Here is a 121,896-nt window from a genome sequence, read left to right as displayed (position 1 = left end):
ACCACAGCGCCCTCACTTATAAAAACATCTAGGAGATCGTTTTAAACTAACATAATGTTTCCATCTTTGCCATTTGGCAGGTTGTGTAGATAGGAAATGATTCAAGCTGGCATGATTCAAGTACATCCTGCTAACAGGTGGGGAAGTAGGAAAGGGAGGGGGTGGGTGGGCTGGCAGCCCGGTTCCTTTGGCCCAGGGATAGGTATGTGCCTGTCTGCAGCCTCTCTGCCCTCAGGTCCCTTCCTCCCACTTCCCCTGCTCTGCTCGGTGTCACAGGGGCTGAACTCCACGGGCTTCAGGCCCAGCTGGTTCCAGCAGGATTTGGCACAGGAGGCCCTGGCGGGAGACTAGAGGGAGGAAGGGAGAAGCTAGGATGTTCCTCCCCTGCCCGGTTGCTCTGCCACGGCTCCAGGTTCGCAGGAAGGCCCAGCTCCTGCAGGCTCACCCCGGTCCGCTCCCTCTGCCCCCGCAGCCTAGAGGTGGGGTGGCTTCCTGCTGGCACCAATTTCTCCCTAGCTTCACAGTCCCTACTGGCCTCTCACCGGCGAAACCAGTTTCCTATATTTATCTTCCTCCGTTTTCAATTTTGGGAGATGCTTCCATTTTCCTAGTTGGACCTTGACTGATAATACAAGTCTGACCGTCACCTTTAAGCCTAAGAGTGGACCTGTTCCAGCGGCTGGGGCGAGGGCTGCCTGGAGCTCCCACAGGTGGACCCAGACACATATCAGTAAGCAAACTATGACGGTGGCGGTACCATCCTGTGAAACCACAGCCCTCCCTCCTTCCCTGCCACCATGTCTCTCCCCCAACCTCAGACACTGATGCCTGGTGCTATTTCTCCAAGGCCTCACTCAGAGCTGGCTGTGCATTAATTCCTCTGAAAATGTTGCCTGATGATTACTTAAGAATTAACCAGTTTCAAGAGCACTTTTATAGAGGAGATAAAATGTTTATTTTTTGTGTGTGATTACAAAAGTAATATAGGCTCCTATAGACATTTTGAAAAAATGTAAAAAAGAAAATAAAAACCAATTAATTCTAATTACCCAGAGATAACCTCTTTTAATACGATGGTGTATCAGTGTGCAATCTTTTTCTTTTTTTAATTGCATGTGTGTCCAAGCTTGTGTGTGTGTGCATTCATAGCTGAGATTATATCTTATATACAGTTCTGTACCCTTGCTTTTATCATGTCAGAAACAAAGGCCCTTCAAAGCCAGGAAATCCCTACTTCCCACCAGAAAGCATGAAATTAATTCAGTTTTACAAACGTTGCCTGCGCGCACGCCCATGTCTCCCCACTAAGTGCTGTATTGGTACAAAGAAGGAGTGGATTTGGAGGCAGGCTGATAGGCACCACCTGTGAGTCAAGTGATAAACTGAGAATGTGGCATTTGGGGGAAGTGGGCCGCAGCAGAAAAGGGCTATGGGGGTGCTCGTCCCCTGTCCACCTCCAACCCACCTGGCAGAGAAATACAATGTGCTCTCCCAGAAGAGAAGTTGGGGGAAAGCGCGCCTCCAGCCCTCCCCCACACAGAACAAATCCTCCATCCGTACTGAGGAGAGGGGTCCTCAGGAATAAGTGCCTTTTGCAGTGAGCACATCCCCTGCATGATTTACTTTATGTTCTGCCTAGCATCTGGCCCTTCTCCTGGAGAAGCACGGCCCTGTGTAGAGTGTGCTACAGGTAGAATTCAGAACTCCCTCGAGATTCTGGGGCTTCTTAACCCAGGAGTAATCTCAGCTTCATTTTGTTCTTTATTGAAAAAATAAAGCTTCTTAGATGTGGATGTTGTGTACAACAACGTATAGCAGCCAGAGGCGATGGGAATAAAATCTCTGCCTTCTTCACAAAGATGCAGCCCTTTCTCCTCCCCCTGCCGAGCTTTTCTTGCCCGTGGCTGTCTCAGAGGAGAGAGGCTGGGGTTAGGGCCCAGGAGATGTTATGTTAATGAAAAACAGGATAAATGCTCAAAATGATTTGCATAGAAAGAACCTGACCCAGCTGATATTTGAAGAGGAAGTCCCGGTGGAGGTGTCCCACATAATGGGCCTTCCTTTGTCAGCCCTGAATCTGAAAGAAGTGTCTGAATCTAGAAATAAACAAGTTCACAGTTTCTCTCTCACCCAGCCAACGCTTGCAAAGCCCCATACCAGCGCTTCCGATTGGAACAGTTGTCCACAACTGTCTGTGTGTATGTACTGATGTCTGCTCATGCCAAGTAGAACCCCGGGGCAATGCTCCAGAGCCCGGGCCGGGCGTGCTGCCGATGCGCGCTGATGCGCTGGGCTCTCTGCTCAGCCTGCTGAGAACCGTGTGGGGAGAAGCGGAAAGGATGTCCCGAACCACTGGTAATTTTATGCAATCATGGTGAGCCTTCCTCTTGGCGGGAGTAGGTCAATGGCCAGTTACCGAATTCTAGGGAGGATTTCCAGCTGCGCCGCCAATCTCTATTTCGGCACCCCCATCCCCACTGATGTCAGTATCTACGGCTAAGAATAAGGTCAGGCAGTAGAATTGCTGATGGAGATGAGGTAGGGGGTTTGGGTCCTGTAAAGAGGGTCTCTGGACCTCATAAGGTGCTCAGAGCCTCAGAATCTTCCCACCAACATTCTCTCTGAGGGAAATGCCACCTCACATGTGAGCCAGTACAATTTGGGGCATTAATGGCAGCAAACACATTCTGATCCTTGGCCCCCTTCAGGCTGGTTTGTGGTGAGAGAGAGGAAGGGCAGCGACATTGCTGAGTACCCACTATGTCCTATGCACTGTGCTGGTGCTTGATTCCCTCAATTCTCCCAACGAACTTGAAAGATTGATGCAAGTCACCCTGATGCAGATGAGGAAGCTAGGAGCCTCGCTCAGGTCATCTGAGCTAAGGTTCAAATCCAAGTCAGCCTGCTTCCATCCGTGCACCCCTTCTAACATTCATTCTCTCATTACATTATATTTGTCTAGCACCTACTGTCTGCCAGGCATTCCATTAAGTACTGGAATACAGAGGTGAACAAAACTCTAGGCTTGGAGTCTAGCGGTGGAAACAGGTCTCACACACAGAGCAGAGGTATCATGACAATGTGAACCAGGAGGAAACACGAGGGTGCCCTGAGAGACGGTATCCTGGTCTCCTGATTTGGATGGGACCCCAGAGCAGCGACGTCAAAGCAGAAACCTGCAGGGTGAGTTACCCAGGTGATGAGAGTGGGAGCAGCATCCCAGGCTGAGACCCAGAGGCACTTGGTGGAAGGAGCGCAGGCTGGCCAGTGGGCCCCAGGGGTGATGCCTCGGGAAGGGAGGGCGGTGAGATAGTCCTGGAGAGGGGGCACAGCCTTGCCAGCTTGTTAAAGATTTTGGGGGCTTATCCCACCCCCTGCAGGGATATTAGATTAGCATTTTAAAAAAGAACATTTGAAAACAACCCAAATGTCCACTGACATGAATGAATAAACAGAATGTGGTACATCCATACAGTGGAATATTTTTCAGCATTAAAAAGGAAGGAAAATCTGCTACGTGTCTCACCATGGATGAACCTTGAGGACATTATGCTGAGTGAAATGACCAGTCACAGTGGACAAATACAGTATGATCCCACTGATATGAGGCAGGAAGAGCAGTCAGTTCATGGAGACAAAAAGTAGAATGGTGGGGGCTGGCCCTGTGGCCAAGTAGTTAAACTTCTGCGTGCTCCGCTTCTGTGGCCAGGGTTTGTGGGTTTGGATCCCGGGACGTGGGCCTGCTCCACTCATCAGCAGCCATGCTGTGGAGGTGACCCACATACAAAACAGAGGAAGAATGGCACAGATGTTAGCTCAGTGCTAATCTTCCGTAAGCAAAAAAAGAGGAAGATTGGCAAAGAATGTTAGCTCAAGGCGAATGTTCCTCATAAAAAAAAAGAAAGAAAGAAAAAGTAGAATGGTGGCTGCCAGGAGCTGGGGGAGGACAGAATGGGGAGTCACTGTTTAATGGGTACAGAGGTTCAGTTTGGGAAGCAGAGAAGAGTTCTGGAGATGGATGGTGCTGACAGTTGCACAACAATGTGAATGTGTCTAATGCCACTGGACAGTACAGTTAAAGTGGCTAAAACGGTAAATTTTGGGTTTTGTCTATCTTACCACACACAAAAAAGAACACGATGGCCGCCAGGTGGAGACAGGGTTAGAAGGAAGGCTAGATCGGGGTGGCAGAAGTAGACCTGGGGCTTTCAGCGGTCCCAGTGGGCAATGCTACTTCATGAGTGCCCTAGATGGAAGCATCTCCCTGAAAACTACCAGGGGAGGCTCTTCATTTTGCAGAGAGTCTGATTGCGTTTGTCCCCATGAAGGCGGTGATGAGGTCCCGCACAGATCAGGCAGAGGGCTGCCCACGGCAGCACAAAGGCCCGCACACAAGCGGAAGTGGAGGCCGCAGTGGCGTGGCCGTTAGCTGTCTTTGCAGCTCAGGCCGGCTAGATCTGGGCCTGCCTGTCTGTCGTCATAGACCCTTGAGGACGAAAACGAAAGACTGTGGCTACCATCCCAGCGAATCACCCGGGGCAAGTCCCTTCTACAGTTGTCAGGCTTTGGTTGTTCAGATATAAAAATGACTAAATGCTGCTAGCTGTGGGCCAGGTGCAGCACACAGTAGGCACGTGGGAGAGCTGGGTCCCCCATGCTTTACCGGGCCTGTGTGGGTCCAGTTCCAGGAGGAAGACGCCCTCCCGGGCAACATCTCTTTCCCTCCTCTGTGCTCCTTACCTTCCCAGCTCAGTCTGTGCTGCGTCGCGGAGGTCGCTGTCTCCTGGAGGTCGCTGTCTCCCTAGATGTTTCCACGGGGAGCAGCCAAGGCTGGCCTCTTGGCAGGGAGGCAGTTACGTAACTGGGAGTAAGTACATATATAAGGCTCGTTCTCATGAAAGCATAAGATTCCGACTCAAACATGCATGTCTCCAGGTCTTGGTAACTCTTTCTAGCCCCGCACCCTCCCCATTCAGACACCACAGGCTCTCCTCCCTTCAGGGATGGGTGAACCAGCAGAAAGTGCAGTCTGAGGAGTCTACGCCTGCCTCTCCATTTCAGAAGCCAAGCATTTTCATATCAAGTGCCAAGGTCATGAGGAACACAAGGCTTAATCTCCAGATTTGGAAGAAAAGGGAGCAATCAGAGCCGGGTTTCCACGCTCCGGAGGAGATAATGATTTATTTTGCTGAGGAGAGAGGAGAGCCTGAGTCCCTCCCAGCTGGTTCTGTGACCACGCCCAGGTCAAGTTGCCCTCTGGGCCTCAGTTTCTTCATCTGTATACTAATTCAGGAGGTCGCACAGTACCCCCAAATCTAGGGGGTCACACAGCATCCCAAATCCAGGGGTCCTGAACCACACCTCAGATACAGGGGATCATGCACAGCCCCAACGTCCAGGGGGTCATGCACCCCCAAGCCAGCTGATTATCCGTGGACCCTAACATTGGAAAACCCTCAGTGGAATCATTTCTTCCTGCTGTGTCATCCTGAGGCTCTCTAAACGACTTCATTTCCTACACGTGTCAGGCTGATTCGTGCCTCTACACTGATGTCGGCTTTGCCGGAAGAGCAGTGTCGGGTAGTGGGAAAGACCTGGCTTGGGAATCAGACAGAGGTGGGTTTAGAATTCTGAGCCAATCACTTGTTAGCTTTGTGACATCGGGCAACCTATCTAACCTCTTTGAGCCCCGATTCTTCATCTGGAAAATGGGGACAAAAGAATATTTCTCAGGGCCATCGTAAGTAGGAGAAACAATATGGCAAGCACGGAGCACAGTGCCAGACACACATACCTGGTAGCATTATAGCATAAAGGGTGAAATCGCCTCTTGGGTCAGACACGCTTGGATTTAAAACCACTTCCATCACGTCCAGCTGCAAGATCATTGATGCACACGAAATAAGAGCTGTTACTAGCGGTTATTGTATCAGCTGTGTGTCCAGGTGAAGAGGGGCTTCTTGTTTTCAGGTGGCTTTGAGGACAGTAGCCATAAATCACAGTGCACTTCAGAGCTCTGAGTTGCAAAAACAGGGCACGGGAGCTGAACCTAGAGGAGCCAGTATCACGAGAAGTGGCAATTTTACACAAACAAGCCTTCCTCAGGAAAGATCAGAAGTCGCTCCCACCCCATAATCTCAGCGTCTTTTTTCCTGATGAGATTGTTTCAGTGCTTGGGCTCTGTGCCCACAAGCCAGTCCCCCAGGGTAAGCCTCAGAGCGGCCACTTCAGGGGGAGTGTATCATTTCCAGGAAACAAGGCAGTGTCAAAGTCCAGGGCCTCCTGCCCATGGTGTGGCCGTCCTCAGGGGCTGGGGGTGCTCCAGAGACACCCAGTAGTTAATGGTATCTGGTCATTGGGCCCTACAGAGACGGGTGGTTTGAAGTCAGGTGACCGCCGCGGAGGCAGGCTGCTCTGGCCACACCCAAAGGGCTCTGCTTTGCTCCAGAGAAGAGCAGTGGTTGGGGCTGGCCCCAGCTCCCCGGCGAGTCCTCAGCAGAGCGCGTCACCCTGCATTGCAGATCGGATTCTGCAGGTCTGGGGTAGGGCCCGAGAGCCTGCTTTTCCAACAAGCTCCTGGGGGACTCCGATGCTGCTGGATCCAGGGCCTCATCGGGCACGACCAGCTCTTCCTGGAGAATCCCAGATGCGTCCCAGGCAAGCCAGGCAGTGTAGTTACCTCCCTCGTACTGCAGAGATGGGGACAAGACTCCTGGCCCCTGTCGCGTTCTCCCGTGGTGCTTCCACCACACTGGGCGTGATTAACTCTCTGCACCCAGACAGAAGCCGCTCTCGCCATCCCTTCGCTGGAGGCAGCTGATTTGGATCCACGTCACTCCACAGACCAGGGTTCAGTGCCTTCTAAACCCGACCGTCCCATCTTCGTTTCTGGAAGCTTTCCCTTTTTTGGATTAGTTATTTTGACTGAGAACCTCATATGTAATACATATATATGAACATAAACAGTAAACACAGAAGATTCTAACCGATCATTAAAATCGAAAAGAAAGTACAGCGCTCCCATATGGCCCATCTCCACACCCTCCCCCATTATCAACATCCCCCGCCTGAGTGGTGCACTTGTTACAATTGATGAACCTACATTGACATTTCATTGTCACGCAAAGTTCATAGTTTCGTTAGGGCTCATTCTTGGTGTTGTATGTTCTATGGGTTTTGACAGATGTATAATGACATGCATCCACCATTGTGGTATCACGCAAAACAGTTTAGCTGCCCTAAAAATCCTCTATGTCCCTCCCAACCCCTGGCAACCACTGATCCTTTTAGAATCTCCATGGCTTTGCCGTTTCCAGAATGTTACATAGTTGGAATCAACCCCACGCTGCTTTGCTAACTAACATGTCTTATTAACGTTAAGTCAGGAACTAAAATGAAATGACAGAGCCCAGCTGGCTCGACATTGTAAGACAGTTACTCATTCTCTTCATGCCTCAGTTTCCTCATCTGTGAAACAGGAGGCATGGGCTAGCTGAATTCTGTCATACCTTGGCATTCCAGGTTGGTACAGATTAGACTCAACAAACCCCTTGAAGGCAGGACCGGTGACATACCCAGCTTCTACACCAGCGTTTGGGACACAGTGGGTGCTCATGAATGGAGTGTTGAGTGAATTTTGTTTTCATTATTTAGTTTAATGGTAGTAATTTATCCAAACATTGAAGAAGTTGATTTTGAAACATAAAAATACCTTCCAAAGTCAAACTATAAATTTTATCATGACCATTCTTATTCTATTGCACAGATAATCCAGACTCTACTAATTTCTCTCTCTATCGAAACATACAAATAATATCAAAAAGATCCAATGCGCCACCCTAAGTAACCCTATGATCAATTAGATGTCAGAAAGACAGAGAAGTTTTGTTTAGAGCATACTGAAGCTTTACCACTTCACAAATGCAGAAAACTGGGAAGAAGTCACTTAGCTCAGCCCTTGGACTACAGATGTAGCTACACAAAGAGATCCTGCCACATTAATGCTCCACCAAATAGGATTCACTAAGGAAACAACTTCCACAACCTTCGCGACTTATTTTCCTCAGGTTCTAACAAGCTTGGTGAGCAAAGTTCTCGCTCAGCTTTGCCCTGAAGGCCTCCCATACTCCACCTTGAGATGAATTTAACCTGGTCAAGGGATCCACTCCAGGCCCAGCACGTGTTTATTTACACTGCCGTCAAGAACAGTTCCCACTCTGTCCGTTATCGGAACTGGGTTGTTGAGATATGCTGTCACAGTGTTCGTCCACATGATTGCGTTTTTTACTTCTTCTTGCCATCATATACATGCATTTTTTATTTCTCTGCTTAACATTAAAGCATAATGGTTCCGTATTTTATGTCACATTCACATTTAGAGCAGAAGGCCTCTTTTCTGCGCTCCACGTAACTGGTCATCATGGTCCCCACGACCCGTGCTGAGAGGCTCCCTGACGGCTACCTGGGGACAGTGGCCAGGCTCTTTGCCCCCTGCACACTCTGCCCTCACCTTGCATGATCCTCTGACCAAAAGGCAGTTGTGTTTGTCCCCAAATCTGTTCTTGCCAGTCATACCTGATGTTATAATTACTCAATTCAATTAAATATTACATAAACCATTGAAACATGAGTGCAGAAAGGACAATAAGAACCAAGTTGCAAATCTCATAAAAGAGAGTCACTAAAAACAAAGACTGTTGAAATAGATATAGTGAGATAACTGTAAAAACCAGGGTGGGGGAGGGAATCTAGATGATTCTGCATTCATATTGCTTCCTGAATGTCTTTAATTTCTCACAGCACACGTGGTATGGGTGGCATTATGCACAAGACAATTTGGAACTCAAGGCAGCGGACTCATACTCAAAAAAGGCCGACAAATCAATGTAACTATGTATTTGTTAAGTAAAAATAAATATTTTAAATGTGTATGTATTTTTTATCACTGTCTCCAGTTGAATTGCACAAGAAGGATTCTATTGTACCATTTTAAAAACCAGAGTAACATTCTCATGTACTGATGTGTTACAATTTATCAAACCTATCACTGTTTTGCTCCATTATATATTTTAAGTTTTAAAAATTTAATGCTACAATGAACACTTTTGATGCATACAGGTTTTTGCTTATTGAATAATTTTTGTACAATAATATTAGAGGAGTAAGATTTCTGCTGCAAAGGATATAAATACCTTCCTAGATTTTGATAAATATTACCTTTTTGCTTTCTAAAAGAGTAATATTTCCACTTCCTTAATATTTGTCTAATGGATTACGTTTTGGTTATCTACTACTACGTAACAACTACCACGTAACTCAGTGGTTTAAAATGACCAGCATCTCATTACTTCTCATGATTCTGAGGTTGATCAGGGCTCAGCTGAAAGGTGCTTATGCTGCTCTCTCTTGGGGTCTCTCGTTCAGAGAGCAACTGGGCATGTCCTGAGAATTTGGTATGAAATCTCCACGCTTCTGGCAAATACACTGCTGAGCTAGACGTGGAGAGGAAGGCAGAATTCAGGGCCGTGAAAGGCAAAGATTGCTTTAGGATCAGACGTTTCAGTCTCCATCTTCTCCCTACCCGCTCCCTCCATTATGTGTGAAGGATGAGGGATAAAAACATCACCGCGAAAAGTCAAAATATGGACCCAAAAACCCATGATATGGCTGGATTTCAAGGACAAGAAAATCCTTATTTAATTCATTCCAGGAAGCTTGCTTTGGCTAGACATGGAGAGGATTCCAGCTTCCCCCTGAAGCAGCAGGAGTACAGCGCTCCTGTGAAAGCCTGTGTTCTGGATTCGTTCAGACCCCCGCATCTGGGTGTGCAGTCCATAATTACTACTTTCTTTTTTAAACACAACTTCAGCAAAGCCGCAGTGTCGCCAACACAGGAGGCAACTCTGAAGCGGAGACTGGAATGTATAAATAGCCCCTCTGAAGGCACCACAAAGGCTGGGCGGCGTCTCCAGGAGGAGTCGACGCGTCAAACGGGCCTCCGTGTTTGTGAACCCAGTTCTGTCTTACGACCCGGCCCAGCCCCAGCCTCCAGCGCACTGCTTCCTCCGCTCCACACGTCCTCTTCACCAGCTTCCTGCCCCTTCCCACCTCCAAACAGAAGAGCAGTAGGAAAAGCTCAAGCATAATTTTGCATAAGGTCTCGGGCCCCAGAACGCCCTGTCACAGCTCTCCGGTCTGGGAACTGCTGGCAGGAACGTGGAATGAGCAGAGCGCTCTGCATCAGTCTTACATTTAGGAAGTCCCCAACGACTGAGGAATGTAGTTGGAAGGGTTCCAAGTGATCAACCAATCGAAGACCATCTCTCCTGAAATTCTGCCCCGTGTGGAGTGTAGAGAGAAGAGAAGGTGTAGACAACTACAGGCAGATGGGGAGAGGAGTGACAGCCCTTTCTGCTGAGGCTCAGACAGGGACCACTGGATGTGAAGGCACCTCCTCTCAGCCTCGGCCTCCCCCTCCTTGGCTGCGGCTTTTTTTTTCGGGCGGTCGATGAGGAAGACTGTCCTTGAGCTAACATCTGTGCCAATCTTCCTCTATTTTTTGCACGTGGGACATAGCCATAGCATGGCTTGATGAGCTACACGTGGGTCCCCAACCACAATCTGAACCGGCGAACCCCAGGCCACCCAAGCAGAGGGCACATACTCTTAGAGGTTACCTGCCCCAACGGGCTATCCCCTGAAGCCTTTCTGATTGGGCAGACCCAAGGTTAATGGTTCTTTAGGAGTGATTATGTCATTGCCAGTTTATGGAAACCTTGAACCTGCCCATCCCATAGCACTTCATCTAATATTTGATCATAAAACAATAATAGCAATAATATTGTTGTATCTAACATTTATGAGACACTCCAGCTACATATTAAAATTATCCTCATTCAACAGTAGAGTAAGCAAAGACAGAGAAGTTCAGCGATCTGCCCAAGGTCACAGCTGACCAATGGCAAGGTCAGGGCCTAGGCCCAGTTTCCCCCAATAGCAAAGCCCACACTCTGTTCCTCGCTGCCAGGCGGCCTCTGGTTGGGAAGCATGCCAATCCACAGGAGGCCAATCAAGGAGAACTGCTCGATGTGCCCCTTCTAAGACAGCCACAGTCATACCCTCTTGTTTGTCCATGTTCCCAGGGGACAGCACAGACACTGCAGCCACTTGGTAATGCAATAGGTGTCGCACTGAGCCCATGGTCAACACTGAGCTCTCCTGGAGCAATATGCTGAAAGGATTGCAGTTTACCTCGTTCTCCTGACTCTGCGCCCCAGATTCTGGACTGCAGCCACCAGAGTCGGGACATCAGTTCAGCTAATGCCCACTGCCACCGCTCAGCAGGGCCCTTAGCCCTGGGCCTCACTAGGACAACAGTGGAAGCGCTGGTTGGAGCACGCATGAATCTGCAGGAGACTCAGACGTTTACACCGTCCACTTCACAGTCTGCTCAGACGACTGCGGGCAGCAAACGACAGGGCTGGGAGCTTTGACATTCATTTTTATTTCTCTTCCCAGGAGGGCTGGGTAGAGACCCTCCACAGCCTGAACTTGGGGAGCGGCCCCTCTTTGGGGCTCTCCCTTTCCTTCACCACCCAAGTTCTGGGCCACTGCTCTCCCTGCCCCTGCCCGTCTGTTGCGCTGTGTCCTTTTGGAATCTTGCCACCTTGGTAAAGCAACAGTCACCATGGCGCAGTCAGAGTGGCTGGGAGCTCATCTCTCTGTAGATCAGGAGTTGCCCAAGGGCAGGACGGAGTCGCACTGGGTCCTCGAGGAGGCATTGGAACAGAATCTTGAAGACTGAAAAGGAGCTCATTAAGAAGGATACACTCTCCTTGAGGATGGCAGCTGTGTCTTATCCTCCCAGCACAGCGCCTGGCCCCTTCTAGAGACATTCCATAAATATTTATTGAATGAATGAATGAAGAAACCGTCCACATGAGTGCTTCTCAACCTTTAGCACGCATCAAAATCCCCTGGAGAGCTTGTTGGGCTCCATGCCCACAGTTTCCGAATCTACTGAGATCTGCGAATCGGCCCATGAAACTACATTTCTAAGAAGCTTCCAGATGCTGCTGATGCTGCTGGCCCACGGACCATACATAGAGTAGTACTGGTTTACATAGCATATCTCCTCTTTAGTTTATGCATAGAAGTCAGAAAATTATTCAGAGATAAGTATTTCAGGGGACCTGTGATTAGGAGATTAATAACATCTTACATTTGTTTTATAGTTTCCAAAATATTTTAATTTATCTTATTTGATCCATGCCATTCCGTGGCTCTCTCACCCTGTTTTACAGATAAAGAAGCAAGGGTCCAGAGAATCAAAATTCATTGCTCAAAGAACCATAGGAGGGAAACTACGGAGTTAGGAAATAAATCCAGGCCCTCCAACTCTCACTACGGAGCTCTGTCCTCCACACTGAACAGAAAGAATTTTGAGGATAAAGTATATTCTAATACAAATATTCCTTCATAGTAGGTGATTTTCAGTATCGCCTTCCTAGCAGTGTTTTTGAAAAGCGAAGGAATTTCTGGGGTTATAATTCACTTTAAGTAAGACCTAGGTATATGTTCAGTTTGATAATAACAATAAATCACTATTATTGTTATTATAGAAATAACAAACCACAATATTATTGTAACTCTCATTTATAGAACAGTAGCTAAAAGCATGAACTCTAAAGACGGACGTCCTAGGTTCTAATCCCAGCTCTGCCATCTAGTAGCTGTGTGACCTTGGACAACTCTCTTGCCTCAGTTTCCTTATCTATGCAAGGATATATAAGAAGAACAATTAACAGTACTTGATCATTGAGTTTTTACAAGAACTGAATGAGTCAATATATGTAAAGTACTTAGAAGAGTGCCTCACACACATAGTAAACGGTATATACGCATGTGTAGCATATCATTATTATTAATATGTACCCTGAAGCCATTTAGCCTTCATGCTGGGGCCACGTGGGATCTGTAGGAGCCTTAATTCAGACCAGGACTCGTGGGGGTTGAGGCTCAGTTTTCTGACCCAGAATTCTCTTTCTCAAAAACAAGATAGAACCCTTCATCAATAAGACCAGAGAGGAGGCATCCTCAGAAAGGAACATCAGGGAAGAATTCGCAAAGATCTCACACCCAGCCCTTATCTTGGAGGCAGGAAAAGCCCCAGGGAGCCTGGGGGAAGCAGATCTGGGACAGTCAGAAGGAACATGATGGGAAATGCCAGGCACTTCTTGCTGGCTGAGCACCACAATTTGCTGCCACTCACACCACTTCCCTATATGTACACGTGGCTGGGTCGTCCAGGTTCGTAGCTAAGCTACAGTATCAGTTCCAGGAAGGCACTGATGCTGAAAATTAGACTGCCGGCAACTACAGCACAGAGTCCAGCGCTGCCGCCCAGGGCATCCACTGTCTGAGCTGGACTGCAGCACTAATTCTAGGGTGCTGGGCGCTGGGCTCTGGGAAGTGACTTCCCGGGGTTATTTGACCCCCATGTACTCACTTTGTCCTGGAGCCTTTTCTAACTGTTGGTGCCTGGCTGACAAATCCTTTCTGTTGTCAATGCCCCTCCTACACAGACTTCTGTGTAGCTTTCCTAACGGTTGTGTGTGCTGCCCCCCTCAGGAAAGCCAAGGGTCACCAGCCGTGGAATCAGAGACAAAATTCACCAAACCATTGGGTTCCTTTCCTTGCAAGCCTGACTCCCGTGCAAAACAGTATCTTCAGGGCATGTAAGAATTATTCCACAGTCAGACTGCGACCGAAACCCTTAAACCAGCAGGACAAGGCTTTCACGGAAGGGTCTAAGGACAGGATAGAAATTCTTGTGGTATCCGTGGGACTAATTTCTAGATCCAGCTTCTGCAGCACACCGTGGACACTCCAACACTTTGAATAGGAAAGGTCAGCTCTCGTGCAGCCTCCTCTCATGAGAAAGTTTTAGACAATTGTGGGTAAAAACAAGATATCTGTATTCTTGTGGAATAATAAGCTTTACTGTTTATACAGGTTAATTTATAAAAGAAATTCCATTTATACAGCCTGAATTTATAAAATCTCTCTCCCTAAAACTGACTCATATATAACCTAATCAAATTTTACCTGCGTTTTAATTTTCATTTTACATAATATTCTATCGACAGTAACCAAAATGATATTTTAAAGTTATGACACTTTTTAAACAAACTTCATGAAAATACTGCTATATTTTTAAATTGCTAAGGCAAAAGTATAAAATCTGAGTGCCCTGAATTCCATGAAATACCAACTCACTGGGGAAAATAAATATATTCCTAACACCTCATAAATTGAAATAAATACAAACTACTTTTTTACATAATTTTAGGAAAATAAAAACGCTGTTCATATTTGACATCCCAATGAGCATTTTACAGGTTATTAAGATAAAACAGATGCAACACTAAGAACAGAAATTTGGTAAAATGACAATCTTGTTATATAATAGCATTTTCCTAGAAGTGTTTTAATTATGTTATTATTAAAATAATGTTTCCTTTGGTTTTTTATTTATTTTTTAAATAGCCATATTGATATATAACATCAATACACACCATAAAATTTACATACAATAAAATCAATCCATTTTAAGTGTACAATTCAATGAATTCAGTAAACTTATAAAGCTAAGCCACCATCACCACAATCTAATTTTAGAACACTTCCATCACTCTAAAAAAAGATTCTTTTCTATTCATAATCATTTTCCATTTCCACCCCCTGATCTAGGAAACCATTATTCTATTTTGTCTCTCTATATTTGCCATTTTGGGATATTTCATATAACTGGAAAAACAGTGTGTTCTTTTGTGACTGGCTTCTTTCACTGCCCACAATGTTTCTGAGGTTCATCCATGTTGTAGCACGTGTTAGTATTTTCATTCCTTCAAACGGCCAAAGAGTATTCCATTGTATGGACATGCCACATTTTGTTTATCCATTCATCAGTTGATGGACATCTGGGTTATTTCCACTTTTGGCTATTGTGAATAATGCTGCTATGAACATTCATGTACAAGTTTTTGTGTGGACATGTGTTTTCATTTCTCTTGGCTAGATACCTAGGAATACAATTTTGGGGTCATATCGTAAGTCTATGTTTAACTTTTTTAAGAAAGTTCCAGACTGTTTTCCAAAATAGTTGCACCATTTTACATTTCCACCAGCAATTTATGAGGGTACAATTTCTCCACATCCTTGCCAACACTTGGCATTGTTTTTCTTTTTGATTCTAGCCATTCCAGTAGATGTGAAGTGGTATCTCATTGTAGTTTTGATTTGAATTTCTCCTTCAATTTTTAAATCCTTAAATTCATTCACTGTCAAGATTTAAAACTTTTTTTTTAAATACATATGGTTTTTTTTTTTAAAGATTTTTGTCTTTTTCTCCCCAAAGTCCCCCGGTACGTAATTGTGTATTTTTAATTGTGGGTCCCTCTAGTTGTGGCATGTGGGACGCTGCCTCAGCGTGGCTTGTTGAGCGGTGCCATGTCTGCACCCAGGATCTGAACCGGTGAAGTCCTGGGCCGCCAAAGTGGAGCACACAAACTTCACCACTCGGCCATGGGGCCGGCCCCTTAAGACGTTATTTTAATGCTTTTTTTTGTCATCACCATTCCATTTTAAATTCAACTATTCAGTTTCCTTGAAAAGGCAGTAACTAAAAAATGTACACAAATTCATAGGCTCCTTGTAAACAAAAGATTCACTCAATCAAAGAAGCCTAGGAAAGTTAAGCCATGCTATAACATGCTTACCAGGTATTACAATAACAGGGCATTAAGAAAAATGAATAAAAACAAGAGAAAATGAGGAAGATTGCTTTTATAACCCAGCTTTAAACCAGATTACAAATAAGGAAATTAAAAGGTGATAGAAAAAGATTGGTTTGGGATCAGGGAAAATTCAGCCAATACAATTGAATCTGCTGTTGTTCCTAAAAGGCTTATCCAAGTCTTTTCTTTGAATGACACACTTTTACTTTTCATGAGCATGTTTTCTGTTGGTTACTTTAATAGCTAACATTTGTTGAACACCCGCATGCGCCAGGGACTGCATGTGTTTGTATGAGTGTCTGTGTGTGTTTTTTAAATGTTAAAAAACCTATGTGGAAGATACTTTTGTCATCCCCGTATAACAGACGATGACACAGAGGTTTACAGAGAGTAAGTAACTGGACCAGCCACCGAATCAGCTGACCTAAGGCCCCTGGCTCCAGGTCTGCACTCCCAGTTGCTCAGCCTTATTGGCAACCAGCAGTTGGCCACGTGACTCTCCAGACCTCTCTACACTGGGAGAATTCTTCCTTGTCCTGTGTTTTCTTCTCTGACTTTGTTACGTTGTTACATTAACATTAAGGTGTTTCTCAGCGTGGTTTTGACCTTTCATCCATGCTGTCCCCTCTGCCTGGGAAAGCAGTTATCTCCCTTTGGGGCAGCCCCACACGGGTGTGACGAAGCTCCTGCGCAAGCCTTCTGGCCACCCTCTGGGTGTCCAGGAAGCATGCGCCAGCCTGGTCTAACCAGGTTTGGGATAAGACGCAGCTCCTCCTGTAACTCAGAGGCTCTCTCTCCCCCATTCAAGGAGGCAAGTGAGCTAGAGGCCAAGTGTAGAAAGAATAACTTCAAATCCATTCTAATTTGTAAAAAATAAAACTAAATAACTAAAATCCGTGGCAACTTTTGTGACTTAAATGATTATTAATATTAAAAACTTAAGCACACCAGTGCGTCATGACACGATGGTTGAGTGTGAAGGGAGTGCTATAATTTGTCAAAGGCTGTCCATTACAGCCTATAAATGATGCATCGTAGATGTGAGCCACCCACACCTTTTCCTTCATTAGTCCCCATTATTGTCACATGCTCTTACAGTAATAAAGTTGCAATTATACTTACACATGGATCCATTTTAGGATGTCTGTTTTTTTACTGTGAACGTTAAAACCAAAACATTTGACCAAATCAGTCATAAAAATCCATCAATTATGTACAGAAAATTAATGAAGTAGTTAGACTGAATTTTCTACTGCTTTGTGAACTTCCTGTCTTAGAGGCAGCAAGGTCAGCCCAAGGTTACACATGCGATCATTTAATAATCTTGTTGACAATGATGATGATGATTACATGGAGTGTAGGTTGCAATTACAGAGTCTATAATGTAATAACTCATACAAGGAAATCCAAAGACCCAGCTACTCCTTTATGAGACACAGACTTTCTCTGGGATTTTTTTCATCAATTGTTTAGACTTTCTAATTCAATTAGTGTCAATTACTACAGTAGTAAGCATGCTTAGCCAAGGAGTTTGTTTCTATCAAAGATGCCTATCTCAGCAGAGCTTCCCACAGGGGCTTAGAAAGGTTCCTCCTAAAACTGTGATAAAATACCTCATGGTCTCTTGTTAAGTCCTCTCAACTCAAAGCCAGAAAGGAGAAGAAAGCCTCTAAAAGACACGAGACCTGCACGGAGCTCGCACACCTATTCACAGAGAGTCGCTTTCTCTCAAATGGTCAGAGACCATTTGAATAGGCTAGCTGTGTGTTTTACTGCCCACAACGTCAACAAATACTCAGCGTACATTAGAGATACGTGGGCCTCAGGCGACATAAAACTACAGATGACGTAAGAGCTAGCAAAGATGCAGTCCCTGCCTTTAAGCAGCTGACAATGTGGAGGGCAGGAGATGCCGAGTAACTCTATTAGGAGACAAAGAAAAATAAATGCCACAGAAGAAGCAAAAATAAAATGACAGTGGTCCAAGAAAGGGAGAAATTCATTCAGTCAGGCTAAGGGAGGGCTTCAGGGAAGAGGTGGTACCTGGGCTAGGGCTTGAAAGAGGGCTCCGTATTCCGGGCAGTAGGTAGAGCATGGACAGGCATATGGTTAGGGAACACAAGCTAGTCATTTGGCTGCTCGGCAGTGCGGGGTGAAGAGGGAGTCACAGCTGTGAAGATGCTGTCTGGCTGCAATGAACAAAAAGTTACCACGAGAAAATCCACCGAAGAGTTATCGAAAGACAGGAAATGAAGACCGGGGGACCCCACGGGGACTGGCATTAGAAAGGCAGAAATGAAGTCTCCTGCCCCCATTTCTCACAGGGCCCCCACAGGCCCTTGTCTTTCCATGTAGTTCTGTCTAGAGGTCTATTCCATTTTCCTACTTCTCTCTGCAAACCAACTCATCTGCTTGAAGAACTCCAGCCTGCACGTGGCATGGGCTTGTACTGTGAAATAAACAACTCTATAAGCCTTTTTAGCTCAGGCACTGTGTCGGTTAGGAGTAGGTTCAGCTGCAATATAAAAGCTTGTTTCTCACAGTCAAGAAATCCAGAGGCATGGTGTGCCATGGTGTCAGGACTCCGGCTCCTTCTATCTCATTGCTCTACCACGCATGGTTTCCATTTCATGAGCCCCTCATGCTCCAGGATGCTGACCAAGCTCCAGCTATCATGTCTACCTTTCAGCCAGCAGAAAAAAGGAAGGGGAGAAGAGCACACTCTCTTTCTGAGAGAACTTTCTGGAAGTTGCACATATCTGCTTATTTAGAGTGACCGTGTAATAAGCCATCTAAACTGGAACCATCATGAGAGAAGTCTTCACTATTAATAATTATACCAGGATAACAAGCATAAATGAGGACCTTCCCAGAACTTACTGTTATCCCACTTCATATACTCCACTGGCCAGAACTTGGTCATACGGCCAGCCCTATCTGTAAGGGAGTGCACATACTGTCTTTATTCTGGGCAGCTATGTCCCAGCTAAAACCTGGGAAAGAGGAGGATGGACATCCAGTTGGTATCCCTGCCACAAGTACTCTTTGACACCTAACAAATCTCCCAGTTTGAATCTGGAAGTTGTCACAGTCGGTGGACTGGTTTCCTGCAGGTCAGGCCTCTCCCCTGGTCCAGTCAGCTGTGAACAGAAAGAGGGCACGGGGGCAGGACTTCCGGACGGTAAGGCTCCCCTTCCGAGGGCCATGTGCAGGAGCGGAGACTGAGAAAGGGGCTGGGCAGAGCAGACAAACTGACTGACTTGTCAGCTACAATAGGCTATAGACATGCCGCAGAGGGCCATAAACGCCAGAGCGCCACAGCACAACCCAATCCAGCAGGCAGGCCGCAGGAAAAGCTCCAGAAGTGTTTTCAGCAAGAAAATGATGTGAATGGAGCTTTACTCAAACCAGGTTACCCTGGCTGTGGCATGTGGGCTGATCTAGGATAAGATGAGACAGAGAGCCGGAAGGGCCCTTAAGCAACACCTGCGTTTGGCCAGGTGAGATCAAATTTGACGCTGAGCAGAATTTTGGGGGAAGAACTATCAAACTTAGGTAAGCAATTACAGCAACAAGAAAGGGTAGCTAACAGTATAACGGCAAGAGAGGAGTAACACAACCTATGAAAAGTAGAATTGCCAATTCAAAAACTATGACAGTTTGGGCCACACAGTGCAGCGGCATTTAATACAGGTGTGACGGTATTATATACCACCATATAATATGGATAGTCATAATGATATCCCATTCTTCAAAAAAACATTCATTATACCACGTTTCAGAAAGCAATAAAGCTTGTGATACATCATATAAAATACTCTTATTCAAAATGGTAAGAAGTTTGGTGTTCATTTGAGAGGTAAGCTTAGGTATCCAGAAGATTCTCATATACAAATCATCTTATTTCCCAAATAACAACTGAGTCCTCACCCTACCTAAAACAAACACGCTGTCAAATGCAAATTACAGTACAGCACTCAGATGTGTACCTTCCGCTTACCCTGCTCGCCATCGGATAGAAAACAAGGCTTGGAAATCCAAGCCCAGCATTCTAAAACCTCAGCTAAATGAACGCATACAGTCCCTCCAAAAAAGTCAAGCCTCTTATTTATCGTAGAAATGAAGCTAAATAATACATGAGGCCTTCCTATGAGGCAAGACACTCAACATCGGTCAGTCCTGGGTAATCACACCTTTTGAAAGGTGTGAGTTTCCAATCGAAAGGCTCGAGTTTACACGACTCCCTTTTGAAAGACCAATTTCCATAACAATTCAGTCCTTGAACAGAAAATGTGGAGTAACAGAATGACAAGAGTATAAATGACATACACAGAAATCTGTGGCCATCTTTTTTGCTTACATAGAAATACAATAAGCAACTAGTTCTGTCCAATATTACGCTCTAAATTTAAAGAAATGCACATATGGAAACTTAAGAGGCCTCTTTGGTAATTGTGAATAACAACTGGGAAAACTATACTAGAATGGTTGAAAATAAGATACACACAAAGAAGCTTCTAGAAAACTGAGCCTCTGCATTTGACTGCTGAAACATTCCTCCATTTCTAATGGGGATTTTTTTCAACAACCCTCACAAATTATTTTTGACTTAGTCAAGCAGGGAGACTATTTTAAAGCTCCCAATTTGAAAATCATGGAAGCTTTATAATAAGGTTCTCCACCTGCATCTCTTTTTAGGAACACAGTCCTTTATTCCCTAAAGGACGAAAACCTCTAGCATATAAAAACTTTGTTAAGCCGTCACGATCAATAGGGTAAAAAAAAAGAAAAGTTGACAAAGAAGAACCAAATTGCATCTTCGAATAAGTTTTCTCGAAGTTCTTGTTAAAAGCTATAACCTCTGATGTTAACTAAATTTAACCCACTCTGACCCTCACAGTGGCCCTTACTCTTTTCTTTCTTCTGCTTCCTGTGGCTGCTGGAGAAAACCAGCCCAGTCCTTGCAAAAGCGTTCTCTGTGGCACACAAAAGCCCAGCCTTCCTGCTACCCCATCAGGAGGCCCTGCATCGACCGAGGGGTCAGCACCTGTGCGGAAGAGCAGGTGACAGTGGGCTGCCCGCATCCTTCCAGAGCAAGTTGGGAGCGAGTCTACCCTTCAGCGATCACACTGCAGTTCCAGGCATTCAAGCCCCTGAAGTTTGGGTTTTCTTTGTGAACGCAGACTTCACACAAATTAACCTATTGTTGTGCAACTGACTGTAAAATTAGTAGATTTACTGTTGCAAAAAAAAAAAGAAAGAAGGAAAACTGAGAGCTTTCACTTCCACTTTGGTGAGGGCACGGATGCATCCCAGGCTGCCAACAAAGCAGCCTTTACAATCTTTGCAGAGGACCCTAGCAACTTTCGGGGGAGAGCAGCCGAACAATGACGGAAACGTACAGTGGAGAGTCTCCCTGTACAGTCAACGTGCAAACTCCACATCGGAGGAACCCTCCAAAATGGGATAATTTGCCTTTAATTCCATTTCCCTCAAAGATATGAAACAGTAAGAATACGAACTTGTTTTATCACTAACATTACATTTGCTGTCAGTACTGCCTTCCTTATACAGCCTCGTAACTAGAAGATCTCATTTGGGTGTTTGAAAACATTACTGAGTTTTATTTAAAATGTAAAACACTAATAACTTGGTCCTGTTTTGCTCTGATTTACACAGTAGTAAACACTGTGTAATGTTTTGTAAGGTTTCTTGTATTAGCTCTTTATATTTCTGCATGATGTCCTATGAGGGTAATGGGAATTATTTTCATTAAGGGTTTCAAAATGACCAAAGTTAACTGAATCACCCCAAAACTCAATCCCTTTGAAATGGAAACACATGGCTCTGTTGTTTTTCCAAAGGAGACTTTTGAACCTGTTTTCTGCTTCATTCAGTTGCAAAAGAGACTTTTCACAGAAGATAAATGGACCTTCTATATATAAATACTCTTTTATTTTGCAGACATGAAAGCTTTTTAAAAAATTCATTACGTCATTCACTTCAGACAAATTTATTTTGCTCATTCACAACCACCATCATGTTTTAATAATTGGGGCCATCATTTTTTGACAAGAGAAATGATTAATCTGGAGTCTAATGTTATGGGAAATCTTACACATGATAAAGAAATTTATTCTGAATCAAATAATAGTTTGAGAGCACATAAAGGGTTTAACACAGATGTGGTCACCAGATGTTCTCCAGCTCCTCTGGGGAACTGGCAGAAGTAGCCACACGAGGGATTTTGGTTACTTAAAGGAAAAGACCCCTAAGTCCTTTAAAACATTGACAGGAGCTCCTGAGGGAGGGCTAAATCTCCTCGCCTGGAGTTTTCTTTCTTTGTTGTTGTTTCTGGATGTTTACGTGTTTGGAATGGATTAATCACAGTTCTGCCTGAGGATAAACGGCAGACACTCGGTGAGGCCACCAGCTTTCTGATGTGATGCTAGCAGACACAGGATTGGGCTGAGAGCATCTCCAGGAGGTTTGTCCTGAGCGACCTCACGCTCAGCCAGAGCTCCCTGCGCACCTTGCTTTCCGTGTCCTTTTTGACAAGTCTGTCAACATAAACTCAGGAGAGCATGGACCCTCTCAACTATTCAAACTGGCTCTGTGATGAGAGGTTGCTGCCATTCAAGACAACTGCTCTCAGCCAGATTTAGTTGGCACTGCATAGATCTGACACATAAGACTTCGGCTCCCCCATTTTAGCAAAACTGCCCTGATAAGAACTTACAACCTAATGGAGGAAGGTGTAGATTAACTACCTATGATCCATTCACAACTATTTGTTGGAGAATATGCTGAATATCTGAACCCACCCAGGCTTTGCCACATCTACGTAACTTCAAAATAAACCTAGGATTTTGATTAGTTTAACATTAGCTTCTTAAAGTAATTGTTGCTGTCATTGTGGCATCATGAAGTCACAGCCTAATGTTAGTAACTTCTTAACGGAATCACCCATAGGATAATTACTTTGTGGAACAGATATATTGAACCTCAACGACCTCGGGCTAAGTAACTGCCTCTTACGAGTCTCCTTGTTCACGTCTCCTTGTTCGGAAGGTTCCCTCCATGCCAGCGGAGAGAGAGGTGACTCTGAAAGATGACAGGCAAGGACAGGGACAAAATATCTCCTTTAATCCTTCATCAGAGCAAAACACCACAATAGGCGTTGTGTGAGAAAATGTGTCATTCAGGGACCAACCATGGAATCTCATCGTGGAAGAAAACGTAGACGTTTTAGAGCCCCCAGGATTTGAATCTTACTGAGTTACACTTTGGTATTTTTCGGTTCGTTTTTTTTGTAAATTATGGGTAGAAACAATAATAATTGGGAAAGCTCTATAGACCTCCGAGAGTCCTCCTCTATGCACATACTGAACCAGATAGTTTACGGCACAGTAACATGACCTCCCCAAACCAAGAAGGATGCCTCCACAAGTAGAGGCCATAAATATAGGGAAGGGTCCTAGGAGGGCCAGTTGCCTGCTTTACCGTCTTTATTCAAGAGTCTGCAAAGTCTGCCGGGACAGAGCTGAGCCCAAGGCAGGCTCTTTAAAAGCTGCCGTGTCCCACTGAGCTGGAGGGCAAAGCAGAGTTCAAGGGAGCAGATGAAAAAAACAGCTTCTGTCTGAGGGCAGGTCTCTAACGCCCACCCCTTTTCTGTTCCTCTCCTTCCAGGAATACTAAAGCATCTCCTTCTTGTTGAGACATCTGACAACGGCAGTCTAGAAAATCTCCCAAAGCATCTACTCTGGACACTTAGAGATGGGGCTTCAAAGAGGGGCTACAAACTGGATGCTGGCAGGAGCTGGGGCTATGCAAGATCACTGGGTGTGAATTTAATTCACATCCTCATCTTACCAAATTTCAAGTCTTTCCTTTAGCTATTCAAGTCTTCCATCAATTTTACACATTACGCTCAGTATCCTCCCGGACTTGGAACTTGGCTTCGCTCTTCTTTATTCAGCAGCAGAAGGAACATCCGGCATTCAGAGCACCAACTCTGGCACCAGGCTGCCTGGGTCTTTTTATTCTTGATTCTCTACTAGTTGTGTGTCCTTGGGCAAATTACTTAACTTCTTTATGCTTCAGTTCCGTCCTCCGTGAAATGGGGTAACAAGGCTGTCCTGAGGATTCAATGACTCCTATTAGTAAAGCCCTTACCACAGAGCCTGGCAGGCCCGTAGGTAAATGCTATAAACGGCGCACTTAGAAATGCTGCGCACCTACCATTTGCCAAGGTACCGTGCTGGTCACTCTGTCCCCACATCTACACTACACAAACTTGCATCGTGGTATCGAGGAAGAATAAAACGAATCTCTAGTTCTTGTTTAGCTTGGAAAGGATCAACATGCAAACGCTAACCTCGGACTTCGGGTCACACACACGAGCTGCGTCTGGGTTCACTTCACTATTTCAGCCAACATCAGCGCCTCCGTGCCAGACGCCGTGGACGTGATGAGGAAACGGAGCCTCGGTCCTTGCTCCCAAGCAGCTACTTCAGGCTGAACTAGTTTCCTCATCTGTAATAAGGAAGGTAACACCTGATTCGAGCAGTTATTTAATGAGAATAGACAAAGCAGTGTGTTCCGCTGGACTCCAGTGTATAAACGTATTTCCTCCCATGGGATAAACGCGAGTCTTCTCCACTCGGGCGGCTTCGCTGTCACGACTGCAGATCCCCACTCCGCCACCGAGGACCCTCCCACCGGAGAGGAGGCGAGCGCGGCAGGAGGCTGGCACCTGAGGGCCCCGGACCACGGACCACAACGGGGCGTCGGCCCTGCCCCAGCGGGTGTGCGCGACCCCCGCAACCCCACGGACAACGGATGAGCGGTTCCCAGCCCCCCAAGCACAACTCCGCTCGAATCTTACCCGCCGGCCCCCTCCGTCTGTCCCGGCGGCCCCGCGCGGTCACCGAGCGCAGTCACCGACGCCGCCGGGGCAACCTCTTAGCGCCCGGCTCCGTCTGCTCACCTGCAAACAGGGGGCAGGGCTCCCCGACGCACAATAATTATAAGACGCTTATGAAACAGTTTATTAAACATGAAATTAAAACAGCATTTTACTAAACAAAAGACGTTTACGAAACAAGCCTCTGTAAGCCCCAGTGGGCACGTAGAAGCACGGAGGCTGGCGTCAACGTAACGTAACGAGAAGAGCCGCTGACGGTCGCAAGCGCGGCAGAGAGTCCGAGACGCCCCTCTAAGCAGCAGGAACTTGCGCGCCCCCCGCACCTTCTGTCGGAGGTATTTATCCCGCCAGCTGGAAAGGCGCTCCTCCCACGTCACCTTTCCTTTAAAAGACGCCGGGCGAAGCCCCGCCCACTACGGAAAGCGAAGGGGTCTCACGGCGGAGCCCGTTTACCGGCTCCTTCTGCCAGACTTTGCTCATCGCCGGCCGGTACAGGTAAAGCTACGGGCGAGGGGCGCTGAGCACGCAGCGGGGGAACCTGCGGCGTGAGGACGTAGTCTTGGGGACGTGCCTGTGGAGGAAGCGACATTGCCCTCGGCCGTGTCCCTGGAAGGTCACGGCCACCCATCCCGTCGAGCGGGACGCAGAGAGGCCCCGCAGGCCCTGCCGCGGGTCGGGGACTCAGCCAGGCGCTAAAGCTGACTTCGGGCGCAAGCCGCTGTCCCGGTAGCCCGGAGCCGCTCCTTCAGTCCCCTGGCCCTTCCGCTTCGCCATCCCGGCGCACGTACGCACGCACGCCTTACGTCGCTGGGGCCCTTCTCCAGCCGAGGCGCGCCGCAGGTCCCCTTCCGGGGTGGGCGTGGCCGCCGCCGGTGCACGTGACCGGGTGTGCATTCTCGGAGCGCTCCTGGCCGCTTGGTCCTGGTTTCTGCCCCGGAGCGGGAAGGGCAGACGGGACTGTTGCCTTGCTCCTTGCAGCCCCCGGAGGAAGCTTTGTTGGGGAAGGTCGCTAAGGGATTGTGGGATTTTTCCTTTTCCCCCATTTGTCATTTAGTAGGCTTCATGTATGTATAAGACTCCTGAGAAGTTTTCTCCCTGAAAAGCCGCAGTTCCAAGTCCATGTCACGAGAGGCCTCAGTCTAAGAAAGTAGATAGAGTGGAGAGGGTTCTGGAAAATGAACTACTGTTTATTGTGCCAGGCACAATACAATAAAGGATAAATGAGATTCATTCCCTGCTTCATAGAAATTACCATCTAGTGAAGGAGAGAGACGGTCATAAGGTAATCACAAAATTGTAATTGTAGTAAGTGCCATAAAGGAAAGAAACCCTACTGTGGAAGCATTTAATGTTGAGCTCAACAATCAGATGGGGGCGGGAGACAGGGAGGAGGGAGGTGTGGCTTAGCTAGGGAGGTAATTAGAAGAATGATAGCAGCAGGCAAGCATCTGGTGTTTCCTAAACCAAGGGGAAGAGCATTTCCAGAATCTGAAAGGCCGTTGTGGCTTCGGCAGGGAAGGAAGTTTGGTATATAACGAGGGTGGAGAGGTGGGAACGGCCTTTTGGCCTCATAGAAGATGTTGGTCGTCGCAGGGCAATTTAAGGTGGAGAGAGCACTGGGGGTGGTGACCGCAGTGCAGAGGCGGGAATTGATTACAGGGTTCAAGTGCGGTGTAGGAGCCTAGGAAGGAGACTAATGGGAATGCAAACAAGAGATGAAAATGTCTTATCCTAGGGCGGTGGCAGTGGGTGTGGAGAGAGGTGGATGGAGTGGAGTGGTATTAGGAAGTAAAATTGATGAGACTTGGTGTTGGATTAGCTGTGAGAGTGAGGGAGGGCAGAAGCAGAAAAGACGACTTGTGGCTCGGAATGGACCATCATGCTGGCCGCTGAGATAGGGCGTTCTGGAAGAGCAGATGACCGTTTAGAAGATTAACGTACAAAAATAAGTCCAACTTTTAATATTGAGTCTAGCTCTGGATGTAAAAGCTTTTTAAAAAATGTTTTCTGGATAGTTATTTCAATAAATAACTGAAAAAGTAAAATAAATGAAAAATTTTATGGCTAAAGAAGTGTGGTTAAGAAATTGGCCAAAGATATATCTTGGCTTTTTCTAGTGTTACAAATCAGTGTTTTCTCAAAGAGCGGGCCTCGGTATAGAGAGTACTTTGTGCTGGTCCTGGAAGAGCAAAGCCAGAGCCAAGGGAGAGTGTCATGATGCAGTCCCCTGGGATCAAGGCTGCACAACTCCAGCTGCAATCGGGCAGGTGGGGCAGTTTGCAGGTCTGCAGGCAGAAGCAAGGACTTTGTGAAGCTCCTTTGGAAGGTGTCAGAGAGGATTCTTAAAGTCCTAGGCATTGGCAAAATTAATTTCACAAGTATTTATTTCACTAGGATCTATGTAACTTCGATCCAGCCTCCCTGGAAAGAATCGGTATCGATAAGAGCTTGTGAATATCAGATGTATAGGAAAGACAGGCAGTACGTGAACACTTTCACGTAAGAGAAGTTATTTTCATCTTTTCAGTCTATGTAATTTCAAAATGCATGCAAGCAGTTTACTTTCGTACAAGATAGGGCCCTCTCATAACCACACATTTAAATCATGTTCCAGGAAGTTGCCTTACAAATACCTTATCAGTACCTCCTAAAGAGGTAATGTGGAATAATGTATCATAAGGGCTACCTGTGAAGAGGTAATGCAGAATACTATATTAGAAAGGGAATGCAGCTGTCCTTTGGAGAATAATCGTTTGGTCTTTTTTGTACAGTAATGTTCACAGCAGCTTTATTTGTAATAGCCAAAAACTAGGAATAGCGTAAGTGTTCATCAACTGGACACTGGATATAAAAATTGCAGTATATGGGGCCACCCTAGTGGTGTAGTGGTCAAATCCGCGCACTCCGCTTCGGCGGCCCCGAGTTTGCAGGTTTGGCTCCCCAGCACGGACCTACACACCACTTATCAAGCCACGGTGTGGCAGGTGTCCCACATATAAAGTAGAGGAAGATGGGCACGGATGTTAGCTCATGGCCAGTCTTCCTCAGCAAAAAGAGGAGGATTGGCAGTGAATGTTAGCTCAGGACTAATCTTCCTCAAAAAATGAAATAAAAAATAAAAATAAAAATTATGGTATAGTCATATACTGGGACAATTCTCAGAAATAAAAAGGAGCAAACTAATGATACGTGCAACAACATGGATGAATCTCAAAAACATGCTGAGAGGCCTTACAACAGAGAGTACATACTGTTGGATTCCATTTGTATGAAATCATGGAATGGACCCAGATGGAGAAAAATCAGAACAGTCCCTGCTTCTGGATGGGCATGGGGATTGACTTGGAAGAGGCATGAGGGAACTTTCTGGGGTGACGGTAATATTCTGCAGGTTGATAGGAGTTTTATTTACAGAGATGTTTGTACTTGTCAAAACTAATGAATCAAATGATATGCTTAAGATTTGTACATTTCCTTGTATGTAAATTTTTCCTCAAAAGAAAACGACAAGAATTGTAAACAAATATTGAACTCTGGTTAATGATATTCATGCTGAAGTTTTTGAGGATGAAGTTTCCCAATATCTGCAGCTTACTTTGAAGTGTATCAAAACATAAATAAAATGGATGGAAAGAGGAGTAAATGGATGGATAGATAAAGCAGGGAGAGCAACATGTAGAATCTGGGTGAATGGGTATTGGGGTGTCCACTCTACAGTCTTTCATCTTTTCTGTATGTTTAAACATTCTCATAATAGTTGGGGAAAATTGTCCTCAAAGAATATTGTTCATTTTAGACAACCAAAGACTAATGTGAAAATGTAGAGAACACATCTCTAAGCTCACCTGAAATACACAACATGTGGAAGTAGCCACATATTTACTTCATGATTTCCCACTTTATGGCTTAAAATTTAAATCATTTCAATTCCTTATGGAATGCGTGGGTCAAACATTAAAATTCCTCTGTGTTGTGTGCATTGGAATAATGCGATTGATATTTTTTCGTACATTGTCCTAGGAAAGTAAGTGATGATACTGAAGAGGTCCAAGAAGAGAGATGAGACTGAAAGTAGCAGGAGTTGCTAAAAGAGAGAAAATAGAGCACAGAGTCGTCAAGGGGCTTTGGGACATTTGTCAGTTCAGCCTCCAGTCCTTGGAAGATAACGGGATTTTTCAGTGACCCAATCTCAAGGAAATAAGGAACAACAACACAGAAATTAGGTGTTTCTTTCCAGAATGTGGAGTCAGCTGCTGAGTTTGAAACTGCTAATAGATGCAGACTCATGCAGCACAGCATGATTTCAAAAAGGTCTGAGTAATCATGGAATCAGAAATGAATATCTCATACTATAAAATTATGCATTTTAAGTAACTGACTTAATTGGCTTTTAAAATATTTTTGGACGTCTCAGAAAGGATAGTCGTGGGAGTATGAGTGATTAAATGTGTGATAAGAACATGAGCATTTTTATTTTAATTTAGACTCCTGGTTCATCCAGCCTATTATTTATTTGACTGAAGTATCAAAGACATTTCATCAGAGAACATGGCTTCCTGTTCTGCATCAACCTCGAAAGGCTAAAGGTAATCCCAGATATCCTAGCTTAAACTGCTTGACCCCACTTATAGTATAATGTTTTCTTACTCACTTTCTTATGTCATCTTTTTCTGGGGGTCCTGATACAGTGGTTCTTAACAGGAGAGGGGCAAGGAAACACCTTATGTTTTGAAAAAGCATCCCCAGATGACGTTGCTAGGCCTCCGGTTTCTAAGAACCACTACTCTAAAAGAGACGTGTTAACTTCTAACTGTTAGCAAAAAATTGTACAAGTTCTGCTTCAAACCGAAACCACCACCATTTATGGTGGTGTGACACTTTTAGACTTTGGTGTGATGAAAACTAGATGGAGAAATAAAGGTGATTTACATTACAAAAAAATCAGAATTTTAAATTTGTAAAGTTCCTTAGACATAGGCTTCACTTAGACATAGGCTTGAAACTAATGAAGAGGATTTTTTTTTTTTTTTTAAGATTTTATTTTTTTCCTTTTTCTCCCCAAAGCTCCCCAGTACATAGTTGTATATTCTTCGTTGTGGGTCCCTCCAGCTGTGGGATGTGGGACGCTGCCTCAGCGTGGTCTGATGAGCAGTGCCATGTCCGCGCCCAGGATTCGAACCAACGAAACACTGGGCCGCCTGCAGCGGAGCGCGCGAACCCAACCACTCGGCCACGGGGCCAGCCCCCGAAGAGGATATTTTTAAAGATATATAAAGCCACAATGCCAATTTATTAAATTATGGCGAAGTATATAACTTATACAGACTGGAATAATACTGGCATGGCCAGTGAACTTTTTCCTTCCTGTAGGCTGTGGAGTCTTTTTTAAAAAAACTTTTTAATTATTAAAAAAATTTAAACATACAGAGAAGTTGAAAGACTAATAACTAACCACCCATATACCTGGATTCAGCAAATCTTGCCGTAACTGCATTTCTATTTTCTGCCAAACCATTTCAAAGTAAGTGGCAGATGTCATGACACTCTGCCCTAGATACTTCAGCATTCCTTTCCTAAGAATGCCATTTTCACACCTAAGAAAATTAACCACACTTCTCTGATAGTATCTAATCCACCAAGAATCTAATCCATATTTACATTTCCTCCTTTATCTCAACATGTCTTTTTAGTTGCTTTTTTCAAACATACTGCATTTTATAATTCTGTCTCGTTAGTCTTTTATTCAAGAATAGCCTCCCTCCCCTGTCTTTTTATTCCCAGTGGCACTGAGTTTTTTTAAGACGCCAAGCCGCTTGTCACGTCCCGCAGTCTGTATTTGTCAGATTGTTTCCTGTTGGTGTCATCTGATTTGTTCCTCTCTAAGTCTGGTGCTTGTGTTCCTTGACACCGGAAGCTAAGTCTGGAGGTGGAGCAGGTTCAGGTTAAACCTTTTAGGCAGGACTGCTTCACAGAAGGCACCGGACACCTGCCACAGCACAGGAGGCGGCGCGCTGCGGTGTCAGCTTGTCCTGCTGAGATGCTGGGTCTCACCTCTGCTTACGAGGATGATGCCCAGAGTGTGTTTTTCTTGTTTCAATTTGGAAGTGATCTTTGGGTCACCCTTTGGCACCACATGAGTATCTTGGTTCATCTTCAGCTTTTTACCTCATGATATTTGCATCCATCCTTGCCTGAATCCATGATTTGATTTGCGGTGGCAAAATGGTGATTTTTAAATTGCTTTTACTTTTCTTCTCCATTTATTAGCTGGCATTCTCCTCTAAAGAAGAGCTTTTCTTCATCAACTCGGGACGATTACATGTCTTCTTAAAAAGGTAGGGTAAATGCTTTATTCTTTTTCTTTAATTACTCATTTTCACAGTAAAGAGTCAGGGTAATAGTCACATCCAGTTGTAGCAAATGATATTTCCTTTTTATAGATTTTTGCATATTCAGAGTGTTGAAATGAATTTCAGTCATTATCCCTTACTGTTTAACTTATCACACGTTTGGCCAGTGGGAGTGTCTTCATGCTACCACACGATAAATGAAACATCAGCAAACAAAATTACACTACAGGAAAATCTTCCAACTGGATGTTTGATGCTAGAAAGGAGTGATTATTAGTTGGGATAATGTTACTGTGGTTATTAAAAAGATAAAAGAGATCTCCCCTCTTAGAGATGACATACAGAAGTCTTTACTGATAAGATCAGATTTATGTTGAAATAGTTCATGGATGGTTGGGAGGCGGGGGGCATCAACACGAAACAGGTTTGGCCATGTGATGTTAATGAGGAAGCTGAGTGATGGGCGCTTAGGGCTTTCTTACACTAGTCTTTCTGTACATATTTGAGAATTTTCCTAATAAAAAGTTTTTTAATTACTTGAATTTATGTTGATATTTGCAATTCAAATTTAATAGCCACAGGATTTTTCTTAACTTTGGGTTTATATTTTTATCTGTGGAATGCTTTATTTTAAAGAAACATATATATCTTCTACTTTGTTCATCTAAAGCCAAAATTTAGCTTCTGTTGAAGCTTAGTTTCTGTATAAGTCAAGAAAGTGTAAAGCTTTTAAAAATTTGCATAATGGTAAATAACTTTTTTAAAAAACATAGTATTTTTCTACCCTTTACCTTTTCTTCTTCTTGGAAAGTGTTTTTAAAGCTTTGAAAAAACTCCACATCATTTTTCTGAAATAGTCTTTATTTTGTAAATAAATACAGTTTTTTGTTATTTTAAAAAATACTTCCTCCTTATGAAAAACGTGAGAAATAATAAGTAGGAAGAATAGGAAAAGAAATCACTTGTCTTCAACCTCAAATAACCAGAGTTTTCATAAATTTCTTTTCATTTTTTTCTATGCCTACTTTGTTTGCTTACTTTTAAAAAAAAATCCTAGCTTTTGAATTATATTTTCCATGTTAATGTGTTGATAATTCGTTGCACGGAGCACATTAGCTGTCATCCGTAACTGTTCATTTCGCCCTAACTCAGAGGGAAATTTGAGACTTGGTGCTGCTATTTTCCAGTGATAAATGGGAAAAAGGCTTCTCTGGTCTCTTCAGACTTTACTGCTTTTTTTGGTTTGGGGACTTTCTCCACCAACACATATCTGACTGTTTTTTATTAAACAGTAAGTATCTCAGCTATTTAAAATCCAGTTCGCTCCAGGCTTAGAGCCTTTACAGCATCTGCAGCTGGAGTCCCCAGCCAGTGAATGACTAGAAAGTAACTCATCTCATTCACTCTGGATGAAACATCTGGCCGTAGATCTCACTGAGGTCGGTGGGCATTTGAAATATCAGCTAGAAATGTGAAGAAAGTGGCTTTTCGCATTTGTGTGTCTTGGTGGGGAATGCCGCATCTGAAGACCCAGAGGTTAAATGCCAGCGGACACCGACGTCCTTCCTAGCTCTTTCCTTTGGCTCGTGCATTCATTCACTGCGTACATACTGAGCCAGGCTCTCAGCCCAAGTGTTTGGAACCCAGCAGTGAACAAAACGGACAGTTGCATTTTCTCATGAAGCTTATGTTCTTGTGAGGAGAGATTGTGAAGATACGTGTAAACAAACATGTAATATGTCAGGCTGGGGTTTTCTTTAAAAGGCAGGTTAATGGGTTTGAAGGTGATGGGGTGTGCTGTTCGAGTGCACAAGGAAGGCCTCGCCCAGCGGTCCCATCTGAGCAGAGACCTGCAGTGAGTGAACCATGCAGCTGTGTGAGGGAAGGGAACTTGTGGGTGCAAGGACCCTGGGGAAGGGTGTTTTCTGTGTTTACAAGGAGCAGCAAGGAGCCCAGTGAGGTTGGAACAGAGTGAGCTGGAGAAAGCTGGGAAGATGCTGTGGGCAGAGGTGGGTGGGGCTGGGTCACAGAGGGCCCTGGAGGCCCTTGTCTGGGCTTGCCTTCTACCCTGAGTGAGATGGGAGCCAGTGGGGGTTGTCAGCAGTGGAGGGACGTGATCTCCCTTACACATTTAAAAAGGCTCACGGTGTGCCAGGTGGTAATAAATGACAGGGGGCACGGGCAGGAGCAGGGAGGGCAGTCCGGAGGCCAGTACCGTCATCCAGGAGGGAGGATGGTGTTTCTGGAGCAGGGCGACAGCAGGGGGGAAGGTGAGAAGTGGGTGGATCCGGGATGCTTTTAGAGGTTGAACAATAGGATCTGCTGAGGAATTGCTAAGAGAAGAAGAGTCAAGGATAACTTTGCTTATTTTTGGTCTGAGCAACTGGAAGGACGTGTTGTCATTATATGAGACAGGGAAGACTGAGGGAGGAGCAAGTGTAGGGTGGGAGGTCGAGAATTCAGTTTGGACGTGTTAACCTTAGGGGGACTGTCAGATATCTAAGAGGAGAGGCTGGGTAGGCGTTTAACTCTACAAGTTTGGGGTTCACAGGAGAGGTTGGAGCCAGAGCAATAAATGTGGGTATTAGCAAGCTGGGTCAGGGGGGATGTGAGAAGACACACATTCTATCACTTTCTATTCAATTTACTGTGCCTTTTTTCCCTTCACATCAATCATCAACAAGGGCATGAGGGGTGGTGACAGGGGCAGATCAGTGGGTTGTACAGCTGGATGGGATCAAAGCTAGGGACAGTAGGGAATTTCCAGTTTTAACAAACACCCCAGGTGATTCTCCTGCAGGTGGCCCCGGGACCGTTGTTTGGGGAGTGCTACTTAAGGCACCTCATCCTACCCTCTTTCATCTTTGACAAGGCACACCTCTGAGTTCTTCATTTGCTGGTATTTCTCAGCAAACCCTAGATGAGATGACTGCGTCCTCTTGTCCCCCCTTCAGCCTGCATTTCTAAGCTTTACCTAACGTGTGAACGGAAGGAGAGAGACACTCGTTATGGTAGAGAAGCGACTGAAACATCAAAATGCCGCTTACAGTGCAGCGTTCTAACCATGAAGTAAAACCAGCATTGTGGTGTGTGCCTAACGCTCAGTTAACATTTGGTGGTGACGCCTTCCTTACCTTGTGAGCGGTCTACACGGTCTGAGGTCAGCACTCTGAGTACTGTCAGCGCATCTCCTTCCTGAGTCTCAGCTGGTTCGTCCAGTGGGTCAGCCTCCTTCATGCAGAGTCCCCTTTCCCGTGATAGTGCTCCATCGATAGACTGATAAATTGTTAGCAGTTAATTATATTAAAAGTTTATGAATTGGTGTTTATAAATCACCAAGGATTTTATATACTGCATTGTCCTACATAAACCCTCAGGATGTTACTTACTTTTTTTTCCCCTGCTTTTTCTCCCCAAATCCCTCCAGTACACAGTTGTATATTTTAGTTGTGGGTCCTTCTAGTTGTTGCCTGTGGGATGCCACCTCAGCATGGCCTGATGAGCGGTGCTGTGTCCGCGCCCAGGATCCGAACCAGCAAAACCCCGTGCTGCCAAAGCGGAGTACGCAAACTTAACCACTTAGCCACAGGGCCAGCCCCTGATACTTACTTTTGAGGCTGGCACTACAAGATCCATGGGAAATAGAGTCAAATGAGATAATATTGGGGGAAGAAAAAATTGGAAAATGAAAGCACCATGCAAATATGGTTTATTCTAACAATAACTTGTACTGGGAACGGTGCTACCATGAGTTACTGTGACTATGGTCACTTGATAGTCTCTGTTATTGGTATGAATTTCCTATGCATGGATCCGTAACCTTCACAGATGACATAGTACCCACAGCCTCACACATACGCTCCGTGTACCACTATATCAAACCACAGGAATAAATGAGTTTAATCAACTTTTCTCCCTACTTTTTAGGATGGCTGCTGTTTTCCTAAAGAGGTTAACATTACAAATCATAAAGACTGAAAAGAATTACACTAGAAGATGTTTTGGTAAATACATCATGCAAAAGACAGTACCTGCACCATTGTCCCTTATTGCTTCTGCCCCAAGACTGTCCTACCTAATTCGTGCAAAAGCTTTTAGTACTGTTGAAGACACCCAGGATGAAAGAAAAAAGAAAAAAAAGAACGAAACAGCTTTTAGTAATATTGGGAGGAAAATTAATGAGCGAATTATTCATGTACTTGACGAGAAGGGCAATGATTTGGGGAACATGCACCGAGCAAACGTGATTCGACTCATGGACGAGCGAGACCTGAGGCTCGTCAGAAGGAACCCCGGCACCAATCCTCCGCAGTACCAGCTCATGACGGGAATCCAGATCCACGAAGAACGGCTGCGGCTGAGAGAGAGCGGAAAGGCTAGACCTACGCCTGGTGGGTATTTTGCTGTTTGTTCCCTTAGGACTGCACGTCCACAGCTAAATCCGGCATTTGCCAAGGTGCCTCGGGACAGTGGAGAAGTGAAAAACTGGAAAATTCATGGTTTCATTTCTGTTTCCAGTGTCTTTTTTTCATCTCTCCCTTATTTCCATTCCTTTTTTCTTTTTTCCTTGATGCCCTGTGTCCATCATCTCTTGCTTTAAACCTTTGTTAAATGAGGGAATAACAAGGTAAACACCACCAAAATGATGGGAACTCTTCTCCCCTTGTCCTTAGCTTTGTCTCCTCGGGCCAGGGCAGGCAGAGTAACTGACGGGTGTAATGAAGTGAGGCTCGGAAGAGAGGGATTCAAGTTCTTGTTCCTGTCCTGGGCCACTCATTTATCCTCCTCAATTTTTTTCATCTTTACAGTGGAGGTGTTTGGTTAATTACGTGGAAGCACTTTCTAAACTCTGAAGTGATTCATAGAGCATCTCCGTGCCCAAGTATTTGTTACAGTATTCGTAGTAACACTCATTTACATGTTTTGCCAGTCAGCTTACAAAGGACTTGTCATTTAAACTATAGCCATGAATTGGATATTAAGTGTAGATGTTTGTTTTTCATGATTCCTAATAAGGGCTGATCATTATGAAAATGTTTTAAGGAAAATGCAATGGGACAGGGGCCAGAAGACTGGTCCCAGAGCTGTCACAATGAGGTTGTGTGTCTTGAGAAAATCACACATTTTCTGTGTCTCAGTTTTGTAACACTGAATTTAACTACGAGGATGTTGACTGGAAAACAAAAAATATTCAGAAGAGGCCAACTAGGGTGATAAGGACATCAAACTACGTCACAGAAAAAAACGTTGAACAGCCTGGAGAAGCCACATTGCCGTGTTCAGAGAGTTGAAGGGCTCACGTGTTAAAGGTATTATTTTGTTCTGATACAGAACTAGGACCAACTAGTAGGAGCTGTAAGGAAGCAAGGAGTTGTTAATAAAAGAACTCTTTTTTTAGAAAAATTACATTTATTTTGGAAATTAAAAAGCCTCCAGAAAATATAATAGTAAACACCTGTTACCCACCATCCAAAATGAACAAGTGTTATTGTCATATTTCAGACTTTTTAAATAAAACAAAACATTACAGAAAAGTTGAAGTTCCCTGTGCCCCCTTCTCCTGCTCCATCCTCCCTGCCCTGCTCACTCTGATGCACGCAGGGTATCAATCCAGTCCATGTGTTAAACTCCAGTTACATAGAGAAATATTCATAAACAGTATTTAGGATGATTTTGTATGCATGAAAATCATAAATGGCACACTGTTGTTTTCAAGAACTGTGTTTATATAATAGCTATAGCTATTATAATTACTAAATGACATTTCATCATAGGAATATGCCATAGTTTTGTTAGTCCATTTCCATAGACATTGGGCTTGTTTCCAGTTTGTCATGATTATGAACAATGAGCATATCTGTCAGTGTCTCCTTGTGCGTTCTCCAGATTCTATCGGGCGAATGTCAGTAGCGTGTAAAATTTCTTTCCCTGTGTGCTCACCCACACTTGGTACTGTCAGACTGTGATCTTTGTCATGCCAATGGGTAAGAAACCATATCTTACTGTTCTAACTGGTATTTCCTGTCACCGTTTGAGTTTCCTTTCCCTTGAGTGGCCTATCCATATGCCCTTTTTCTCTACTTTCATGGCTTTTCTTCCTCATTTATAGAGTTCTCTGTTCTGTATGATGCAAAACCTTATCCCAGTTAGATTTCTCACTTTTTGGCCCCTTTTTTTTAATTACCCAGTAGTGTTTTTGATATAGGAAATTATCAACTTTTTCTTAAGAAAATCATTCCCCTAGCCTGAGGTCACAAACATATCCTTTTTCCTCTGTTGTAAAGTTGTATTTTTTCACGTTTAGTCAGTTGGTCTGTCTTGGGAGACTTTTCTATGGGTTTCCCACATATGAAAACTCTCATGTCCCAGTGCCTTTAATGAGTAGTCTGTCCCTTCCCTTTAAGATAACTGCCTGACAGTCAGGCTTTCCAGAGGCAGAGTGAGTAAATGCAGGACCTGGCGAGCTCCCCCTTGTCTGCCGCAGTCTGATGACCCCACTGTAGCTAGGAGGGCACCGCAAAAGGAGTCAGATGAAGAGCACTTCCCAGATGCTGATGCACATCCCAAAGAAAAATAGGGACAATTATCAGAAAGCTAAATCTGCTCCTTTTATAAAGGACTATTCTTTTGTTGTTCTTTCCTCAAATGACAGTAACATTAAGTGGAAGCATTTCATGTTTAAAGACTTGTCAGGTAAAAAATTGGTACCTTTATGTCTGTCTCTCCTGTTTAAAAAAGTGTTTACTCGTCTGTGAAACTAAAATCAGATGAAAAGACCATTAGGGCGTCGGTGGCAAGCTAAGATTTTATGAAGTGTGGGTGATCAAGTTCAGTGGATAGTAAATAGTCCTGGCACCAAGTCTAACTGTTTCAAACTAGGACCGACCCTGACAAAGGAACTAACGTTTTCTTCAAACATTGGACAACATGATTTGGACACAAAGAGTAAACAGATTCAGCAATGGATTGAGAAAAAATACAAAGTTCAAATTACTATAAAGAAAGGGAAGAATGCAGAAGAGCCAGAAAATAAAATAGTAAGTAAAAGCAGGTATGAGTAACTGCTTGTGTTTTTTGTTTTCTGACCTAAAAATATAATTGTAGAAAATCTGGAAAATGTAAAGGCAAAGAAAAGCATCTGGTAATTCCACCCAGTGGTGCTGGTAGCCTTCCAGTTTGTTTTCAAAAGGCAAGCTTACTGTATCTACATTGCTTTTTCCATTGTAGCATAAATATTTTGCCATGTGAAATATTCTACTTCATAATTTAAGGGCTATATACCATTCTATTTTACAAATTGTAGAATATCTAACATTTAAATAGGAAAACTATAAAGTGCATAGATTCATTTTTTAAAGTTTGTTTCGTTTTCTTAAATGCCTCTGAGGAGCACTGTGTGTGTGTGTTAGTCAAGTTGTCTTCTGGAAAGTGTGTATTAGTTTACAATCCCAGGATAAGTTTATGGAACATGTATTATGCATTTAGACTTCAATAACTTACCAGCAACTGGAAGGCAGCATTAGTCTAAGTGGCTTCAAGCCTGGTTCCACGTTCGAATCACGTAGGCCTAGGTCTCAGCGCAGCCGACCCAGCGTCTCTAGAACCAGGTGTCTGCAGTTTTCCGATCGCCCCAGGTGATTCTGTGTTAGTGAGTGGTGGGAACTGCACTGGGCTAACAAATTTTGGGGATGTGGGGAAGTACTCTGCCAGGGCCCAAACCCACTGCTTTGTAGTACTTTTTTGAGGGGGTAGTCTGGGGCCAAACATAGCCCCTCAGTGCCATGACAGAGTGGAGATTTAAAACTATCACGCCTTTACTGCGTTAGTTTAGTTACATGGAATTTGTGTAACTGCCTGATTATCGTATAGGTTTCAATCAGCTTAACCACATATGTATGATTTGATAAGCTAATCACTTAAGTAGCAGCAATTCAAGAATGATGGTTGTATGGATATTAGAGCATTAACACCAGAAAGAGTCAAAGACATTGGTTTTTTGTTTTTTTGGGTTTTTTTTTGGCTTGAGCAACAGAAATTTATTGTCTCACAGTCTGAAGGCTGGAAGTTGAAGATCTAAGTGTCCCAGGTTTGATTTCTCCGGTGGCAGATGGCCGCCTTCTCCCTGTTCCCTCCTGGGACCTTTTCTCTGTGGGTACACATCCCTGGTGTCTCTCCCTCTTTTTATAAGGACATTAGTCATATTAAATTAGGGCCCCAGCCTTTTGACTTCATTTAACCTTACTTGCCTCCTTAAAGGCCCTGTTCAAAGACATTGGTTTTAAATTAATCTTTGGCTCTTTTCTCTTTATTAGGAGGAGATATTTAATCACATACTCCAGACTATGCCTGGAATAGCTACCTTCTCATCCAGGCCACAGTCTGTTAAAGGAGGAAAAGCTGTAATGTGTGTGCTTCGTCATTTGAGCAAAAAGGAAGAGGATGCATATAGAGAAACTCAAGGGACCCAGAAAGGAGACACTCTGAACAGAGAAAATAGAATAGAGAATTAGATGTTCTGCATCAGTAATTTTAATAAAGAAAAATGTGCTGCCAAGAAAAAATAACTGAGCTGGCTGATGTGTAGTCCTTTTAAACAAAGCAAGCTGCTCTCTGGCTGAGGGCGAGCACTGCGGCAGTCAGGGGCACCTGGTCTGGAGGGCAGCGCAGTGACTCTCCGTTTGTCGGCAGAGAGACGCCTTGTTCTTGTTTCTTTTTAGGAGGGATATATCCACTGAGACGAGAGGCCAAACTCCGCTTTTCACGAGAAGGTTTTACCTTTGGAAACAAGGAAAACAAATGGTTAGAATTCAAAATCAAACCTATGTGAACTGACTTTCCAATAGGTGTACGCCCTGACAGGTACCCAGCATCCCTTTATGAGGAAGTGAAGTGCATACGGTCACTGTCAGTAGTAGCGCAGACGCACACAGTAATACGCAGTTGAAAATATACTAAGTAGATTGCATCTGGCTTAAGCAATCTATGTTTTTAAGTTAACAGAAAGCCTAAGTTGTCTCAACTTACTTTGAGCTTCATTTTCTTCTTGTCAGGGTCATGCACAACGGCATGCCTAGTGAGACTTTGCTACAATGAAGGAAAGACAAAAAGTTATAGAGACATTACCATTTGGTGTCTATTAAAATGAAACTCCGTGAGTTACTTAAACTGTCAGACTTCTGTTATGTTCTGTTGAGGGATCTGACCTCTACCTAAAAGGATTCCCCCACCAGAGTAGAATTCCTCAAATCGTGGACCTCGATCCCCACCTCTCCCAGGACCCAGCTTAGGAATTCATCCAGTCTCAATTACCCACGGCTTCTTAGTTCTGGCATAAGAAAGGGGGCGTGGGGAGCGAGTTCTGAATAACTATTCCAAGCTGAAGGAGGTTCTTTGAATGTATCAACAGCATTCCCCAAAACCAGTGGAAATTCTGACAAAGTCTTGCTGTGCTTGATGATAATGCTGAAGTTATTTTCCAACGGTTTGGACCTCTGCTGAGCCAGCATCTCCCTCCTCAGCCTTTATTATAATCCATGGTAAGCGCTTGTAGGAGCACCAACTCGAGTGAGAGTTTGCGAAACTGCATGGGTCCCTCCACTTAGCGTCATGTTTACCAATTCGAATCACACCAAGATCTAGACCAAATCCCCGGAGTTGTATGGTCCCTCGTGTCCTTGCTGCCCCCTTCCCTTCTCAGTCCTTAATGATGGCAGTCTAAAAGGACACCCAAAATATCAGCAGACTCCAATAAAAAGCATGTGGTACCACAGGCCACTGGTTCTCAAATTAGCCTATAGAAGAATCACCTGGAGGGTTTGTTAAAACAAATTACTGGGCCCCACCCCCACAGTGTCTGACTCAGCAGGTCTAGAGTGAGGCCTGCGGATATGCTCTCTAGCAAGTTCCTAGGTGATGCTGATGCTCCTGGTGCAGGGCCACGCTTTGAGAACCACTGGCATAGGTCAATCTGGTGGTTTTGCAGGCTTGAGCTAAGAACCACTCCTGCTAAAGCAGAGTGGACGACCGGTCTAGAGCCATGCTCCCCCAGCCTTCCCCATGTGCAGGCCCTGGGCCACCATCCTGGAATCCAGGGCTCCTAGACACCCAGCTGGAAAGCCACAGACCTAAAGGACGGCACCTGTGAGGGTGAGTGCTCACCTTCATTGCAAACGTCTTGCCACAGCCAGCATGTTCACATGTAAACGGGCGCCTTTCCTCATGAAAAGAGAGAATATGGCTCTGGAGATTAAACACAGTTGTGTAGGTTCTATCACAGCCTTCTCTTGGACATCGACACACATCCCTCTCTGGGGCATGAGTTTTCATATGTTGCTTCAGATAATCTTTGCGTTTAAATGTTTTCTGGCATACTTCACATCTTATCTCCTCTGGGGGAGTAGAAAAACAAATTTAGCCACTCTCTCCAGGTATTACCATATAGAAAAAATTAATATTGAGTGTATAAGTAATGTATTTGATGCCAAAAACCTTGTGATTATCATAAATCAGAAATTTCAGAGCAAACTAACTCCAGTTTTTATTGCTTGACAGTTGGTCTCAATTTTCACAAGTTCTTATATCACATAAAGTCACTGTTCCATTGCTAAGGAGCAGGTGGCTGTGGACAAGGAGAGAGAATTAAACAGACCCGCCTCGCTCCTTGTGGTCCAGTCCACAGGCACTTTTCCCAGACTGTCCCTCAGAACACCAGCACCGACTGAGACTCCTCACTTGCCAGAGCCTTTAAGAACGCCTGGTGTCCACAGCAGATGGGACCCGGCAGAGCTCTTCTGACCTTGGGACCACAGATCTCTGCTCACGTGTCAGACAGCTGAGGTACCCAGCATTTCACAAGACATACTATAGAAACGATTATTTTAGAGCACATTTTTAGTATTTCACTCTTTAAAAGCATGAGCTCAGTTCTCTAGGGACAAATAGTGACACCATCCCATTCACAACTGCCTTACCTTGATGGGCTTCTCTCACATGTTTCAGAAGGTCTGTCCATGTTTTTGCCACAAAGGAACATTCTTTTTGACATATATAACCTATTAAAAAAATTGTTGCATTGCCTTTTGTGAATATTCAGTGTAAACATCAATGGTTATTAGAAAGGAAACTTACATGCCTCTATAATTTTTCACCTACTTCCCAAGAGTATTCTGTTAGTCTCAAGAGGTGGGAACAAAATCTCAGAAAAGCTTACTTTACAGTAAAACCAAACACTTGCATGAAGGTACTTCCTACAGGCTTTTACTTTCACAGACTGCACAGGAAGGTGCCCTCCCCTTCCGGCTCTTCTGTCAGGGGGCATCCTGCACACGCACCCCCAGCTGCTCTGACGCCCCACTCCACGGCTCATGCTCACAGCCCCTCTCCCTGCTCTGCTTTCTGCTTGCTCTTTTTTTCCTCAGAAAAAGAGTTATGTGGTCCTTTGTCCCTGGCAAACCACCAACACTCTATCTCAGTAGTTATGTGCCCACCCCCTGGCTCCCTCGAGTCCTACCATCCAGTAAGAGTCCTGCTGCAAAAAAGCAGCAGGGTACAGCTTATGAAGAAAAAACCAGAAGAACCCAGGAAAAAACACTCCACACAAACAGGCACTGTGCAAAGCACCAGAGTTGGATTAATCAGTGTGACAGCCAACCTGAGTTTCACCTAACTAAATACCAGTTAGAAACTAAAAAGAGTGAGGCTGCTCCTCACTCTCAGCTACTAATCTCTTGTTAAATAATAATAATAAAAAAATCTCAGAAATCCTAGGGATTTGGAAATTGGAATTATCAAAAATCCCTCATGGAAACAGATAATAGATTCAAGTAGTTAGTTTAATGAAGTCTTTTTGAAAAAAGTTGCAATCTGATTACTGTGAAAACCTCAAACTCTTATCCAAGCCCTTCGAAGGCCAACAAGGAAAAGAACGGCCCAGGTGGTAAAGAGAAGAGGTTAGAAACAAGTGTGAAAAAGCAAAACCTTGGCTGGAGAACCAACACATTCCTAAGTATAAAGCACAGCCAGGCACTCACTGTAAACAACAGAACATTAACTCTGAACGACAACAACAGATAGGGGAAGAAGCGACAGCAAACAGTGCCTCTCTGCTCAAGAGTATAAACCCGGGGCCGGCCCCGTGGCCGAGTGGTTAAGTTCGCGCGCTCCACTGCAGGCGGCCCAGTGTTCCGTTGGTTCGGATCCTGGGTGCGGACATGGCACTGCTCATCGAACCACGCTGAGGCAGCGTCCCACGTGCCACAACTAGAAGGACACACAACGAAGAATATACAACTATGTACCAGGGGGGCTTTGGGGAGAAAAAGCGAAAAAATAAAATCTTTGAAAAAAAAAAAAAGAGTATAAACCCGAATAAGCAGAGCGGTGCCCCTGCCTGCAAAGTTCCGAGTTTCTCAGTATGACCACGGACTAGGGCAGAAGGCACCGAGCGGGTCGAAGAACCAAATACACCCCATGCTGGTGTCTCGCTGAGAGTGAGCGTCACAAAGCAGGTCCATACGTACCCTCATGGACCTTCCCGTGCCGTTTGAGCCCGCTGGGAGAAGCGAAGTGCTTTCCACATCCTTCATGGGTACACCTGGGTTAAGAACAGGTGGAGAATTAGCCCGTCCACTGTCACGGGGAACTCCACTCGCGGTAAACATTACTCTGTCCTTTTCTCCCACAAGCAAACCAGTCAAAAAAAGGAGATTTAAAATTTAGACCTGATCAGACGTGAAATTCAACTTACTTGACCAACCTTGGGGCAAAACAAACTGAGAGAAAAAGGTCATTACTTTCTTTTTGCTTATGTGATCAAATTAACATAAGCAATTTATGTTAATAAATGATAACTTATTAACATAAGTGATAACCATGTTTTCATCTTTATACTTCTAAAAATAGACTGTTTTCATGGCTAAAAATAGATGGCTTAGCTAAACCACTAAGCCACCCTGAATCGTCTGTGTCTAGTTTTTCTAATGCTGCTGCTCTGGGACAGCATGAAAAGCACAGCAGCAGGTGCAGCCGCCTCTGTGAGCAATAGAGAGCACACGCCACTGCTGTGTTAGGCGTCAGCAGACAAGCAGAAGTGGCAGACCTGCAAGCAAGGCCAGGCGCAGGCCCTGCAGCAACTCCCAGGGCGAGGCGTCCTGTGTAGCAGGAGGCGGCCCTGGCCAGCCACCCAGCACTCTTCAAGACCACCTTCGAGCAGGCAGTCAGGCTCCTCGATGCCCTTGGCAAGTCTGTTCCAGCATGTCCAGCTGCCCTTTCATGTTCCCCACGAAACCCTCTCTAATGCAGGCTAAGCTCACTCACTTTTGTTCTGTAGGAAAGGAATACTCAGTGTCTTCATAATGACATTTCCTATCATTGAACATGCTCTAAACAGTCAAGTCACTTCTTAGCCCTCCCTTCAAGCTTAACCACAATTATACTAATCTCACAAATTATTCTGAAACATTAAATATTTCTTTTAGAGAAACAACAGCAAAATTAAACTTTTAAAATGCCCCAATATGTAAATGGGTATATACTGTACATGTTAAAAGAAAAATGTTGATTAAGAAACTGCTTCAGAACATTTGTATCCAACCTTTGCTTTTCGATCTGATTCTCGCCTGAAATGTAAGCGATTTTCCCCCACGTAAAATACCTACTTAAACAGCGGTTCGTTGGTGTGCTGGCACTGATGGATTTTCAGCTGCTGATGCTTCCTAAAGGTCTTCTCACAACCTTCAAAACTGCACTGTTTGGTAGAGGTGTGTTAGTCTTGAGAAAAATCAAAGACAGTTCATAACAGAATCCTTTCAGGATAAAAATATTGTGGATGTTACATAGTTGCTACTTTCACCGTTTAGTTACTATAAAACTCTGTCAGGAAGCTTTAAAGAGAAACACATTTGAAAGAGCAAAAATGTTTCATTGGAGGTAGCCTGCCGATAACGTACCTGAGTTAGCAAAAAAAAATGCTTTCAAAATAAACCATTATTATGATAGCTAGCGTCACTGACAAAATTTGGATGATGAAAATCTTAGAAACATAGGCGATAGCATACAAATAGAATTTAAGCATATAAAATCATTCATACTTACTACATACTGCTTCTGCTGATTTTCATGTTTGCGCTCAAAATGTTTCCTCAAGTTTGACTTTGTGTTGAATTTTTGATCACAGCCACTAGCTGCACAACTGTAAGAAAGTATATAAAATCAAAGCAGTAAACCAAGGGAAGAAGCGTTTTAAGATGTGTATATCCTCCTACTTTATGAAAGCTAATTATTTCAAAGTACAGTATAAAATAGTCGTTAACACATTCCAAAGTGTGAAGCCATACCATGGAGGCCTCTTAACTCTGACGTGGTTTCATCACATAACGTGACGAGGTGCATTTTCACGTTAGGCTTCTGAAATCAAGCACACTGTGGCAGACCTCCCCTCCACACCGGGCAGGGGGAAGAGGAGAAACAGTAGGGCCCAAAAACCAAAGCTTGCTTAAGCTTCAGGCGTATTTAAGTAAGTTCTCAGTTTGGAATCTGATAACCTTAATTTTGCTTGAAATGTCACTATAACCTGCATTTCCAAAAGACCTCAAAAAAACTAGTTTCAGCTCATCATTAGAGGTAACAACAGATATTGAGAACAGAACCATAAACCACGATGCCTCTGGCACATCACCAAGCCATTCTAGTTCCCCTTAAGGAGCGTTTCTGTATCTTGGCCTCAAATTATCTAAATTCTTTGTGACGCTGTGTTTTTATTTTTTTAATTTTTATTTATTTATTTTTTTCTGCTTTATCTCCCCAAATCCCCTCGGCACATAGCTGTATATCTTAATTGCAGGTCCTTCTAGTTGTAGCATATGGGATGCCGCCTCAATGTGGCCTGACAAGTGGTGCCATGTCCATGCCCAGGATCCGAACTGGCGAAACCCTGGGCCGCCGCAGCGGAGCACACGAACTTAACCACTCGGCCACGGGGCCAGCCCTGTGTTTTTTTTTTTAAATATGTGCTCTTTTTGTGATGAGTTTTCATAAGCCTGATGGATGAAGCAGGACTTCCTTACAAGCCCTGATCTTAGCTGCCATTCACTGAATACTCCTATCAGGCACTGTGCTATCCTCAGGGACAGGCAGAAGGACAGAGGCGCACAGTGACAGTGGGAGATCTGCCAGAGGCCCCTGGAAGCCCACGAGAGGAGCACTGTGGCAGAGATTGCTACAAGTAGCAGCAGGTGTGGTTTTTGACCTCAGGAACAGAACTCGGAGTTTTAGCTGGATACACAGCCAACAGAAATAGAGCTTTTTCCAATTAGGGGTGGCCACAAGGCTAAGTTTCTGGTCCATCCTGATCACCTCCCCCCCCCGGCAGTGTCTAAAAAGGGGGCATACTTCTTTTGCCCCCTTCCTCCATTCTGGTGGCTAGAATGCTTATGCAACAACCAGAGCTCCACCAGGCATCCCGGACCACAATGCTAAAGCCCCAAGATGAGGATGGCAGAGACGGGTTAGAAGGAGCCCGGGGCCTGAGGACTGTGCAGCACCCCTTGACCATCTACCTCTCACTTCTGCATTTCACGTACGCAAGAGAAAGAGACTCTCCTGTTTAAGCCTCCATTGGGCTGGGTTTTCTGTCACTCTTGACTTCAATCCTGACACAGCCATCTAACCCAAGCGTGGGGCAGGAGGACAGGGCCAGGAAAAGTCCTGACAGGGACCAAACAGCAGGCACGGGACATGAAAGACCCTGGCAAAGTCGGGGGTGCGGGGGTCTGCTGCTCAGTTAAGCATGGCTGGACCACAATTCCATGTGTGAGAGTCAAGCAAATGGGGCAAGAGCACAGAAAGGTCAAATCACAAAGGTCATCTCTGTGACGTCCTAAGAACCCGGACTTTGTTGTGTAAGCGGTGCTTACAAGCACTGCGGGGTTTTAGGGACGGAAGCCCCCTGGAGGGTACTGAGGGAGAGCGCCAGTCGGGGGGCAGAGAAAACACTTCCATTCCTCACGGAGGAGGGCAGCGCCTGACTGAGACAGTGGCAGCTGGAGCAGGGGAGAGGGATCTGAGGGGTAAGTAGCAACACCTGGTGACCTGTTTGCTGTAGAGGGTGGGAAAGAATGAAGCATCCACGGGAGCTGCTCTTCTTCACTGTGGGTCACTGGATGACAGCGACGCCACCTGACAAGAACAAGGGACGAGAGGACCACAGGGAAAGCGGAGCCCAGGTTGGACGGTGAGGGGTTTCGGGCACGTGGAATTTAAGAAGCCAGAGAGGCAACCACGTGATACTGTCCAGCAAGCAGCTGGACAACGGAGATCCAGAGCTAAAGGGAGAGGTCTGGGCGAGCGAGCGAGCCGGAGGAGATTACCACACGCTTGTCCGGTTCCAGCGGGAATAACCATCGCCTTTCTAATCCATCCAGTGCATCTGCACCCAGACCCATGCTTTCTTTAAGATTCTGTTTTTTAAATAGGGTACAGTTACTCAGCTCAGAAACCAAAAAGCATAAAAAGGGACACAGCCACGACTCCTTCCACATCTGCCCCGTCCCACCCAGCCCTCCCCACCACTCCCAAGACAGGTGACAACATTTTCAGTTCTGTTATGTAACTTTTAGGGTTTCTTTACACAAATAGAAGAAAATATAAATACAGGTTCATCCTGTCTCCCCCTCCCCTCCTTTTCACACACAAAAAGGTAGCCCTCTTCTACTTCTACAGGTCGTGGTGCACAGAACCTGGTACAGACATTTAATTCAGGCACAAGTCTAGCTGTAGAATAAACTCCCCAAAGCGAAACCTCCAGCCCTATTTTCCAGACCACGCTTACTCCTTGCTAATCTAGTTGAACTGTACTTTGAAATAAATGAAGCTTCCCTCAGGGTCATTTATTTTGACAACACACTGGCTGCTTGAACTGGGACTGAAGTGAAGACACGGCCGTCCTCGGGACTCTGCCCCACTCCCGCGGGCCACACGTGCTCAGCCGGAGAGGAGATGGCTCTCCATGCGGCAAACCACAGTGAAGGCAATCCTGTGTCGAGAACCCACCTTCCTCACACTGCCTGGACCTTAGGGAGACAGGAGACACTTCACATCCATCATCCTCTTAAAACTAAAAGAAATCAACTCAGGCGGTTAGAAAAGCTTACTGCTCAAGGAATTGTCTCATGGAACAAAACTATGCTACCAAATTCCAGCATCTGCAAAACCTGCCACACAGCTGTTTTCTGACACAGTCTCCCGCATACAGCTCTGGACAGCTATTACATTTATTTTGTTTTTTTCAGTGAAAACTAACTGTTTTCATGGAACATTTTCACCAGCACCTGGGAATGTGCTAGAAATGCAAATTCTCAGGCCCCACCCCAGACCTCCTGAACCAGAAACTCTGTGGTGGGTCAGCACTGTTTTAAGAAGCTTTCCAGGTGATTCTGATGCCCCCTAAATTTGAAGCCACTGCTTTTTTTTTCTTTAAGAGTGGCACTTGTGCTAACATTTGTTGCCAACCTTTTTTCTTTCTTCTTTTCTTCTTCTCCCCAAAGCCCCCCAGTACATAGTTGTGCTCTATGTACTGTGTATTCGAGTTGTAGGTCCTTCTGGTTGTGCTATGTGGGACGCCGCCTCAGCATGGCTTGATGAGCGGTGCTAGGTCCGTGCCCAGGATCTGAACTGATGAAACCCTGGGCTGCTGAAGTGGAGCGCATGGACTTAACCACTCGGCCAGGGGGCTGGCCCCCTGAAATCCATAGCTTTAAAAGAAAAGCTATACCTCTATCCTCTCAGAAATAATCAGTAACTCCAAGAAGACTAAAATTAAAACTGGTATGACAGAGGTACAGAGGCCTAATTTGAAGAAATACAAGATAAACCATTAAAAGCTCTACTTCATGCTTCTCTCTTATCCCAGCAGCTTGTCAGTTTACGAAGACCCTGACAATGTGGAGCCAAGAGTACGTCAGGGAACCATTTTCCATCTAGTCTGAATTACGTGTTTTTCAGGGCTGCTTTCCCATCTAGTATACATTTTGCAGGGAGATGAGAGGGTGGGAACTCAAGAGAACTTCAGATTTACTCACTCCTGAAGTTATCACACACATGACCCACAAAACCCCTCTCTTCCACACATTCAAAACTTAGTCTCCTCTTACATCAGAAGATGCAAAGCAAAGAAGCTTAACGTTCTTGACCTCGTGGGTGAACAATCAACGTTCTCACCAGGTCTATTTGCCAAACAACCACTTCGAAGGCCTTAAACAGTTGACTACTTACACAAATGGCTTTTCTCCAGTGTGAATCAGGATGTGGCGGCTCAGATGGTAGTCCCTGACAAAGGCTTTGCCACACCCTTCATGGTCACAGACAAATGGTCTCTAGCAGGCAGGAAAGAAAGAAAAAAAGCACATCAATTCTGCCCTAGTTAGTAGCTCTGGTATTATTTTCAGGCCTAAAATGTCTAGTAGGCAAAGCCACGGACTCTGTCTCCAGAGATGGTTTCTACTCACAAAGCGTGCAGCACCTGCTACACCATGCCCAGGTAACGCTTTCCTGTGTGAAGTTACACAACACAAATGCCACAACTTCTCACAAAGCCACTGCAGCAGATTTTGTTCTATGAACAGCATATGAAATAAGCAGGCAGCCTTCAGAGTGACCGTACAGCACTGTTCACCTGCTCCTGACCTGAGACTGCAGCAGCAACTCCCTTAAAGATGGCTTGTCTGCCACTAGCATGACCTGTCTGCACAGATCTCCACCGCGGCCTGTTTTTATCCATTCAAAGGCTAGAGCAGAGGAACGTGCAGGTTCTGTCTCATCCTGGACAAGCCCAGCATCTGTGCTAAGAGAATGCCTGGCACAGCTACACGACAATGTTTCACACCTGAAAGAGCTCACAGGTGCCCGGGCAAACAGCTCACAGCCCTAATCACAACCACACCTGCGAGCCAGGAGTCGGCAGGAGGGGACTCCATTCTGAACCTATAGGAAAAGCCAAAACACGCCCCTCAAATAACCAGTTGTGTCTATTTAACTATGGAAAACATACCACCACGACAGTCCAGGAGGGAGGTACCAAGGCCTCAGATGCAAGTACTAGTAGCAAAGCAAGAGGACAGGAAGACAGACGAGGTACATGACCAGAGCAGATCCACAGAACTTTTCACAGCTCGCCATGGAGTAGGCTCAATAAATATTTGTCAAATTAACGTGTGAGATTTGGGACAACAAAGATGACTCCGAGTTTTCCAGCCTGTATGAAGGAAGCTGGTAATGCCAATATCCAAAATACAGCACACAAGTCTAAAAGGAAAGGTGAGCTCTAATTTGAACACTGGTTACAGAGCCCAAAGTGTGGAGGAGAGAATGGGCAAGAGGAAGGACACGGAGGCAGAGCATGATGGATGTCACAAGTGAAGCCAGGCCCCGGGGCAGACCACCAAGAGAGGACCGGGCGGGGTGGACAAAGCAGAGGGCAGAAGAGAAGCCAACGAAAAGGGTGGAAGAGAAAGAGGAAAAGGTCCCAAGGAGTAAATGGTCAGCCTTCAAATGCTGCAGAGGGCAAGGAGGATGGGAACCATGAAGACACAGGGAGGAGTGGCCTGTAAGTGAGGCAGGTGGGAGAAGCAAAGGCAGGGACTGCCGGGCCCTGGTTTAAGAACTAAGGCCTTCAGCCGAGGCAGCACAAAGCCAGGCTCTGCCAAATCTGGGAAACTGGGCAGATTCCTTAGCCTCCCTGAGCCTCCCTTTCCTCACCTGCCATCTTCCAAAGGCTTCCTATTGCCCTCAAAATAAAACCCAAACTCTTGCATACCCTGGCCTACAAATGACCCCTCTAGGCCTGCTTCTCAGGCCTCCTGCCCTGTGGTCCCCTAGCCCATGACACGGGCCTGCCCTCCACCCCAGGACCACAGGCTCCATCCGCAGCTCTCTCTGACCAGACTGTGTGTCCCTCAAATGTTGCATGGCTGGATCCTTCCCTTGTCATTCCAGTCAAAAAACGCTGTTCCTGACCAGTCGCCGCAGCCCTCGCCTCACTGCGACTCAGTCCTACTTATTCGTTCGTTTGTCCCCCTTAAAGCGAGAGGCTGGCGACAGCAGAAGCCTTCCCTGTTCACTGCTCGCTCTCTCCAGTGCTGGGATGGTACCGAATTAGGAAAGAATAAACGCACGCTGCCTGCAAAACCTCCAGTACTTAGGAGTTATCTCCCATTCCAGTTCCCGGAGGCCGGTGCTTAAGACAGGTGTCTGTTGTGGGGGCGGTTTTCAACCGTGCACGTATTTACAGATGATGGGGAGGTGGTGACTGGCCAAGACTCAAGATCAAAGTGGGGGGGGGGGGCGGTTCTTAATAAGCCCACAGCGCGGAGAGCTCGGTCCTAGAACTTCTGGTCTACCTGTTCATGTTCCTTCCCTAACCTAAGGCACAGCTGGTTCGCTTCCGCGGGCCAAGGTGCCAAAGCTGAACACATTCTGCACAGCCGGCCCTGCGCACCCACGCGCTGTCGCCAGGCCGCTTGGGCAGCGCCCACCGGGCCGGCCACCGCGTCCCTCGTCCCTGGGCCTGGCCGCCACGCCCCTCTGCGGCCTCGTTACCTCCCCCGTGTGTTTGCACAGGTGCGCGTCGAGCTTCCAGGCCTTGTTGTAACTGGCGCTGCAGTCGGGGAAGGAGCAGATGAACCTCCTGGGGAGCGCGGGGGCCGCCGCCGCGGGGCTCTCGCCGGCCGCGGTGAACGCGTCGACGATGGTCAGGGATGACACCGCCTCGGCAACCGAGGCCGGCGGCTCCAGGGCGCTGGGGGCCTGGTGCGCAGCCACGTGGACCAAGCGGCTGCGCGCGGCCGACGCCCGGCCCGGCGCCAACCCCCCGGGCTGACCGCGCGCGTGACTCCGCCGCACTTCCGGGGGCGCGGGCCTGCGGGCGGGAGTGGTGCGCCTGCGCGCGGACAGCAGGCCCCGCCCACGCCGGCGGCGCGTTCGCGCATGCTCCAGGAAGGCCTGCGCCGGCCCGCGCCCCGCCCGCTACCGGTGAGGAGCGGGTGCTGTGTACGAGAGGGAGCCGAGGGCTTCGTCTTCCCAGCAACAGGCGCTCGTGCCTCAGAGGCACGACAGATTCCTAGGCGCTGCTTGAGTGTGACGTGTTTCCCAACTGCCACTACCCTCTTCAAAGTACTGACCTTGCATAGTTTAAGCTATTGTATTCTTACCGCATTATCGGTTCGTCATCTTTATCGATTCATTTCCTTGCATGCTTTCTACAGGCTGCCTCTTCAAGCCTCAGGAGGACAGTGCTCCTAAACTGGCCTGCACTTTACATCACATGGGGATCTTCTAAAAATTCCAAGCCCAGAGCATACCCCAGGCCAATTAAATCACAATTCCCTAGCGGTGGGAAACAGGTATCAGTAGTTTTGGAAATTCTCCAGGTGATTCCAATGTGCAGAAAAGTTTGGGAACCACTGCCCTAAGGCCTTGCTGCTCAAAGTGTGGACTGTGGACCAGCAGCATCACTAGAAATCAGAACCTCTAACTACTTCAATCAGAGATCTCTGGGTGATTTGACACACATTAAGATTTGGGAAGCACTGTTTAGAGGCCTGAATGGATATGGGTATCTTGATTTATGAGGACCACGTGTTTAAAGGATGTCCTTGGATGAGGATAACAACGACAGGATGGATTGTGTGACCTTCCACCGGGTATGTAATTTTCATGTCTTGCGTTATTCCAAGTCATTAAGCAAGGCCTTGTTTGAAGGTGATGAACAGGTCCCTGCAGAAGAGTGCAGTTTTGAAAAGAAGCCTGGCCTTCATCGTCCTGAACTGGAATCCTCACGTGGTACTCACTCCTGAGCCTCACCTGTCAAGTGGAAATGATGATAATAGCGCCTGTCTCATAGGGTCTCATGAGGACTGTGAGAGGGTGTCTGGGACGCATGTCTAGGACACGCATCCACCTGTTGCTTTTCTCCTTCGCCACTCTAGGCCCTCTCCAGGGGACGAGTCCGCACACATCCCTCCTACACCTCCAAAAGTCTTAAATGGTTTCCCTTGTGTTGTCTCTGGCTTTCTCCTCCCCACGCCCACTGCACCGTGGACATGGCGAGGGTACATGGTGAATCTCTTCAAGATCCTCCCTTCTCTTGGCCTCCTGACCCCATGTGGTACACCCATGGCTTTCCTCCTGCCTTCCTGACTTTGCCCGTCTCCTTGGCCAATTGTTCCTCCCACCTCCTTAGCTTGGTGCCCAGGTTTCCGTGCTCAGCCCTCTGCTATGATTACTGTAGTGGGAGAGCTGGTCTTTGAGCCTCAGTCACCTGACTTTGGATCCTAACTCTAAATTTACTAACTGTAGGACTTTGGATAAGATTCTTTGAATCTCCTTTCTCACCTTTAAACTCGACTGTTAATCCCCACCTGTTAGAGTCATTTTTGGAGGGAATGAGATTATATTAACTCATAGTTCCATTTATTATGTGCCACCCCCTGTGTGAGGGACGTTTCCCACCAACTTTCGGTTCTCCCAACAATTCTGCATGGAAAGCAGCTAATAGGATCCAGGCTGTGCCTTTCTTCTTCTTTCTCTTTCTTTCCTTTGAACAGATCCATTGTTCCACCTCTTTCCTCTCTGCAGTTTACTCCCCAATTTGTTGTTCCAATGACCCACATTTCTAAATGACAAGTGGATTTTTTTTTTACATTAACATCAAGCAGTCACCTCAAACTCAACATCGTAAGTCAAATAATCTCACTATCTCTATCTGGCTATACCTACTTCCCACTTTCTTCTTGTCTACAGGGGTATAATTCTGTCTCCCACTCATGAAAACGCAGAACAATGGTTCCCAGCCCTGGCTGCACATTAGAGTCACCCAGAAGGTTTTGAAAATGATGACACCTAAGGCCCCCGCTCACACCAGTGAAATCGGAGTCCCTGATCCTCTTCCTTCCTCTGCTCATCATGGGCCTGGCTGACTTTTGCACCTGTGCTGTCCGTCTCTGTCTAGCTTTTCTTTGCTCTGGGCCCAGACTTCTGCAACAGCCTCTCAACGAGTTTTCCTACCTTTACGTTCGCCAGCCTCATCTCCCTAAACCTCTGAGACTTTCTAGGTTTGAGTTTGCAAGACTGGTAATTGCAGAGCATTATTATTCCTCTTGCTATTATTCCTGCAATTCAGGTAATAGCACTGAGGTAGGCAGTGGGGTCCCTGGGCTCAGGCCCCTCCATACCGCTTCCTCCCCTGGGCACAATTCTCAGCCCAGATCAAGTCTGACTGCCTCTAGATGATCCTTCCCTGACTGCTGCCACCCCCATGCGTCTCTCCTGCCTTTGAACTTTTGCAGCCCTTTCTCTCTGTAGCACTGAGTAGACAGTCCTTGACTGTGTTGGGTTACTTTTAACCATTCAGACATACAATTTCCTGTTTCCCTAATCTTGATTTAATCTTCATAAGGGCAGAGACTGGATCATAATCTTTGGACCCTCAGTAGTGAGGTGACTTGCATACACTGGGGGCCATCTTAGTATTAATATAGTCAGTTAAATGAACATACCCATGAAAGCACTGTGTGAAACCTTAAAAGTTTGACATGAATGTCTTCATCAAGGAATCTTTCGTGTGCAAGGACCATAATCCCACTCAGACTAATCCACGTGCGACGCGAGGGACTCTCACTGCACCGGCTGCGGACAGACCGCATAGGGTGGCAGTTGCCTGCACACGGTCTGTTTCTCAGTCTGCCACTCTTCGGCTCGGCTGTCTTCCTTAGCCTCACTCCTTTGCTCTCCAAGCATCTCTTAGACTACTCCATTCATTTCCTGTGTACGTGTGTCCCTGTCTGTGCTTGTGTCTTGCTAGCTCACTCACTTGCTCATGCATGTGTTCTCTCTCCCTCCCTCCCTCCCCTCCTCAGGCTTCCTCCCCTCACAGTCCTGGGTCTCGGATCATCCCTGCCTATCTCTGCTCTTTTCTCAGCTTCTTCTGTGACACTGAGTTTCTGCCCCTGTGACTGTGGTTTTCCAAGAGCTTTGGCTCAACTCAAACAGCCCTGCCCGACCTTACATAATCTGGCCTCAACTCCCCATGGCTAGTGACTCCTGAAGGAGAATCTTTGGCCCACCTGGGGTTCAGGCTCTTCCTCAGGCCCAAACAGCTTCAGCCGGAAAGAGCTAAGGCTGTGAGTCTTGTAGATCAAGCCAAAAGGTTAACACAAACAGAACTCTGGTATGCCTGTTCTAGCTACAAAATTGCATTTACTACCCTCAGCTTTTTACCCACCCTTTGTTCCTCCGATGTAGGAGACTGGAGATATTTTCTCTCTCTTTGACTCTGTATCAACTGTGTGACTTGCTTTGGCCCTATAAGTTAGAAGTGACAGTGTGTTGGTTCCAAGCCTAGGCCGCAAGAGAACTTGGGTGTTGCTAGAGTATTTTAAAGCAGTCTCATACATCATCTCATTTTGCTGTATTATCTCATTTTGTTAATTAGCTCTAAGAGGTTATAGATATTATACATAGTATTATCTTCAATTCTATTATCAGATCCAGCAAGATGAACAGTACTTCCTTAAAGTCATCTAATATCCACAGACCCTTAAATTCAGCATATTCAAAACTGCTTTCCTCTCTCCCTTTGCACCCTCCCGGGTCTTCTTGTCTCAGTGAGCGGGGCCATCATCCACCCAGCTCACTGAACCCATGGCTTCTTCCATCTCTCACCCCTGCATTTATTAAAAGGCCCATCATGGGTGGTTTTACCTCCCCATCTTCACTTGTACCCAAGGAAGGCCCTGGTCCTTCTAGTTCCCCTGAGTGTCTGTGATCTCATCAGCAAATGGGTGTCCAGGGATCAAATCGGTCCACTCCCCAACCATGTGGAGAGAATTCTGTTTAGAGGCTATCCTCCCCCAAACTGCTCCTGACCTCTCAAGATCGCTTCCTTCCCGGCAGGCCTTAGACCTTCTCACACTAACAAATATGGCACTAAAGAAAGAGGATATCTAGTAGGATTAAAAGGGCGAGTCCTGGAGTCGGGAAGGCACACTCAGAGGTCATTATTGTCAGCAGAGTGTGAGGTCTGGGCTCGCAGTGCTGGCCATGGCACCAGAAAGAAGGCGGCAGGTGCACAGGTGAAAAGGCAGACCAGTGATGGTGGTGGTTAGAAGCGGGCTTTGAAGTTTGGCAGACCTAACTTTGAATCCTAGCTCCACCGTTTACTATTTGACCTTGAGCTAGTTATTTAATCTCTCTGAACTCCGTGTTATCTGTACAATGGGGCTAATAATATCTATGCCACGGGATTGTTGTGAGAATTATATGAAACAATTAATTCATGTGAGGTGCTTAGCACAGGGCTCAGCACATAATAAGTGATCAAACAATAGTAGCCTTTCTTTTTTTCCCCCGACTTGCTGCTGACTTATGCCTTCCGTTCTTAAACCAGAGTAGAGTTTGGCAGACTTCTATGATAGCCCCCAATAATCACTGCTTCCTGGTATTCATGTCCCTCTGTGATTACCCTTCTCCTTGAGTGTGGACTGGACCTTATGAATTGCTTCTAACTAATAGAATAAGGCAAAGGTGATGGGATGTGATTAGGTTACAAAATATTGGGACTTGCATCTTCCTAGCACACTCTCCTCCATTACCTTCTTGGCTTGTTTGGTACATTGATGAAATAAGCTACCATGTTGGAGAAGCCCACAGGGCAAAGAATTGAGGGTGGCTTCTGGCCAACAGCCACCTAGGAACTGAGGCCCTCAGTCCTGTAGCCCTCAAGGAGCTGAATCCTGCCAACAGCCGTGTGGGATTAGAAGCAGGTACTTCCCCAGTCGAACCTTCAGATGAGACCCTAACCCTGGCTGACTCCTTCATTGCAGCCTGGAAGAGGCCCTGAAGCAGAGAACCCAGTTAAGCCGTGCCCAGATTCCTGATCCGTGGAAATTGTGGGATAATAAATGTGTGTTGGTTTAAGCCACTAAATTTGGGGGTAATTTGTTACGCAGCATAACTAATACATAAAGTCAGTCTTTCATGACACAAAATAACTCTAGACCTAGCAGACACCCTAAGGAGAGAGCATCTGCACAAGGAGTATTCTGACAGGAGAGGGCACTCTGACCCAGCATCCATCCATTACACAAATTTCTTCCTATCCAAAAATCAGTTACATAGTGTGACAAGAGTGAGTACAATTATGGTGATAACTGGACAAAATAGCTTGAATGTGGACTGTCCTAGAAGATCTTCAGTGTGTGGTCCCTTTTATCCCAATTTTATTCTTATCTTCCAATGTTTACTTCTCCCAGACTAGTCCCACGCAGCCAACGTGGTTAGCTAGGGCCACTGTCCTTGTGGATCAGGCAAGGCACCAGGACACCATCCCTGAAACACACCTTTAACTTGAAGAAGCAGAACAACAGCTCTGCTGCTGCTTTTGTAGGCACGTGGTAGAAAGACTTTTGGGTGGGGCACGAATGGCCACTGACTACCTGGGCCCGACTTTGGGCAACTCTTCCCAACCTGCTTTGATCATCCATAAAATAGAGGAGACCCTGCCCTACCTCCCTCACAGAGTCGTTGTGGGCGTCACGTAAGAACTTGGCAAGTTAATTCACCTCTCTGTACTTTGGTTTCTTCATCAGTCAATTGAGGACAATAGTGCCTACCTCACAGGTTGTGAGGATTAAACGAGAAAACACATTTAAAGCACGTAGCAAAAAGGCATGGCTCAGAGGAATTGCTCTGTGCTCAGAGGAATTAGCTCTCATCGCCATGATTACTGTGATCTGTGCGAACACCTTTGTCAGCCATGAAGTGCGATGCATCTGCAAACTGTTACCGACACTAGCTTCTCAAATTCTGGCTCAAACAAAAAGGGAATGAGTGGATGAGCACTATTGCATTGGCCAAGGTCAGCCCAAAGTGAGCTGGAAGACAGCAGTTAAGAAAAGTTCCCTCCACTTTGCCTGGAGATTGAGCAAGAGAGATTCCACCCCTGGGCCACATCCTCAATATAATTCCCCCCATCTCCCAGGAAGCCTGCAGGAGTCACTGATTGTCTAATGGCCCAGTTAGGAGAGGTCCCCCAGGCTGTCATCTGTATTTTTGTGCTCACTCCCAGCGGCACGCTGTCAGCAGGTTTCTCGCCCTCTCTCAGCGTCTGTTCTTTGGAACAGACTTCTCCTGGAATCATCGGCGGACAGTGCTCAGGCCTAGCACCATTTCTCTTCTTGATTATCTGCTCATCTTGCAGTTCCAGCCTGGCCTCTCTAATTAGCGCTCCTCTTGCTTCAGTCTGATCATTGCATTTTCCCGCAGCCGTAATTGTACCGCCACAGGCCTGTGCGTAATCACTCCCACCCACTTCAGATCCATTTTAGTCTGGAGGAGCCAGATTCCATCTAGTGAGTGAGGCCTAATTGCTCTCTGATTACCCACAGGGTCAGGCGCTTGCATGTACACAGTTTCTATCTGTGGCCATGCAAGATTTTTGTGTTCGATAATTTCCTCTGCCAGCTTTTTCACTGAGCCACCAGAGTCACCCCTGGCAGAGGGGGAGCTGGCATCTGGAGGGAGTCCTCGCCCCATTTACGGATGGCTTCTTGGTTTACTTTAGGGGTAGAATCCGTTCATCTCTCTTCACCTCCGGTGCCACCATCTCGGTCCAGTCTGCCATTGTCCCACCTGATCTCGAGATGCATCCTGCCACCAGGCTCAGTCTCTTCAATCTTCTCCACACGACTGCTGAGGGATCCTTCTCAGATGCCAGAGATTCAGTGATGTCCCGCAGCCTGTAGGATAAAGCTCCCCCTCCTTACTAGTGCCCTGGCAAGGCCTCAGAGAAGCCGCGTTATCTCCAGGCTTCCTTTCTCACCACTTGCATGCTGTCCAAGCACGGGGAGCTTCCTTCATCACTCATGCCTGCCCATCTCTCACTTCCCTCCGACCTCCCATACGCTCTTCTCTTGGTTTGCGTCACTCTCCCCTTCTTGCTCCTACTGTCCCTCAAAACTAGCAAATGTCAACTTATCTGTTAGGTGGCAGCTTAGGGGTCAGTTCCTCCAGAGAGCTTGCCAGACCGCTCCGGTTGGCCAAGTGGCCCTGCTCCATACTCTGCCATCCCCTGGGCTTCCCTCCTCACAGCGCTTACCACATGTTACTGCCGTTACCACAATTCTTTAATTAATCTTCCCCGGCAGCGTGCAAGCGCTGAGGGCATGCTCCATGGATCTCATCCACCACCGTATCCACAGCACCCAGCGCAGTGCCCAGCACAAGGCGGGTGCCAATAAATCTTTCTTGACTGAATCAGTAAATTTCCCACCACTGCTATGAAGCCGCAGAAATAGTAGTGGAAGTTGCTATGGCATTTCCCTGGGTCAGACGTTTATTGGTCCTGATAACATTTCACATATTAAACGTAAATTTTTGACTTGAACAAAAGACTTATTGCTTTCTAGCATGCCAATATGTTTTTATTTTTATTTCTCTCGCACCTTTCACAGCTTCCCTGTATCCTATGAATTGGCTTTGAAATACTGCCTCCCCCCTTTCTTCTCAATCATTCTAGGTCAGTTTTGGGCCAATTTCTGTACTATGTGCTTTAAATACATCATCTCATTTCATCCTCCCCCAAGTTTGTGAGGCAGACCTTCTGACTCCTTCTCACAGATGAGGAGGCCCCGTGCCCATGGGCAGGGAGGTCTGCGTCAGTGGACGGTCCAATAGCCACAGCCCTGTGTACGCAGGCCTAAGGCTCCCACCCTCCGTGACCTCTTCTTGTCCCCACAACTGTGGGCTCCATATGGTCCTGTTCAGTAGGCCCTTTGCTAATAAGTGGCACCATTTATTTATCACCTACATTTTAGAGTGAAACCTGCACCCTTCTTGGAACTTCCGAATCGTCTGTCCTGCTTACCTCGCAGCACAGAGCAGGGACATGGCAACTTTTTAAATATTCTTTGTGACATCCGTTCACTCAAAAAGTGTTTATTAATTCTCCTTAGAAAGCGAGGTCCCAGAGGCTAGAGTGCCCCGTTATGGAGATGGGGAACAGCCTAGACAGGGAAGCACACCTCGGGGCACCATGCTCCCTCCGGGGCCAGTGCTCCAGACTCCCTCTCTTGTTTCCGAACACAGGATTCTGTGCTTTTATTTCCTCCACTGTGTGGTCATGACTGTCACCTTCCTGGGACTCTCTGGGGTACACGAACAGTGACTCCCAGCCTATCCAACCTTTCACAAATGCCACCGCCTCTTCACCCTGGCCACATGATTCGCATGCGCCTCCAGTGGTCTCTCTTCTCTTGACATTACTAAGCCTTTCTTCTGAGTCAGAGACTGGAAGAGAGAAATTCCGTAATCCAGTTCCTGGAAATGCCAAGCAGGGCCTATTATATAACCCTCTCTAAGTAGCTGCTAAATTACTGGGTTAATTAATGAGGGGAGAGGTATGGAGGAGAGATGGACAAAGGAAGTCGGCTGATGGGATGCAGGTGCTGTACCTGGAAGTGCGCTAAGTTATAAAACCCCCAATTCTGCAGACACAAGGCACCTCCAAGGTTCCATTGGGAACAGAAAGGTGATATGCCAAGAGTCTCTTTTCAAGTCAGCCCTGCCAGAGAGAATGGGGAAGCCTAGGCTCCCAGCCCAGACCACCAGGAGGCTGGTAGCCTCCAGCCCCTGGGAGATAGGGTTTTAAACTTAAAGCAGGTTCTCTCCCTGTTGGAGCTCTCAAACTACTGAGTTTATCTTACTCCAAAGTCCAAAAGGGGATTCCCAGCCTCTCTGTTGACTGACCAGCAGTGCAAGACAAAAAGGAGATGATGAAAGCATGGAGTCAGCCTCATCCAATCCTTTCTTGCTGGTCTCTGGACTGAGCTTCAGAGACAGGAACCATCTCTCTTCAGGTGGAGGGTCGCATGGAGAGGCCGTGGGAAGGGGAGGGGTCTCCGTGGTCCTTTGGATGTCTGGGGCCTTGTTTGAGAACTTGCAGGATGTACCCTGGAAAACCACTGTTCTAATGTCTGTGATGCCACAAACTTTCCCCAGAATCTTAAAATGACCTCTAGTAATATTCACTCACCTAGGAGAAGAGAAAATAGCTGGTCTCAAATGTTAATCTTCTAAAAATTGGAATTGGAGCACCTGTGGGAACAGTTGCTCCCTCTCCTGTCTAGGTCCCCGCTCCTATATGAAAGAGAAAGTGCCTTCGTCTATCTGCAGCTGGATGGAATGAGACGGTTCTCTTTGCCTTTTCTCTTTTCCAGGCCTTTTCCCCAGTGGAAATAGGGTCAAAGAAATAATAGGTTTATATGGGTATTTCCTCTACCAAATGTAGAAAAAATACTCCATTGCACACCAAAAGCTCTCCCTTTGTCATCTCGCTGCCCATCACTACAACTGGGGGGTCATCCTCAAGGTCCTCTCCCCAGAAAATACCTATACACATCTAAGCAAAAAATAATTGCACATAATTTCGCATCATTTGAACCCCAAGCTAAGAATTCCTGCTCCAGAGGATGAGTAGAAAAAAAATTTTCAAAAGTAACACTCAGCAATTTGGTTTGGAATTAAATCTTTTGGTTGTTTTTTGTGGTCACAATTTTAAGTCCTGGAGTTAGCGACTGTTTCCAGTGGGGCTTGTTTCCAGCTGAGTGGTGTTCTCCAGCATTCCAAAGGGTGGGCTGCCCAGGAGAGCCAACACTGTCATCCAGAAGGGAGACTGTTCTCCTGTGGGATGGTCTGTGACAGTAATCTTGTCCATGAACAAGTGGCTGATTTATTCTTCTCCCACAGAGACTTACAATCTATGATACTCCCGTGACTGCCACAGAGCCACCTGTGTTTAAAGTACCAGTGATAATGGGAGTGAACCTGCATATAATGGCTTAAGGTTGGTTCCTGTAGATATTTACCGGGACCTCTGTGTGAGATGCGGTGCCAGCCCCATGTGATGCTCAGGGGGTGCACCCCGGAGCCTTCCAGCCGACAACTGGGGCACCTGGACCAGTGCCATTTTAGTGATAAAAAGTGTTAAAAACATTAGAGTGTGATCACCTCTTGTTTACAGGAGGGGTGATGATGAAGAAAGACTTTCTGTGAGTTCTAATCACGTCATCACAGACTTTTTATTAAATGTCTATTGAGCAATAAGTGAAAGTATGCAAATCTGGGAGAGAAGTAGGCCAATGTCCTCTGGAGGATATTGAAGCCCTGGTTTTTATCTTTCAAAGTTGTTTTGAGCAATAAAGAATCTTTAGTTGCTGGTTGTATTTGCAAAAAGTGCTGTTTGAATATTGTAATTGCACTAACATTTACTTAAGCACTATTGTTTTTACTTAAATTGCATGGAGGGGGGACAAAAAATAACTAGGATAAGTTTCTTGAGCAGCAGCCCCCTCAGCATTAAGACGATGCAGAAGGAGTGCCTCTCTCTGTTGAGTGATTTCAGGGGTTCAAGAAAGAACTCCACCCCACAGTGCTTCCTCTACTTTCTGCTTGAAAGTACACATGAGGTGTTTGGGTACCTGAAAAAAAAACTGGCGGATATTCCCAGGAAGGCCACATTAGCACCCTCCAGCCATAGGCCTCCAGAGCCCCCTTTGGTGGAACAAGCGTGGTTTATTGCCCATCCCATTTGACAAGCCTGGGAGAGTCTGGCTAGAGATGCAAATTGGAGAGTTTAAACTGTATTTTTAGGACCTTTAGCAATTTAAAGGCCGCCACACAGATCTTTTAGCATTTCTGAGATCTGTCACCAGCCTTCCAGGGCGCCAGCACCCAGGCCTTTCCCGAGGTGTGCCCTGGGGCTGCAGGGGCCTCCTTCTCTGTGGCTGGCCCTTAGTCAGAGGTGTGGGAGAGGCCGGCCCAGCAACCTCACCTGCAGCGGGGTCACCCTGAGTCTGGGCCTGGCCTCCTCCTCCCCTGTCCGGCTCCCCCTTGTCCTCTACTGTTTCCCCTGGGAGCACTCCGTGAGTCCTGCACCCGAGTTCTCCTCTCAGGGTCTGCTTCTGGGGAACTGAGAGTCGAGTCACTTTCTGAGGTTTGTTAAGGAAAACCACATGCTCCCACCCACCCCCACCCGGCCCAGACGCCCTCCACCTTCATGTTCTCCAGAAACAACCATTTCACATTCATCTTAGCTCTATTTCCTTTCTTCCTTCCTTTCTTTCTTCCTTTCTGGTATGCTCATTTACGTCTCTAAATAACATTCTGACAGTGCTGCTGCCTGATTTTTCAGTTTTAGGCATTTTCTATTGATTTTCCCCTATAGAATATGAAGATTAAGACACACACACACACACCCCTTCCCCCCTCTTCCATTCTCCTAAATGGTTATAAAATAACAATACTAGGTTCTTCTTACACAGAACTTATTACACACCAGGGGTTGTTCTAAGCATTTCACACGTATTAATTCAATACTCTCCCCAAACCCTGGGGTCTGTTATAATCCCCATATTACAGATCAGGAGACTGAGTCAGAGTAGTTAAGCAAGTGGCCCAACCACCGCCAGTAAACAGTGGATGCAGATTTGAACACAGGCAGCCTGGCCTGAGTCCATGCTCTTAAGCACCACGTTAGCTGCTGGGATCAGGCCATGATCTTAGTCAGATCAGTCTTCAGTGTTCTTCTGATACCATTCGATCAGTGCTGTGAACAGCTGATCCCTGTGGTAAACTGTGATTTCTCTCTCCTTCTTGCAAAACTTTTTATTTTATCCAGAGTCAAAAACTGTCTGGTTTTTTGTTTCCCTGGTCTTTTGTATCTTACATATTTATCTCTAATTCAACCTAAATTCGCCCCCAGTTATCTAAATCTCCTCTCATTATACTCAGACACATCTGGTATTCCATCAGTTTTACCCTCTTGGAGAAATTTTTCCCGGAGCACTTCTGACCTGTTCCAGTCTGGCCTGGCGGCTCCCAGGACCTGCTCAAAGCCACCGTCCTGGACGCCTTCTCTGTGTCATCCCTCGGTTCCCTTCACCCCTCCTGGTCCCAGACTCCAGTCTTCTTCCCTCTTGGTCCTCTTTTTATCATGGTGGAGCTCTCTGTAGTTTCCTCAGAAAGAATACGTAGGAAGTAAAATGTGGGGGACCTTGTACATCTAAAAATATCTTTTGTCTACCCTCATGATTGATTGTTTGGCTGAGTATAGAATTGTAGGTTTGAAATGTTTTTTCCCTCAGTGTTTTGAAGACATTGCTTCATGGCCTTCTAGCTTCCAGCATTGTGCTGAAAACTCTGACGACATTTTGATTCCTGATCTTTACATATGCCTCTATTGATTTTGTTTTTCCTCCAGGGTTCTGGAAATTCATAGAATCCTCCCCTTCTCCTTAGTGTTCTGAAATTTCACAGGGATATGCTGTGACATGTCTTGGTGCAGCCTATTTTTACCACTGGGCTGGCCACAAAGCGGGCTCTTGGGCCTAGAAACCCATCTGCTGCATCCCGGGAGATTTTCTTGCATCGCTTCTTAAATGATGCTCCCTAATTATCTAATATTCTCATCTTTTTATTCCTATTTTTCATTTCTTTTTCTCTTTTGCTCTATTTTCTGGAAGATTTCCCCAGCTTTATCTTCTAACCCTTCTATTGAATGTTAAAAATATTCTATACTATTTTTATGTTTTATATTTTCTCCTATCATGTTTTAAAATTTTTTTAATTTGCCCTCCTTTTTTTTTTTTTTAAATAGCATCCTATTCTTGTTTCATGCATGTGGTATCTTCTCTGATTGGTCTGAGGATATTAATGGTAGTAGATTTGGATTTTCGCCTCCCTGCGTGGTTTCTGTTTCCTCCACCATGCCTTCTTCCCTTCGTGTTGACCCATGTCTTATATTAGAGACTTTCCACAGCTATGTGGTGATCCTTAGCTGCTTTCTCATATTTAATTAAAAAACAATCAAATTCCTGTACACGTGGGTGATGACTGAAAGCTGGGCCAGTCCTCAGGGAACCCCAGTGTTTTTAGGGCTTTCCTCTCGGGCTGGTCATGTTCCCCAGGTTTCTGCAGACCATACGCTTCTGGCTGCTAGAATCTCAGAAGCTTTGTGGAGGAGGAGACTGGGAGTCTCCCTGCTCATTGGATAAACTTTCCCTCCATCTCTCCCGCCCTCCACTGTGCTAGATTCCCATCAATCCAGAGACCCTATGTTTTATCCTCTTCATTGGGTATAAGTCCAAGCTTCTGTTGGGAAGAAGGAAGGGAAAACTGGCCCTAGCAAGGAGTGTGCGTGTGCATGTTGTAAGACCTAAAGTTTCATGTGCTGCTCTGACATCTTAGAGCACAGGGCCCCAAAGGTCTAACTGTGATCTCCCCGACTCTGGCCAGGTATGTCCCCCACCAAGCAGGAAAAGCTCCCCTCTGGCTAGTTCCCTGTCAGCCGGACCTAATGCACTCCACTGAATCGGTTTCGCCTCCTTGCCTGCCTATGAAATTAAACAAACCAATCACATCCTCTTGTGGGAACCCAGGGGTACTCCACCCTGTTGTTACTACAAACCCTGCCTCCTCCAGCCCCTAGAGGTTCGCTCTGCTCCTGAGAACAACCACTATGTGCCCCTGCGTGGTTCAGTGTGTCCTCCTCCCCCAAGCTGTGAGTATATGGCTGATAAACTGCTGTCATCTCATCTTTCCAGTGTCAGGTGCCATGTGTTCAGCTACCTCGTACTGTTTGGGGTGGCGGATCCCTCCCTCACCAACGGCATGACTAGGAGGTGGTCACTACATTGTGTGTGTGTGTTTGTGCACATGCACAGTGTACCTAGGGCTTTAATTGCTTCTTAAGCAGACTTTCCATCATTTCTTCTATTGCCAGCACCTCCTCTCTTCTAGAGGAAAGGCATGATAAATGCTGGAGTCTGACCACGTGGAATTGGATTCTGGCTCCACCCCTACTCCAAGCTGTGTGGACTTGGGCAAGTTATTCAATTCTTTTGAACCTCAGTTTCCTCATCTGAACAATGAGGATAATAACAGTATAGGGTTATTGTGATGAGTAAATGAGGTACTAAATGCAGAGGGCTCACTTCTCATTAAAAATGGCAGAGTGAGGGGCTGGCCCCGTGGCCGAGTGGTTAAGTTCGCGCGCTCTGCTGCAGGCGGCCCAGTGTTTCGTCGGTTCGAATCCTGGGCGCGGACATGGCACTGCTCGTCAGACCACGCTGAGGCAGCGTCCCACATGCCACAACTAGAGGAACCCACAACGAAGAATACACAACTATGTACCGGGGGGCTTTGGGGAGAAAAAGGAAAAAATAAAATCTTTAAAAAAAAAAAAAAAAATGGCAGAGTGAACATGAGCATTTACTGCCTCCTCCTGAAGCCCTAATAAAATACAGGAAGGATTTTTTCAAGCAAGCGTATTATCCCAGGAGGGCAAAAGAACAAGAGATAAGATTGTGGCGACAAAATTTTGGATGCTGGAAAGCAGAAGTTTGAATGGCAACTGATTCGGCAGAGTCAAGAAGCCAAAGAAAGAATTAAATATGTTCATCCATGGTCAGCACTCAGAAGGGTCAAAGGCAGTGACACAGTTTTGGAGGCTTGGAGGCTGGTAGAAAAAGAAAACACTTTGGAGACCATGAGATCGCTCCACAGACTTCCAAAAAAGGCGGACTGGTAGCAGCTGGCGCGGCCTGGGAACGATCAGTGAGGGACTGTGAACGAGGCCAGCATTCCTACCTGAGAGGAAGTTTGGAATTACACAAGTTCAGGGAGTTGGAAAAGGGATTATCTTAATATCAGTAGCCAAAGGGGATGCGTCATACATTAAAAACGTCACACTCGCCCACCGTTCCATGTGGGGGAGAACTTCAGGCAGGGCACCCTCGTGTGGAGGCTGATCAACATGGACTCGACACTGACTCAGCACGTGGTTTTCGGTGACATCCCTGGCTGTGGTGGCCTCCCGCAGCACATGAGGAAGCAGGCGCAGAATTTCCAAGTACCACCTCAGGCCCTGCTGCGAGCACTGGGAAGACATCAATGAACACAGCAGGCCGAGGCCCCGCCAGGGTGCAGGCTCCAGGCGCTGCTTCCACCTGGCACAGAGGGAAGCCAAGGGCACGGGATGCTTGAGGGAGACGGGAGTAAGGAGAGGGTTCCACTCGCCAAGGAAGGGAGGCCGAAGACACAGCTTCAAGCTGACCATCCAGTTTTGACGATATCATTGCCCAGGGCTTGCGCTGCTTCACAAACACCAATTTGCCATGGAGGTCATGTTGCTTCTGAGAAGAAACCATACAGAGCCATCTTGTGGTGGGAAAAGGACGCACAGGTTTCAGCCTGAAAACTTTATGGGGTTTTACACAGGTGTAAATACATCTGCATACTCTTGCACCCTTGTTTCCTCCCGGTTGGCCGGGCAGCATTTTAAAGTGGTCAGCAAACGTTTACAGCAATCTATAGTTGTTCCGCTAACACATTTACCACAGGTAATTAACTTAACTACCTGATAAAAATGTAATTGGTGTGTTGTAATGCTAGCTATTGTCTGAAAAGGGTTTGACTGACAGTTGCGTTGGCTCCTTGGTTATCTTTATAGGTACATAATCAAATCCAAATTTGATCATTAGTTTGTAATTTGATTAAAGTAAACAATCAAATTGGGTAATCATGATCCTGAAAGATTTACTATTTGCCTCAATTAAATATTTGGATTTTTCTATTGTTAGAAAATAATAAGAAATTAGTCAGATTGCTCTCCGAGGCTGCCAAATGCTGTGCAGCTGCACTCTCTCTGTCGAGGATAAACCTAATTCATCAGAGATGATACGGGACTTAGAGGATCGATTTGTAGGTGTCAGGGATTCATATTGCCTCTCTGGAAGCATCCGTCATGTCGTGCGAGACTTTTCTCACGGTGCAGCCCCCAGCAATGCACGCTGCATTCTGAGACGGCAGAGTGCAGTCCCCAGGCGTGGGGGACAGACTTTCAGAGTGTGGCCTGCACAGCAGCTGGGCCTGCGCCTAGGCCGTCGGCTACTCCAAGCCCCAGTGTCACCTGCGTCTACGGGACTGTTCCAAACAGCTTGGACGGTGATGGAGAGCTTCGCCCAGCTGCATCAGCTGTGCCTAGTGAGGTGCGTGTGGTTTTCTGCACACAAACTTCCATCCTCAAATAAGCAAACAGCCTCCTCTCTAAGCTCAGGAGGCGCTCCCTTCTTGAACACTCATTACAAGAGACGTTTTTAAAATGGGATGACTGATAAGGGTTTTTCTCGCTCAGCTTATAGAGTGAGGATCCTTCAGATGCTTCCACTGATTGGGGCACCTTCTCAGCAGCCTCCCAGCGTGGGAAGAGGAGGCCTTCTGGGCTGGGTTTAGGAAAGCCACGTCTCATACCACAGACAACAGAACTGTAAGAGCCTCAGCATGGTGTGCACGTTGGCAGCCTCAAATCCAGATTGGGGATAATCTGCTACAAATGGCTTTGGCCTTGCTCTTGAAGTCAGCTAAGACAGAATTCAGTTAAATTTGGGGGATAAGTAGTTTTCCCTACGTCCTCAGTGAAACCTGGAATGTGCTTCCTTCTCCTCTGTGCTGGACCAGCCCCCACCCCGTGCCAACCTGATCTTTGCCCAGCAGACGCCGAGGCGCCTGCCCAGGCTCAGCCCTTGGCCCACTGGGCCCGCTGACTTCCTGCTGAGGTGTGCCGGCCTTGCCCACAGTTTAGCTCCTGCCTCTGCTGGTCTTACCCTGTCATCTCATTGTTTCACATGTGCCACGTAGCACCCACGTCTCCCCAGGGAGATGGTAAGTGCCACGAAGGCAATGGGCAACGTGTGTAGAACAGTCATAGGATTCGTTTGTTCGAGTAACAAATACTTCCTGAGTGCCCACTGTGTGCCAGGTACTGCTGTAAGCCCTAGGCAGATGGCGATGAACAGAACCGGGGCCAAGGCCCTGCTCTCATGTAGCTTCTATTCTAGTGGAAAGACAGACAAGAACAAAAAAATACATCACATTATAGATGGCGAATCGAAAGGATGGTCCAAGGGCACCCAGGAGTCTAGGGACCAGAAACAGGAATAAAATCAGAGACTGCAGTGAGGAAAGTCAATCAGACTCCCCAGCTGTCAATTTTACTGTGCATCACTGTGCACTGTGTACCTGCATTAGATAGCATGTCTGTGGATGAGGTACCGGCTCTGGGAAGTCCTGTGACTCCTAACATCTTGGGTCCTCCAGTCTCTAATTCAGTGGGTCTCTTAAGGTATGCAGCATTTGTCCCACTGGAGGGACTCGATTAAGTGTGGGTCTTCGGCATGACAAGGCTGTTTTCAGCTGCCTGAAAACGCCTTGCAACGCTCACCTCGACACAGCAGCCCAGCAGCAGGAGGAAATCAAGGAGGTCATCTGCGCTGCCAATTTCAAATTACCCTTAGCAAATACAGTTCACTTTATAGAGCAAACAGGATCACCCAGTTAACTCACGGGGCAGGAGAGAAAGAACTTTACCCATCATTAATGTTTTACTACCTTTCTCAAAAAGTGTAACCTTTAACCCCCAAATCAGCTCTAAACCAGAGCTGAGGAGGTCCAGCTGCTAGATCAGTTCCGGGTGCCGGTCTGTCACTGGGCCAACGCTGTTTCGATCAGGAGAAACAAATAAACAGGAAGATAAGCTCTTTCAAGCACACCCCAGAGCAGACCCAGAGTTTCCCCAGCGGAGATAACCAGTCACTTGGCTCTCATTGGATGATCGGGGGCTGTCTGCCCAAGTGCCCTCTCGGCCTGGAATGGAGCTGGGCCTCCCTGGTGACGAGCGGCCGGGGAAGCCCTTCCTTCCCCATGGAGAAGAGTGTGGCCTTTGGCTGCGACTAGGTTGGCCCCAGCACTGACTAATCAATGACTGAAGGATTTGATGCTCCTACAAAAATACCACACTTAATTGTCAGTGACTATCAGCAAGGACTTTATTTAGTACAAGGACTCCAAAGTCTGAGTCAAGTCTGGTGGAGAGAGCATTTACGTGCGAGACCACCGAATTCCCCAGAACCTGTGAGGCCCGGGCTCACGGTGACGCACAGCCCACTTGTGCTGAGCAGGGAACTGAGGCAAGGGTTCAGGTCCTTGCCTCCTTTCTCATGTGTAAATGACAGGTGGTTCCACACTCTCTCATTTTTATAGACGACTAATGCCTAATTATTTGTCACCTAAGAAGTGAATCATTAGGCGTTAGTAAAATTTATTATTCACAAACGAAAATTAGCACAGGGCTGGAACATCCCGACGGTCCCTTCCCAGAGGGCTGGCTGCGAGCAAGCTGGGCTCCGTGGCACCCGCGGCATAGCTGGGATTCCTCAAGTCTGGGGGCGGAACGCGCCTTAACAGCGCCGTCTTGAGCTGGTCGTGCTTTGCAATTGCTGCTTTTCTTGCTTTTAAATTATACCTTACTGTTGTTTTAGCTTCTTTCCTGTCCGTTTGGTTTGTCAGGCTTGTTTGATTAACCCTGAAGTGTGTGGTAGTGTATTTCAGCTTCTGCCTATACTTCCCCAGTCACTACACGTTAATACACAAATGCCCTGAGGTTGGAACGTGAGCCACCCAGGCCCCTATTGCTAAGTCAAAAGTATGCATAATTCTGCCGAATGTGTTTGAGGAGCTCTTTTTCTATGCTGTCTGGAAACTGACCGAGGTAGGTAGGCCCTAAGGTTTTTAGCTTGTCAAAGTGGGCTGCTGTCAAAAAAGTTTTGCAAGCTGCTGTCCTAGAAGTCTAGAACGCACCACACCCATGTAGGCAGTGAAATGCTAGCAGGTACTTAGCACCCAGCTCTCAGGGGTAAAAATGTGCATGTGTGGGTGCGTAATGTGTTTAATATATAGGTTTATTATAAATTTTACTGATATTAGAAGATGTGTGATACACAACTTACAAATAAAAAATATACAGTACTCTTGATTATAAATTCCATATAGCCGACTGATTCTCACAGAAGGCATTCGGTTGATTTTTGTTGAACTCTTGTATTCACGGCGAAACTATGGTTATGGCTGATGAACAAATGTAGTTTCAACATAATGTTAGTGGATATTTCAGTTCAAGAGTAAGATACAAGGAAAACAACAAAGACTATGTCAAACCTCAGTCATTCATCAATGATGTGTGTGACTTCTTTGCTAAATCAGATAATATTTTCACACACTGAAGGAATGTATTTTCAGTTTTCCAGCTATTCACAGTTTAACAGCTATACACATTTTTAAGTTTAATCTGTCTTATTAATATTTTCTCCATCACTTTTTTAAGTTTGCGCTAGCAACAAAACAATAAACCAAACTCTGATGTGTAGCATTTTGCCAATTTCTAGGCTGTGAACACTCCCACCGTGGCTGATTTCCATCTACTGACATGGAATTGGGAAGAGACGCCCGGTAACACACCCTGATAGGGTATTTCTATCACTCTGCTACAGTACCCCAAACAGCCTCAAGAACATGAATAATAGTAAAATGTAGTAAAAAGTGAATTAGGAAGTGACCATCCTTAAGTTTTCTTAGCTCCGTATTTTACATAATTATTAATAATGGCTGTGTTTAATAAGTGGCTTGGAAGACCCCTGCTTGCCTGTGCCGGCCAGTCCGCTCACGGTCAAGTGTGTGGCAGCGAGGGTAGCTGTGATTTAAGAAGGCTCCTTATTCTTTCAGACAGAGCAAGTGTGCTTCCCCTGCCGACTGCCCTCAGTTTGTAATTTGTCCAGCGTCTAAGTCCAGGCTCACTCCCTTTGTGTCAGCCCCGGCCCTGTGCCCCAGCCTCGGCCCTGGGCCAGTTCCAGGCCAAGCTGTGACCGCACAGCGTGTCCACAGCAAGAGGGCGGGCAGGTCTACACCCAGGCCCTGCCGGAAGCACAGTCGCCGTAAAGAGGAAGGGCTGGAAGCGCTTTGAGAATTAGGAAGAGAGTGCCAGCCACTGGGGACTGAAAGCCTAGTGCAGCCACAAAAATCCGCCCTGGCTCACGTCTTGAGAAACAAGCTGTTGGCTCTTAAAGTGTTTAATTTTCTCTTCCTTAAAAACTTAACCAAAAACTGTAATTACGGGCAGATCATAAAACTCAGATTCCAATATCAAAGGGCATGTCCAAGGATACGTAAGTTTGATTTACACATTTTGTAATGCTTTCTCAAATGACTAAAAATGTCCTTTTTAACCCTGTGTGAATTACTGCGTTAGTCCCTTTATTGGTCAAGTATGGAATTTTTTAAGTTTTATTTTTCCTACGATCTAATTCTTAATGATAACAGGGCTTATGTCTTTCAAAAAGGGTCCATCTGTTTAAAGATGCAACAAGATGAAAACATGTCCTCCATCTGCCACTCTCGCTTTTTTGTTGAACGAGCTGGGATCCTGCAGATGAGTGAGTGCTGTCTCCTGCCCGCTGGGACTGGTCTAGACCTGCTCCCAGCGCCAGTCCTACCACGTGCTATTCCAGCAGGCAAGAATCAGAGGCTTTGAAACTGTTCTTGCAGAAGAACCCTCACCTGTGATCTTGGAAGAAAAAGTTTTAAGAAACGAACAAATTATTAATTTGGAAGCCATCCTGGAGTTCTGAAAACTAAAATCTGCTCTTTGAAAGATACTACAGGGAAAATATGTTTAAATACTCAACTAATAAGTAATTCTATTCCATAAGTACCTTCTAGTCATGGTAGATATTTACGAATAGGTTGAACAAGAAAAAATTAAGGTCAATTCTTCTTGACCTGAGAAGCCTGAAAAAAAGTAGACAGTCTCAAACTTACTTCCTTTTACTCAGGGGAAAGGCAATCTCGAGATACAACAGTCTGGTTTCCAAGAGGGACCTGGAGAAGAGAGAATGCAGGCAGCAGTGGCTGAAACAGAGCTGTCACCTACAGTTTGAATAATTTTAACACTAATATCATTTACGTACATTCAAGTGAACTCTTTTCTTTGTGCCCAGATGGTGTATTGACATAACTGCTTTAATGAAAAGATCTTTTGACAACAAACGCGTTTTAGTTTTTGAAAGAGGAAGCATTCCTTGTTGGGCTTAATTGATGAGGTTTAAATATCCTCTTTTTTCTAGGAAATCTAGCTCTCTAACTCCTCTCGTGTTGTTAATGCCCAGGGTGTAGGGAGCAATGGACTGAGAGTGCCCACATCCCCCAGGGCCTCACAGAACCATCTCATCGGGGGTCTGCTCCCTCTGTACCTCCACCTCCGCATCTGTTTTGTGGGTATCTTCCCATAGCAGGCACTTTCCTCCTGTTCCTGAGGAGGTTGTAAGCCCGGAGAGACAAGGTGAGTGAGCATGCCTTACCTGGAACGTGCTACTGCTTCAGTCCTTCCTCTGATTTCCCCCAGCCCCAGCTCAGGTCGGGGCAGGGTCGACAGCTGGCCAAGAATATAAAACTGGCTGTTTGAACCAATGGCTCTTTCATGAGCTTAGCCAGGTGTCTGGTGTTGGGCCACAGTCAGTATATTCATCTTTAGAGGCCAGAAGTCCAAGTTGCCTTCTGAGGTTGGTGGAAAGGAGGAGGAGAGGTGAAGATGACCTCCTTCCCAGAAGGTGGAACCGAGGATGACCGTCTACTAGCAGCACCCGGGGGACTAGCTCTGCGTCCTGGAACTTCCTTCTCTCAACAGGAAGTGATGGACTGAATAACACTTAACGCAAAGTGGGAAGCGGTCCTCCGAGTACATGCCAGAATGGTTATAGACAGAGGGCTAAAGTAGTTGGAAGAAAATTCTTGTTGAAATATTCCCGTCTGTATTTTAGACAGATTTCACCTCTGAGGATAAAATGATGTATTATAGCAACAACAGCCTAAATTAATAAAAGCACAGGAAAAGACTTTAATAGAAACTGGAAACTTCTGTAACTTTTGCCCAACCCAGAACTTTGGGAGATGTTAGATGAGACATCAGCTACAGAACCTAGAACTGAGAGCATTTCCCAGGACGTTAGTAACAGGTTTAGCTAAATAGGACTACGATTCCTGCTCTCATAGCTCCTCACTGTTTGCAAAGACAAATAATCACCCAGACTACAGAGACCAACACACAACAAAAAGGGAAATTTAATCAATATTTAATAAACATTTTTGATGCTAATGATAACAATAAGTGTTTTACATATTTGAATCAGTATGGCAAAATACCTATAGGCCTGTATCAGCCGTGAGATTACTGGTTTAACGTCCAAAGAAAAATAATACTTCATACCAATGTGTATAAACACATAGGGCTGTCACGCTCTGCACATGTGGCCACATATCAGACTTTGTGCTTTTAAGCACAACCTGATATATTTGAGCTTTACAAAAAACTGTAAGGAAATGTGTTATTCCAAGTGTATGGATAAATAAATTAGAAAGTGGAGTTTTAAAAGAAAATGTTGATTGAATATAGGGAAATGATTTGCCTAAAGTAACACAATTCAGTGGTTGAGCTGAAATGAGGAGACCAGTCTCTAGGCTTCCAGTTCACTGTGCCACCTGCAGAGCAGTGGGGGTGCCTCAAAGCTCTCTTCTGAGAGCCTTCACAGGCAGGTGGGGCCTGAAGGAAATGTGGTCCTCCTGCCTCCCCGCTCTATCTCATCCTTCGTCTGCTGTCCTGAGATTCGAAGGCTGGGAGGGTTATGAGGTTTCATTTGAGACAGCTATTTGGCTTCCCCTAACTCCCTGATGAGGGAAACCACGGAAGATGTGTTTCTGCAGAGTGATGACACTGGTCATTGTGGGTGAGATGAAGAAGAATTTTATCACTCTAATGATTGAGAATTGTTTGCAAATGATGATGTATACGCATCCATAATCAGGAATGGACAAGAGAAATGGTGTGAGAAGAGAGAGGGAACAGGGAGGAAGAGATGCTCCACAGAGTGGAAAAGAGCAAGAGGAGGAATGATTGGGAAATAAATACATGTCGCTTAGTGGTTTCCAGACATTGAATGAGTATAATTCTGATAACTCTTTCAATAAATATATTTATTCTCTCTAATACATCCTTTTAAAAGTTTTAAAAATTGTGGTAAAATACAAATGACAAAAGTTTCCATCCTCATCATTTTAAGCCGTATAGTTCAGTGGCGATAAGTGTATTCAGATTGTTGTGCAACCATCACCACCATCCATCTCCAGAACTCTTTTCATCTTGCAAAACTGAAACTCCGTATCCGCTAAACGCTAACTCCCCATTGCCTCCTGCCCCAGCCCCTGGCAACCACCATCTACTTTCTGTCTCAAGGAATTTGACCACTCTATACCTCATATAGATGGAATCATACACTATTTGTTCTTTTGTGTCTGGCTTATTTCACTTAGCATAATGTCCTCAAGGTTCATCCATGTTGTAGCATTTGTCAGAATTCTCTTTTTAAGGCTGAATAATAAGAATTCCATTGTATATATACCACATTTTGTTTATGCATTCATCTGTCAATGAACATTTGGGTTGCTTCCACCTTTTGGCTTTGTCAATTATGCTGCTATGAACACGGGTGTACTCATATCTGTCAAGTCCCTGTTTTCCATTCTTTTGGGTATATACCCAGAAGTAGAATTGCTGGATCGTATGGTAATTCTATTTTTAAAAATTTTTAATGGTGGTTAAAAAAAAACCCACATAACACAAATTTATCATCTTACCAATTTCTAAGTGTACAGTTCAGTAGTAGTCATCTATTTTTAATTTTTTGAGGATCCACCATGCTGTTTCCGTAGTCTGTAATACGTTCTTGTGTTCCTCATCAGCAAACGAGATGATACAAGAGAAGCTCTTCTGAGTAAATTTGAATTCAATAATTATTAACTAACAAGAACAGCACCAGTGATAAAAGTAGTACTAATGATGCTGGTGACAATTTATGGGGAACTTTCTATGGAACCCTGTGCCGGGCACTATAGATGATGTAAAGACCTGTTGGACACTCTCTTTGCCTTCACTGAGCTTATAATCTCCCTGGAGGGACAAACATGGGGGCACCGAACTCGTAATTTAAGCAGAAGCAGAAGTGCACACAGAGGTGTGCCGGAGGTGTGCTGGTTTGGTGATGTCACAGTCAGCCAGGGTGGGAGTGTTCAGAAGAAAGGAATCACAAACAGTACAAGTCAGGGCTTGTTTTCCTCCCCAAAGAGCTGGTTTCTAAACATTTACCAGCATGCCACTGAGCACACCTAACTGAGGTGAGAACCCAGAAAAGAGCATTTTGGGGCTGGGAGTATCAAGGACTTGGGAAGCATGGACTCATGGACTCTGCTCTCTCTTGCCATTCTTCTATCAATCATGGATTCGTTTCTCAGCTCCAGGCTTTCAAGGAGAAATGACAGTGGGAGAAGGTCTGTGGAGCACCCATTACTCTTCTACACATCCTCTGAAATTCAGTCAGAAGTGCACATTGATGATCCCACGTGCTGGGATCAAATCAAGTGAGTTAGACAACGGGCGGACCATCTTTAAAGTGAGGGTAGCACAGCAAAACACTGATAAAAATGCTGCGCTGAGGACAGGAAAATCTCTCTATTCCAGACATTTTCTTGTTCAGCTCAACCTAAATTATCAAAATCACTAAAACCAAACTTGTCCTTCAGAGATTATTGCACTAATTGATAAAATAATGTTGTAAATGAGTTGATTATACATCAAAAAATTTTGTAAATTGTAGTGCTATACAAAATCAAAAATATAGTAATAAAATATTTGTAAAGAAAAAAGTGAGAGTCCACAATTTCCACTAATTTCATTTTCTTTTTGTTTTAATTACATGAATTGCCTTTAAAATAATTATTGAACCATTAAGTGTTTATAAAAGGCATTTGTTGTCTGAATAAGACACTCTAGGTTTTTGTAGGTTTTGCACAATCTTAAATATAAATACAAAGAAGTCAGACTTACATCTGTGAAATGGGAAAGGGATGTATGCTTACTATTTATCCTCTGATAGAGGATTTCTAGCCAGCTGGAGCTTCCGGTGATGTTGCTAAAACGTTCACAGTAACTACCTATATTTGACTTTGGCACCTTTTTAAAAGTCAAAAGAGGCATTTGCAAGGAGCCATAAAAAGTCGTTACATATGCAGAACAATTGAAGCTCCTCAGCATCTGGGGAAGGAAACACATCTGTCTTCTGTCTATTTCTTCCCTAAATGTCTCCCTGAATCAACTTTTATGGGGGTAGGGGAGGTAGCAGGGTGTCGTAAATGTCCCATTCTGTTGGAATCCGAGAGGTAACAATGCCCCTGTGACTATAAACACAAGAGGTTGCATTCAGGAAAGAGATGCACTCAGGGAAGCAGAGATCTTTGTGACAGTGGCCTCGGTGTGGGCCACAGGCCAGCTAATCACATTACCATGAGAGCCAAGAGGTGGCCCGCAGACAGTGAAATAAAGAGGAAGGGAAAAGCACGACTAATCTCGTTAAAAGGAAAGCTAAGATGGACGCTGCTTTTACATAGCTGCTTCAAACGCCCCGTTTTCCCAGGGCTGGGTCACCTGTGCGTCCTGGGCAGCACGGGCTGGTTTGGGAGCATTGTTCTGTCCTGCCAAATGCTGGGGCCTCACAGCTCACTCAGACCTTGTCTTCAGAGTATTCTTTTTAAGAACAAACGGATATTCCCCCAGCCGCCCCCGAAAAAATGCCTTTTGGAGACACTGTTTTCCTTCATTTTCCTATTTTCATTTACTATTTCCCAAATTATCTAAAAGAACTAAATCCTCCAATGACTTGAACAGAAAGTCAAGCGCTGCGTGTTTTCTGCAACTTTGAGGAAAGAAGAACTCAAAAGAAAGCTGAGGAAATCCACTAGATCATTGATTCTCCAAGTGCGGTCCACGGATCCCTGGGCACTTTCGGGGGGTCCTTCAGGTTTTCCCTTTCCAACTGCACTTCTGTGGGAGGCCCGGCTTTTGTAAATGTGTCAGCCCAACCAACAGACTACGACACATTGAAGCAGATGTGAGAACCCAGCTATTAAAGAGATTTGCCAACTAGAAAGCAAGACGTTAAAGAGATGGCAAAAATGGAAAAGCACTGCAACTCTTTTCACTAAGTGTTTGGCTGTTTCAGAAAATATAATTATTTTTGATAAAAATATTTATATTAACACGTAAAGGATTTATTACTGTTATTTCCAAGTGAATTAATATCTTTTAAGTTCCTTGGTTTTTGTTTCTAATCCAGTAAATATGGGTAAGTATAACCCACATAAACAAAAGCTCTTTGGGGTCCTCAATGACTTTTAGGAATGTAAAGAGGTCCTGAGATCAAAAAGTTTCAGAGCTGCTGCACTAGAAAGACGTGAAAACATTTCACTGTAAACATGGCTCATTGCTCTAACCTTCTTTTTGAAGACTGGAGGCTAACTTGAACCTTTGGATAACAATAGGGATTTTCCTCAAACTGCTTGTGAGGCCCTCCAAGGCCTAAACCTTAAATTAGCCTTTGATCAAAGACACGTGATGTACAAAGAATGAAGAATTGTAGAAATCCATCGAGCCCAGGAAAATGGCAAGGAGGCAAGATAAGTCATTTACCAAAGAGGATGAATCTCCAGAGATCCATCCAAATTGTGTGCATCAGTTGTTGGTTCTTTTTCGTTGCTGAATAGTATTCCAAGGTATAGATGTACCACAGTTTGTTTCACTATTCACTTATTGAAGGACAATCTAAGTTGGTTGCAATTTCGGGCAATTATGAATAAACATTTGTACACAGGTTTTTGTGTGAACATAAGTCTTTATTGCTCTGGGGTAAATGTCCAGTAGTACAATTGCTGGGTCAGATGGTAGTTACATGTTTAGTTTTTTAAGAAACTGCCAAACTTTTTCCAGAATGGTGATATCATTTTACATTCCCATCAGCAAAACTGAATAATCCAGTTTCTCTGCAACTTCATCAGCATTTGGTGTTCATGCTACTTTTCATTTTCACCACATTCTTGTAAGTGCATAGTGGGGTCTCGCTGTTTTAACTCGCATTTCCCTAATGGCTAATGATGTTGAACACCTTCTCAGGTGCTTATTTGCCATCTGTATATCTTCTTCAGTGAAATGTCTTTTGCCCATATTTTAATTAGATTGTTTGCTTTTTTTACTGTTGAGTCTTAGAGGTTCTTTGTATATTCTAGATGGTAGTCTTTTGTTGGATGTGTGGTTTATAACTATTGCCTCCCACTTTGTAGATTGTCTTTTCATCTTCTTAACAGAATCTTTCACCAAGCAAATGCTTTAAATTTTGGAGTCACATTTATCAGTTTTTCTTTTCATGGATCATGCTTTTGGTATCAAGTCTAATAACTCTTTGCCCAGCCCTAGATCCTGAAGATTTTCTCCCATGTTTCTTCTAAGTTTCATATTTTACATTTAAGTCCATTATCCATTTGAAGTTAATTTTTGTATAAGTTGGGAAAATCAGATCAAGGGTCTATTTTTTTTGCCTATGGATGTCCAATTGCTCTAACACCATTTTTCGAAAAGGCCTATCTTTCCTCCGTTGAATTGCTTTTGCCCTTTTATCAAAAGCATTTGACTGTATCTGTATGGGTCTATTCCTGGGTACTCTATTCTGTTCCATTGATCTCGGTATTTATCCCTCCAACAGCACTACACACTCTTGATTACTGTAGCTACACAATAAGTTCTTGAAATCTGGAAGACTGCAGTGGGCTACATTTTGAAGATTTATTTCTTTAAGCTAAGTGCTTAGTCTTCTTTTATAATAAATGTGTTAATTAAAGCATTTACGTTTTCTCAACATCTTGTCTATTATCACAATTGGTGTTTTTTATTTGAAATTTGCACCTCTCCCCGGGTCCTGACACTTCCCTCATGCAGGTTACGTTACCCCTCTGATCCCAGTTTCCTCGTCTCTGAAATGGGGCAGAACAAGCCATCCTTTGGAGGCTGTGCACACTTTGCAGGAGGTACTGCCAGTAAGATCGTATGAAAGGATGGGTCAAAGCGACTGGCACAGCGCCATGCATGCGATAAGGTTTAGGTACTCCCATCCTCGCTTCTCTTTGCTCAGACTGATTCTGTTACTCGCGCTGATAATATGTGGAAATGTTGTTGTATTTCTCCCACTTGCTTTTGTTTCTCAAATCCAGTGCCACGTGAAGTGACACACAACTCTTCTGTGATAATCCATCGTGCAGGGAATATGTACTATGTTAATCAATGTCAAAATCTAGAAGGGCATCTTAGACTGAGTTTTTGACAAGCTGACAGCAGTGGTCATTTGATTCTCGGAAGGGCTCTGCCGCTGCCCGCTGCGTGCACATCCACAAGGACCTCCAGAGGCTGCACTTGCAATAATAGTAAAGTCATTTCCTCTCGGCCTTGCCCTACATATGCACACCCAAGTGTATGACAGGAGTTTTATTCTAAGTACAAAAGAAAGCAGTATAGTTCAGGGTTTTTTTTTAAACATTTCAGTCTCCCCCTGTGAGCTACTATTTTCTCCATTTGTTTTCCCTTTACAAATCATTATTTAACCTGGACACACAGATGTGTGTTTCTAAACTGTTAATTCAGCAGAAAGCACTGTTGTTGACACATCTAAACGTATGTATCTCTAGTTTCTCCAATGTCCTTTACGTAAGTGTGAGTTATATGATTGAGCAGTTTACTGACATTACGGACAATTAGGTCCACAATGGCTGTTTTATAAGTGATATGTTTTTATTTATAGACAATACAAAGGACATTATGTTTCCCATACCTTTTTAAAATCCCTTTAATTAACTTTATTTTAACTTTAAGTGAGAAATATAAAACATATCCAGAAAGGTGCACATAAATAAATGTTCGGTTTAATAAATAATTTTACATTGTATACCTGTGCATTCGTCAAACCAGCCTGATAAACAGAGCATTTTGGGAATGCCCAACGTGTCCATGTGTCCCTTCTCGTCTATTTCCCCCTCCCCACCAAGATGACCATATCCTGTCTTCTATGATGAGCACATGCTTCATGGTTGATTGTAATGTTTAACATGTTTGTATTTTCACTCTTCCTGTTGTCGTTTTCCTTAACATCTGCGTGTACATCCTTTAGCAACACAGTTTATAAATAATACGTGTATTCTTGTTTCTCTTGCTTCCTTCACCAACTTTACTTTTGTAATATTCACCCACATTACTGAATGTAGCTATGGTTTATTCATCTTCATTGCTGTGTGACTGTCCAATAATCAATATTCAACTATGTATTTATTGTTTAGCTGCTGATGAACATTTGAATTGTTTCCAATATTTGGCTGTTGTGATCAATCTTGTTAGCACATTCTTTTGTAGTTGTGTGCAGGTGGACGTGCGCATGCGTTTCTATTAGGTATGTTTCAGGAGCTGGGTTTCTGGGTCGTAGCATCTATATCTTTACTATCAGTCAATGTGGAGCTGTTTTTCAAAGTAGTTACATCCATTAATATTTAACAGGTGATATATGTAGCCAGTATTAAATTTAAAAGGAATCAAAGGGAATGTATTTGTTTCCCTCCGCCCTAACCCCAACTACCCAGTTCCATCTGTATATTTTTTCTGTTACAATCTCTTAAGCTTTGAAAAGTACTAACTTCTGGTGAGCAAAGGACTCAGTCTCTCAGGCTTCATCCTACGCAATTGACAGAGGGTGTAGAGCTGCAGGATTGCCTGCCGGTTTTAAGCAGGGAAGGAAATTCACCTTACTGAGTGCTGAAGTGTGGAAAGAGCAAATTAGGGAGTCCATTGTCTGAAATCTATAATGTTTCTTTATTTCTAAAGAATACATTGCTTAAAAATAAAAGGAGCTCCAAAAACATGACATTTGTGACTGACTTATTTTGTTCTTTTGAAACGCTTAAGAATTTCAAGGACTATCCAAAACAAATTCTGAGCAATATGCTAGGCTAGCAGTTACAAAATATAAAATCTAAACCCAACTTCGCAGGAACTCATCTGGGGTGTAACTCTGGCACACCTATGTTGGAACTTTAAGTCCCAGCAAAGGCTGTAGTTTGGTTACAGGTAAATGTTTAATGGAGAAAATGATTAGCAAATGCACCTGGCCCCGAGCAAGTTGGTCCTCTGTAACCACTGCTGGTATTTTCTCTCTACTTCGGGCTTCTGCTGTAGCCACTTCTGACTGCAAATTTCCTATGTAAAGTACTCACTCTATGCTATATTTGATTTTTTAAAAGTCTTGAATTGCTCCATCTTTCAAAAACCTTTATAATTTGAAACGCCTCTCTCTTTTTCACTTTTTACTCTGGGAAATTTTAAACATACATAAAAGTAAATCGAACGGTAAAATGAGCCCCAAGTGCCCGTTACCCAGCTTCAATAATTATCAATTTATGGCCATCTTGTTTCCTCTCTATCTTCTCCCACCACCAGGATTACTCCAAAGCAAGTATAAACCATGATTCAATCTGTGGTCACAGGATAAGAGCTCAAAGAAAAAAAAACCCTCAATACCATTATCAAACACACACACACACACAAATTAACAATAATTCCTTAATTTCATCAAATACATAGTATGGGCATTTCCTTGGTTTTGATACAAACCTTTTTTAAAATAATTTTTTGTTTGAATGATGATATAAACAAGATCCATGTATTGCAATAGTGTAAATCCTTAAAACTTTTCAAATATGATTTGTACACAAGCAAAAACAACTCGGAAAACCCTGGAAAAGAGCAACAGTGGGGAGAAGAAAGGATGACCTTACCATATGTTATATTATAAAGCTTCTATAACAAAACAGTTTCATTTGGGCCCAAGAATCAGTAGGCAGACCAATGGACCAGAAAATAAAATCCAGAAATTGACCCAAGTGCATTTGAGAATTTAGTATGCTGTCATGGCGACATCTCAACTCCAGAAACCAAAAATGGGGGAAAGTTCCATAACTATCTTCAGAACCAGAAGTAACAGGGATTGATAAATTTGCTTATATAAAAAACAGCAGCAACAAAATATTTTTTACATGGCACAAAGCCCTATTATAAAGTAAAAAGACAAAAGGAAAAACATTTGCACTCATACGTCAGAGGGTTTTAAAGGCCAACAAGCCTACGGAAAAATGGATGAGAAATTAGAACACGGTTCACGAGAAAAGAATGGCGAGTGGCTCTCACTCGTGAAGAGGTCCTCAACCCCACTCGTATCGAGGGAAACCCAAAGGAAAATTACACGGAGTTACAGTTTCTCTGCTAGCAGGTTAGCAAGAATGCAGTAGTTTGACAATATGCAATGTTAGCAAGGCTGTGAGGAAACAGCCACTCATACGTTTATGGTGAGAGAGGAACTGGGTAATGTCTCGAAAAATTATGTATGCATTTACTTGTCCATGCAGAAATTTCCCTTCTACAAATCTATCCCACAAGTGCAGTGGACAAAATATGAAAATATATAAGCACTATTTGTAATAGCAAAAATCTGAAAATGACCCAAATGTCTACCAGCAGGGTTCTGGTTGCGTACATTATGGCATTTTAATGCAATGTGGCCGTGCACGCGAATGAGGAGGAGCTCCACACATGCCAGGAAGCACCTCTAGGGTACTCGTTAGCACAAAAAGTAAGGTAGAGGCAAGTGCTTATCATGTGTTTATCTAAGAAAAGAAGATAAACATACATTTTTAAAGGATGAATTTTATGGTATGCAAATTATACCTCAAAACATCCCTTATAAAAATATATATAAGCATTTAAAAATGGAAGAATAAGCCATAATTTTTAAAATACTTACTAATGGAGGGAGGAGAGGATAAGCTAAATGATGCGGGGATAAAGGCAGGCTTTTGTCATACACCAAGTTCTGTAGAGTTTATTTTGGAGCCAGTAAATATTTTGCTTAATTTTACAAAACAAAATTAAATTAAAAAAGCAATTCCTAAAAACTGAAAGTAAAAGGAGGCAAATGGACCAAAGTGTGTACCACACTTTGCACCCACAGGAACTACTCAGGTGGCTTTAAAGCCCTGTAATTTGACAGTGCATTCTCCACAGGACATGCCCGAAGGACAAAAAGGACTGGAAAGGAAACTTTCATTGGCTTTCCGTAACCTCGCAGCAGATGGTCATGTTAGCATTGTTTGTTCTGAGGCTGGTGTCTGGGTATTGTGGGACAAATCAAATGAGTAATGATGCCAGTGTCTTTGAGAACTTTTCACTGTGGTCGAAAGGAAATACAGTGTAAAATGGGTCAAGTTAAGTAAAAACCCCTGTAATCCTGGATTTGAACTGAAGTATCAGAGCATCGCCTTATGATTAATTTAATCTTTAATAAAGAATACATATTTTCTAGCTCCGTCTACAGAAAAGGTCTAGAAACAGTGACCTGCTAGTGGGAATTAGCACTCCCACACTCAGACTGTGATCTCTACATAGCATGTCCCTCTAAAGCCAATCACGCATCCTTGGAGAAATGGTCCATTGCAGAGTTGAGGTAGGAAATGCACCATTTTGCTCATATCAGAAGGTAAGGAAGCTATCAAAGGCTACTCAGATGGCATCAAAGGACTCGGAACCAAGCTTGAAGAGGCTCTCATTGGCCAAAGATAGGACAACGTAAACATTATAAATAAGGATGAAAAGTGCAGGGGATTAAAACAGGTCACATGTGAAGATCCTGAGTTCACAGTGATACAAAAGCTCGCCAAAACCATAACAACTCATTGAATGATGTTAAGGAACCAAATCTTCATTCACTTTTCAAGTGATAAATCAAAGGAAAGAACCAAGCATCTGTCCACCATTTTCTATAAGATCTGGACCTCAGGGTAACCAAAGAGTCGAGGAGAGGGATTTTACTTTATAGTATTCCAGCTAATATATGAAGAAGGAATGATAGAATTAGAATATCACCATTTTGCAACTCCAAATAAATTAATAAATCTAGACGGTGATCATCAATGGTTAGTAACATTACACAGAGAGAAACAGACATTATATACTTGCTAGTGGAAATATACACCGCCTATAAAGCAGTCTTGCATGTGCACACACATGCACACATGGACACATGTACCAAGCCTCTAGATCTGGAAATACAAGGGACAGAACAGCACGTTAAAGGTCACCAAAAGAATTCTATCAGCAAAATTCAGCCTGTAGGAAACTAAAGGAGAAACAACTCAGTCTCTGAGGGGGCGAGGGGGCCTATGGGGACCTATAGATTAAAAGATACTCAACAGACATATTCCAATGGACGGACCTTATGTGGATCCCAGATCAAACAAGCAAACTGTAAAAAAATTATTATGCAATCAGAGAAATGTGAACATTAACTGGATATTTGAATGATATTGAGGGATTATTTTTCATTTTTTAGGTGCAATATTATTGTGGCTGTTATTTCTTTTTAGAGTCTTTATCATTTAGAAATACCCATTAAGATATTTACAAGCTATCTGAGATTTGCCTCAAAATGATCTGGGTGGCGACTGGAAGAGGTTGTCAGAGAAGATGAAACAAGCTTGGCCATGTGGAAGCTGGGGGATGGATAGATGGGGGTCATTATACTGTTCCCTCTGTTTAAGAATATTCTAGTTTGTTCCATGAAGACCCAATCTGTCCTTCTACTCAAGACTCTCAGTAACTCATGCAAGTCAGACAGTAGTAACAGTCCCCTGGAAGGGGACTTTAGGAAGGGGAGTTTAGACAGAACAGCAGGATGATCCATGTACTTCCCTTTGGGATGGAAAAGGGAGCCTCCGCAGCTACCTGAGCCTAGCACAGTCCACCCACACACACTTGTGAAGGAAGGAATGGAGCACTATTGGGGGTGGGAGTGGGGGCAGGGGCGGGGGATGGGGGAAGAATGAGAAGGCCATTTAGCATCTTCCAATCCAGAGATAAGGGATTTTACATACCTGATAACAGTCTTAGCTCAGCTGAGATGCATTGCTTAGATACCAGAGCCCATTACAGATGAGGCAAAGTAGGTCAAAGTTGCCTTAAGAATAAAGAGATGCCAAAACCTGTTTTGTTTTTATCTGCTCGAAACAGCACTTTCTCCCTCTGTCCCAGCTGTGCCTCCCACCCCTCTCCCACCTCCAACTCTCCCTGCCCCCAACACTCCCCACACGCCCTCTCCCTTGCCCCTTCTCTCAGCCCAAGGTCAACGGCACCATTCCCCTCCTCCCTACCACACCCTAGACCTGTACAAAGAGGGTGCTGGGCAAAGTGTTCGGTGTCTTTTTTACAAACTCGAGGATCTGTGTAGTCTCTACTCTGCTCCTCTGTCTTTTTCTCTGTGTATCTGTTTCTTCTTGGAATGTTTCATTGAGAACCCGAAATGAAAAGAAATGACTTTCCTCCTGTTCCGGAATGATTTGATAAAGGCCACCCACATTGGCCACTCCAGCATCCATTTTTTACTTCATCATGGACTGTAATGGACTGAGCTGTATTTCCAAGGAACCCCAAGCATGCTTCTCCTTTTTCTTTCTCTCCTTTTTCTTTTTTCTTTTTAAAGCTGCTGATGTTACTGCAGCTAGGATGTGCGCATTACAAATGTACAGAAAAGCCGCTGTGAGGTGTTTCAAGATGAGCTGGACCTGAGCAGGCTCCAAGTGGCAGCAGGAGGCCCACGAGCACGGCCCCACAGTTTCCTGCAGCCGCACGCACCGGGCACTGACTGTCCAGGCAGACGGGACAGGACCTAGGAAATAACTCGAACTGCACTTCTCTCTCTTCCCTCTCCTCCCCTAACTTCAGAGCTTCACACCCTGGCACAGGCAACCAGCAGAGTTTACAGTTACTGTTATGGGCTGAATTGCGTCCCCCAAAATTCACAGATTGAAGTACTAACCCCCAGTATCTGAGAATGTGCCTGTGCTTGGAGATAAGATCTTTAAAGGGGTGATTAAATTAATGGGAGCTTATTAGGATGGGCCCTAATCCCATATGACTAGTGTCTTTATAAGAGGAGATTAGGGCACAGACATGAACAGAGAAAAGACCACGTGAGACCCAGCGAGAACACAGCCACCTACAAGCCAAAGAGCGCTTCAATGAATGGAACTGCTGGCACCTTGATCTCCGACTTCCGGCCTCCAGCACTGGAGAAAAGAAATGTCTGTTAAGCCCCGCAGGCTGTGGTATTGTGTTATGGCGACCGGAGCAGACTAATTCACTTACCAACCACACGTGACTTAGAAGTTGATATGGAACAAGCAAATGGCACATCGTGTAATTTAGACTAAATCTGAAAGGTCTGTAAACTCCCTGCGCAGTGTCCAGGCCACTTCCTACCTCTGACCTCTGCTTATTCCATCTGGCCCACCACCTGCTTCCGGAACTACTAACCCACAGAGTGCTGGCCTCACAACAAACCTGCCACTCAGGGACACTTTTATCAATAAGGAAACTAAGGCACAGCAAGGTCATGTACCATCCCAAGATCACACAGCCAGAAAGTGGCTGAACCAAGATTTGAACCTGGCTGTTTGTTCCAGAGTTCATGCTCCCAACCCTTCGCTACTCCTGTGGCCCGGCCAGGGCTCCCCACTGACTCCCCCATCAAACCCAAACGCCATGCCCAGCTTCCCAATCTTGCTATTAGCTGTTCATCTCCTCTCCTCCCCAGATAGGCCTTTCTCCAGCCCAGCCTGCCTTTTTACTGTCCCTTCCACACACTACGTGATGAGAATACCGCCTCTAGCCCAGAATGCCCACCCTCCTCCCAGGGCATCGACACCACCTCCTCCGTGAAGAGCTCTTGCGATTTCTGACCCACCAGATGCCCCGCTCTCTGAATTCCCTGGTATTATCTCTAAGGCTATTACATCATTCAGCCCTTTATCAAGGACTTCCCATGTTTGATCCCTGATGATGTACATGTCCTGTGATGCTTCAGGCACACTGAATGGCTGGGCTGATGGCTCTGCCTCAGAGGTCCCAGAGCTGAGGCCACAAAGGTGCTTTGGATACAGGGAAGGTGAGGCCTGAGCGGGCCCCGGGCACACGGAGAACATCTTTGCAGATCAGATTTTATTTTAACATCCGCCTGTATGTTGCACCCTAATCTGTAATATATTCATGTTTGATTTAGTATAAAATTTACGTTTACATCATGTGCTAGAATGAAAAGAGAATCAAAACTTGATTTTAAAAATCTTTCACTGAAATTTACCCCTCATTTGCCAGCTGCCTTCCAGGTCCCCAGCACAGCACCCCACCAAGCACCATCCTGAGCAGTGGGAATGCCCTGCTCGGGAAGCACAGGGCTGTGCCCTATGCAGAGTGCACAGGCGGATCCCGGCTCGATTCCTAGGCCGGCCCGCATTCACCAGGTTCCAGGGACAGCATTCTCCAAGCCCAGCTTCCCTGACTGTAAGAAGGGACCGCTCTCCAGGGTCCATTCTAGGGCTAAAGGGGATCACGCCTAGCTTGCAGTAGATGCTCGCTAAATGCCAAATCTCTTCATTCCCTCTTCCCTTCTGGAGCTCATCTCTCAGCTGGAGCACCATCTGGCCGGGACCCTCAGAGGAGGCTCAAGAAAAGAAATCACCATGCAAAATGCGGTAGAAAGTCGGCCAGACTGAGGAGACACCTCTGGATCTTGAGTCTCCTTAAGAACATCTAAAGTTCTCTCCCCACTGCTCATCCGGACCCACTCCCCCCGTCACTTTTCTAAGAAGGACGCTGCAGTTCTCTAGGCGCTAAAGCAAAATGCTTCACAAAGAGAAACGTTGTTACTGACTCACAACAAATTTTGTTGTCCCAATATTCTATGTGTAGCTTCAGGAAAGGAATACTGACCTGTAAAGAAGGGTGGCCCCTAAAATAATTTAGCGGCTCAAAAACTAGGGGCTTAGTAATTGAAAAGCCATCCATTCTCACTATACTTTTTATGTACTTTCACCGTAGTATCAGCTACTTTGATTGTAGTCGGTTTTTAACCGTCGGTTTTTGTTCTCGTTTATTAGAATTCAGGCTCCTTTGAGAGAGGGGTCATTTCTTATTCGTCTTTACGCATCATATCTCTGCATCTAAGCAGTTTCACAAATAGCCACCCAATAAATGTTTGTCAAGAGAACTTATAATTGAAATAATTCCTATTGAATCTACCACTAATTATTTCTAGATTACTTTTGTTGATATTTAGTTGACATATCTTGAGATTTTAGAGTTTTATTTTCTATAGAAGGTACTATTTTCTCCAGAAGATTTCCCTAACCAGGAAGACCATTCCCTCCAACCCCATCCCCAAGCGAGGCAAAATGATCCTCCACTGTATTCCCCTCAATCCTTTTGTGCCTTTGAAATTATGTGCTTCTGTGTTCATCGTCTTATGCTTAGGGGGCTGTCAGTCATCTTTATATCTCTCTTGTCTATTCCGGTGCCGAGCACGTGGCAGGAACTGTACGAAAGGCCTGAAAGCCTCAAACCAATTCCACCCTGGATCTATGGGCAGTGAAATTGCTTATCATCGAGGAAGGAATTCAAAATGGTTCCTAAACAAACAGGAAGAGCCCATCTACTGTGTTTGGTACTTCTGTTCTCACAATTTTTCATTTTTCAGAATTTGTGGGGAGTGATTGTAAACTTTGCTTCACTGGAAAGAAGGAAGGCAGGAAGCCACGATGCCAGGAGCTTCACCCACATCCTCTCATGTAATCCTGTACAAGACCCTGGGAAGGCGGGATATTATTATCCCTATTTTACAGATGAGACAACAAAGGCTTAGAGATGCTAACTTGTCCAGTGACTAAGCTGAGGAGATGGGCTCCAAAACCAAATGTCTGATTTCGAAGCCCACGCCCTCTTCCTGAACTGTATTTTCTCCTCTCACAAAGAGCTGGTTTTTGAGGACTGAGGGTGCATGAGCCCCATGGACTCGCTTTTCTTAGGATCTCCTGTGTGGGGTGAGCCGACCTCTGTCCGGTTCTCTTGATGGTGTCATCCTCCCTGGTCGCTCCCTACCTGAGAGCCTCTGTCTGGTGCTGGCTCCTGCGCACCTTTCACAGGAACGCCAGTGACTCAGCATCATGGAGGAAGGACAAGCGTTCTGCTTCACAGTAGCAACGGGGCCACCTGCAGCAAGATCAGCCAGATCACTGCCGTCAGGGAAGAAGCCTGCTTCCACCCTTTGGACCTCACGACTCAGGGAGGGGAGGTCCCCGGCCTCTCTCCCAGGTGACTGAGCTTTGCAGAGCAGAGCAGTTTGCATCAAGCACTGACAGAGACTTTGAGACGGGTGCCTCTTACACCAGACCCCATAGATGGTTGTATATTACCAAATGCTCGGAGGAGCTGAAATGCTTCCTCAAAGTGGATATAATATGATTCCTACAGGACAATTAATCAGGCCCCTTTGTTACTTACAGTCTTACCTGTTTTGTTTTGTTGTTGGCTAGAAGGGAACTCTGAGATCATAAACTAGCCAATCTTACGGATAGGAAACAGTCCTAAGGAGATCACAGATTATAGAAAATAAAGGCATTTGAAGGACTGTACAGGCTTCCTGGCTAATTTCCTTCCCTGTTCTCCCCATGAGGAGAGCATACTGGGTGTTACAGAACAAAGCTCGCCTCTTCCACAGGCAAGGCTGATCCAAGAGTCGAGGGAGAGTCCGTGACTGTCGGGAGAGGCGTTTTCAGCTGCATTTGCGAGGACCCAGCTCAGTTGCGCCACTTCGACAAATATTGCCCACTAAAGAGTCACAACAAATTTTTTAAAGGGAAAAAGGACCTGAAGCATCTTCCATGTCCTCTGATTACCATATGAATGTGACCCCTTTTTTCAAAAAAGTCTGGCAGTCTTTCCTCCTGAGCATAAACAACAGATTACACAGTGAGACGTCAGCACCATGTCCTTCTAAGAATCATGTTAGCCTTCCTTGGCACTGCCATTCTCCAGCAGTATCACATTCCAGCAGACATGGGTTTCTTGGGAAGAATTACTCTTCTAAAGAACAGGAGTACCTATGTGTTTACAGCTGCCTCCTCTAGGATGGGACCGTGTGCTATACCTGGGCAGCCTCTGACCTGGCTGGCTGGCCTAGAGTCAATGCTCATTATGTTTGTTGAGTGAATGAAGGACTGTGAAATGTTCATGTGTTCCACACTGGCAAACAGAGCAGAGGAGAGGCAGTGGTGAAAGGTCTGCTCAGGGACGAGGTCCTTGGGACATTTCAGGCCTCACCTTCACCAACAGCTGCCCATCTGCTCATGGCTCACAGACGGCACGAAGCTTCCCTGACGAAGGTGGATCCTGGGGTGAAACTTCCTCCTCACACATTTCCAGGCTGATAAGTTGGGCCTAAGAGGCATTACTTTAAGAAACAACTGCCCTCAAACCCTCTTAGGAGTGTGACTCCCTCGAGTCCATTATAAAGGACTTTGTAGAGGAGTGGAGAAGCCGGGCGAAGATCTCCAGGCCTCTGGCCATGAATCTCCAGCTGTCACACAGACCTGGCACCCTGCCCTCTCTCTCCCCCAGGCCGGAATGTGGGAGGGTCCCTGGGCGCCCCCATCCCGCGCCTCCCCCTTCCTCTGCGCTTGCGTCTGTGATGTTCTGTGATGTTCTGTGATGTTCTGTGATGTTCGGACGCGTCCCCCGAGCGCAGGCGGGGCCTTAGGGCCACCAGTGCCCCCCCATCGCGGCCAAACGAGGCCGCAGCCCGTCCGTCTCCCTTGCTGTAAACACCTTTATTTTGGCTTCGGTTTATGGCCCCCTTCCAGGGGATCACAACTTGTTTAGACCAGCTCTCAACAAAGGGCCCTCCTGATTACAGACATGCTGCTGGTTTATGGTGGTCTTCCTTTGTCTGATTCTCTCCGCTGTCTTCCTTCCTCCCCCGCAGGGACCGGCCTTCTGGCTGCTGCTGGGCAGGGCGGGCCGCGGCGGCGGGGCTGCCGTCTGGTTCCCCTCAGCGCAGGGCAGGCGGTGCTCTGACAGGGCCAGGGGGATAAAAGGAGCCGGATGTGACTCGCCCGAGGTCAGGCTTCCGTCTGCCCCCCCACCCCCGCCCCCGACACAGTGAGACATCACTGTGGATGTCCTCCTGGACATCCCCCCCACCCCCCCAGGAATGAGGGGGCCTCTGGCGATGTCCTCGGGGGGCTCACCTGGCCAGCATCCCTGCCACAGTCCCTGGAGGAGCAGCGCGGCGCTGGGACAAATACAACCCCGGGCCTGTACCGCCAGCCCTCCTGGCAAAGCCCACGCTCCTCGCAGCCGCTTGCCCCCAGGCCCGCCAGGACTGTGAAGGGGATGGGACGCCAAGCCAGCCGCCCGGGCCCTGCCCTGTGAGGACACGCAGACTCTGCTGCAGACAGCCAGGCGGGCCCGGCGGGAGATCGCAGGCTGCCTCCCCGCATCCTCGGGCTCCGGCTCGCGCTTCCTCCGCTCAGCGCTCACCCCGCTCCTGCGCTTCCTCTCGGTGCACGGGAAGGGCCGAGTGCTGAGCCACCGGGGCCACTGGGGCGCCCCGGCCCTCGGGAGACAGGCCTGTGGCACTTGGGACAATGTCAGGGGCTCTGCCAACATTGCCCCCTGTGCGCGGGGCTCTGTGGACAGCCCCTGAAGACGCAGAGAGAAGGGATGAGAATGCCCCACGAAAAGCAAGTGCTGTAGGGTCCCAGTGCTTCTCTGTTTCAGCCTGGGGCTTCCTCTTTGGCAAAAGGTATTTGTTCAAGGGGTCCACAGAAAGCCTCTGAAAGGAGAGTCAGGGCTGAGGGTCGCAGAGCGTGAAGTCTCAGACCCTCCTGTTTTCCAACGGGCTGCCTCTGGGGAAGGGAGACTGCCTCCAATCCATGCCCTAGTCACGCAAACACACATAAACGGCCTCAGCTTAACTCAGCACACGCTCCAGGGGACCGAGGAGGCATGGTCAATGGAAGAAGTCCTTTCCCCGTTGGTGGTGCATGGTCATCTCCTCTCCAGGTGTGACGTTCTATGCAGAACACGTGGAAAGGCAGATCCACGCGGACCTGGCCCTGACGCGCAGCAGGCGTACTTGAAAAATAAGTCATAATGGATTCTATGCTCAGTTTCCCGGCTACAGAGTGGAAGACGTGAGAAGGCAAACACTTAGACAATGTCATAAGGAGCTGTGATGGCCGCTGGGATGTGACGCCAGTGCTGACACGGGGAGTCCCTGCAAGGTGGCCTCTTCCCTCCCCTGAACCCCCGCCTGTGCCTTCCCAGCCGGCGTGAGGGGAGGAGCCAACAGCGACCACACTCCAGCTTTGCTGCAACCTTTTTAAATCTGCCGCAGGCGGATTTCTCCCCAGCCCTTGCACGTGTTGCTTCTCGTTTTGTAACAAATATCCAGCATTTCTATAGTGGGTTATTTTTTTCCAGTTTGCAAATACACTGTCTGATGTAACACTCATAATTGCTCAGTGAGTATTTTTGTCTTGTTTTTTCAGAAGACGGATCTAGGACATAGAAAAGATAAGTGACTTTCTCTACAAACTGATCTGTAGATCAATATAATCCAAATAAAACTATCATCAGTTTATTTTGTTTCAGAAATTGACAATCTGCTTCCAAAATTTATGAGGAAATATACAGGCCCAAGAATGAGATAATCATAAAAAAGAACAGAATTGGAGTTTCTGCACTACTAGATATCAAGACATTATAAATGTACAGTAAGTAAGACAATGTGGAATTGATGCTAGGATAGAAAAACGGCCAATCGAACAGAATAAAGAGTCCAGAAATAAATCCACACATCCACAGGGATTGGATTTATTGGAAAAGTTCAGGTGTGGAGGAGTGGAGAGGATGGCTGTCTCTATAACTGGAGTTAGGGCAATCGTATGTCTACATTTTTTTTAAAAAAAGAATAAATCTTGGCTCCCGTTTCACATTGTACACAAAAATCAGTTTCAGATGGATTGATGATCTAATTGTGAGAGATAAAATAAAGTTTCTAGAATAAAATAGGAAATTATTTTCCTGACCTCAAGCTAGGGAAAACGTTTCTTAAACAGGACACCAAAATCATTAACCACAAAGGAAAGAGGTAAGTTGAACTATATTAACATTAAGAACTTCTGTTCAGCAAAAATATGGTTAAGAGGGGCTGGCCCTGTGGCCTAGTGGTTAAGTTGGGCATGCTCTGCTTCGGTGGCCTGGGTTCAGATTCTGGGCACGGACTTACACCACTCGTTGTCGGTCATCTTGTAGTGAGGACCCACATACCAAATAGAGGAAGATTGGCACAGATGTTAGCTTAGGGCAAATCTTCCTCAGCAAAAAAAACCAACCATAATTAAGAGGGTGAAAAGGCAAGCCACAGAGTACAAGACAATGTTTGTAAGCATATAACAGATAAAGGATTTGTATCTGTGATATGTAAAGAACTGCCACGGATCAACAAGAAAAAGACAGACCACTCACATTGCCCCCAGGGTCAGTGGCTTTGGAATAGGCACGGGCATTTTGGGGACCCTGCTAAAGAAAAATTAAGTAGGGCTACATTTAATTTGGGTTGATGAGATGAATCTACGTGGTTCACAGTCACTTCTGTGTACAATTAAGTTCTCGCCAGCTGTCCTGGTGTAGGAATGGCTCCTAGGAATGTGTTCACTGCCCACTGCACAGGAATTGGAGGTGGAGCAGTCTTCTCATCACGAGACATGTAAGATTTTCCATGGAGAAATTGATTCTCAGTGATGCTGAGTCAAACAGAAATTCCCTCCTCTCAGGAATGTACTCAACAGTGGAGACTAGAAATTGGATTCATCCTATGTGGTTTTATTTTTTGATGAAAATCAAGTGTTTTTCAGGATTTCTGGCCTTGCAGGACAAAGTCTGTAGCAGTATCATGCACAGTGAATATGTCTGTGTGAAGTCACATATTTTATGACTCCCAACCACCATAGAAGAAGACAGACTGAAATGTCTTTCTGTAGAAAATGTTACTGCAAAATCATTGATATACGAAGAGATCAAAAAGTATGAAGTTAAAAAATGCAGGAACCACCTCGCATCCCTTAGGATGGCTGTTATCCAAATAACAAGTGTTGGTGAGGATATGGAAAAATAGGAAACCTTGTGCACTGTGAGTGATGAAAATATAAAATGGTGCAGCCACTGTGGAAAATGGTAGGTCGATTCTTCAAAAAAATTAACCATAGATGAGCCAGCCCTGATGGCCGAATGGACAAAGTTTGGTGCTGTCACCACTTCAGCGGCCCGGGTTCGTTTCCCAGTCACAAAACCACACCACCCGTCTGTCAGTTGCTGTGCTGTGGCAGCAGCTCACACAGAAGAACCAGAAGGACTTACGACCAGCACTGGGGCTTTAGAGGGAGGAGGGGAAGAGGAAGATTAGCAAGAAGTGTTAGCTCAGGGTGAATCTTTCCTTGCCAAAAAAAAAAAGAAAAATTGGCTATAGAATTACCATATGATCCAGCAATTACACTTTTGGGTATAAAGCTAAAAGTGAAAGCAAGGACCAGAACATAGAAATTTGTACACCCACCATCACAGCAACATTTTTCACAACAGCCAAAAGGTGGCAGCCACCCAAATGTCCATGGATGGGTGAATAGATAAACAATCATACAATGGAATATTATTCAGCCTTAAAAAGGAAGGAAATTCTGGCACATGCTACAACACAGGTGAAACTTGAAGACATTATGCTAAGTGAAATAAGACAGTCACAAAAGGACAAATATGGTATGATGCCACTTACATGAAGCACCTAGGGTGCTCCAATTCAAAGAGACAGAAAGTTGCCAGAAGGTGGGGGAGGGGACCTGGGGAGTCAGCATTTAAAAGTTGCACAACATTGTGAGTGTACTCAATGCCACAGAACTATACACTTAAAAATTGTTAAAATGGTAAATTCATCTTATACATATCTTACTACAATTTTTTTACTATAATTTTTTAAATGAAGGCAAAAGTCTTGTAGAAGTACATTAGGTAGTTGATTCAAATATTATCTTCCTGGACTTTGAAGTGTTTATGTTATTTATCAACTTTAATTTTGTGGTTTCTTTTCTTATTCTAAATAAATAGTCACTTCCATACTTCATGGTTTTCAATGTCATTTATTAGTTATGTGAAACTTGGTTTCCTTCTCTGAAAATGGGGCCAATAATATATGACTTATAAAGTTAGTAAGAACATTGAATGAGTTAATATATATATAAAATAAATATATATTATGTAAAACATAAAAATATATATAAAATAGATTTAAATATTTTTGAGAGGCATGACTGACTGTCAAGTACTCCTTTGTGTCATGATAAGGGGGAAGGATAGCTCTAAAATAGAAGCAAATGCAAAAAAAAAAAAGTGCCATCAAGTCTGATGGCTGAGCCTCCTCTTGTGGTTTTTTTTTTTTTTTTTTTTTGGTGAGGAAGATTGGCCCTGATCTAACATCTGTTGCCAATCTTCCTCTTTTTGGTGAGGAAGATTATCGATGAGCTAACATCTGTGCCAATCTTCCTCTATTTTGTATGTGGGTCCTCTCTACAAGATGGTCAATGATGAGTGGTGTAGGTCCACACCCTGGAACCAAACCCAGGCCACCAAAGTGGAGTGTGCCCAACTTAACCATTAGGCCACAGGCCAGCCCCTCTTAATTATGTTTTTGATGAACAGAAGCTCTTAATGTTACTATAGTTCAACTTATCTGTTTCCTTTATGGTTAATGATTGTGGTGCCCCGTTTAAGAAACGTTTCCCCAGCTTGAGATCAGGAAAATATTTTCTTATTTTCTTCTGGAAGCTTTATTTTATCTTTTACATTTAGATCATCAATCCATCTGAACTGATTTTTGTGTATGGTGTGAGATGGGAGCCAAGATTTGTTCTTCATTGCCCTAACACAGATTATTAAAAGGGCCATCCTCTCCACTCCTTCATACTGGAACTTTTGAAATAACCCCAATCCTTGTGTACGTGTGGATTTGCTTCTGCGAGCTGCCACAGCATGGGTTGATGAGCAGTGTGTGTGTCGGCGCCTGGGATCCGAACCCCCAATCTGAGCTGCGGAAGCAGAGTCCGAGAACTTCACCACTAGGCCGCTGGCTGGCCCCATGATTTTTAAACTATCCAAATCCATCAGCAGTGGATTCTCAGTGTGGTTCTTCAGGCAACCTTGATCACATCTCTTGGGAGGTCCCAGTTTAGTTGAGATCCCCAGTATTCGTTGAGCGCCTGCATTTACCACACCGTGCTAGGCACGGGGAATAGACAAATCCCACACCTTCCGCTTTAGGGGGCGACAGACAGAAACAGTTGCAATACGGTGGGGCTGGTGGGCTGTGCTTTATTTCATCTGTTGCTCCCAAAACGTGTAACGTCTAGATCACAGATTGAGTGGGGCACAAGGAAGGGAAACTCTTTTGCGGGAGGATAATTGGGGAGGGGGGGAGGGGGGAGCATCTACAGGTGAAAGGGAGGGCGGGGCAGCTAGGAAAGGGAGCGGAAGCAGAAAAGAGGGGTGGAGCCCCCTGGTGGGGAGAGGTGGGAGGGGCTGCCGGGGGCAGGCAAGGAGCATGGGCCGATTCCAACCTAAATACCTGGGAAATCAGCAGAGCGCTGGTTTTCAGGCCTATCCTTTGTCTTAGAAAGCGTTGTTTGAGCTCCCACTCACCTCTCCTGGTCCTACTATGGCACTTTATAGTTTGCAAAGCCCTCTGTCATCTATCTGATTTTATTTCATTTCTGCTAACGTATTTTTTTTGTATGTTCCTAGGAGCATCAGTTATCTGTTGACAGCATAGCTTTTTTGTTTTGTTGTTGGTACCAAAATTTTATTAACGATACCAAAATTTTTCCTATTCCATGTTAGACCGATGTAAAAACTAGACACAAAACTGGTAAATATTAAGATACTTTGTTTTTAACACAGTGCTTTCCTTTTTATTCTTAACAGTACCTACACACACACACATGCAATTAAAATTTTATGTTCTAAACTTGTTATTTGGGGAACACAGACCAGTTTTCAAACTAATTGAGGAAATGCAGGCGTATAAACAGTTGGCGGCATTCGACCCAAATCAGTAAATTCATTGTCATGTCAGCACTAGAGAAATAGCCATCGATCATTTCCATCAGAGAATATACTGCTAACTGTAATGCCCTGACCTTGCAAAGGCCTGATGTCACACAGCAGTTTCATCCAGGTGCTCTGGTCTAGGTAGGAGGTAGATGAGATTTCCGGAGTCCATACAGCCTGGCACCACCCTGCAGGTAGATGGATCCGCCTGGCCCCGAGAACCTGGGGAAACCAGCACCATGACGCCCTTGGGAAGATGCTTTGTGGCCACACAGTGCCCCCTCCTGGTCATTACAGGAATATGGAAAACCCAGAACAAAATCTGGACAGGTGCGTGCGGATCCCAAGCCGAGCGGAGATGGAGAAGTGGGTGGGGCTGTACTGTTTTTTTCTGCTTGCGAGCACAATAATACTTCAGGGATTGGCTGCATCTATAAATACCGACCAAGTGGAAGTCATCAATAAAATGGGAAGCTCGTGGCAGAGGCTGGCTCCACCATAGCGGGTCTGGGCTGGGGAGAGTCCAGGAGAGCACTCCAGTGTCGCCGGGGAGGTTGACACCTGTTTGCTCAGTGGGGAAGAGCTGATTGAATCAGGAAGGACAAGCAGAAACTAACCTTCTCTTAACCTCTGCCAGGAATGACACTTGTAGGCACCAGAATGTCTAGGGCTAGGCGTGGAACTGGGGTGTGACAGGACTATTGCTCACGGAGAGATTCCTTGGCTTCCACACCTTTCCCAAGAAGAGTCACTGGGGATTTTCCTGGTCCCCTCCCTTGCCTGGCCTCGCTGCCAAGTCAGGACTTTGCCGGGCGCTCCTCACAGTTGGTGGGCAGCTCAGAGAAGAGCTTCACGGCCGAGGGAAGGATGGTGGCTTGGTCTGACTAAGGAGGAGCGCAGGCCAGGCAAGCCCCAGAAGGAGCTCATCATCCTTTGGGCAGTATTCAATGGATTCCGTTTTATTTTGCTGCTGATTAGAGCTGTGTAACTGTAGAAGCCATTGCCTGCTGTTCAGATGGCCAGACCACTGGAGATCTACCACGCAGGGTCCAAGGAGACCCAGTGTAGCATTAAACATCTTTGTGGTACTTTCAAGAATGAACAAAATGATATATGAGGAAATTCTTTGTAAACCCCAAAGAGCTACACAAATGTGAGAATGGTGGGATATACAGGTGAACGTTATCATTACTGAGCCAGGAAGAATTAGGTTTCCGAAGTGAGTCTGTTCAGAAGAGAAACCAGAAGTCTCCCTGGGATGTGGTGGGGATGGAAGGGAGGTGTTGGATATTCAACAGGGACAAATGCGGCAGAAGCAAGACCAGAACCAGACTCCCGGGCATCCAGCTGCCATTGTTATTGAGCCCCTTGGGTCAAGACCTGTTCCAAGCAAACTCTCTGCTGTGTCTCTTAAGTAGGGGTACCGGTGAGCATTTCACATGGCCAATTTCCTGTCTGGAAGGATCCTGACTCTGGAAATAACACGCCAACACCAAAAACCTCATAACTCAGTGCTCTTTTAGCCAGCAGGAAGACAGCAAATAAATGCAAATATTCAGCGAGAATTTATTGCGTACTCGACTCTATTCTAAGCACCTTATTAACTTATTTAATCCTCCCAACAGGATTCTTAGTCCCCTTTTACAGATGAGGAAACAGCTACACAGAGGTTAAGTCACTTTCGAGGGGAACCAGGCTATAAATCCAGGCAGTCTTGCTGTGGAGACACCTTGATAACCACTGTGCTCACCTTCCCACCAGAAAAGAGAGAGAGGTCTGGCAGAGCGAGGGCCAAGCAGCTGCCACTTAGCGGGTCCATGCTTGTTCTTCACGCCGTACGTAGATGTTCTTGCACGCTTCTGTATGAATTCTTTATTTCTTGGTCTGTTTTTTTGAAATGGTGAAGCAAGGCGGCCGTCTGTTGAGGAAAAGCCAGGAGAGTCTTCCGCGTGCCTGCTGCTTGGTCCCGGGCAGGAGCTCTCCTCCGTGGCTTGTTCAAGGCGGTGTGTTTGCTGTCAACAGGCAATGCAAACAGGGCACTGGTGGGGACGTCAGGGGAGCAGCTGCTCAGTGTGTAGGAAAGCTGGAGTGTGGTTTGCAAAGTAAACGGACTCTAATTTGGACAAATATGGCTGTGGCCTGGGGCCTGTGAAAGATAAAGCAGCGAGGAAGTGTTGACATGGATGTTTCTGTGGGCCGAAGTAAGGAAATAGAGGAGCGGCCCAGGAATGCAAGGGTCTTCTCTCCCCAGCCCCGAGTTCACCGCTGTCAAGGACTCTTCTGCTAGGACTGAACAGGAAGCCAGCCTGAAGCCGCTTGACAGCCCGGGTGTTCATGGAGAGAGCGGTGCTCAAGGGAGGGTGAAGGCCACTCCGGAGGAGGCGGCGTTTGATCAAGGTGTTGTTGAAAGGTTTTTACCGGTTTAACAGCCTTGCAGGTTAGCACGGGCCAAGTCTCACAAAGGAAGCTGGTGAGAGGGAATACCACAAATAAAAATTGTTTAAAGAGAGTGAGGGAGAGAGAGGTCTCAATGCACATTGTCTAGTCCCCTGCCTCTCAAACTCTGCTGTGCGCGTGTATCACCGGGGATAAAGGCAAGTCGATCTGGGTTTGAGCCTCGACTTTGCCCCTCCTCGCTGTGCGTCTTGGGCAAGTTGCCCAGCTCTGCTGGACGCCGATCGCTTTCGTTAGTACGATGGGCACCTGCCTCACAGGGTTGCCATAGACACAGACTGAGATTGTGCAAGTAAAGGGCAGGGCCCAGCGCCCGGCACCTGGGGAATGTTCACTAGATGGAAGCTAGTTTTGTTTCTCTCATTATTATCAACAAATATTCATTTGACAAATGCTTAACACAGCACTGGGGTAGACTCTCAGTCCCCACTCGTGCCCCAGCTGTGGGAGTGTTGGCTGATGACACTGCTGCCCCTTTCTCCGGAGAACTGCCCCCTGCTGAAGGGACTGCATCACCTGAAGTGCCTGGAAGGCTCCCCGCCCACTGCCTCATCCAGGTACAAGCTGGTTCCCTGCGCACAGCGGGACAACTTTGTGGTGCTCTTCGTGTGACAGAACTCTCCAGGGATCAGGCTGAGGTTGGACTTCAACTGAAGCCCCATATTTGCTTCGCATCTTTCCCCGCCTAACCTCCCTGGCCTCCCTACAGACTCCTCCTGAGGGCATGCCCCCATCAACCGCCTGCGTGCCTCAGGCTCTGCTTCTAAGGGACCTGAGCTCCGTGTCTGCTGCTGCCAGGCTCAGGTGATAGGGCAGCGAAGAAGGGGTCCCTGCCCAAAGGAGCTTGCATGCTGTTGGGGAGACTGACTGTAAACAGGAATTAATTGTAGTGAGGGATTCCGCAGAGGTAACTGCGGGGCAGCATGGTGCTCACAGGATGGGCCCCACTGCAGGAAAAGCCTTTCATGAGGAAGAGACTCCCTGGCCAGTAGGCGTTAGCCAGGCAAAGTGGTGGGAAAAGGCGTGCCGGGCGGAGAGATCAGAGAGGGTGTGGAGGGTTTGAGGATTTGAAGGGACCCCCTCTAGAGGCCAGTGACCAAGGAGAGGGTTTGCCGGCTCCACAGTTACCCAGAATCCTTCCCTTCCGTGGACCACAGAGGCATCCCTGGGCAGAATCGCCATGGCAACACGGCCTGCGCTGCTGAGGCTGTCCTTTGGCATTATACTGTCAGGACAGTGCAGGTGCCGCGGTCTCCTCGGTTGTCCCTTCCTGTGAACAGCTGTCAGGGGGCGAGCCTGTGCCTTCCTTCCCACCTGCAGCAGAAAGAATAAGGCTATTGCCACAGAAGGACACACACTATGTGATTCCACTTACAGGAGGTCCCTAGAGCAGTCAGATTCATAGAGACGGAAAGTAGAATGGTTGCCCGTGGCTAGGGGAGGGGGCACAGGGAGTTAGTGCTTAAGGGGCGCAGTTTCAGTTGAGGAAGATGAAAAAGCCCTGGAGGTGATGGTGGTGATGGTTGCACAGCAATGGGAATGTGCTTCATGCCACTGAACTGTACACTTAAGAGGGATTAAGGGGCTGGCCCCGTGGCCGAGTGGTTAAGTTCGCGCGCTCCGCTGCAGGCGGCCCAATGTTTCGTTAGTTCGAATCCTGGGCGCGGACATGGCACTGCTCATCAAACCACGCTGAGGCAGCGTCCCACATGCCACAACTAGAAGGACCCACAACGAAGAATACACAACTATGTACCGGAGGGCTTTGGGGAGAAAAAAGGAAAAAATAAAATCTTTAAAAAAAAAAAAAAAAAAAAAAGAGTGATTAAAATGGAAAATTTTATGTTGTGTACATTTTACCACAATAAAAAAAATAAGGCTTTTGTCTAAATCTAAACTCAGGGCATTGAGTGATGTTGTGTCTTACAATGTAAGACTAAGTTACCTGACATGACAAGGTGAGCAGATAATGCCGACCCTGTGTCCGTGGGTGGCGCTGACCACCTCTCCCGGCAGCAGCGGCCTTGCTGGGTCCAGAGCCCAAGCTGCATCTGTGAGGGTTCAGCTCCCTGATAAAGCTCCTTCTGGTGAGCTAAGTCTCTCTCCTCACCCGCCTTTCTACAATAGCCCTGAATGTGGTAGGAAAAATACTCACAATGACTCCTTGCTTGAGTTCACAAAACACCTGTGTCATCTTGGGAGCTCCGTTTGCTACAAACTGAATAGAAACGAGGACGCTCACTTCCACGTTTGTCTTTCCGCACGATGTGAGCCCGCCAGGCATGGGCATTCCTTATTATTCCTGTGTCCAGCCCATGGGAAGTGCCAGAGGGATGTTTGGGAAGGAGGGAAAGAGAAAGGGAGAAGCCAGGGATGGCTCCCAGACCACCCAGCGCCTGACCCCTCCTGGTTCCGACAAAGGGAAGTTTGGCCCCAGCAGAGAGGTTAAGTCCAAAGTCGCATGCTTCGTTAGGTAGGCAGTGACCCTGGCTGGGGTCAGAGCCAGGCCTCCTGGTTCCCCAGTCCAAGACTACTCCCCCTCCTAAAACTTGACAATCCAGACGCCACTTGACGACTGGTTGAGTCTAATTAGCTCCCACCAGGAATAACTGAACTTTTGTGTTTCTCTTATTTGTTTCTTTGATACCTGGTGTTTGCCCAGGTAAAGCAAACTTTTTAAAGATATGGAGCGGGGTCAGAGGCCTTGCTTTTTATACAGCGATAAGCATAGGAGAGCAGCTCTGTCTCCGTGGGGTTCATTTGACTAACAAATTAGGTTTCAGGGATCGTGTTCTACTCCAAAACCGCCTCCCTTGTGTTTGGTCCAGAGGAAAAAAGAAACAGGAAATTATCGCGCATGGCCAGGTGCCGGCCCTGCCGCTTCATCCCCTTTAATCCTCACAGAAACCCAGGGGTGGTGTTGTCTCCTTGGTTGCAGCTGAGGCGGCTGTGGCTCAGGGTCTTAAGGAACCAGCCCAAAGTCATCCCGGGCTGCATTTGGGTGAGCAGCACGGCCGGTATTTAGGCAGCACAATGTCTGCCATTTAGCAGGCCCTCAATGAATGTTTGTTGAATGAATAATGAACTCACATCCATCTGCAACATCCATGCTTTTACTCCTCTACCGTATCTGTTGTCACTATTTGGAAGGTATCATGTAGAGCTTAGAGGTCATCCTCAGTCTCAAGCATTCGGGTGACAATATAGTCAGATACGAAATAAAGATGTACGAAGGAGGAAAAGAATAAGCAAAACAGGCTTTATTAATCATTAAAGCAGGTGGAAGTGAGGCAGGGGGAGGGTGTTGTACAATTAGCCAGTTAATTTGTGTTGAGATATCAAATTTTGAAACAACTAGGAGATAGAAGAAAATCCACATCTGTGTGTCACCAAGCAGTCCTGGCTTCTGTCACAGTGGGTGAGGACCAACGATGTCTTTAGGTCAGCAGAGAGCACACTCAGGGGTGTAGACTGATGAGACCGGGTCCTCTGAAATATCTCCCGTGGTTCTCCCTGCCTGTCCCACAAACCGGATAGAGTAGGAACAGAAAGCAGCTCACTAAAGACCGCAGCCCCTCCGGCTAGAGAGGCTGCCGGCTCTGCGGCCAGTTGCCTTCTGTTTCCAGCGCTCTGGGAGGACCGGCTGCTCCTGTGGAGGTTTAGGGCAGCACTTTCCCAGGCAGCCGAGAAGTGAGCGTCAGGAAGAGCCCCCTGGAGTCCCTGGCCCGGCCAGACGTTCCTTTCGTTGCTGCCCCTCCCCAGGATGCAGCTGTTTGTCGCCCTGGCCTCAGGAAATCTTGGAAGAGTCATTTCAGCTAAAGCAGACAACGCGATATTCCAGCAAAACACAGTCGGGCCCTGGTGACATGGGGGTCTGGCAATCATCAACTACCGTGGTGTAATCCTCTCGATTTGCTCTGAAGGCCGGGGGTGGGAAGGAGGTGGGGGAATCGATACTTCAAGTCTGTCCCGATTGAATGGGGTGTGTGCTTTCTTTTCCTCCGAGTTGTTGTTGAAGCTGTTTATTGAAAGGTTGTGCAAACGCGATCAGTCAGCTCCAGGGCCGTTAATAATCTGCTGACAGAGCTGGCTCCACTCCAATTGATTTCTGAATTTTTGAAAATGTCAAATTTCTTGGAGCAGAGATGGAAGTCCTGGAGGGGTTGGCACCAAAGTGTGAAAGCTTTGCCTGCACTGGGCCTCATCTCATGGATTCAGGAGATTGAACGTTGTGTCACCGCCATTTGCTTGCCAATCTGAATGAGTCAGATGTCCTGGGGCAGCTCTGAAGAGAGAGGGAGACGTCACAAACAAGTGCTCGTGCAGCAGGACTGGTGCCACAAGTCGAGGGGGTGCTGCCCCTGTCTGCAGACTCACGGAGAGCCAGAAAGAAAAGGACCTGCCTAAGAAGCCAAGCACATAGGCAGAAAGCTCCCCGCCCACCGTGCTGCCCTTCCAAATGACTGCACTGAGTATCCTAAGGAATGTCACACGGCATAGCTGTTGGGGGCACGTGTGAGAGGGGGCCAGTGCTAAAAGCCCACCCTTTGGGGCCTGAAGCCTACTGGAATACAACTTTGAGCCAATTAATCTTTTTGACTTTCCATGATAGTGACTGTGAATTGAGATTTTTGTCATAACAAATTTATTTCAGACAAGTATTTTCTCTGGACGTTGTCCATTTAAGAATTCCAATTCTAAACATGGAGACCATCGAGGTCCATTCCATCGAGGTCCATCGAGGCCAGGGTCTTTATAATGTTCCAGTTCTACAACTCCAAAAGCAGGCCTACTGCCTTAAATTTCCATATCACTTTCAGAAGAACACACTTATAGCCTAGAACGAAGCCGTGCTTCCTCACCAACGTGTCAAGACCACCAGGGCACAGCCCACCCGGCCCATTAATTCAAGAGAGTCATTGGCTGTAGTTCCACGAGGATGCTCACTGAGGCTGCTCTTGGCTGCAGGTGGCTCTGTGCCCACGTGTCCCTCACTGGGGCTCTCCCTTGGGCACCACTCAGGGTCACAGGTATTGGATAGTCACTGTTCCTCTCCTCTCCCTCAGGGGTTCTGTGCAAACCTTTCCTCTCCACCAGCCATTCCCTCTCATATGCTGATTTTCACATATGATAGCTGATCCTTCCAGGTGTGCCAAGTAGAATCAGAAATGTACAAGGATCCTGCAGAATGAGAGAGAATGGGAAGAAATCTGCTAGAAGAAGAGATATCTGAGATTAATGTGAATCATCTTAACCTCTTCCAATTGATTCGAAGATCATTTTAAACTTGAGGTTGGATATTTTCTCAATTGCCTCCAGAGTCCCACTGGATGAGAGTGTATATAATTTCTACAGTGTGTTTGTTAAAGTCCATATTTAGCAACAAAGCCACTTGCAAATGAGCCAGTCCCGTGTGGACGGACATGAGGGGCGCGCCCAGGGAGAGAGAAGGGCTTCACTGACGGCCCAAAGGAAGAAAAGTCAATTTGTAAAAGAAGCAACTTGTATAGAAATAAAAAGTGAATTTAAAAGTAGTTAATTTTAAAACACACTGTGACGTCACAACTCAGAACTTCAAAAGAAGTACATATTTTAATACATTAAAACTGAAAAAACAAAAATATAACGTGTTTTTATATTTTTGTTATTCTACATAGTGTTTTATTTTAAAAAATAAACCCTGCTATTTCATGCATCTCAATCTACTTAAGACGGTGGGAAAAATGCCTTTCAAATGAAAGACAGAAGGCTCAGGACAGTGGAGGACCACGCCCCCCACCCCCAACCCTCCGCCCCACCACCGTGTTCATCGCTTTGTGCTTTGAGTGGCTTCACTCTGGAAGAGCAACCGCCCTCTAGCTCTTCCCAAAAGCAGATTCGGTCTAAGAAGCAACAGACAGACTCTGCTGCACAGAGGTGGCAGTTTAGATTCTTTCCTTTCCAACAACCTGAGTTTTTTTATACTTACTGATTAGCTCAAAATACTATTGACAAACAAAGTCAGGGCCAACAGGATGGGGAGCCGGGAAGGAGGGAAGCCGAGACCTGGAGACTAGAAGGGGCTGGAGGGAAACCCTAGTGGAGGGTTAGTCCTCTCTCTGACTGCAAGTCCCCAAGTTTGTCTCAATCGAGCCCAAACCCTCTGTTGGTCGTCCTCTACAGTTTATAAAAGTAGTGTCGATTAGCCAAAAACAACATACAAGTTAATATATCTTGTAGTTTTACCCTGCAAAAAATTACAAGGAAGATAGTTCCTAGGGAATATTTTTCAGCTTCATTCATAAAGAACATAAAGATTTGAGGAAACGTTGACAAACTCCGGGAAGAAGGCAGAGAGCCACTCAACTACTCGACTAGTTTGCTTCTTTTTCTCTTTTCAAGGAGAGAATGACCTCAAAGGAGCAGGGATGGGCTAAACACCACACAGAAGGAACTGACGCTGAGGGGGTGGGCAGGAGAAGAAGTGCTTCTCTTGCCCGGTGCCCGCCTCCCACCTAATGTCAGGATCCCATGGGTTATTTCCAGCCCATCAGAAATTCTGACAAGCAGTAGGAGTGGGAGAGGTGTTGGGACCCGGAAGAGGTAAACACTGGCCAGACTTCTGCACTCTGTATGCTGATCTGGCGTCATTGCCATTTCTCTTGACAAACCTCAGGATGGATGGCAAGCAGATGGCTCGGCCACAGTGGTAATCAGGAGACCAAGGTGTGCAAACTCACCTCGGCTTCTTTTTTGAAGGGTTATTAGACGGGGAAATCAGCAGGACACGGAGACAAAATCAATCCCAGAATCATAGAAAATGACGCTTGGACTCTTACATGGACAGGAAGCCAGGGCTGGTGGAGATGCCGGCTTGGCGTGCTCACAGCTGCCGCGTGGCAGAGCTTTGACTGGGACCTAGGCTCCTCACTCCCTCATCAGGGGCTCTTTGCATTGTAGAGAGAAGATGGGAGTCGTCACTGGTGAGCGTTTTCTAGGCACTTTGCCCCTTTTCTCAATCAATCCCCACCGCAGAGGTACCGTTGACCCATATTCCAGATGAGCAAACTGGGCCTCACAGAGGACAGAAAACCTGCCCCTTGTCCACCCTTAGGAAGGGGGTGGGGATTAGGGACACCGTGGATCAGGCCCTTTCTGTTTTTTGCTTTTTAACTCAACCATTTTCAATGCCTTTCAGGATTTCTTTGTGAGAAAGATGAAGAAATGTCAACAGGATGACAATGTAAAAAGGTGGATTTGTGTTTGGTTGAAAACAAAACAGGAGGGAGGTCTCTGGTAATACGCCAATATGGTTCCGTCATCTGTAGCATGCTTATTGGTGACTAAGAGAAGACACATAGGAGTGTTTATTACACATATCATCTGACAGAAATAGCAATGGGACAGAGGGCGCAATCCAGAAACTGGACGGCCCTGGGAGGCAGGAAGACCGATCGAAAGCAGAGAGCCACCGAAGAGGAAAGAGCATCAAGGCCTCCAACAATTTAATTTCAGAAACACAGCGTGGAGGAGGTCTGAATGTTGCCTCTCTCGACCAGTTTATATAGACATCCACCCCCTTCACGTCGTACTGATTTCCATGCTGTGGGTTCACTGAGGGCAAAAAGCCTGGCATGAGAGCAGTGAGCACACCTACACCCCCACTGACCAGCCCGGGCCTGGTACCTAGTAGTCGTTCAACTCAACTCATATTTGCCAAAAGAATAATTTTGCATAATAACAAAACAAAAGCAATTTTACCCCACATTAATAAAAGTACACACTTCCAAGATCGAACCATCGCTGAGCTTGTGTATAAGTCTGGGCAGGAACAGCCTGAGCTGTGCATGGAGGCCAGCAGCCAGGACGGACACCACGGTCGTAGGCAGGACCTCTGGGGACTGGGCCCCAGTCTGATGAAGTACATTCCCACTGACTTGGGATAATAGACGGGAACGGACCACAGCCTTTCATTACACTTTAAAAATACTTTCACGTTTTGATTTTAACAACTCTAAGAGGAACCACTCGTTTTTAGGAAATGGCGTATTGTCTTACAACTTGTCAGACATGTAAAACTTCTCAGCTTCAACTTTACTTTTTGCTAAAAGTACAAAATATCGAGTTAATTTATGTGATAAATTTCCAAGTAAACTATGTGACTTTAGATGCCACTTCTCCCCTCAGGGATTCAGTTTCCTTTCCTGTACTGGATTATCTACGGGTCCTTTTGAGTCTAAAATTCTAGAATTCCATATGAAATGCACAGGACCTTCCTTACAGCATGTAGCATTCTAAGCCGGAAGACAGTGAGCAGAGAATTCCTTCCCTTCCCCCCTCCTACCTCCCCTCCTTCCTCCTTCCTATCTTCCTTTTCCTCTCTGTCCATCAAACATTTACTTTGTACCAAGGAAAACTCATGTCTCTGGTTAGGGACGTGTGTTGTCAATGAGGCAGGAATACAGATGTTCTCTCCGTAACTGCTCTCTTCCAGAAGATGTCTGTGCCCCTGGTGTGAGCTTCAAGGTCCCCTTAGGCCCTCCATTCAATTGGATGGTGGATGGGGGTGGCGACAGCGCTAGAATGAGCATGAGAGGGAGCCATGGGGAAAGCTGAGTTGAGAGCGAAGAATACACTTGCTAGGGGTTCATAGCATTCGCTCACAAATTGTCAGTAATCTTATCGCCTCTTTCTTCAAGGCCCCTCTCAATGTCTCTGCCCCTCAGAGACTTTTAAAGGAGAGTGATAACTTTCCTCCAGCCTCAAAGCTGCTTTGCTCTATGAGGAGGCATAAGAAATCTGATCCGTTCTTAAATACTGATCATTCTATGACCCCGAGCAGATGTGGTGGTGTATTAGACTTTCATTGTCCTGCCTTTAAAAGTTGTAGACAATCACATGCGTAATTAAAAACCTTTTTTTGTTTTGTTTTAAAGTTAATCCCCAAAACCTTATAAGCTAACAACACAACATCGTGAAGGGACTCAGAATCTAGTGCACGTCCTCTAGGAAATGCTTCCACTTGCATCCATTTCTTACTGTGTGGGAGGTGGCAGGGCAGCTCTTCTCGGGCCTGCTCCCACCCACGTCGCAGACTGCGAGAGTGGACAGAGCTGGAGAGGCGGGGCTGCCCCTTGGAGGCCTAGCCTGGCACATGGGCACCACCCAACCCCTGCATCAAGGCCACTCGGGCGAGGCCCTGTGGTGCTGCTGACCCCCGGGGAGCAGGGAAAGAACATGGTTAAATGGGCACCGCCACCCACCAGGGGGGCAGCTAATGAGAGCCCCCTGAGGGGCAACTCGGCAGGCACAGCAGGAATGGGCTGGCCCTGAAGGTGGAAAGGAACCAGACATCAGCTCCACTGCTCAGGGTGGGGAGGGAAGCCAGGACAGTCTAGGGGGCTTGGGGAGGGCTTGTGTGATGGTTTAACACAGGGATTGTTGGGGACAGATCTGCTCTTCCTCTCCTGGCCCGAGGAAGGTACTGGAAACAGGTTGCACCCACCAACACTCAGACCTAAGTCCCCGGGGACGTTTTATCAGTGAGCGATGTGAATGTTCTATAAATCATCCAATGAGGACAAATGGTTAACCATAAGGGTCTGGAGGTCCTCCAGGCCATAAGCAAGGCCTTCCTCTTGGCAACCAGCTTTTGAGCAATTCCAGTGAAGCTGCCCCCAGGAAGGAGTAGCTCACTGTGAGGCAGGAAACAGTTCCTCAAGGCAGACTTCACATGCGACAGGATACCAAGCCAGCTGCGTCTTCAGAGGGGAGTCCAAGTCGCCACATACCAGCAGTGACGGGAAGGGTGGGGGAGAGTTTAAGCTCAGAGCTGCAGGACAGACCTACAGGTGACTGAGCAGCTTCTCTGGGCAGGCTCCGGGGAGAGTCCCAACCCCGGCGGCTCCCAGCTCCGGGCAGCACGCTCCGTGCTGATGGCCACCGGAGAAAGTGGGACCGCCATTGCAAAGAAAACTGAGGATGAGCACATCCCAAAATAAAGTAGAATAAGTTTATAACTAAAAGGGGAATCCCGGGAGCCAGGAAGGTAGCAGACTCGACGTGCGCTGATTTCCCTCGGTCAATCCCAGGATACGAATGAGTCCAGAGAGATGGCTGCTCACCCCTCTGCTTCAGGACCAGCCTCTTTTGGTTACCCTCCCCCACCCCCAGCTTTACCAGTGGGTCCTGGCATTTCATGTCTTGTGGGATGGTGACATCTGCTGGCAGTCACCGTTACTAGACGCCAGTCCTCAGAAGTTGACTGACCTCTTCATTCCTTATTTAAAAGTTCTACGTGAGAACAGTGTAAACACCACGTGAGGGTTCCATGGGATGCTCCTCCGCTTTCCTTTGGGCACTTTTAGTCTCTGAAGCAGCAAAAGTTTCCTAAGAATCATCCATATCGAACACCCTTCTTTTCCTCACCTGCACAGGATGCGTGGGAATCAGGGCATGTACACTCACACGCACACACATGTGCACAACTCCATGTTAGAGACAAGAAAGGACCAGTGATGGCTGATGCACTTGGAAACAGTAATTGAGAACAGGTGTGAATCTCTTCCCAACAGAGCCGAGACCCAGCCTCCTGGGTCCTGGGTGATCTGCTCAGTGAGTTAATAATCAAGTCAGTGATCTCTTCGGAGACATGCCCATCCACATACTCAATGCTGTCACTACTTCCTGCAAGATAACTGTTTAAAGAAGAGCGCGTGCGTCTTTGTCATTTATCCGTTGCCTGGTCCTTGGGCCAGCACAAGGGCAGCATGGGCCGCTGAGCTGGCAGAGGAGCTCCGTTAAAAGACGAAATTGATTCATTCAACAAACAGTTTTGGAATGCCTCTATAGCCCAGGCATTGTACGTTGCCAGTAAAGCAGAGAGCAGAACTAGGAATGCACATGTAAAATGTAAATGATGCTCACATTGCAGCTGGGAGAGAGACAGATGGCAAATAAATAGACGAAGATAACTTCCTGATGTTATAAGGGAGCTGAAGCATGTCGTGGTGTTACCATCGAGAGGGCGCAGTGTGAAGGGCTCCCTCAGATCGGTGGTGCTTGGGTGCAGCGAAGAATGACTCTGAGGAGCCAGCCAGGAAGGGGAGACCATTCCCGGGAGGGACCGGCAGGTGCCCAGGCCTGAGGCAAGACGCTGAACGAGAGCAAGCTGGCAGTGTGTCTGCGGTGGGGGCACCGAGAGGAGCTAGGAAATGAGTTGCAAGCAGCAGGCTACCTCTGCAGGTATCGTCCTGAAAGATGGCTTTTTTATGATAGAGAAAAGGGTACATCCCTACAATCTAGGGAAGCACGAGGGGCATCAGATTTCTTCTGCTGAAATGGCATTTCCCCTTCAGAAAAGAATGCTTTGCTGAGATGAGACTCTCATTAGGACAGGAATGGATGTAATTTTCCCAGTGGCAGTAGTTTACCGCAGAGGAAGTAAATCGGATGTTGTGTTTAGTTTTGAAATCAGGGGCAGATTCTTGTTAGCACGAGGACAATTGTAGTCTGGGCCACAGCGAGACAGGGGACCGTGTGGGCGTCCGCCGCCAGGTGGAGCTGTAGACTCAAAAAAGTGGGGCACGGTCCCAAACGAGTGGAAATGGAGCCTGGGAGCCAGGTCTTTCCTTTCCCTGGAGGGCAGGGGAGCTTCTGAAATGTTTCCGTCTCAAATGTGCGCGCAGGCCTGCTGTTGCCTTTTCTTTTCAAAGAACATGGGTTCTTCCTCATCCCCCTTCACATCGTCTTGTGTCCTGCAGTCCCTCCAGCCCCCGCGCCAGGGTCCCTCAGCCGGGGTTTCTCGCCCAGAGAAGGAGGGAGTGGCAAGAAGGGGAGGGTTAAAGAAATGGACCTTTCTAGTTTCAAATGAAAGCCCTGCAGGAGCACGCCTGTTGGAGGTGGAAGTTAAGAGTGTGAGGTTGGGCACAAACTCTGTGATGGCAAGAGTTATCTCCTAAGAATAATTTAGGAGATAAAGGAGAAGAAGTGGGGATCTTTCGAGTCCTTAATGTGCCCAGCATGGTGCCAACGCTTTGCAAATACTACGTCATTTGAACGTCACAACTCCATGAGGTAGGTCCTGCTCTTGGTCCCACCATAGATAAGGAATCTGTCGCTCAAAGGGTTTAGGTAAGCCGCTCAAAGGGTTTAGGTAAGTCGCCCAGAGTCACAGATCTGAACCCAGACACTGACCCTAGAGCCCAGGAAATTTACTGCTCCATATGAAAACAAGGACCAACCAGGCTTTCTAGATGACGACAAGTGAATATGGGCTATTAAACCAGCCAAGCCCCTCCTGGGGGACAGGTAGCATCCAGAAGGAGAGACACATTTGCCGTCTCCCCCGCTTCACACACACTGACACACTGTGGGGTTAACTACACCCTCTGGTGAGAGCGCTCCGGAGCTCGGGCGCCTCTCCGCCTCTGGTCCCTGCACTGACGCTGTACGGAAACCATCATTTACACAGATTCTCCCCAACTCTCCAGGAGCTTGGTAATGGCAGGAACTGTCTTATTTTTGTGTACCTAGATATTAATTAGGTGTCTCCCACCTAATTAATAGATTAATTTTATTAGTTAAATTTATTAATTAAAAATTAAGTTTTTATTTTTAGTTGTGGTAAAATACACACAATACAAAATTTACAATCTTAAGTATTTTTAAGTGTATAGTTCAGTGACATAAATACATTCACATTGCTATGTTACCATCACCACAATCCACCTCCAGAACTCTCCTCATCTTAAAAAACTGAAACTCTGTCCCCATTAAACAACAATTCCCTGTTCCCCCTCCCCCAGCCCCTGGCACCCACGATCCTGCTTTCTGTGTCTGTGAATTTGGCTGCTCTGGGTGCCTCATATAAGTGGAATCATACACTGTCTTTTTGTGACTGGGTTATTCAATTAGCATAATGTCCTCAAGGTTCATGCATGTAGTAGCATGTGTCAGAATTTCCTTCCTTTTTAACTCTGAGTAACATTCCATTGTAGGGATATAATGTTATACTTTGAAATTTAATTTTATTATAGAAAATTTCAAGCCTACATAAAGTTTTAAAAAGTAGTTTAAGAAACCCTGTATATGCATCACTCAGTTTCAGAAATCATCAACCTTGCACATCCCATATTTTTAAACAAAAGCAAAGGGGCGAACATCCCTTGAATGTTCGCTAGTGTTAGTGCTGTTCTCGGCGCTTCCCTACTCGCTCGTTCGCCTGAGCCTCGTGGCAGCCCCGCATGATGCGGGCTGTTCGTGTCTGTGGTCTTGGGTGAGAAGCTGAAGGCCAACGTGATGCAGCCAGGAAGCGGCAGAGGCAGGAGTCGGCCACAGGCAGCTTCCCTCCGGACTTCACGCTTACGACGATCGACGATCGTGATGTCCTGCTTCTCTGTTAGTAGATATCAGGAATGTTTTTTGAGCGGAATTTAGTTGACTTTAGATTTACACTTTAGGAAGGACCATAACAAGTTAAAAGAGATAATCAGCTTGGTGATAGTCACGGGAGTGTCACCTAAAAATACCAAAGGGATGTCTAAGCAGAGGAAGGTGAAGATGATAAAGGCAAATGTGTTCAGAAGAGGAGTGAGGCCCTGCCTGTGTGGCTAAAGTGTGGGAAACAGGAGGGTCCAGGAAGGCAGGTTTGCGTTTAATCAACATAGGAATGGTCGAGCAGTTAGAGAAGGATGGGAAACAAGCTGGAAGCTGACGGAGCAGAGCTGCTGCAGAGGAGACGCATGTTTGCAGGCAGGTAGGTCAGGATAGCCCCAGAGTCCCTTCCGGTTACAGAGGCTACCCTTCTACGCCTCGTGTCCAGAAGTTTTGAGGGAGACAGAAGACAGGAGGAATGAATGATTTCCATCCCAGGGACTGAAAGTAGCAGGACCATCCCTGGTGACAGGAAAATAATGAGGAAGGACTAGTTTGGAAAAAGAAGGTGAATCTGGTTTTGGACACATTTGTTGGGCTAGGGCCGGAAGAGAGTTTCTGTTTCCTGAGGTATTTTAGGAAGTCTCCACGGGAGGTAAGTGTTGAGGAAGGATAGGAAATGGAGAGGAGAGGAGGCCGTGTCAGGAGGCAGGCCCAGCCTGGACAAAGGCTCAGAGGCAGGACTAAGCCTGGAACAGCCACTGGAACAGCCCTGCAAAGCCAGTGAGCAGGAGGCCTGGGGTGGAAATGCCTGGGGTCCGCAGTCTGCTGTCAGAGGCGTCCTGTCGTCATCCACTCTGCCACCTCCCGCCCTTATGGTGTCTGTGGCTCTGAGCTTCCCACCTGGGCTGAGAGTTCCCAGAGGCCTGCACTGGTCAAAGGAGAGGCGGCCGGAGCGGGAGTGGTGGACAGTCCATCTAGCAGGAGCTGGGGCTCGGGAGGCAGAGGACCTTGGGCACCAATCAAGGCCCTGGGGTGTCAATCCATGCCATGAAAGGGTTGGAGCAGGGACGTGACACGGAGAAAACCAGGTCTTAGGAAGATGATCTGGTGGTGGATTTAGGACTGATCAGCCGTGGGCGAGACTGGAAGCATGGGGTTGCTGGGAGGATTCCTGGATCAGCCAACTCCTTGCGATTTCTCGTCGGCTCTGCTCCCCTAAACTGAGATGCCCCTCTGCCGGCCCTCCACCAAGGCAGGCTCCTCTCCTGTAAAAGCCCAGCCTGCCACCAGGCAGGGCCACCACAGCACACCCCACAGTGCTGCATTTCTGTGTTTTAACAGGTCTACCTCCTTTCTAGACAGTTAGCAACGCGAAGACAGGCACCGAGTTTTATCCACCATTATAACCCTAGGACTCAGCATGGCATCTGACAGACTGTCAACACCGAACAGATGATGAGTAATGAAGAGAAGAGGGGCTGGATGAAGGAATGAATGCTGCAGTGACAGGCCGAGGAGGGGGATACAGGATGCTAGGGAAAGGCCGTGGAGAGCATGAAAGGCATTCCTCCTCGCTGTCTGACATCCTCAAAACCACGTCGGAGCCCTTCTTTGAGCTGGATGGTTCTCAACGACCGACTGGCAGACTGCGGGGACCAGTGAGCGAGCGTTCATCCCGCGGGTGACTGCAGCAGCCTGTGGGGCCCTGTTCTCTGCAGGAGCCGAGCCGTGGGGGCACCTGCTCTTTCCTATCAGTTGTGTGCCACCTGCCAGGGCCACAGGCCAGGTGAGTTTTCTGCCTCTGGACCAGTGACTTTATTGGGGGGAATTACATGCAAATCACTATTTGTACATTGCATCATCTGTGCTTCTTATATAAATCATCATTTAGATACTGTGTCACGTTTAAATTCCCATTGCTGGCTTGTCACATATCTGAACATTCTCTATCAGTGATACCAATCTGTCTTTACTGGTACCTATGTTTTGTCCAGAGGACACGCTGAGCCCTGGAAATTGTGATTGTCTGCATCATTTCCTTCTCTGGGAAGAAGCAGAACATGAAAAAGAAGAAAACTCCAGAATCGGATGTGGCCTTAACTAGCATTAACCCACAACTGTTTCCCAATTATCTAGCTTTGCAACCTCCCTGTTTGGGAGAGGCCGGACAGCCGAGTCGTCAGGCACTATATCCAACTCTGCTAATCGTTGGCTGTGTCACCTTGGGCAAGCGACTTCACTTCACTGAGCTTCAGCATTGTCATCTCTCAGACTAAGGTAATTTTAACACCGACACAGAGACAGTGTACGTAAAGCACTTAGCAGAGCGCTTGACAGCGCTCAAAACAAGAGCCGTTCTCATCTTCCTTCTGAATGTCCTTTCTAGGCCCTGTCTCTGAGCTTTGGTCTACAGCTGGGATGAGGCTGCTCTGGATGCTGCAGACTGATGACTGAAAAGAACTGTGTATTACGAAGTCTCTGCCAACCCAGAGCCTCTGCGGAGTGGCTTCCCTTTAACTATTGTCAAACACGGCAGTCATGGTGTTTGGGATTCTCGTGCAGTGACTCCAGCTTTCCTCCACTCACGCCAGGCACAAAAGATCTCTCTGTGACGTTGTCCTTAAAAGGTTGGGGTCGTGCCTCCCAAATCCACGTCTTCCCGTGAGAGAAGTCTCGGTCGCCCATCCTTCTAAACCCCACTGACCTTATTTGTGTTTTCAGACAGAACAACATGAAGACGAGACTGGATGTCAACCAGCCAAGTGGCGCCTGGCCCTAAGGCACAGACACAGCATGCCCCTGGCTCGGGAGCGTCAAGAACACGCAAAACATAAGGACTCTCAGTAAATATTTATTGCATGGATTACGCTGAAGGCACAGTCCTTGACTGTAGTCCTGTCTGGAAAAATAATAAGTATTTCCCCAGCCAGTAAGTCAGCTTGTGTTTGTCTTCTGTATATTTTTTTAATGAAGATGTGTTATGGTTTTCCTTTATGGTGTTTAGTGCTCAGCAATCCAATTACTTTGGATTTATTCCATTTGGCATAATCTCCTAAATTGGATTTTTGCCTCTTTGCCCGCTAATAACTCGCCCGAGCATCCATGTTATTGCTTCTGTGTGTAATACCTGAAGCTGTGTGCTTATTACTCCGATCATTCCTTCGCCTCCTGTTTCTATGCTCAAACCTTCCTTGGCATGTGAGATGGGTGCCCAATCTTGCCTTCCTGACTGCAAAATTCTCTTCTCCGACCAAGACTTTGCCCAAAGGAAACAACGCCAGGGCAAGCCAGCAGCATCTGCCTCGTCAGCACACATTCCGTCGCTCGGGAGGCTGCGCTCCTTTTCCAGGATGCGGCCTCCGGCAGGTGTGGTTGCTCCCTGGGTGGGCTCTTCCATTTTCCCTATGTCTCCGCCATGCCAAATCTTCTTTCAGGGACGCGAGGTCAGGCAGAACTGGGCAGGTGAACCAGCATCACTGAGAGAGGCAGCTGGGCAGAGACCAGCGTGGGCCCCCAAGTCAGGCACCAGCCCTGTGACCGGGGCAAGCAAACCAGCCGCTTAGGCTCCATTTCCGCATCAGCGAAGTGTGGGTAATAAGGAGAACCTACTTTGCAAGGTGGTTTGACAAATTAGAGATAATTATGTTGGACCTGGGTGTCTTCAGGCCATGCCAAGGAAGGCTTATTTTAAGCCTCCCGAAACAGTAACCCTTGGCCTTTCCGAGGCATGGTCTATGTGGGCCTTCTTTCTCCACCAGATTCTTTCCTGGATGGCTCCAGTCATGCCCTGCCTGGTCATTCCCCACGTGCCCATGAACAGTACCCCAGCTACGGCCTGGTATTGGCCATTCGCTCCCCTTCTGCCTTGGCCTACTTTGGTGGGATGGGAAGACAAGACCATTGATGCTTGCCCCAAAGCCTCAAGGGCCCACAGAACTGAAGCTATGGAAGAAACTCAAAGAGCCAGTGCTGTCCAGGACACTCGTGCCATCTCCCATGGCTGCGGAAGTTGCAGACTCCCATGGCATCTGTTGAAGCCATCCTCTCAATTATAGGGGAGCACTTCTTTCCATTCCGTTGGCTATGTCATTGTGCCCTCTTCTACTGAGGCTAAGTTCAGGGTGGCATGGAAGAGGATAGATGATGGATCCCAGCTGCCCTTAGAATGCTCTCCTCCTCTCCCAACCCCGCCCATTCATTCACTTATCCAACCAACACACCCTCAGCACTTGCTATTTACCAGGCATTGTCCTCTGCACTGGGGATGCAACAGCAAACAAAATGAGGACAGTCCCTGGCCTCATGGAGCTCCCAGGCTAGTGGGGGATGGTTGGAACCCAACATGGTGAGGGCCTGACAGTGAGCATAAGACGCTCCATCTTACGGCACTGAGCACCCCCTAAGTCAGGGAAGGCTTCCCAGAGCCTCGTTGCCCTGGCATCGACTCGAGCAGCAGCTCTCTCACCTCTAGGGAGCACTTTCCCCAGAGGCCCCACAATAGACTCCTCGCAGAGTGCTCTTCAGGTCCTGTGGGCAAGCCCGGCAGCCCTGGTCCTGGGAAGCCCTGCGTAGGCCTGAGTTGGGAGGCCTGACACACGTCCAAGATTCCCCGCATAGTGCCAGCCCAGAGCACGGCAGTGAGAGGGGAAAAGGAACTGTTTTTTACTCATGGGCTTTTAGCCAAAGACAAGGGGCTTGTACGATTAGCTCTGGTCACTCGCTAATCAGTCCTGCAGTCAGCTCAGGGGAGCGGGTGGGCAAGAGAGGCCACATCACGGGGGCCAGGAGACAGGCACGGGCACACCTCCCTGGGGGCCACTGGGGTTCCCATAAAGGATCAGGACTCCTGTGCCTGTTGTAATTTCTTGCAGTTTTATTTTTCTGCTAGAATAGCAATAACTTGCCTTTTCTCTGGCAAGAAGTTTGCCTTTCTTTGACTCTTATCTTTCTCGTTCTCCTCTTTGTGTTTTCCTGTGCCCCACGCCCTCTCCTTACTTTCCTCACTTGAAAGTAAAGCAAAGTTACTGGGACGAAAATCCTCCCATAAGAGGCATCTTGGTCCCCTAGCTCTGAGCACAGGGAAATTTCCATCTCTCCAATTCCTCCTAATTACTCACTTCTTTTTTTTTTTCTTCCCCATCATGAAAATAATTACTGCATGAGCAGCTTTTCCCTGGACAAGAGCTGGAAGCAGTGGGGCTGCCCGCGGTGACTCAGCTTTCTTCTCAGCATCGTCCTCTTTGGTGTCTGACGGAGCGTCCCTGGGAGCGTGGCCCGGCCACCGCAGCAGCAGAATAGCCGTGGATGAGTTGAGTGTGCTCCTTCCGAAGCACGTTGTCGTGTTCTTATCATTTTCATATTTAATGATTTCTACCCACTTGCAGTACATTTGCTGTTAAGAGGAGCTATAAAAAGTTCAAAGTGAGTAATAACAGTCCCTCGTATTTGCATTTATAGTCTGTGATTTCATTTCACACACATTTACAGGTTGTGCAGGGAAGTGACTTGATCAAGGGGCAAAGCCAGGATTAGAACTCGCTTCCCTAGAAAGTAGCTCCCAATTTGCCATCAGATGGAAGTCACAGACTTGCCCTGCCCCACCCCCAACTCGCAAAGCTGGAGCCCTACTTGCTGTTGCCATGGTAACATTAAGATCCGTTTTTAAAAACTAGAACCTTGATGCTGGTGACACCCCATCCCAGTCTCTCACTCAGACCTGTCCCAAGCCGCCAATGTGTGGATACGATGGCTCTTCTCCATGGTGTCTCTCCGTCACCTCACCCTCCCTCTGTCCAAAACTAAACCGGAATCTTCCCCACTAAAACCTGCTCCTCCTACCGATCTCCCAAACCACAAACCTGCGAGTTCTCCTCCGCTGCCACCTTTCCCTCATCACTCAGGGAATGAAGGAGTCGGAAAGACGGCCCTTGCTCAGGGCATCAACCGTGCCCCAGTGACCCACTTCCAACTGCGGCAGGCAGCACGTGGGAAAGGAACTGTACACACTGACCTCACCCACTCCTGTCTCCCTCAGGGCCACCGTGTTGTGTTCTCAGAGTAGGAGGACTCGTCCACGGGAAAACAGACTCTCTTCTACTGTGTGTGGTCCTCCACTTGTCCCGGTCAGGCACATTGTGGTCTGGAAAGGCAGATGGGAAATAAATTAGGGGAACAGCAACTTTTCAGAGAAGGCCAGCGAAACTAGCGTGCTGTGTGCTTCAAACATTCGTGTCGGCTGCCTGCATGAAAGTCAAAGTCATTCAAAGCGAAAGTATCATTATCAGGGAAAAGTGCCCATGAGCATGGTGAGTCTCGAGGGCTGTGCCGCAGTGGCCAGGGTGACTCTCCTTCTCAGGGACACGCAGGCGGACGGTGCAGAGGGGCTCGCTGGACTGGTGAAAGGTGAGAGAGAAGAGGAGGCACGAGGGAGAACACAAGCTGGTCTGGAGAATTCCGAAACGGGAGCAGCTACCCCCTAAATAATCTGTCAGTAATGGCCTCAGTGCCCACTCCTGCCTGGTCCATGGATCCCCACCTGCCCCCTGCACTACCGGGCAGTCTATCCCAGAGCCCCAGAAATGCCCCTGCAACCATGCCCCAGCCCAAACCTCGCCTGTGCTGCTGAGCCACGTGCCTCCTCGTCCTGGGCTCCACCTTTGATTCATGTTGTAGCTGTCAAATCCTCACCTGCAGGTCTGCTGAGTGGCCGTCATAATATCGGGGGGATGCTTTTATCTACCGACTCTGGTAACTGCTTTGCTATTAGCTTTACCCTCCCAAAACAATGGGTTTAGAGAGAAGTACAGAATCAAAAGCTACCTGTGTAATATCCAGAGTAAAGCTGCCCCTCAGGTCCGAGCTGTAAGGACGCTCCCAAGCCAGCTTCTCTCTGACATTTGGAGCTTTCACTATGAAAGAGAAGGCTTCTTTGGGCCAGCCCTGATGGCCTAGTGGTTAAAGTTCAGCACACTCTGCTTTGGTGACCCAGGTTCGGTTCCCGGATGCGAAACCACACCACTTGTCTATTAGAGGCTGTACTGTGGTGGTGGCTCATATTGAAAAAGAAAAAGAGGAAGATTGGCAACAGATGTTAGCTCAGGGCGAATCTTCCTCAGCAAAAAAAGGGAAAGGCTTCTTTGATTTGCTCCAGGAGAGGAGAGTGTGGGATGGGGGCATACCTGAATTCTTAGGAGGGTTGCTCCTTAGTCAACTTAGGAAACCTAGGGAAGCAGGTGGCTACAATGGATCAACTCTCAATACATATTGCACTCTCCTTCCAACATGCTTCTGCAACAGCAGAGGTGGGAACATGACAAACCAGCTTCCAGACTCCTTGTGGGCAAGGTTGTGAATGTGGTTTTTGTCTGGGCGGACCATTTGGAGAGAGCAAGGTGGGGGCTGCGCTCCTGCGGCCCACCACGCCTGTTGGCAAGCACATCCATGGAAGTGTTGGGTTTTTCTGCATCAGCGTGAGCAGAGGCTGCTGCACCCCCAGCACTAGTCACCAGCCTCACGGTGTCCAGAGGCGGGGCCCTGGGGAGCGATTTTGACAGTGTGGTTGAGGCAGGTGCAGTGTGATTCCAGAACGAGCTGCAGTTCATGGCAGCTTTTTTTTTTCATTTACTGAAGATTAATTTATCTCATGTTAACTTGAAAGACATTTGGGTTAATTTCTATTACATTTAGAATTTATGTAAGCACTTACTTTAAGTCAATTAAACAAGCTCTAAATTTTGGCTACACCTTCCAGAGGTAAAATATCACACATATATAACATACATATAGACACACATATACAGAGTCTCCATGGCTATTGTTTTAAAATTACTGCATGGCAGCTTTTTGATTGTGCTCTAGACGTAGGTTCTGAAGCTGGAGGCTGCCTGTGCTCAGACGGCTGGAAGCCCAGTCCAAGGGTGCGACTCAATTGATAATCCATTGCTTTAGATGTGGCAATGATTTGTAAGCAATTTAATAACCTATACTGAATCTCTTTCTGATGAAACTCATTCTAGAAGATTCTTGTCCTCTGCAAGTCAACCCCAATCATGCAGAATTTGAGGACCTCAAAGC

General features: G+C 46.3%; 2 protein-coding genes and 3 long non-coding RNA genes across 10 annotated transcripts; 2 read left to right on the top strand and 3 right to left on the bottom strand.

The window, feature by feature from the left end:
- Positions 1–22,920: 22,920 nt before the first annotated feature.
- Positions 22,921–25,082, bottom strand: LOC103540193 (uncharacterized). The gene is made up of 3 exons (XR_542212.2): positions 24,685–25,082; positions 24,175–24,332; positions 22,921–23,935 (listed from the first exon to the last, which is right to left on the bottom strand). It is a non-coding gene; the product is annotated as an uncharacterized lncRNA (long non-coding RNA).
- Positions 24,683–39,637, top strand: MTIF3 (mitochondrial translational initiation factor 3). Of its 5 annotated transcripts, none has more exons than XM_008506735.2 (7): positions 24,683–25,218; positions 28,744–29,034; positions 29,208–29,309; positions 30,991–31,058; positions 35,001–35,464; positions 37,953–38,110; positions 39,386–39,637. In XM_008506735.2, exons 5-7 carry the CDS (start codon positions 35,002–35,004, stop codon positions 39,581–39,583), a joined length of 819 nt encoding a protein of 272 aa, XP_008504957.1. In that variant the 5' UTR covers positions 24,683–25,218; positions 28,744–29,034; positions 29,208–29,309; positions 30,991–31,058; position 35,001; the 3' UTR covers positions 39,584–39,637. The 5 variants fall into 5 exon arrangements, with proteins under 5 accessions (XP_008504957.1, XP_070434823.1, XP_008504956.1 ...); XM_070578722.1 differs by having other exon boundaries at positions 24,726–26,005; XM_008506734.2 differs by lacking the exon at positions 28,744–29,034 and having other exon boundaries at positions 24,956–25,218.
- Positions 39,585–52,043, bottom strand: GTF3A (general transcription factor IIIA; the record flags this gene model as incomplete). The annotated part of the gene is made up of 9 exons (XM_070579455.1): positions 39,585–39,848; positions 40,098–40,157; positions 41,232–41,461; positions 42,044–42,124; positions 43,592–43,665; positions 44,729–44,817; positions 45,165–45,261; positions 49,341–49,441; positions 51,663–52,043. Coding segments are annotated over 9 exons (1,299 nt in total), but the record flags the coding sequence as incomplete, so codon positions are not given.
- Positions 52,044–52,058: 15 nt separating this feature from the next.
- LOC139076418 (uncharacterized) lies at positions 52,059–74,255 on the top strand. Of its 2 annotated transcripts, none has more exons than XR_011528022.1 (3): positions 52,059–52,235; positions 52,328–52,765; positions 72,347–74,255. It is a non-coding gene; the product is annotated as an uncharacterized lncRNA (long non-coding RNA). The 2 variants fall into 2 exon arrangements; XR_011528023.1 differs by lacking the exon at positions 72,347–74,255 and adding an exon at positions 56,945–57,043 and having other exon boundaries at positions 52,072–52,235.
- Positions 74,256–91,663: 17,408 nt separating this feature from the next.
- LOC139076375 (uncharacterized) lies at positions 91,664–92,933 on the bottom strand. Its single transcript, XR_011527940.1, has 2 exons — positions 92,103–92,933; positions 91,664–91,925 (listed from the first exon to the last, which is right to left on the bottom strand). It is a non-coding gene; the product is annotated as an uncharacterized lncRNA (long non-coding RNA).
- Between the last annotated feature and the right edge of the window lie 28,963 nt (positions 92,934–121,896).

This window comes from Equus przewalskii, chromosome 16, assembly GCF_037783145.1.
Source record: "Equus przewalskii isolate Varuska chromosome 16, EquPr2, whole genome shotgun sequence".
Lineage (NCBI taxonomy): Eukaryota > Metazoa > Chordata > Mammalia > Perissodactyla > Equidae > Equus > Equus przewalskii.
The sequence above is the reverse complement of the archived record's forward strand: the minus strand, read 5'-3'. Positions and strand labels throughout refer to the sequence as shown.

Coding starts and splice junctions, on each gene's coding strand:
- MTIF3 (XM_008506735.2), top strand. CDS start 35,002: ATGGCTGCTGTTTTCCTAAAGAGGTTAACATTACAAATCATAAAGACT. Junction 35,465..37,952: donor AAAGGCTAGACCTACGCCTG/GTGGGTATTTTG, acceptor GTTTCAAACTAG/GACCGACCCTGACAAAGGAA. Junction 38,111..39,385: donor AAGAGCCAGAAAATAAAATA/GTAAGTAAAAGC, acceptor TCTCTTTATTAG/GAGGAGATATTTAATCACAT.